The sequence below is a fragment of the Pan troglodytes genome, chromosome 21 (genome assembly GCF_028858775.2).
Source record: "Pan troglodytes isolate AG18354 chromosome 21, NHGRI_mPanTro3-v2.0_pri, whole genome shotgun sequence".
Classification (NCBI taxonomy): Eukaryota; Metazoa; Chordata; class Mammalia; order Primates; family Hominidae; genus Pan; species Pan troglodytes.
The window spans coordinates 64,266,028-64,410,206 of NC_072419.2; the positions used below are offsets into that span (position 1 = coordinate 64,266,028).

The following is a 144,179-nucleotide window of genomic DNA, read 5'->3' on the forward strand; positions in this document are numbered from 1 at the left end:
CCACCACCACTACCACCACTACCACCATCAATACCACCATCATCACCACCATCACTACCACCACTACCACCATCACAACTATTATTGCTATCATCACTACCATCACCACTACCACCACCATCACTAACACCATCACCACCACCCAACCACCATCACCACCATCATCACTATCACCACCACCATCACTAACACCATCACCACCACCCAACCACCATCACCACCATCATCACTATCACCACCACCACCACCATCATCATCACCACTGTCACCACCATCACCATCACCACCATTACCATCACCACCATTACCACCATCACCACTATCATTACTATCATCACTACCATCACCACTACCACCACCATCACTATCACCATTACCACCACCACTACCACCATCACCACCATAATCACTATCATCACCACCAACACCATCACCACCACCATCATCACCACTATCACCACCACCACCAACACCACCATCACCACCATTATCACCATCACTACAACCACTACCACCATCACCACTATCATTACTATCATCGCCACCATCACCACAACCATCATCATCACCATCATCATTACCACCACCACAAATACCACCATCACTATCACCATCACCATCACTACCACCAGGACCATCATCACCACCATAATCATCATCACATCATCACCATCACCACCATCACATCCCCACCACCACTACCACCATTACCATAACCATTACCATCACTACCACCACCACCACCATCGCCATCATCACCACTTTCATCATCATCATCATCATCTTCTTCACCACCATAACCACCACCACCATCACCACCATGCTGTCTCCCCACCTTCATTTTTCTTGATAACACTTCCACCACCTGACAGCGGAGAAAGTCCAGTCGCTGCATGAATGCTCACTTCTAGGAAAAAATTCACACTCGAAGTTCCTCTTGTTTTCCTGTTTATTAACTTCTCTGGGCCAGGAGGGTCTGTTCACAAAGGGTAAATGTCCATGTGACCTGAGAATCTTCATAGCAGCTGCTGATGGTGTGTTCCCTGAGTGCCAGCCTCTACACAAAGTGCCTGCCCCAACCGTCCCACTAAGTCCTCGCCATAGTCCTGAGTGGTCGCGAGGAGTGTCATCCTGGGTTTGTGGATAAGGACACCATCTGTGAAATACATTGAACCCTCAGGCACTCAAACCCACAGCAGTGGAATGGCTTCCCTGCACCTCAAGTCCAACATGCCATCTACCAGCCTCAGAGCCAGGGAGGGAGCCCTTTGTGACCACAGGAGAAAGTCTTGCCTCCACCAGGCTAAGCCCAGGCCCCCTGGCTGGGACAGGCTGGGATCTGAGCTTCCTGGGGCAGCAAGGCTCAGCTAGGGTGTTGGGGGCTGGGCACGATGGAGGCCTCCCTTTCGACACACTTGAGAGAGCTCAGGTGTGATGTTCCAGCTCCCAAGTCTCGATTCTCAGTGGCTTTGGCCAGCCTCTCCAGACTCACATACTCCAAACCTGTTCAGGCCTCCTGGGAATTTCTTCAAAGCTCAGAGGAGAGCTCCAGGCCATCCAGAGCACCAAGGGAGCTGTGCTCCAGGGCCATCTGAGGCCATGAAGGAAAGGAGGAAGCCAGCTGGGAAACCCAAGTTTTATCTGCCATCCTTGAGGTGTCTGAAAACGAGGCGCGGTGATCTGAGTTTTGCAACACTGACGGCCTGCATGTGTGTCTGTGTGCATGTGCATGTGTATATGTTAATGTAATATGTAAACCTCATTAAAGATATGCAGGCATTAATTATTTAACATTGTAGTGGAAAAGGTCTTCATGTTTCCTGACAATGCATTACGGGAAGACTTGGGATTACTAAGCAGGAAGTGGGTGCAGTACTGTGCCAAGCGTGGAGTGTGTGTTCATTCTCTCCTGCCATCCTCACCACCACACTAGGAGGGGCCACAACAACACCCCACTTTACAGGCGAAGAAAGAAACTGAGGCCAAGAAATGTAAATGACACTTGAGATTGCAGAGTTGGTGACGGGCAGCGCGGAGCCTGGAACTCAAACCGCTCCCCTCTAGAATCCACAGCACCATGGCCACCCCAGGCTGCCCCTGGGTCAGGGAGCCCAGCTCCCAGGTTGGCCTAGGAAAGGCAGCCTCCAGTGACCCTTAGTTTGAGAAGACTTAGGTGGAAGTTCATTCCCTCCCCCAGGCCCTTCCACGACTGCAAGGAGAAAGTCTCCATTGAGTGCGAGCATATTTTAACCCTTTTCTGACATTTGAATTGCAACAAACATGAAAAAGGGAACCTCATGTTCAGAACCTTTGCAGGCAACCATCTCCAGCCAGCCACACGCATAACTCGGCTTTGTCTTCATTTCACTTATTTTTAGGGGTACTGTCTATTTGTGGCATGTGATACTGGTTTCCCAAATACTGTAATTATATAAAATTTCCATGTTAAGTACACTTATTGGACTTAAGAAAGCAAAGTGACTTAATTTAAAGAAATTTATGAAACAAGTGATAATGGTATAAAAATGATTGGGGTTGATGCAACTCTATTCTAGCCCAAATTCAGCAATAATAAACTATCGGCTGCCAAGGAAGGGGGAAACCTTGCCAGTCTTCAAGGACTTTATGTTCTGGTTCAAGGGTTCTCACCTGGGCATTACTGACATTGGGGCCAACTCATTCTCTTTAAAGGGTGGGCAGGGGCTGTCCTGGGCATCATAGGATGTCAAGCAGCATCCCTGGCCTCTACCCACTAGATGCCAGGAGCACCCCTGGCCTCTACCCACTAGATGCCAGGAGCACCCCTCACCCTCTCCTGACAGCCAGACATATCTCCAGTCATTGCCCGATGTCCCTGGTTGAGAACTGCTGACCTAGTTGCAGGTGGCACCCTGAGGAGGCCTCAGACACCCGCTCTGGCTGTCGACCTGCAGAGGAACGCAGCGGAAAAGCTGCAAAGGGAGGAGGGCGAGGAACAGTCCCATCCACCCACCTCCGCGGCCTCAGAGCTGGCCCGGGTTCCTCCAGGACCTGCAAAGTCCTTGCAGTAAGCAGCAGAAATGCAGGCACTGTTATCTCTTTCGGATCCTGCTATCCTCGTGGGATTTCTGTAGCTGAGTTCCCAGAGAGACTGCAGCTGCACAGTCAAAAATATCCATGCCGCTGTGGATCTTGGAGCTGTTTGTATGAGCTGAGCTGCCCCACAGAAGTGGGGTGGGGGGTGGGGGGGAGTTGAAGTTGGGGAGAAATTAGGAAAGAAAAACAACAAAACAAAAACCTTCACAAAGCAGATCCAAATGGGAAGAGAAATAGAAATATAATATGAAATACGGGAAGGGCGAAGATGAGAGGATAGTTGTTTCATCATTGGGGAATCTTTTAATAAGATGCCAAAAAAAATTCAGCAGAACAAAGGAGTATGGGAAAGGATGAGAGAGTGTTGACTGAGGACACTTTCCTGCTCCGACATGAGCCTGAAAACGAGGACTTCTCAGCTTTGGCTGCCTGCCAGAGTCACCTGGTTTGGAGGCGGAAGTGCTTTCAAATGGTACACGCCCCGGCCTTCCCTAGTCCCACTGAGGGTGTCAGTGGCCTGCCTTGTTAAAGAGGCCTCGTGTGATTCTGACATGCAGCCAGAGATGAGCATTTTCTTTTTTTATTATTTTATTTTACTTTAAGTTCTGGGATACATGTGTAGAACGTGCAGGTTTGTTACATAGGTATACATGTGCCATGGTGGTTTGCTGCACCTATCAACCCGTCATCTAGGTTTTAAGCCCCGCATGCATTAGGTATTTGTCCTAATGCTCTCCCTCCCCATGCCCCCCACTCTCCAACAGGCCCCAGTGTGTGATGTTCCCCTCCCTGTGTTCTCATTGTTCACCTCCCACTTATGAGTGAGAACATGCGGTTGGTTTTCTGTTCCTGCGTTAGTTTGTTGAGAATGATGACTTCCAGCTTCATCCATGTCCCTGCAAAGAAATGAGCACTTTCTTTTCTTTTTTTTTCTTTTTCTTTTTTTTTTTTTTTCTGAGACGGAATTTCACTCTTGTCGCGCCAGGAGTACGGTGGCTCTATCTCAGCTCACAGCAACCTCCGCCTGCTGGGTTCAAGCAATTCTCCTACCTCAGCCTCCCAAGTAGCTGGAAATACAGGAGTAAGCCACCACGCCCAGTTAATTTTTGTACTTTTAGTAGAGACAGGGTTTCACCATGTTGGCAGGCTGGTCTCGAACTCCTGACCTGGTGATCTGCCCGCCTCAGCCTCCCAAAGTGCTGGGATTACAGGCGTGAGCCACGGCACCTGGCCCCAGAAATGAGCATTTTCTAAAGCTCGAAAACCTACCAGGTGAGTCTCTGGTGCTGTTTCCATTTTATTTCTAAATTGTCTTGCTTGGAAATGTGGCATCTTTTTTCTTTCCTGTGATTTCCCTCCTTCTGCTTTTTTTTTTTTTTTTTTCATTTTTAATGTTTCCGACTGATTATTGCCATTTCAGGGACTATGCCAAAGCTCTCTGAAGTAGCAAAATCCTCCTTATCTCTAAATCATCCCTAAGCTCCCAGCAATGGCAGGCAGCCCTGGGCAGGCCCTGCACCCAGCAGCCTCTGCCCACAAGCACACATCCCCCCAAACATGTTTAAACCATGTCCACGTGGCTCTGCACGCTTTCTAAAGGAGAAGAGAGGTAAGCCCTCCAACCCCTCAAATATAGACAATGATGAAGACGTTGAGCCCAACAAATTATAGACAAAAGTTTGAGATCAGCATGTCAGAAAGTGGGCTTGGCAGAACCTGTTTGGCCAGATGTTCACAGATGTTGCAGAAAAAAGGGCCAAACGTGGAAAGGCTGAACAGGGTTGACCCGCAGGACTCCCCTGAGTCTAAGCTGCAAATGTGCATCCCAAGCCTATTCTAGAGCCCCAAATCCCGCTCTTCCAAAGTCTGTTTAACTCTTGGAGCAAGCACCTCTCAAGGACCAGTTAGTTTTGCAAATGCAGAAAGGGGATGCCTGGGCATACCCCAGGAACAAGCCTAGCTTCACTGAGACACAGACTCCTTTTTTCCAGGCTGGTTATACTCATGCAAATACAGCAAAGCCACCGCAATGCAGGGCCCCGCCCAGCACCCTGGTTTGTCTGGTCCCCACTGTGGTCTTAGTGTCCAGCGTGCCATCCAGTCTGTCTGGTCCCCACTTTGGTCTCAGTGTCCAGTGTGCCATCCGGTCTGTCTGCTCCCCACTGTGGTCTTAGTGGCCGGCCAGTGTGGCATCCGGTCTGTCTGGTCCCCACTGTGGTCTCAGTGTCCAGCGTGGCATCCAGTCTGTCTGGTCCCCACTGTGGTCTCAGTGTCCAGCATGGCATCCTGTCTGTCTGGTCCCCAATGTGGTCTCAGTGTCCAGCATGGCATCTGCACTCCAGCCTGAGCGACAGAGCGAGATTCTGTCTCAAAACATAAATAAATAAATAAATAAATAAATAAATGGATGATAACACTGTGAATGACTTCATTGTCCACACAGCAGTCACAGGTCAGATCTTTAGGGAGGTGTTTTGTCTGAATCGCCTGTTTTGATGCACGTGAGACTGACATCTGGGGCAGCCGCCAGGGCAGTCGGGGAGACAGAACTCTCTGACACAGCTTTTGAGCTCGAGGGTCTGCTCCCATCTCTGACGATGGGATTCACAGCAGGGTGCAGGCAGGACTGAGAATAGGATGAGGCAAGCAAGGCAAAAGGATGCAAAATGCTCAGCAATGTCACCTCCAGACTCATGCAAGCACAGGGCTGGTCTGTAAGAGCGAGGCCTCCTTGCATTCTGAGCCCTGAGCACGGCACTTGTCTCACCCTCATCCTGGCCCTGCAGGTCTCAAGCAGCAGGCACAATACCAGGAAAACAGAGCTTCTCTTCCTGGAGTGTAAATTTTGCCCAAAGACTTGGCAGGGGAACTATTTTTTCTGTTAAAAAGATCAGAGAAGAATGCAAAACTGAAGAGTTTTTAAGATAAAACATGCCCCGGGTTCTGGGGATACAAGCCCTTGTTTTCACCTTTAGTGGGATCTGGGTAAAAATTTGAAAGAAGTTCCAATTAAACTGTTGGTGAAAAGATTAGAAGACAGAGTATGTGCTTATTGAATCTGCAGGAGACACGCGCTCTCATCATCTTAAGATTCCTAAACATCAGAGCAGAGAAGAACAATGCACTAAGGTGGCCTTTGTCCTGGTTAAAATTCCACGCTGCACTTAAAAGCAAAGCTAGCTGCACAGGCATTGATCTAAGGAATATGACTGAGCAGCCTCCGAGTGCTGGGCTCCGTGCTGGGGCAGACGTGCAGCTGTGAGATCAAGTGGCAAATCACAGGCGAGTGCCTGGAGGAAGAGAGCTGTGACAGTCCTGTTCGGATGGTTTCCATTTCACTCCTCCTTCAAGACCCAGTGGTGACTAAAAGCCTGTAAGAAGAAGATTTTTGAATTGCAGATAAACCATGATAAGCTCCATGTATTAGACCAGGCAAGATATGCCTCAAGGACAACTCAACACTGCTTAGATTCTCAAATTCTAAATTCCACTGAGTTTAATTATCTGAACATGACAACACCATGAGGGTTCACTGATAAAAACTTGAGTTCTGGCAATGCTGCCTCATCTGTTCATTCATTCTTCATTCATCCTTCCATTGTCTGGAACTGTTGGGGCACTGAGATTCTCTAGTCCCAGGTACTGCTCAATGCATCCAGTGGTGGAGACAGACACGAACCAGTGAGTCTCACACAGAGCCAGCGGTATTGAGGGACAAGAGCTTGGTTGCAGGGTCAGGGTGACAGTGAGATCTGTTCCATGAGTGGATGACAGCCTGCTGGGGCAGGTCACTGAACAAGTGCTCAGCAGAAGAGGACCCTGTGAGAGAGAATCTGGGAGAAGCTTGGAAAGCAAGGTCACAGGTCCAGGACAAGAGTGGAGAGAGGCACTCACCTTGTACCCCAAAATTTAAGGAAACACAAAAAAACTCAGTGATCAAGATAAAGAATATTTTAACGATTTTAATGCAATACTTAGAAAACAATCAAAATTAATGTGAAACATTCATGATAAATAAAATATCAAAATTTTAAAATCAGGACAGGGTCCCACAAGGCCAAGGTCAGGGTAAGGTGAGTGAGGCGGGTCATGCAGGTGCAGGTCGAAGCCCATCTTGATCTAAAATTTTTATATCACATATTTTTTGCATTAATTTTTATTTTTTAAATATTGCATTATTGATCTTGATTCTGAGTAATTTCCCGCCCCTTTCCATTTTTGCACTTGTGGTCAATGCCGGACTCTCCCTACCCTGGTCCCACCCTCCAAGGACGAGGGGTTGGGGAAGGAGGCAGGTGCCAGACCACAGCAGAGGCTCAAGGGTCATGCTCCAGACCCTGGGCTTTATCCAGCAGCACTGGGGAGTCACAGAATGATATATCCAACATGTTTGTGTGACAAGATCGCTTGGGATAAGAATTTGTAGTGAGGGGAGGGAGGACCAGAAAGAAGGGGGTGAAAGCAGTTAGGAGGGAGTCATGAGTATCCAGGCAAGAGGTGCAAATAATCTGGAGAAGACTGGTGGGAAAACAGTGAATGAATTGGAGAGCATCAGGCAGTGAAATCAGCAAGATAAAGGCCAGGACACGTGGATTCAAGAGCACCACTTCTAATTTTCTGATGGTGCAATTCACTGCGGCCATGATTAGCTTGGAGTGGGAGTAGAGAATGGGTCTGGTTTTTGGCCTATTGAAGCCCCGTTCATTTGCAGCATTCTAGTAAGATGATGAGCAGAAGGTGGGCAGGCAGGTCTGCAGTCAGGAGGATTTGGTTGGGTTTGGGTTGAAGGAATCGGTTTGGGAGGTATCAGTGCAGAGGTGGTAATTAGGGGAGTCACATCATACAGGGGACCTCCATGCAGTGGCTCATGCAATATTTGGGATATATGCAAAAATGACCTGCTGTCCATCTACAAGTCAAGCCTAACTGGGTGTCTTATGTTTTTCTTTGCTACGCCTGGCAGTAGCCCCAGTGGTGACTGGGGCCACAGGCTCTGGCGAGCTCACCTGGAAAGCAAGTAGAGAAGAGAAGGGGCCTGGGAAGAAGCTGCTGGGGAGTCTGGCAGCTGTAGTCCCCGGACCGCAGGGGAAACCAGGAGAGTTTGGTTTTGCAGAAGCCAGAAGGAAAGGTCATTTGGTTACTGTGTCAAGCTGCTGAAAACCAGTTAAAATGAGAACTGAAGGCAGAGTGCTTTGGACTTGGGCATATGGAGGTCATGGGGTCGCTCACCGGGTGCTTCTTTGCAGAGGGCAGGAAGCCAGATGGGAGGGGCAGCGAGGGGCACAAGGAGAGGCAGACAGGAGCAAGTTGGCCATGCGGAGGTGAGAGAGTCAGGGCAGTGGCTGAGGGAGGTGGGCGCACAGGTGGAGATGGGAGCACGTCCAGGTGTGAGTGTTGGTGTCTCTGGATCAGTCCCCTTCTCCATGCACAGCCCAGGATCCCCCAGCATCTCTCCCTGGACAGTGTCCTTGGTCTCTCAGGGCTTCTGGTACAACCCTTCCCAACTCATCACCAACTATTCTCTCCTGTCACCCTGCTGGTGTCATTTTGTACATCCCCAGTGTCCTGTTCTCCCTGGATAGACCCTCCAATCTCCAGCATGGCCTGTGGGACCCTCCTCCTCTGCCCTCACCGACCCCTCCCACACCACCACCCAGACACCCTGCTTTGTTTCACCTCCAAGGCACAATTCTTCTGATTTTAAAATAACTTGAAACCTTTTCCTGGACCCCTGAAAGTCTCTTACAGGCACTGTGCCCGGAGAAACAGGCCCTGCCCAGGGATCCTGCTGAGCTGCCCTGCGTTAGTGCTCACTCTGCCCTGCCTTTGAGGGGCTAGTCTCGCACCCAACCTGGCCAGCAACTGCCCCAGGTCACCTCCTCTGGCTCAGTCCAGCAGGCCAAGCTGATCAGGCTGGGAAGGAGGTGAGTCCACCCCGTGCTGGAAAGACTGTCGTGACTAAACGAACGTGAACATGGCCATCTGCCTGGAGAGGGCAATGTTATCATCACCAGGAAAACCCAAGTAAGCTGGTGAGGCCACAGCAAATGCAGAGAAAAGCCCACAGCCATTCGCCGGGCATGAAGCTATGGATTCGATGCTACGCCTGTCACCAGCAGCCGTTCCTCATCCTGTCGTGGGGGTGCTCATTTCAGGGTGGGTTTAATCTTAGCATCTATTTTGCTCTCATTGTCCACTGAAATTATTCCAGCCCAACCAGACTTGTGATAGGAACTTGTGAGAGATTTATCAGATTTTTTATTTCACGTTTAGGTTTTTCTTCAAATAGTATTTTGATGGGGGAAGCAACACAGAATTAAATAACAGGTTTATTTAGGTTTATTTATTTTGAAAAAACAAAAAAAGTGTTTTTTCATTATAGAAAGTGATCTGCCTGTGACTTATAATTAGAGCGAGAAACAAAACATGGGAAAGAAATGTATTTTTGACATATATATGTATTTCATTATCTATATATGCATATATATCAATATATCATATACATAGTGATATACGCATGTATGTTTACATATATCAATATATGATAAATATCAATATATGCATAGTGTGTTCACATATACAAAATATACCTATTTTGATATATATTATACAACTTTACAAACAAGGTTGGTTGTACCAAAACCAAAGAAAGGAAGGCTGGCCAGGCATGGTGGCTCATGCCTGTAATCCCAGCACTTTGGGAGGCTGAGGTGGGCGGATCACTTGAGGCCAGGAGTTTGAGACCAGCCTGGCCAACGTGGAGAAACACTGTTTCTACAAAAATACAAAAATTTGTCGGGTGTGGTGGCAGGTGCCTTTAATCCCAGCTATTCGGGAGGCTGAGGCAGGAGAATCCCTTGAACCCAGGAGGTGAAGTTTGCAGTGAACCAAGATTGTACCACTGCACTCCAGCCAGGGTGACAGAGTGAGACTCTCTCTCAGTTGAAAAAAAAAAAAAAAGAAGGAAGATGGACCACAGTACTCCACTGTCAGCCTGGTAATCACCATGGCAATGGTCCTGGGATTCCTCATGTCTGGATGCTGCTTCACTGAGCACAGGTGGCTTCTACCACATTGCTACATTTTAATCATCATCCACTGGTGAGGACACTGAAGGTCAGTGCCCTTGTGACTTACTTGAGATTACCTGGCTGGGCTTGAACCGAGGTCTCCTCACTCCAAATGTCACAGTCTTTTCGTTAGCTCTGTTGCCTCCCGGTGGCACACAATTACCAATTTACAAACCTCAAAATTGTCCCCAAGAGGCAACTGCTTTAACTGTTTGATGTCTTTTATCCCCCTTGCAATGGACTCTAATCCACTTTTTAAAGTGAATACCTCAAATTTGCAGCTTTAGGGAGATATATTCCAGGTGCTGGCTCGGCTGTCTGCTGATTGATAAATGCCAAGACTGCTCCTGATTTGAAGCAAGAGATGGGTGCAGTCCTGGGAAGAAAAAGCACGCCTGGAGAGTCAGCTGACTGCGAGTGACAGGCACGCTAGCGTCGAATGGGGTCATGAAAGCCACCTGAGCACTCAGCTTGTGCCTGCAGTCCCAGCTACTCAAGAGGCTGTGGCAGGGGATCGCTTGAGCCCAGGAGTTTGGGACTATAGCATGCTAGGACTGCACCTGTGAATGGCCACTGCACTCCAGCCTGGGCAACAAAGCGAGGCCCCATCACTAAAAAAGGAAAAAAGTTATCCAGGGCCACGAGACCCAGCCAGTCACCCCTCATTTTTCAGCCCTGACTCTGCCATTTAGTGTAACCCTTGAAAAGACTGCTGGGACTATGACCTGTTCTTATATTTTCAAACCTGTATGTGGCCCCAGATGTTTCTTGGCCCACACGACGGACCCGTCACACCTCGTGGAACCTGAACTACTCCTCTGAGCACAGTGCACTCCAGAACCAGCAGCTGGGACCATCCAGATCACAGCAGCCTCAAATCATCTGGCCTAAAAACCCAGACCGGTGCTCCTTGAACAGCTCCTCCAATGCCAGTGCAGTCTTAGAACTCAGATTGCTGCAAAGTGGGAAAGCAATCTCCCTTCCCCTGGGGCCAGCGACCAGCTGACCTAACTGTGAAGGCTGCTAGACTGCTCAATGGCTCAGCAGAGCTTATGTCTTCGTTCACAAGGAAGAAACCTTAAAATCCAGCTGTGATATTCACTTTGAGGCTTTAACACATTGTTAGTGAAAAATCTGTTTAGAAATACATTTTTTATTTATGTTTTTTTTATATACTTTAAGTTATAGGGTACATGTGCACAACATGCAGGCTTGTTACATATGTATACATGTGCCATGTTGGTTTGCTGCACCCGTTAACTCGTCATTTACATTAGGTATTTCTCCTAATGCTATCCCTCCCCCATCCCCCCACCCCACGACAGGCCCCAGTGTGTGATGTTCCCCGCCCTGTAGAAATACATTTTGAGTTAATCAAATGCAATCAAGAAAATGAGATGTCCTCCAAAAAGTTAATGTAACAAAGATTTTTTTACAGTAGTAATTCTCATTGCTGGGGATGGTGTGGTGCAATAGGCTTTCTCACACACTACTGGAAGTTCCTTCCAGGAAAAACTATTTGTTGATGGGTGTGTGTGTGTGTGTGTGTGTGTGTGTATAAGAAGAAATGTGTTAAAAACACTCATCTACTTTTATCAGTAATTCCACTTTTGGGAATCTGGCCGAAGAAAATAATCAGGAAATGAAAACTGGTTCATATAAACAGGCATTAATCCTGGCATTATTTGACTTTTTAAAAAATTAAATGTCCAACGCTACCAAAGTGATTAAATAAATTATGGAATGTCCTTATGATGGAATATTTATACAGTTATTAAAACTGATGTTTGCATAGTTTTAATGCAAACATACTTTGATGTATGCAAAGTATTTTTTTAATAAAAAGGAAATGGCATGCTTATGACCCCACGGTGAGTGCAAACGGAATACACATAGCACAGTGTCACTCAGCATAGGCTATAGGACCATAGACAAGGACCTGGACCATAGACAAGGACCTGGAATAAAATATTTTGAGATTAATAATGGTTAGAATATGTGAAGCTTCTGTTTTCTCCTTTATACTTTTTTTGTTTTCTTCCACAATTTTAGAATTATCTTGATTTCCTTTCACTACAAGAAAATAAATAGTTAAACACATTAGTAAATATTTTGGGGTAGAGAAGATTTTTAAGATGGTAGTTATGAGTAGTTGTGTATTCACAACAGCAATATTCCCCCTGGAGAGTGAGCTAATAAACACATGCTCTGTTATAAATAGCTGTAGGGCTTTGACTTTGCCTTTGCATTCAAAATGAGTTCGTGTCATGCTGAAAGAGGAGTCCCGAGGGAAGCAGGACCTCGCTGCAGAGCTTGGCTTAGGAGAAGCAGAGAGCTGGGTGCTTCCCCACCTGATTCCCAGCTTCTGCTCTGTGAGTTCCAAGCTGCAAAACTCTGGGCAAGTCACTTATCAGCTGTGATCCATCTGTCCCCATCGATAGAGCAGCATCAGTGACTCCTGGCTTCCTCACAGGGCCACCAGGAGGGCCAGCAGACGCCCTCAGTGGGAGACAGCAGGGCTGTTGAGACGAGGACTCCCCAGCTGTTGCAGGGTCCATACAGCAGTTTGGGGGACACCAGCCTCCAGGTCAAGTTCTGGTCTGCTGTGACCCGAGGCCCCAGAGATCCCTGTGGAAAGACTGAACTACTCACATAATGCTGACCACTGGAGTTTGCAAAGCCTGTTGACATTTGAGAGCTCACCTCTAAGCCACCTGGCTGTTCTGTGAGGTGGACAAGGTGGGGGAAATGGTGCTTCTGCGACAGACAGTGAAGCTGATGCTCAGAGATTGGATCTCAGGAACCCAAGTCCCCAACGTGGCCCAGGGGGTCTTGAAGTCTGACCTGTGGCCCAGCCCCCAGACTCCAAGGCCAGGGCTCTTTTTACTATCCTCTGTGAGATGGAGACGGGTTTACTATGTCCATTTTACAAATAGGGAAACTGAGACTCCCAGAAGGCCGGGTGACGAGCCCAACTCATATATGCTCAGATCTGTAAGGTGACATAGGGTTCCTAAAAATCACGGTAGCATGCAGGGCCTGTGGCAAGAATGGGGTTAGGAGCACAACACTCAAAACATTACCAGTAACCTTGAAAACAAAGACAGAAGCTGAATAAAATGATAGCACCATTTTACACACGTTAAATGCATAGGAAATGCATAAACACGAAGGTAAACATGGCACTTACCTTGGGAAAGATCCGAATTTACCTGTGCACCTGGGCCCAAGAAGAGTTACAGTTTCTAAGTGATTGTGCAGTGGAGGAAGGAGGGTTACCTGAAATGGAGCAGATGGTTGTAACACCAGGTGTGGACAGGTGTGGCTCCTAACCCACAGCTGAGGTGACATTGAAGGGCCACGTGTGTGTGCACATGCTTGTGTGTGTGTGTCCTGCAGGGCTTGCCAAGCAGGATGTAGTTTTCTGCATTGGCCTAGCATTTCCTGAGGACAAAATCACATATAGGTAAAAACCAAATTCGCATCATGCTCAAATTACCCACTAACATGTCAATCACACTAGAACAAATTTGTATTTTCAAGACAAGCCTCAGAGCAGAACTGGCTGTACCTAGTGCAGGGTGAGGCTGCAAGTGAAACACGGGCGCTTTTTTTTCTGATCCCAAAGTGTTCTTTACATAGAATGTTTCTGCAGGCATTTCCTTCTTTCTCTTCCTCTTAGCCTGGCTCCAGGCTGGCAGTAGATAGCATCAGCTACCTGCAACAGATAGGGTTGATGGGGTGGCGCGGGCAATGGGGCAGGAAAAATTCTGAGACTACGCCTGAACCAGCAGAAGGAAGCCATGATGGGTCATGGTGTCTTGGAGACACAGATGAGAGAGTTTTGTCCTCTACTCCAGATCTGCAACTTGCCAATTGCGTGGGCTTGGACAGGAGACTCAGCTTCCTTGAAGCTTGGTTTCCTCGTCTGTAAAATGGGAATAAATGTAGTACAACCCTCACCAGGTGAATCTAAGGGTTAAATGAGATCAGGCATGTAGTAAGTGTTCAACAAACTCTGATGACCTTTCTCCTCCTCCTCCCCTTCCTCTTCTCCCTCTTCCAAATCTCCTTCTACTGCTTCTTCATAGTCATCTTTGTCATCATCACCATCATCATCATCACCATCGTCATCCTACCACCAAAGAAAAAAGTCACAACCCCCCAGTTCCTGAGACACGCACGATGGAGCCAATTTTCTAGGAGCATCAAATTCTTAATGACTCCTCTGGGTCTGAGGTACATCATTTGGTGTCCTTGCACCCTAGACTTCACTTACTGCAGGAAGCAGGCTCTTCCTTGAGAAAAGCGTCAGGAGCAAAGCGCTCCTTGGCTTGGTCTCCCCAAATGGCAGTTTTCCTATTGGGTCCCGTGCTGTGACTTTTCTTCCCTGGAGCTCTGCATTTGTGCGCATTCCTTACGTGCCCTGAATGATCTCAGCGCCAATTGCCCACATGTCTGAAACCAGGAGGCCAGCTCCAGGAAGGTGGGACATGTCTGGGAGGTGGTTTCAGGCATTCAAAGTGCTGTCCACAGACTACAAGCATGGGCATCGCCTGGGAGCTTGTTAGGAATGCAAAATCTCAGGCCCGGCCAGGAACCATAACCTGCATTTTAATAGGATGCCCAGGTGATCCGATGCACATTACAGTTTGAGAAGCACTGGTCTTAAGGGACGCAAGAGCCACAGCCCACTGGGCTCTGGGAGAAATGGCTATCCCTTGATATGTTGAATGCCTGTTTCTTTTGGTATGTCCTGGGGATTACGTGCACATGTCTAAACTCACATGGGATGGTGTTAGAATCCTGACTCCAGCTGATATTCTGTGTGACTTCAGGCAATTGGCTTCACCTTTCTGAGCCTCTGTTTCTTTTTCTGTGGTCTGAAATCATAATAATAATAGTCATTAATGTTTGACACAAAACATTAATGCATCCAGCACATTTCTTAGCATGCAGTAAAACTCACAGAAAATGATATGACCACCATTGTTATTTGGGGTGAACACTGCAAGGTCCTCCATCAATATCCACTTTCTTTTTCTTCTTCACTAACAGAATCTCAATTTTATTCAAGCAATAAATTGCATTTCACAATAGGCACCTTAGTAGATGTACCTGTTCAACAACGTTCGCCTTCCCAGACTCCTGGAAACCAGAAATGACCATGTGACCATGGTCACAATCCTTTGGCAGGTTTCTCTCCTCAATAGAAAAAAAAAAAAGATTTTAGAATGTCCTTTCTTTCCTTTCCTCCCTTCTTTCTTCTTGGACTCTGGATGTGATGTCTGGAGACAAAGCAGCCATTTTGTTCTGGTGGGGATGAAAAGCACAGTGCAAGGATGGGTAAGAGGAGAGAAAGAAGGTGGCTGGGTTTCAGTAGCACTGTGGAGCCACTATTTGTATTGCCTGTCTCTGGGCTTCATGGTATGAAGCAGGTGGGAGGATTAAAGATCAATTTCTCTGACATAGAGCCCAACATAGTCCTAACTAGTGATGCCGTCATCATAACGCTGTCATCATTATGATAGCTGTTGTTACTGACCAGCTCTGGCACGTACTAAGGACTCATCCTGGGTCCTTGGTAAGCATTTGCTAATTTCCGTTGAACAGTTTGAAGGGAACTTAACCTGGGAAACAGAATTGACTATCAAGCTCCTTTAAAAAATGAGAATAAAAAGAAAACATAATCCAACTATCCACCAATAAAACCTACTAAATGCATTTTGACATGCAGCTTTTCATGTTTCTTTTTACAAACGCATTTAAATATACACCTACTTGTAATGATAACGTGCACTGTGTATGGTTTTATAACCTGCTAATTTTCATGTATCTGTATATTACCATCTTTTTCATGCCATTAAATTTTGCTTCTACAATAAAAATAACAAATCAGGTAATGAAATGAGCCTGATCCTTCACTTGCTTCAATTTTGCCTTCCAAGAACTGTGTCTTTGCAACACTTATTTGAGGAGACATCACCCCCACAAATGCCTGAATGAACATTTCCTGTTGAAAAACTGCATCGGGAAAGACGTCAGAGCTGCTGGCTCACGTTTTCTGGAGAGCTTCTTACGATGCCCAGAGGAAACACGGGATAGTCACTCCTTTAACGGCTACTCATTATGTTCCTCCAAATACTGCTATGAAAAATTCACACCCATTTTCACAATGAATGCACATTTTTTTACAATGATGAAAATGATGTAAGACTTTAATTCTGAAGTTCTACTCCAGGACTTCAAATACTTCTCGTCCTGCTTTGGTCCAAGGTCCTGCATGTGTGGGAAGCCCTGTCTTCGGAAGGCAAGTGAATCAGAAATTACTTCTGAAACTGACTCCAACACTGATAATGTGCTGATAACAGAACGAATAGCATCCTTAGTATTTCTCACTTAATAAAATAAGACAAGAAATGATTTGGAAAAGCACCTGCGCCAAGTCACAGGGGCCAGGCTGCCTGAGGGACTCCCACCCCACCCTACCCCCACTGTACCCGCCAGGGCAGCCTGTCCTCATTCCCCAGCTAATTGTTCCTATGTCAGAAGGTGGATTCAGTGCTGCTGGATTTTTTAAGAGTGATTAGAAATATACATTTTTATTTGAAATCTTCCCATTTTTAAAGGTCAGCCACTTCTTAAAACCACAAAACCACTATTAAGAGCCACAAAATAAAACCAGTCCACAGGCAGAGGCGGGCCAGTGCTTGGAGTTAGCATGCCCTCCTTGCCAGCCTGTCTTGTTAGGGAGAGGACGGAGTTTCAGAAGAGACGTTGCCAGAGGGCCATCGCATTATGGTAATAGCCTTTTCGCTTAACATCAGTTTGCCCACACCCAGTGCTTGAGGCACAAACGAGACAAATTAAGGGCATTCAGCTGGGAGCCAGCACATATTTTTTTCGTTAAGGAGCTGAGCGAGTCATTAACCGCCTAGGGCTGGTGGAAGGCGGGGGAGGCCCCAGCAAACCCAGGAGGTGCCCAGGACCCATGACCTCATTCTGTCCCAGCCCAAGTCTTCACTGCTTCATGAGGAATTGTGACAGCGTGGCCTTCTCCAGCCCCACACGGCAACAGCAAGGCCAGGGAGGCGGGGAGCTCGCTGTTTCTGTTCCCCACAATCCAAGCCTCCAGACCCAGGTCTGGGATGACAGAGAAAAATCCCAAAGAGTAGGCTTGCTGCACTTCACTGGCGTGGAGCACTGTGACTAATGCCCACACTTAGCCTGGTGCTCACTAAGCCCTGGCTGATACCACTGGGCGCTCACACTGTTGGGTGCCAAGGCCTTCCTGAGTCATCTTGCCTTCCCTCTAATTGAACAGCCTTCAACCTATATAGGATGATCAGCTCTTCTCGGTTCACAGGGGACTTTCCTGGTTTTGGTACTGAAAAGTCCCACATCCCCAGGAGCCCTTCATTCTGGGCAAACCAGGACACTTGGTCACTCTGAGTCTATGCAAAGCCCAGGGAGTTGAGTTTGAATCCAAAATTGAGAAGTCCCATCCGACTGCAGAAGGGCATAATTTTAAAAAATCAGAACGTGGGCATTCCAGCTAGGTGGGCTGGAGTACAGAATACTCGACTGGACTTTGCTTCCAAGGGTAGAAGGGCAGTACTGACCACAGCAGGATAGTCCTAGAAGCAGCTGGCCACCCTCCACAGCCTTGCTACTCAAAGTGTGGTCCCCAGGCCAGCAGTATCAGCACCATCTGTGAACCTTTTAGAAATGCAGATTCTCAGGCCCCAGCCTGGACCAACTAGATCAGAATCTGCATTTTGAGAAGATGCTTGGGTGCCACATAGCACACAGGTTGGAGAGGTACTGTCTGTGGGTGCTGCGTTCTTACAGCTTAACTTGGTGAAAGGAGAGAATGGGGCTCCAGAGAGGTGTCGGGAACCTGAGCAGGTGCAAGAAGTCTCATTTCACCTCCCTGGGTTCCTGGAGGCTAAAGCTGTTCAGCTCCCAGAAAGGCAAGGAGGTCTGTCTACCAGGATGGAAGGACACAAATGAGTGACAACAGTTCCAGGCTACATGTCCCCTGACTATAGACCTTAGAGGACAAGGGACTTTGTGCATTTTTTTTATTACCCCCTCTGCCTAGGTTTTCCAGGACCTTCCAGATAAAATGTACTAAATTCAGTATTAGATTGGAATGCTTTGGGCTGCAGGTATCAGAAACCCAACTAACAGTGGCTTAAACAAATAGAAGTTTATTGTTCTCACACAACGAGCAGGGAGGGATGGGTGCTGTGTGGCTGGGGCATGGCTTGGCCATGCCGGCAGGGACAGAGGCTCTCCCTGCCTTCCCCTCTAGAATTCTAAGCACTTCCACTTTCTGTCCTCAGGTTGGTGGCCTTATGGCCTCAGGATGACCTGCTGCAGCTTGAAGCATCATGTTGATGCTTTCAAGACAAGAAAGGAAAAGGGGAAAGCCAATGAATATGATCTTCTTTTTTCAGGAGAGCAAAATATTTCTTATAAATTGACCACCTACTTCAGCTCAAGCCTTGTATGTGGTGCCACAATGCCATCCAGACCGAAGAGAGTCTGGGAAATAAGTCACTGACAAGAGGGACAAGCAGCTGTGAGGAGCTCAGATCAATCCTGATCCATTGCCTAGAGCCAAAGAGAGCCAAGAGGGAGCCAGTAACGGCCCGGAGACGCCTCCTGTAGGTCTTCTGGTCTTTGCATAATGGCCCTGATCATGTTGGCTGTTCATTTACATTTCTGACCCCTTCTAGGTGATGGAACACTTAAAGGCAGTGAACATGTCTTAGTTGTCTCAATACGTCCCTGGTGCTAACATACCAGGCACAGAGTATGCTCAGTGGATATTTACAGAATGAATGAATAAGGATGCCCTCAGTGCCCATTAGCCAGAGCCACTCATCCCCAAATGTCTCGAGATGGTGGCATCGGCTTTATCTCATAATTGGCTTTATCTCCATAATAACTTATCTTTTCAAACTGGAACCAGGCTTCAGATAACTGGGGCAAAGTCATAGAGAATCATCTAGCTTGAGTCTGAAGTTTCAGTTCCATGGAGCCTGGCTTAGGAGTGCGATCAGAGGTGGTCAGCAGCTGCCAGACTCACCCACTCCCATGAGGCCGACTACATTAAAAAGAAGGAACAAAATAAAAGCCAGCCTCTGGAGTCAGGTGAAGCCATTTGTTCTTAAGGGGAGTAACAGGCAAGGCTGCGCTGTGTGCCTTGGAGTGTCGCAGCTAATCATGGTCCATGAAACATGATGGGATGGAGCAAGTCAGACGATTCCGCCTGATATGTGCCATATGACAGCCGTTAAGTCGCTCGGTCTACTGGAAATAACATTTCATGGTGATCCAGGTAGGGGAATGCAGCCAAGAGCAGAGAGACTACTCCCGTCTCGCTGGAGAACAGGAGGGGGTTGTTAGGGTGACGTCTGTCATTTCATGAGCCAAGTCAAGGCATATAAAAGCCAGGGAGGGCACAGGGTCTCCCCAGGAACTAATTTGGATGGGAAAAATAAAGATTTTATGTGCTGGCTCAGGCACTGGACTGAAAATCTCAAGAATCTAATCAGCGCCAGGTGGAGGGTGAAGCAGCTCAGTGGCTGGCGAGGACCCTGCGTGGGGCAGGCAGGACGTGGGGGCCACATGTCTCCATGTGGGAGATGCATCAGGCTGAGTCATAACAGGCTTGGGCTTCAGCGACCCATATCTTTGGGCAAGTCGCTTCCCCTCTCAGCTCCCTCTGTTTCCACATGTGAAAAATGGTTGTGAGGATGAAAGGCGAGAAGGTGGAGGCCAAGAGCTCAGCACGGTGCCCGGCACAGAGCGGTTGCCAATAAACAAATCATAATCATAGTCATTAACGGGGCCAAGTCCCAGCTAGGCTGCCCTGAGGCCTCCCCCTCCCCCTGTGGCCAGGTGGTACGGTTGCCAGATTGAGCAAACAAAAATACAGGACACTCAGTTAAAATCGAATTTGAGATAGACAATGAATCATCTTTTTTTAGTATCCATATGCCCCTAAATATTTCATGGGACATACTGATACTAAAAAGTTATTTATTTTTTATTTGAAATTCAAATTTAACCAGGCATCCTGTGTTTTTTCTGGCAACCCTACAGGGTGAGCTTAGGTGCAGCCATAGATGAAAGAAGGGATTTCAATGTCAGTGATGGCTGAGTGGAGTGGTCAAATTAACTAAAGGAACCTATGTTCTGTGCACTCAAATTAAAATTTCTGATCTATGAACTCCAACTCCCAAAGCTTAAACGGGGGGGGGAAAAAGCCTCCTTTCGTCGATAAGCAAACTAATGAAATGACAGAAGACTGGACAAGAGTGTCCCGTTCCCCAGCTTCAGCAGCAGTTTCCTGAAGGCCCCCACGCCCTCTCATCCCATTTTGCAAAAGAGGAGATCGAGGCTCCAGCAGGTGAAGAGAGTTGCTGGGCTAGCATGTGGCTGCAGTCCAGGTCTGTCTGACACATGGGCCAATAACCGTCACCAGGAGACCCCACTGCCTCTCACTGCTTAAAAAGGTCCCCCCTGGCAGGCCACAGACCACCCCCAACTTTTGTGGAGGGGAGAAAATACTACAGAACATCAGGTGAGAGCAAGTTTCCCGACCTCTTTGTACCTCACCTTTTCCCTCTGCAGAATAGGAATAATTATTCTACCATCTCGATAGCGTTTTTGGATGACTTGGTAATTTAATGTACATTAAGGACCCAGATGCTAATTGTGAGTAGACAAATGCCATTTATTAGACTTATTGTAATGAAGACAGTAAGGTTTCATTGTTAAAATATCAGCCGTGAAACACATCAGAACGAGTTCAGCCCTGGATTCACCTCTTTACCAATCTTGGGATGTTTCTAAACCTCTCTGAGCCTCCATTTGTTCATCCATAAAATGGGAACCTCATGGAGCCTCCCTCTCGCAATTGTCTGGCGTGGAATGGAGTAGCACAGGTGAGCACTCAAGTGCAGGCTATTTGTATTTCAACAGGCAGAGAGGATTGGGGTGAGAGCCAGTGGCCTCTCTTGGGGCCCCTGAAGCCTGGCCACACAGAGTAGGCCTCTCCTCCGCAACCCCCCTCCACCCGACCAACAATGGAGCTGTCATAAGCCCACATCTGCTGCTGGGTAGAGACTTTTCTCTCAGGATTCCTGGAGGGGCCCTTCCAAGGGCCACAGCCCTTCTTGTTTATGTGCCGAGAACAATGCAGACCTAGAAGCCAAGTTTGCAACTGGGTCTGGAGGAAAATGGTTGTCTCTCCAATAAATCCACGTGCATCATTGTTAACGACCCTGGACCACACTGCCCACCCACAGGGCCTGCCCATTAGAGGTCAGACAATGGCTAATGAGATTGCCATCCCTGATTAAGCCAGGAGGCAATGCTTCTTTAATTCTACACACAGCCAGGAGGCAGGGCCTCAGCCTCTCTCTTACTGGGACTTCCCTTTTCCTCTTAACAGTTCTGCCATCCATGGCTTTCTGGATTCACCAAAACTTCAGGTTCCTCAAGGGACACAGATGTGTCAAGTGCATTTTCTGGCTTGAGGGATTGTGTGTTTCATAGACATCTTTCCAGTTTCATAGCCTTTTTGCCCAGGAGTGTCATCAGCTGAGATTCAAGATTCATTGATGCTTGGCTGAGAAATCCCTGGGAGATAAGAAAGTCAGGTTCACACTGGATGCATGGAACTGGAAGCACACTGCAGAGGGGAATGTGAGTGCTATTTGCAGTCCCTCTTCTGGGCCAAAATTTGGCTTAGGGCTTCCCCTACCCTCCCTCGGCCTCTATAGCCTGTGAGATAGATATTAGCACCTCCTTTTGCTAAGGAAGAAATCATGGCTCTGAGAAATGACATGGTGCACGCAAGGTCACACAGCAAGAAAGTGGAGTGGAGGGCGTGAGTCCATCTGTCTATATGCCAAGCTTGTGTTTTTTCCCACTACACATGATTTGTTCACATTCGGCTCATACCAGTGCTTGAAGCCCACTGCAGAGCCAAGCCCCAGGACTCACATGTGGCTTCCTTAATGCCCATGTGGCAGTTCCAGTGCCATCAAATCCCTCTAACCCGAAGCAGTTAAAACTGATGATTTCATGACCCACTGGTACATCCACTTACTAATCTTTGTGAGCACACCAAGGTGTTTTTATTTTTGCTGTTTGGAGTTGCATAGTAATCTTTTACATAAACCACACCCATTTTTACAGTCACCAGCATTTATAGTTTCCAATCCTTTAAAGTGAAGTAAAAATTAAAGGGCACTTACAAAGATATCTGAATGCAGAATCCTTCATTGTTTGTGTATTTTTTCATCTTTACAGTAGTTTCTTCCTCACTGAATTGTTCAGCATATTTTTAGGAACTCATATTTTTCAAGTCATTCCACAGCATTTGACTTATTTTTCACAGAAGCAACTATTCTCTTGCTTTCACACTCATAGTTTTTTAGTTTATATAGTAATTCAGTTGAATTTTGAAATTAAAGTTACAAATATAACTGGCATTAGAAGGCATGGGAATAAATCCACAGACTCTTGTTAATCAAATGACTCATTGAATGCAGGCAGATGTGGGAGAGCTCACTGAGGTGTCGCTGACCAACCTCCAACTTTCAGAGCACTGTGGGTGGCCACAGAATGTTTACAGTGGCAGGGGAGAGCACTGGTTAGTGGCTCAGTAATGTGAAGACAGGTGAAGAAAGCTTCTATTCTACTATCTCAATGCTGGTAACAGTAGCAGTGGTGACTGCAGTGATTTCTCAGTATTTAGTGTGAGTGCCACGTATTACTGTCCATCCTCACTACAATGCCTAGAAATTACTGTATTTGCAGTCTAAAGATTAGCTAGTATATAAGTCACTCAATTTTACCAGGAAGCTTTTCTGAAAGATATTACCTACTATCCCAGACTAGGCCAAGTCTTCTTGGAGAACTGCCAAGTAGCCAGGAAGACTGGTTTGGAGATGCCTCTTCTTCCTGCTGTTCTTGAAGCTTACACAGTTTCTTACCTAAGGGGAGCAGGGGAGGAAAGGGACAAGTTGCTGAGAGTTATTCCATCCATTGGTTTATGGTGGACTTGATGGTGTCACACAAGAAGGCACCTGAGAAGCAGAAAATGAATCTTCTATACTGGCAAATACGAGATTTTCCCCTCGGTTTTAAGATGAGGAAGCAGACTCAGAAGTGAAGTGACTTGGCCAAGGTCACATAGCCTGTAACTGGAAAAGCTGAGATTTCAACTTAGGTCTATTTAACTCCAAATCCCATGTGCTTTCCATTGAACAACTGTTGCCATTGAGCTGGGTTGGGCTGAGTTGAGTTAGTTTGAGTTGAGGTGAGTTGGGTTGGGTTGGCTAGAATTGGGTTGGCTTGATTTGGGCGGGTTGGTTGGAGTGGGTTGGGTTGAGCTGAATTGACTTGGTTTAAGTTGAGGTGAGTTGGGTTGGGTTGGCTAGAGTTGAGTTGGTTTGAGTTGGGTAGGGCTGGGTTGGATTAGGTTGGGTTGGGTTAAGTTGGTTTGAGGTGGGGAGGGTTGGGCTGGGTGGGTTAGGTTAGGTTGAGTTTGCATGGGTTGCATTGGTAGCACTGAATCACACTAAGCCCTTTGCTGTGTACTCTTGGTCCCAAAACAGAGGGCTAAAAAATGTCTCTTTTATAGTCTTTCAGCAACCTGAGGGCAGAAAGGGGGATCAATACAAAAGAAACAGACAGGAATCATATATGATTCATTGTTGAATTCTGGTGGGATTGCCCAAGTAAATCATGCCCTGGGCAAACCAGCAGAGTAAAAGGCACCTTACAGAGCCGTGTGTGGGGAGGGGGCCCTTCTGTCACATTGCCCAGAAGATATGGATCCAACTATCCTCATGGTCAGGGATCACAGAGGCCCCAGCCCAGTTCTAATCCCTTCATGTGCAAATCACGTGACACAGCCCCAGGCCTGGCAGAGGTTCCTGGAGAACAGCGTCTCCTTGAGCACCGGCTGGGTACTCCATGCTGCTCGCCTCCTCTCTCTGTCTCTAAACCCACGTCAGCTCTCTTCAGGAGGTATGGTCACCATCTTTTTACACACAGAGAAGTTGAGATAAAAATAACTTGCTCAAGTTTACACAGCTAATCATGGCCGGAAGGTGGGTTTAGCTCTAGGTTTGTAGGACCCTGGGAGGTTGGGTTCTTTCCACTTCTTCACATGGCCTTTCAACAGGACAGAAATCAGCACAAGCCTGTCATCCTGGAGGAGCTTTAAGCAGAATGTGTATCTTGCATGGGGGCAGCTGGAAGGGCTTCCGGGTAGGGCTCAGGGAGAAGTATCATAGCCTGGGGGAGACCTGTAGAGTAAGGAAACTTCCTGCCCCACAACAGTCAGAGACAAGAAGTGATGACAACCAGGGGCTGTTGATGGTGTTCCCCTACCCTCTACCCATCTGACTTCTAAGCCTCAGTTTTTCCAACACATTCTGTAAAAGGGGGTTTTTAACTCAGTTCATTCAACAGGCATTTGTGGAGTGACTACAGTGTGCCAGGCATTAGGCTAGGTGGAGAGAAGTTGGAGGCTTGGTCCTGGTGGTGTGGCACGTGGCTGGGACTGGGGATCTACGCCCTCCTCCTGCCACTTCCAAGCCAGGGGGCCCCGGGAATGTCCATTTACCTCACTGAGGTTCAATTTCTCCCCATGGAATATGGGGAGAATAATAATAATACCTGAGGCTCGGGTCGGCTGTAAGGACTGAACACGGTGTGTGGGGAGCACTTAGCGCAGCCAGCAGGGCGTGGACCACCTCGGGCAGGATTGTGCTGGCTTTTATGCAAAGGCAGAAAGTGCCGCTGAGCCTGGAAGAAAATGAAAAGAACAGTGGCTCACATTTCTTGGCCCACTCCTTCTCAAATACCATATTCTGCATAAAAATATCCCTCAATAGTCATGGCCAAACCCCCACGGCGGTGGGAATGCCCTCCCTGTGGAGGGAAAGCCACCTCCGACAGCGAGTGTCGTTTCAGATGCAGCTGGCACAGAGAACGGGCGGATGGAGGAGTGACAACGTGCACAGCCGACTGTCAGGGCGGCCTCGGCAGGGAGTGTCTGGGTGCTCGCCGATTCCTTCAATGCTTCTGTATTTTTGAAAATTTTCATAATAAAACGCTAGGGGAAGTGGAAATGCAGCCAGTCCCAACCCTGCAGGAGAGGGTGGTTCCAAGCACCATTTCCTCATTTCTTTGAGTCTCTTAAAAACCTTTTCCTCATAACCCCACAGCTTATAAACGTTTGAACAATTATGACTGTCAGGCGCACAAACAAGGCCCTCACACACAGCCTATTGTTCTGCAGATGGAAACGTCTGTTAGATTAGATTATTTTTTAAACCTGGGGTGAGGAGAGTGGGGGACGGGGGCGTTGATAAAAGGCTTCCTGGCCTGGGCTTGTGAACAGCCACACTGAGAAAATCTGGCTTTTCAGAAACTTCCCCTGGAGCCACCTTCCTTCACCAGGACACAAGCTTAACTCTTTCTAACCAAAGGCTTCTTTGCAGTGGGCACAATAGCCCCTTTCTTGCGCTACAGTTTTTTTTTAAAAAATCCAAATGGTGTGTCTAAGCCCATGACTGACTCCAACCTAACTTAGGGTTTTTTTTGTTTTGTTTTGTTTTGAGACGGAGTCTTACTCTGTCACCTAGGCGGGAGTGCAGTGGCACGATCTCGGCTCACTGCAAGCTCTGCCTCCTGGGTTCACCCACCATTCTCCTGCCTCAGCCTCCCGAGTAGCTGGGACTACAGGCGCCCGCCACCACGCCTGGCTAATTTTTGTATTTTTAGTAGAGACAGGGTTGCACCGTGTTAGCCAGGATGGTCTTGATCTCCTGACCTCGTGATCTGCCCGCCTCGGCCTCCCAAAGTGCTGGGATTACAGGCGTGAGCCACCGCGCCCAGCCAACTTGGGGGTTTTAACACAGTGATGAAGGGCTCAGGGTTTGAGAGCTCAGCCTTGAGCCAGACTGCCCGGGTTTGAATCACACTAGCTTTGTAATTGGCCTCTCTGTGCCCATCTATAAAATGGGAGCAATCATTGTCGGCTTTTTAGTGAATTAACAAAAATATTACAAGAGCTGAGAGTAGATGAGACCAGCACATAGTAACAGATTGTTGTTACTTACAGCCATGTGCTGCGTAATGACATTTTGGTCAAGGACAGACCACCCATATGATGGCGGTCCCACAAAATTATAATACTGTATTTTTATGGTACCTTGTCTATGTTTGGACATGTTTAGAGATACAAATACTTACTACTGTGTTACGACGGCCTACAGTTTCAGTAAGTCACATACTGTCCAGGTTTTCAGCCTGGGAGCCATGGGCTGTATCCTACAGCCTGGGTGTGCAGCAGGCTGTGCCACCTGGGTTGTACAAGTGCACTCTCTGAGGTTTGCACAATAAGGAAGTGGCCTGATGTCCCGTTTCTCAAAATGTATCCCTCTCCTTCAGCAACTCATGACTGTATTATGATTAAGAACTTAGTAACTCTTCCGAGATCATGGAGGAAACCATGAAAATGGCTAAATGAAAAGGTTAAATGGTTACTATGAAAATGGTAAAGTGTAAATGGAGATAACGTGTGATGTTATTGTGGTAATAATAGGACCCTCCTCCTAGGGCTGCTGTGAGGATGAAACAGCACTCACCATGCCAGGGAAATTGCTTGCAGAATGCCCTGGCTCAATCAAAGATTGCTTGTGAAAGCTCATAAGGCATGCAATGGGACACTGGCTCTTACCTTTGTGACAGAAAAGCCGCCTGCCTTAGGCTGTGAGACATGCTATGAAACGTACTAACAGCCGCAGAAAGAACCTAGCCTGTCTGCTTCTCATATGCCCGGGCCCCGTTCCACTGGCTCCCAGATGGCCGTGACCTCGATACGGTGTGTGAGCCAGTGGCTGGCCTGACCCCCTAATGGTGACCGCCCGCCTCGCCAGGATGACCTACATTTCCACAGTGGCGGCTGGAGCAGACATTCCAGGGTAATTAACAAACACATGCACACAGACACACACACATATAGACATATATATACACAGAAACAAACACACACACACACAACGGCTCAGGCCTGGCTGTAGCTGGCACGCTCGCTGTCTAGACAGGGCTGGGAGCTGAATGGCCTCCCGCCAGGGGAGGTAGGCTGCTTGGGGCTGCAACCAGGACAGCTGAGGTGGGGAGAGAGGCTTTTCCTGTTCACTGGGGCAGAGACCCCTGAGAAGATGAGCAGCAGTGATCGTTCCTCCCCACCCTAAACGGGAGCTTCCAGCCATGTGCCTTCCAAGGAAAGTCTCCTCAGGAAATCATCAGGCAAGAGAGCCCGGGTCCAGCTACAGGGGAGCTTGATGCACTGCTGTTTGTAATAATGAAAAATGGGAAATAGCCTTTCAAAAAGAGTTAGTTAAGCATATTATGGGGCCATCACAAGAGGGACCAGCAAGTGGTTGCTGACAATTGTGTTGAAGGAGATGGTCTGATGGCATGTGGTGACTGTCATAAAATATTAAGTTTCTAAAAAGCATGATTCAAAATGGCATGTCATCAGGGACTGCAGTCATTTTTCTAATAGGTGCACAGAAGAGTCATTAGACAAGCACACCTAGGAAGCTCAGTGCTTATCTCTGGGCATGATATCTGGCCACCAGGGCACTTTGCACGCTCCCACTCATGGTTGGAGTGCAAATACCAAGGACACTAGACCAAGACCCTGCACCAGCTGGCCCAACACCAAGGTTCTCGTCCTTTCCCTGCTCCAAATTCCAGTACACCCAGCTGGTATTTTCCAAACGCCAGTCACGCAGGGACCACCTTCATGACTTTTGCCCACCACACTATAATTTACTTAGAATTATTCTCTAAATTGACTCACGATTTTCACAAAAGCAAATTGATTTTAAAAGAAAACCTTATATCACAGTTGTAGTTGGGAAAATCAAAAACAGAAGGTGGCTGTAAAGATAAACACATCATTATTAATTTTAAAAAATTCCAGCAAACTGACATAAGAACAGAAAGCCAAACACCGCATGTTCTCACTCATAAGTGGGAGTTGAACAATGAGAACACAGGGACACAGGGCGGGGGGGTATCACCAACCGGGGCCTGTCAGGGTGGTGGGGGGCTGGGGGAGGGATAGCATTAGGAGAAATACCTAATGTAGATGACAGCTTGATGGGTGCAGCAAAAACCACCATGGCGCGTGTATACCTATATAACAAACCTACATATTCTGCACATGCAACCCAGAACCTAAAGTATAAAAAAAAAAAAATTCCTCGTGTGCCACCTAAGATCATCTTGCCAATGATATGTATGCCACACGTTGGACGACACTGCCTTCACTCAACCTCTTTATTTACAACATGAGAAGGCTGAGGTTCAGAGGGGACAAGATTTCCCTAGGGTCATTCAGGTTGCCAGGAGCTCTGGGTGCTGGTTCAGGGTCTGCTTACCTGAACCTGTCCTTATCCTGACCTTCTCACTCATCCTAGCAGGTCTGTCTCCATGGGGATGGGGCCAATCAGCTCTCGACCCAACCCATCACTGAGCTCCCAGGTACCTGGCTGAGCCACAAGGGTCCAGCCTGTCCCCCTCCCGCCACATCCTCTGTTCAGTGGAAGTCCCACATATCAGATATTCCTCCAATGCTAAGTAGAAAGCTCAACCACAGTACATGAGCTTCAGATTAAATTATTTTTAATTTCATGGTGCTCAGTTCCACAGTCAATTAATTCCATTTCATTTTCAAGGGTCCCATCACCCTGCCTTCTTCTTTTTCTAGCAGTTCCAGTGATTTTCTGGAATCAATCAGGAATTGTTTGTGTTTGGTTTTAAATATGTGTAAACGTATGGCCGGTCTGTGTCCTTTTTCCCGTTCCTCCTCCTGACTGTACCCACGCTGGACACCCCAGGCTGAGGCTGGAGGGGGCATGAGGAGCAGGCCTGGCAGGCAGGTACCTGGCCCCTTCAGGAGGTGGGGGACAGAGGAGCATTTCCACATCCAGGTGGGTGCCTGTACTACAGAAGAAGGGAACCGCTGCCTCCTGGAGGCCCTGGGCTGTGGGCACTCCCTTCGTTTGGCATCCCTGCTGTCTTTTCCTCTTAGGAAAGCCCTTCACCACCTGGAGCTGTCTGCAAGAGCTTGGCCCTGAATCCTTTACAGGGTCGGGCATGTGACTCACACTGGCCAATCAGAGTAGTCCATGCCCTGGGACAGCAAGATAGGCCGAGGAGCAGTCACATGACCTAAGCAGGGCCAATCAGTGTCCTGTGGAGGAATAAAATGGCTTCTGTGTAAGAAATGATTGTAATCTTTTTCTCTAGGCTTCTTAGCTATGAAGGTCATGGAAGCTGAAGGCTGCTGGAGACCACCCCTGCTGTCACTTAGAACTCATCCTGCCTGATCATGAAGCCAACTAGCAAAAAGGAGAGTCAAGAGATGTCAGGAGGAAAATAAGTCCTACTGTTGTGCAGTAAGGCCCTAGGTATGACTGTGCCTGAAGGCCACCAGACTGCCCAAGTTTGAAGTTGTATGTGCCAGCAAATTTCGCTTTTTTCGTTGTTGTTAAATTAGTTTGTTATGTCTCCTTCCCTTGTTCAAGTCAACCAAGGAACATCACTGTGTGTCACGTGTCCACCTTCCTTTCCCTTGCCTCGCATGCCCTGCCTCATCCAGGCACAGCCTGGAAGGTGGAGGTGACAAGCACGCAGGAAGCTTTATGGAACATCCAACACCTCAAGACTCAGCTCAGACACCACCTCCTCCAGGAAGCCTCGCCTGGTGCCCTAGTGTGCCTTCTCAGGCTGGTTCATAGCCCATCTCTGCTGGCCCACAGCCTTTATTGAGGGCAGCACCATGCATAAGGGCTAGACTCTGGAACCCAGATGTCCCTGATTGGAATGTCAGCTCTTGCCAGCGGTGTGACCTGGAACGTACGAGTAACCTATCCGTTCCTTGGTTTCATCACTTATAAAATTAACGTCAGTCTCTCTACCTAGTCCTACTTTGTTGTGAGATTTGTCACTGAGTTAGAACAGAGGCCAGCACATGGCTGCTCCTCAGGTATGAATTGTATTGGCCATCATTTTTATGTTCTGTATCACTTTTGCCATAACTGCCTTTTACTTGCTTGTCTTAAACCACAAGCCCTTTCCCTTCTCTTTTCCTTCAATACCTTTGGTTCTCCAGACCCCACAGTGCCTGGCGTGTAATGAGCCTGAGAGAATGTCGGTTGAATAATGTGTGCCCCCAAAAATGAACAGGCAAATCTATATCTTCTGCTCTTCCTTCTACCTGTCAAGAACTCTGACTTTGCCATCTCGTTTCTGGCTCTCATCCTAAAAATAGGATAATGAGCAAGCGGGAGGTGGAGAGAAGTAGAAGTGAAAGGGAATGAAGACAAACATAAGGGTTTGGGGGTCAGGAGAACAGATGGGCTGGGCGGGTCATGGAGGTGCTCACACCTGACTGGGCACTGGAATCACCTGGGTGCAAGGGTTCCCAAACAAGCACCCTGAGCCCTACCCTGGAGACTCCCACCTTATCTGTCTGGGTGGGGCCTGGAACTTCCCAGGTGATCCTGTGCTATGAGGCCAGGGCTGAGAACCCTGGGACGGAGAATGGGAGGAGCTTTGATGCACATGAGAAGAGAAATGAAAGCTCCTTGAGTGTTTTTGAGAGATTTCAGCAAAGATTAGTTCCTGTTCAACTATTTTGACCCTCAGCTGGTTGTTTCTTTGACTGTGACCCAGTTCTGAGACTGGGTGCCAAGGGGACTTGGTTTTGTCTAATACAAGTGTGTGAATGAATGAATTAATGAGAGGAGGTTTGTCTCCCAACACTCACACCAGTAATCACAGACACAAGCAGCAAGGGAAGGTGGAAAAGATGTTCCAACACAGGGGACTCAAGGGAAACAGAAACACCTCGTCCACCTCATCAGCCTGTGTTCAAGGGAGAGAGAGGTGCTGGGGTTTATGACTGTGGCCACTTCCCTGCCCTGATCTTAATTACAGGAGACCCACTGGTTCAGCAGTCTGTAAGTTGCAGGAAGAGAAATTAGATGTGATATCCAAATCTTTTTTTTTTTTTTTTTTTGAGGCAGGGTCTTATTCTATTGCCCATGCTGGAGTGCAGTGGTACAGTCATGGGTCACTGCGGCCTCAACCTCCTGGGCTCAAGCAATTCTCCCATCTCGGCCTCCTATGTAGCTGAGACCACAGGCATGGACCACCATGCCTGGCAAATTAAAAAAAATAAAAATTATACAGATAGAGTCTTCCTATGTTGTCCAGGCTGGTCTTGAGCTCCTGGGCTTAAGGGATCCTTCCACCTCAGCCTCCCAAAGTGCAGGGGTTACAGACATGAGCCACTGTACCCAACCCCAAATCTTGACTAGTAGCATATAGTCAGCTAGATAGACAGACGGATGGACCATTGCTTGTGAACTTCTCTAGGGAGACCCTCTGAAGAAAGTGTCTGAGGGTCAAGCCATCATCAGAGCAGCTGAAGACAAGGCCCCACCCACAACGGGATCGTGGGTTCAGGAAGGACCCTTCCCAAGGACCAGTTGGCGGGGCTGTGAGCTCCTGGGGGCAACAGGAAGAGGATTTCATGCAGGACTCACAGTGCCTGGAGCCTGTTCCACTTAAGAGAAATTAAGCAGTCACGAGTATGAAAGGAATAATGTCACTCCTGGGAGTTCCTGCCACTGTCCTTTCTTTAATAAGTCCACAGGGTGCCCAGGCAGTTTTTGGTGCTTGGGGACACAGCTGCAAACAGGTCACCTTGCTCTGAAACTGCAGGTGCTCACCGTCTAGTGTCTAGCAGGGAAAGACACACCAAGCAGAGGGATGGCATGGGTGACTGCTCTGAGCAGGCCCGATGTGTTCCTGGGACCTACTGAGAGACGCCTGGGAAGCTGCCTAAACAGGAAAGGCTGATCTGGCTTGCGGTTTTGTGGACTTAAAGGGAGAAATATAAGAGAAGGGGCAAGAGGAGTTGAGGGGGACGAAGGCTGTTTCCTCTCCTCCTTCTCTGCTGGGCTCATTCCCACGGCCACTGCAGCACCCCAGTAGCTCCAACAGAAGGACCCCTGGAGTCGCAGCACCCCAATAGCTCCAACAGAAGGACCCCTGGAGTCTGTGTGTGCCTGTAGGAATGGGACCAAAGTGCCAATTCCTGGCTATCTGTCCAGCATGCCACCTAGCAAGCTGCCTACCACCAGATGCCACCAGAGAGGGACAGGGACACCGGGGAGGGGATACTTGGCCACATGTTGCCTAGAGAAGGGGCAGATTTGTGTTTGTAACAAGCACCTGCAGGTAGTTCTTATCACAGGAGGGACATTCGTTGTCTGGTGCCCCTCATTTCTGCCACCCTTCCCAAGCCGGCCTCATTCTCTCTCTCTGTAGACTCCCCTCCTTGGCCCTGCCACCCCTGTGCACTGGCTTCAGGAGACTTCCCGATTTCAAGCGGCCAACACAGCCCGTTGAGAATCTGTGTGCCTCCCAGGTCTAAATTCTTCTGAGAAAGAACTTGATTTGGATCGGGGCACAGCTCTGGTCCAATCAGCTGTGGCCAAGGAGGGGTGAGGTCATGGTACAACTGTGGCTCCTGGGGCCTCCCTTGTGGGTATAAGGAAGAGAGTTCTGAGAGGTACCCATCCAAACTGCTATCTCCCATCAATGCAAGCTTGTGTTCCCCAGGAGACCCCATTCCACAACTCAGGTTATGAATTTCTCTCTCCCTGGTACATTTCCAGACCTCACAGCACACCCAGCTTCAAAGGAATCTGTCCGAAAAACTTGTGATGACAATATGATATGCTTCTTCAAGAAGTTTCTAGAATGAGCGCTCTCAGCAGACAGGGGCTGTTGCCTTGTTTGTCCTGTGCACCCCAGCCACTCCTGCCATGTCCATTAAGCACAAGGACCTACACACCATTGGCACTCACTGTTATGGGCTGGATTCTGTCCCCTCGGAATTTGTATGTTGAAGTTCTAACCCACATCTTCAAATGTGACTGTATTTGGAGGTAGGGCCTTTAAACAGATGATTAAAGTTAAGTAATTTCATAAGGTGGGCCCTAATCCAGTGTGACTGGCATCCTTGTAAGAAGAGGAAGAGGGAATAGGGAAGGACACACAGAGAGGGCACGTGAGGACACAGTGGGGAATGGCTGTCCGCAAGCCCAGGAGAGAGGCCTCTGAAGACATCAAACCTAGTGACTTCTTAATCTTAGACTTCCAGCCTCCAAGACTGTGAGAAAACACATTACTGTTGTTGAAGCCACCTAGTCTGTAGTATTTTGTTATGGCAGCCCAGGCAGACTAATACACTCGCTAAAGGTTTGTTCCTCACTAAAGGGATGCAAAAATGGTGGAACTGAGTCCTCCCGCCAAGAGTTTGGACCTGTCTACTGACTGCAAATGGCAGTCTAGGTTAGCTCTTGGTTAAAAGAGAAACAAGAACCAGTTTATCAGGAGTCCTGGAGCTTTCACTGGGTGAGGACAGGGGTCTTCTGAAGGCCCCAGTGTCAGGGCAGGACCCCGATGTGTGTGGAGAAAGTGACCCACTACTCATAACCATGGCCGGCATGCAGGGGATACCTGATGGCTTTGCTCTGTAGTCCTGCCCTGCACTAAGCTTTTGAGTTACTGTCTACTCTAAACTCTATTTTCAAAATTTCTTAGACTCTTTTTATTGGCAAAAGCAAAGGACTGAATTTGGCATTGGAGGTCAGACCGCTCTAGTTTGAAAAGAAAAAGGAAAACACATTTCCATGGGTCTTTGACTACACAGAGATCAAACAAAACCCTACTTTGCTTGGTGATATTTAGGAATGGAGGAGCCAGGCTGCTTCCTGGGGACGAAGCAGCGATTGTGCATCAGGAGAGGAGCAGCGTGCCTCCCTCTCACCACCTCGGCAGCTCCGCTGGAAAGAGATCCTCTCTCTCCACTGACCACTGATGTCAGCACTCCCGTGGGACAGATGCTAGGCCGGGTGCAAACCACCCACCAGGCAGAGCAGTGGGAGGGCTGACAGCCAAGCCTGGCCACATGGGCACCCCTGAAGCCTGGGGTACAGCTGGTTCCCAAAACATATAGAGAGAGTGAAAGGAGAGACGGTTCCCTATGGAAACAGGAGAGGTTTTAACTAGAAGAAAGGGGAGTGGGTATGGTACAGGCCGCAGCGCCCACGTGCTGCTGAGTTCTGGGGGACACTCCCTGTTGTATCTGAACCCAGGTTCCGCTGCTTGCAGCTCAAAAGCCAAAACTCAAGAGATGGGAGTTAGTGGAAAGAAAAGCAGGTTTATTGGGAGAGCCAGCCAACCGAGATGATGAACTAGCCTCCTGAAGTATTAATACCATCTTGAGTTAAGTCCATACAAATTTTAGGCTCTTTTTATGTTCAGGACAGGGGAGGAGGAGGGGATTGAGGTGGAGATGTAACAGATGACCACAGACATTGGCACCAGTGTGGGTCCAAGGAGATCGGGAACTGCTTTGTCCTTGGTCAGGTCACAATGCTCCTATAAATCTATTTTTGAAAACATAGTCAGTTGTTTACATACTTTCCCTTTAATCCCAGAGTTAGTTTTTAAAACTCCATGATTGCTGTTTTTGCATATTATCTCAGTGCTCTAAAATTATCCCAGCCTCCGTGCAGAAATGGATAAAGCCCCTTAAGCAAAAATGGAGTTGGTCGTGTTCGTTCTTTGCTGCTTCCCTGATAACAGTCAGTTCCCCAAATCTCTCTCACATGGAGCAGCCCCTCCACAACCCCACTGCCTCTGTCTTGGGGCACCCCTTGGTTTCTACATAAGGGGTCCTCACCCATCTCACAGTTCCAGTCTCTTCGCACATCCTTCTCCACCCAGCTGAGGTCTTTGAACAGAGGTGGCAGTTTGGGGACTAGGATTTGGTGAGATTCAATCCAGGTAAACAGTATCTTAAGAAGGCTTACGAATGGGCGCTTGGGACCTGTGTTGATCCTGGTTCTCTCACAAATTAGCAAGTTACTTAACTTCTCTGTGCCTCTGTTTTGTCATCTGTGTGTTGGGTACAGTATCTGTACCAATCTTAGAGGGTTATGATAAAGAGTAAATGAGGTAATATACATCAAGCACTCAAAATGTGAGCTGTTATTAAAATATATCTCCCATCTGTCCACTTCTCTCTATCTATGCTGCCACCACCTCATCTGAGCCACTGTCACTGGTCCCCTGGGCCATATCCCAGACTCTCTGTAGTGCCCTGGCCCTCCTCTGACCTTGCACTGCTCTCCATTCTCCCATTCTCCACGCAACAGCCAGGATGAGACTGCCAGATGAAATACAGGACACCCGGTTAAATGTGAATTTTGGATCAACAGTGAATATTTTTCAGCATAGGTATGTCCCATGCAATATTCATTATATACTTATGCTAAAAAGTTATTTATTTGAAACTCAAATTTAACTGGGCACCTTGTATTTTTATTTGCTAAATCTTGCAGCCTTAAGCCAGGGAGAAAGCAGATCGTTTTGCTCCTAGCTTCAAACCTTCATTGAGTTCTCGGCACAGTTAGGACAGAATCTGTACCCTGTCCTGACCTGCAGGGCTTAACCTGGCCCAGCCTCTGTGGGCCATTTTTTTTCCTGTGACTATTATTAACAATTTTAGCAGCATCGGTGGCCAGGCATTGCCTTGTCAGGTCACACACTGTGCCTGCTCCCCACCAGAGGACTGATCAAAGAATAAGAAAATGAAGCCAGCAAGGACCACAGGGCAGGAGACAGTGGGGTTTTGTGAGGTGCGTCCCATCCTGGTGTGGAACCCAGACCAGCTTTCCGCTTGCATGGGAAACTGTAGCAGCTGGACCACCAGCCTGGAGCGAGTGGCAAGGGGGTTGGTCCAGACTCCATCCTGTGCGGCAGCCAACTGCCCAGATCTACTTCGACCAGCCCTGTGACCTTGGACATGACCTTTACCTCTCTGTGCCTCAGTTTCCTCATCTACAAACTGGGGATGCTGGTGGTGTCTAACTAGCCTCAGGGCTGTTGTAAGATAACCAAGTTCACACCTGGACATCAGCTGCGGCAGCACCTAGCAGGGAGCAACCGAACCCCAGCCTTTTCAATTCATTCTTCAAGGCCAGGCAGGACTGCAGGCGTGGGCCAGGGAGAGGGCGCAAACGGAGCTTGCTCAGCTGAAGGTGGTTCTACTGGAAATCCAGCTGCCCCAGTTGTGGCCCCCATGGCCTCAGGGTGGAGCAGCACATTGAGACGGAGAAGGTGGTCGAGGGCCCAGCCGACAGTTTCCTTCCTCCCCTCGCCTCCCTGGGAGCCTGTGGCCTTCAGCCATCCCTCCCCCATCTGTGTTCCTGGCTTGCCTGCTCCGGGTGGATATCCTTACATCAGGGGCAGGGGGCTGGCGGGGAATTCAATCGGTCTCTGCTTGGGTCCCTTGACCTTCTCCCGACAGGCTGAGCTTCTCCTCCTGGGGGAGCCTAGAATCCTCTGGCAACTCCCTCCCTTTTTCTTAAATTGTGGCCACAGCATGGCCCCCAGTCCATGGTCAGAATGCAGAATCCCAGGCTAGGGACTGAGCTTAACACCAAGCCAGATGCACCCCCCACCAGGAAGCACTGCCCCCGCCACTGGATTGACCTCGTGTGCCAGGTGAGCCAAGGACGAGGGTTTTGGGCCTGGCTCTGGGTGCCTCTAAACAGACCCGCTTCCCAGACCCCGGGCTCCCTTTCCTCTCTCCTGTCACTGTGCAGGTAACTGGGCTCCCTGATGCTGTGGTGTTTCTGAAATACTTTGATGTAGTCAAAAATCTTCATTGAGTCCCTAATGTGTGCCAGGCTCTGAACTCAGTGCTGAGGACATGAAATGGGCAGAAGGGGCCTGCTCCCACAGCGTCCTGGGCTGGGACAGACACATTAGGAGTTAAGGACACTTACTAGAGTGAGTATGTGCTGAAGGCCATAAGCAGGTGGAGATGAAAGGGAGGAGCAGGGGTGGGCGCCATTGTAGAGAGGGGCTGTTTGGGACCCACTTGGAAAGAAGGGCTGGGGCCCCTGAGGAGGTGGCATTTGGAGGAGGAACAAGAATGAGCTCAGCAGAGGCAGCGAAGCTGTTTCCAAGGGCCAGCCAGTGCAAGGCTCCCAAAGTGAGCAGAGGGTGATGCATTTGGAGAAGTAACAGGAGGTCACTGAGGCAGGACAGAGGGCAGGGGAGGTGACAAGGGGCCTTCCAGGCCAAGGACAAAAGAAGCCCCCTGAAGGGTGAGAAACGCAATGCACATCCTTGCAGTGGGTTAAGCCGTGTCCTTCCAAACAGACGTCCAAGTCCCAACCTCCAGCACCTGTGATTGTGACCTTACCTGAAAATAGGGTCTTTGCAGATGGAATTAAATCAAGGATCTCAAGAGGAGATCATCCTGAGCTTCAGGGTGGGCTCTGAGTCCAATGGCAAGTGTCCTTGTAAGAGACAAAAGAGGAGAGACACACAGAGAAGGGAGGCCTCGTGACGACGGGAGCAGCGGTTGGGGTGATGCAGCCGCCAGAACAGGTCAGCAGCCACAAGAGGCCAGAAAGGGTCTGTCCCAAGAGGCTCGGAAGGGGGCTTGGCCCTGCCCACACCTTCATCTCAGACTCTGGCCTCCAGAACTGTGAGAGGACAAATGTCTGCTGTTTTAAGCCACGCAGTTTGTGGACATTTTTTATGCAGTCTTGGAAGCTAAAACAATGTTTAAAAGCTCTGGCTGAAATAGGCAGAATTGGTTGTGGGGCAGGGGAGGAAGCGGGAGTCGCCTGCAAAGCCAGGACCCCTGGAGCAGGATGGCAGCTGGAATCCAGGCAGTGACGGGGAAGGGAGGAGAGTGGAGATGGAGATATGCCTCAATAATAGTGAAGGTGAAATTTTACATCCCCACCCCCTGCCCAGCACCTTGCTGTAATGGCCTTATTCAGATTTTCATATTTAATTCTGGATTAAACCCAGGTGTTAGTGACCATCACCATCACCATTTTATAGACAAAGAACCAAAGGAACAGAGAGGTTCGTTAACATCTCCCAAGACCACACAGCTAGAGGCAGCAAGGCACAGATTGCAACCTAGGCCAGAGGATCAAACGACCACGTATTTAGCCACCCCAAGCTCACTGTCATGCAGTCAAATTAACAGCACTTGCTGGGGGTAGAGGTGGGTGGATGATGACAGAGAAGAAAACAAGAGCCTCTAAGTGGGTGGCACTGCTTGGAAGACCGTGGGGTGGACAACCTGTCTGTCTCCAGGAGGAAAATGGCCATTTCCTTCCCAGGACGCCCATTGAGCAGGAACTTTCTGGAGCTGGGTCCTTCAAGATGGGCCTCCCACTCTCCACGTTCTGCCATTCGGAGCAGGCAACCTGCTGCGGTTGTATTAATTATGTGACGGCAAATGAAAGCCCCCAGCTGACCCACCGGGATCATAAATAACGCTGGCAGAAAATGGATTTGGGCCACGTGTCTCAGCAGCAGCTTTTTGTGGCATGAAGGTTGGATCTTTTCCATTCTGGGACTGGTGTTTGCTTAGCTGGGAAACCACTCGTCTTCCTGTTCCAGTTCTCCCCGTAAGCATTCTTTTCCCCTTTTTAAACAATAATAGGGGTTACTATGGAAATCAGAGTAATTTTCATCCCAATGTAGTCCAGATAAACTATCAGGCATTTGCGGCCACCTTGCCTGCCACCCGTGCTCTGGTCTCATGACTAGAAAATTTGGGAACGTCTGAGAAACTCACATTCTCTTGCATCGATTTCCTAAGTGGGTCAGAGCTTGGAGTTCTTGGCAATTAATGGCTGAGTTAGTGAAGGCAGAGCATAAAAATTTCATGAGCAAAATACGTCTTCCTTATTTTGAAACTTTAAAAAGCCCCACTCAGATAAATGACCCCTGTTGTACCTGAAGTACTGAGTAAATTAGGTGTAATTTTATTACAATATTGATTGCTGCCACCAGACATCTCGATTGTATTTTTTAGCCTTGATCAAAGGTGAAAATGGCATCTTTTAATCGAGTTGAAAAATGCAACTCTGTGGGAAGATGGAGCTGAGCTGAAGGAGGAAGGTGGAGGGAAGAGAGAAGTCTCAGACCCCCTGTTGGGGAAAATCCACAACTTTTCAGCAGAAACAGAGATTGTCAGCAATGGCTGCCAGTGAATAAGTATTCAGTGAATAATAGGAAAAGAATATAGTAGGCACTCAATAAAAACCGCACCCCTACTCTGTAAGCAAGAAGCTCTGAATATGATAAGAGAGGCTCTTAGAGGTGCTGGAAGTAATGAAAGTCTCCTTAGGGGCAAGAACTACAGGAAAACGAAATTATTTCTTTTCTTTTCTTTTCTTTTCTTTTTTTTTTTTTGAGACAGTCTCACTCTGTTGCCTAGGCTGGAGTGCAGTGGCACACTCTCGGCTCACTGCAACCTCCGCCTCCTAGGTTCAAGCGATTCTCATGCCTCAGCCTCCCAAGTAGCTGGGACTGTAGGCACGTGCCACCACACCTGGCTATTTTTTTTTTTTTTTAAAGTAAAGACTGGGTTTCCCCATGCTGGCCAGGCTGGTCTTGAACTCCTGGCTTCAAGTGATCCACCCACCTTGGCCTCCCAAAGTGCTGGGATTACAGGCATGAGCCACTGTGCCAGCCCACAAAAATCATTTCTTATGTCTCATGTGGCCCTGGCACAGAAGAAGTGCTCAATGAATATTTTTGGAATATTATTGCTGAACTTATGAGGTATAGAAATGACTGTGTTGGAGAGGGGTGTCTTTCAGGGACCCCTTCTCTGAAGGAAGAGTGAGAGCTGCCCAGGTGAGAGCTGAGGTCAGGGCATGGGGATGGAAGAAGAATGTTCCAGGCCAAGGGAAGACCCTGCCGTTCATCGTGACTGCAAAGCAGACAGGGCCCTCGCGGTGAGATAACTGGCCCTTGTGACAATAAATGTTAGTGTAGCACATGAGGCTGAGAAGAGGCTGCTCACCCCTGCAGGTCCAGCCCCACACAGAGCAGGGGACACATGCAGTTTGCTAAAGGGGAAAGAAAGAGAGAGGAGAAAGAAGAGAGGGGAGGTAGGAAGCAGAGGAGAGGGAGGAGAGGAGCTCCTCTCACTCTGAAAGTTCCTTCCTCATCTGTAGGCAATTGCACAGCCAACATAACCTCTTTTGATGCAACTTAAAAGGAGGTTACTGTTTGAAGAATGATTGATGACGTCTCCTGTGGTTTACCTTTCCCAAGTGACTAATTGGGTGCATTCACCCACAGCACGGAGAGGCGCCATTTGCCCTGAATGATTTCATGAACCAGAGAAGTTGAGGGGCTCGGGTCAATGCCTGTGGTGCATGGAAAGCCATGGTCTTCCCCTACCCCCAGCCCCACCCTAAAAAATCTCAGCTAGGACAGATTAATCACAGGAATTGACTGGCAGACGGGCTTCGTGTAGGAAGAAATGCCAGGAGGCTTTGGATAACAGGGGCTGGTGGAGGGGGGTCTCCCACCTGCAGAGGCCATGGTAAGCGGGAGGTATGATGTGCGAAATGGACACTTGGCCCAAGCCTCCATGCCCAAAAAGTCCCAGAGTACGCTGCAAAGCATCTCCACTTGAAGCTTTGCACACAGTCACAGAGCCACCCTGGCAGGACTGGAAGAAGAACATGTGTATAGTATGAACATCTCTAAACTCCATCCCACACCAGTATTTGCTAAGAATTCATTTTTTTTTTTTTTTTGAGTGCTGCAATTATCTTGTGGACAGTGCAAATTATATCCAGGGGTGTGCTGGTAAACCAGCTCTCCACAATCAAGAAAGGAGAGATCCCCCTTCGTCTGTGTTGTTTGCCAATTACCATGGTGTAAATACTGTCACTATGGCTGATTGCAGGCCATTGATGGTTTAAGAACTAACACAAAAGTTTCCTAAATATTTAACAATCGACTCTCATAAGCCTCTTCAAGCTGGCATTATCTCAGTTTGTATATAAGTTATTATTTATTAAATGTGACCACATGAAATATGCTGCAATTTTGCAACCGTGCATTGGTATTTCTTTATGGTTTTAATATACCAGGAGGCGCAAAAGATGGAAAGGGTGGTGCAGGGTCTCTTCGTCTCAGAAATCACATTTGTAAAATCCTCTCTGCTCTGCTCTGTTCAATCTGGTGCCTAAACCTGGAAAGTGATTTTTCACCATCTCTACCTTCCTGCCCATCCTTCCCTCCTTTTACAAACATTTATTAGGCCACTACTCTGCCACCCCACATCCTCCATGAAAATGTCCCTCATCCAGTCAGACGTGGTAAATATCTCAGTCACTCCTGTCTTCCTTCTCAGCATTCTAGGTTTTACCCTAGAGACCAACCGCTCATTCATTCAAGAAATGTCAACTAGAAATTTATTCTGTACTGGGCACATGCTAAATGCTAGAGCAAAAATAGAGTTATCTTGTTTTAAACAAACTTTTTGGAGAATACAATAATAATACATATTCACAGATGAGCATTTGGAAAATGTAAAAAAGAACACAAAATCATCTCATAACCTGTAATTCCATTATCAGAGGTAATGGCTGCTGATGTTTTGGTGTGTTTCTATTCAGTTATTTTTCCTTGCCCAATAAACAAGGACAGAAGAATTTTTTTATAAAAATGATCATAACCATTTAATAATACAATACAAACCTTTCTACATCATCACATATTTTTCTGTACGATATAATGTTAATAATTGTACAATATTCTATTGTCTGGTTGTGTTACGATATACACCCAATCTCCTTTGTTAAACACTTGGGTAATACTCAATTTCTTATTCTGAATATTCTGAATCATTCTGCAACAAAAATTCTCTGATGAATGTCTGCACATGCCCATGATTAATTACATAGGACAAATTCTTGGAAGAATAGTATTTTCCAGGTCTTTTATGGTTTTTCTTTTTGGCCCAATAGTTGTTTAGGACATAATTTTTTAGTTTGGTTTGTTGTGTTTTATTTATAAATCTTAGATTTTTAGCATACTTCTTACCAAGATTAACATAGTTGCAAAACTTTCCTCAAATCATAAATGTCAGCCCAATGAATTTGTATGTAATAAACATGCCCTTATAACCGGTGCATAGATATAGGAATAAAATGTCACCATCTCCTCAGAAACCCCACTGGTGTCCCTTCTAGAAATTCTCTATACCCCATCCAAGGATAACCATTATCATGAATTCTAACAGCATAGATTAGTTTTGCCTGTTTTTGAACTTTATGTAAACAGAACCCTAAAATACAAATGCTTTTGTGTCTGGTGCTCTCGATCTACCCTACGCAGGCAAGATTCCCCTACGTTGCTGGATGTGGCTACGTGTGTCAACTTTCCTGAGTAGTTGCATTGTGTTCTGGTGGATGAAAAAACCCATAATGTATTTGTCCTTTTACTGTTGATGAAAATCTAGGTAGTATCACCCATCTGGGTGGTCTCATCTTCACCCATCTATAGGATCAAATTTATTAATTAAATTATATAGAGCTTCTCTAGGTATACTTTCATAGTTTTGTCTCTAGATCTGTGAAAATTAAAATGGAAAGAGGTATCTAAAATCTCCCACTGTATCGTGTCACAGAGGTGAAGGAGTCGGCCCAAGACCACACTATCCAGAGAGGTCAGGAGGCGTTTGGACTCAGCCACCCGGCCCCGGGCAGCCGAGGTTAACGGAACCCAGCGCACGAGGCTGTTGTGAGGATGAAACATGATCATGGAATCTGAAAACTCAGCCTGACGTGGAAAACATGATTGCCTGTTAAGCACCGGCTGCTCATTTTCATCTTCTGGGTGAAATGCTCAAAGGGACTGGATGAATACTGAGTGAGTAAGGAATAAATGAATGAATGAACAAATGAATCCGAATGCCCTCCAATGTGCGTATGTGCCTGGGTCTGTTGCAGAAAGCCGCCTTTGTTGTCTAGACAAGAAGAGATGTTTGCTTTGTGAGCCCCTGGTGGGTCTGCGGAGGTGGCAGCCCCTGGGGGCAGCTGGACCTTCCCCTGGGCCCCCCACCGGGGTGACTGATGAGGCTGAAGGGGATTTTGCCAGCAGCTGCGGCTGCCAGCCCAGCCTGCCATGCAGACCTGGCGCTCTGGGCTCTGGAATGAAAGCACAATAGTGGCATTGTCACCACTTCCCCGTTTCTTCATTGTCCCAGTTACTCATCAAGGATGTTGGCGAGCCCAGCCCGGAACACAGCGTCCTTGTCCCTTGATTAAGCAGCAGACATGCTCAGACAGTGGCCCTGCAGGAGGTGGTCGATGAATTCATCTCTTGGCCATTCAGAGAACCCAACAGCCACGGACTTGGGCAGAGATGGGTCAATGGGAGGTCATGCCGGGTGGTCCCCTCCAGAGGCCACCCCCAAAGGGAAATGATGACAGCATCCTCCCCCCAGGAGGTGCCCCAGACAAGGCTGATGAAAGGGGTGGCTCGGTGGCTTCCTGTGGAAAGCCCGCTCTGAGACAGACCCCTGTGTGAGAATGGTCCTGCTTGCTGTTACCACTCCTTGATCAAAACCTTCAGTGGCTTCTCACAAGTAGAAGACAGTCAAACCGCCTCTCACAGAGCCCTCCGTGATTTGACCACAGATCTTCCCGCTCACCTTTTTGCTCACCGTGTTCTGCTCACACCTGCCTAATTTCTGGCCCTGGGACGCACCGTGGTCTGTCCTTCCTCAAGCCTCTCCTTCTGCCTGGGTGGATCTCTGGGTCCACCCCGGCACCAGCTCTGATGGCCGACTCCTAGCCGGGGCTGCCTGGTTCACTTTCGGACCCTAACACGTGGAGTAGCACCTGCTCAGAGGAGGCACTGGAGAGACATTCACTCAGGCTACTTCCCAGCTCCTAGAGCAAGGCCTGGTACATACTAGGTGCTCAGCAAATATGGAAGGGAGAGGGGAAAAGAGAAGGGAGGAAATGGTGGAGAGAAATTATCATGCAGCAACTTCAGAGACAGCAAGGGGAGTGGAACAGAGAAAGGGGTGCCTTCCAACAGGCACCTGGGACCCCCTTTGGGATACACGCCCATACCACTCTCCAAGGCTGGAAGCATCTCGTCCTCTACTGCCAAAGCATTCCAGGAAGGGGGCTACACCCATAGCAGCAGGAGGCACCATCCCCTCTCCTATCCTCACGTCCAGCTCTTCTCCCTGCTCAGTGATCCACAGTGAGGGCCTCCCTCCCTTCAAGATACTCCATGACTAAGGACCTGTGGGACCATCACATTTCTTCATCTCTTCAATACATCTTTTTGAAGGCCTGTGATGCCCCATGGATGGGGCAAGGCTCCGGATCAAGGAAGGCAGGAAAGTCACACGTGGCCCCACCTGTGGCAAGCCCCCAGCCAGTGGAGCTGGGAACATACTGGACACATGAGAGTCAGCCCGTGTGTTCAGGAAGTCAATCTGATTTTTGTCATCCACTGGCCCTTTAAACTTGTCCACTGGGAAGGAGCCTTGTCCCTGACCAGATGGGAGCTCAGGCGATGACCATGACTTTGCTGGTCGCTTTCTAGCAGTAGACAGTCCTGTGGTCAGTGTGAGTCACAGACGGCCTCAGTCTAGCAGTGGAAAAAGTTCTGTCCTGAGTAAGAATCAAAACTTGCTCCTTGATTCAGCACAATTTGCTGCCTGACGGGTGCCTGCGGCGAGCTGACTGCTTGCAGGAAAGTGGCCTGGACCTCCTCTCTTTGCCCACAGGCTTTCGTCCATCACTCCGACACAGCCTCCTCACTTGGGCTCAGGAGCCAGGCAGGGTCGGGAGGGAGACGAGGTGGACAGCTGCTCCCCCCCAGTCCCGTGTGTGACAGCACTGCACTGCCTGGGACGCAGCAGAGCCTCCCCGGATGGACTGACGGCTCTGTGGGGATGAGCAGGGCCTCTCCTACCTGGCCGCACCCCTGTGGGCCATTGTCCCGGAGAGGAGCCCCTCTCTTTAAGGGGCTCAGTTGCCCAGGATGCATGCAGCATTGACTGTCTCTTGGAGGAGTTTCAGCTTTTCAGAAGCAGCCTCAGTTCTTCAACCCAGGCCCCATTTCCCCTCAGGCATGAGTCCCTTGAGCCCTCCAAAGGCCGGGCGCGGACAGAGCTGTCTGCATGTTCCCACAAAACCCTCGCCATGTATGAAGTGAGGGGATCACCACCCTCCCTCCTTGGAGTGGAGACTGCTCTGTGCTCCTGCAACTCACAAAACCTTCTTCCCATCTCCGCAGAATCAGGACACCTGGGTTCCCATCCCTTCTGCCCACACCAAGGCATGGCCTTCCACCCCTCTGAGCCTCAGTTTCCACTTCTATACCAAGGGAATGGCACTGCCCTAACCAGGCTCTGAGGGGCCAGATGGGGTCACGTGCACGCACACATGTCCTGTTTATTATTCGCGGAGGTGTGGTGTTGGCATGGTGTGAGGATGGAAGGAATTCTCAGGACCCTTCCAGGGTAAAGGAATAGAAACATCCCTGACCTTAGCCTGGCCTAAACTAGGGACTGGCTCCTGGCCCTGAATTCTCTGCAGACTCTGAACTCAGTGTGTGCCCAGCCTGAGCCATGGCCAAGAACCAGGTCCAAGTGCACTGAATATCTCCCAAGCTGGGCTGGACACCCTCCTGCCACGTCCAGCCCATTGTTTCAATATGAAGCAGAATGTCCCCCTCAGAACCTGTGGCTGTGTACATTTTGCAGCTTCAGAGCCATTGGTATCACACTGCAGACCAGAAACTTTCCATGGGAACCGTGGGAGCAGGAGGAAGACCAGGTGCTCAGCGGCCAGGGCAGGGCCATCCTGGAGCTCTCAAGCCTGGGCACTGGAGCCAGCCAGCCATGTGTCCCCTTCAAGAAGTCTCAGAATCCCAAATCCCAGCTGCAGCCTCTGGAGCTGGAGGACAGGTCATGTCTTGGTGAAGTTCTTTCCCTGAGACCCAGGTCATCCAGGACAAAAGCAGGAACTGGAATGAGACAGGAAAGGCGGTGACCCCCCAGTCCCTGGCTGTCCAGCCTTCAGGTCATCCATGGATGCTACAACATGTATTGAGCAAAACTCCAGGATGTGCAACTGGGGTAAAGCAGAAGCAGAACAGACAAGCCCCAGGGGATGTAGATGCTGCAGGAGTGGGCAACAGCCAGTCATCAGGAAGCAGATGCATTGACAAAAAAATAGCAAGCAAGGCAAAGCAAACCCCATGCAGGACGCACACAGGTGCGGCCCGAGTGACCACGGGGAAGGGGCTGCTTTAGCCGCCCATCGTGGGGGCCTCCTCCAAGCAGGTGGAATGTGATTCTGCAGCTGGAGTGATGAGAGGGCTGGCTAGGGGAAGACCCAGCCCGCAGTGGCAGATGTCCAGGCCAAGCAGCCAGCACAGGCAGACGGTGGGGTGATGAGGTGAGAGCTTGCAGGGGAAAGGCCTGGGCTGTGATGAGATGAAAACTTCAGATGAAAAGATTTTTTAAATTGCCCCCTTATTACTGTATCAGTCAGGGTTTGACCAGAGAAAGAGTCAGTAGGAGGCAGATATTAAGGGATTTATGCAAGGAGTTGGCTTAGGTGACCATGGGGTCTGGCCAGGCAAGTCCCGAGTCCATGAGACAGGCTATCAGGAACGGCTGTGACTCACAGGCATGGGCCCAGGCCACTGTCACAGGAGGAATTTGTTCTTCTCCAGGGGGCCTTTGCCGGCTCCAAGGCCTCTCCACTGATCAGGCCCACCCAGGTCATCCAGGACAACCTCCTTTACTTGAAGTCAGTGATTATGGGCTTAAACCACAACTCTAACATCTCTCCCTGCAATGCTCAGCTGAGGGACTCATTGAATAACAGGACTGTGGCCTCGAAGGAGTCACATATCAAGCTGATCATCACAATTACCTGCCCAGAGCAATATTAAACACCACTCAGAAATTATTCACATGGTTTCAACCTTCTTTTTAAAGTCCAAGTTGTTCTGGACCTCCCTTTTGGAGAGGTCCCGGAGTGGCGCCCCGCCCCCGCCGGTCAGTGACTTCCTCCAGTGGGGAGGCATCTGCCCTATGTCCCACCCACAAGGCAGAATGATAGGCAGGGTCCGGGACCAATCCCCACCCTGTGACTTCCTTTGAGGCAGCTTCAGGGGTGGGGCTGTCCAGTTCCCCTGAGGTCACATTAGGAATGCCAGCAAGCCCTCCACGTGGCTTTGGCTGGAATATTCTGGAAAACATGTTCATCACTGTCAGTGGGACTTTCTTAAGAATCATAGAAAATTGATGCTTCCCATGGTGGAGGGAAAGCTCATGAATTTGATGGTGAGATTACAGGAGTTTCAGACGGTAATGGCTACTTTTTTTTACAATTTGAAATATTTATTTAGACCAAGAGAGGAAATCACTACATGTTTTGCAATATTTACAAGTTAGCAATATCACAAAATGTAGTGGGGAAAAAGAACAATTTTTCTTAATTACAGCTCTGTAATGCTTTTTTCCTACTTTTCTTTTGGTTGTATCACGTTGTCTCTTCATTTGGCAATTTTGTAATATCCTTTCCCATAGAAGAATTTAAAGATAATTCAGAGTATCCTCTAACGTAGTTGATGGAAATTTGCTTTTTAGTTTTGATAGTTTATAGGAGTTTCTTTCAAATTCTCAACTCTTTACTAGCAATATAATGTAATTTTTACAATTGCTGTTAAATTTGGGGAAACCTCTATTGAGTTTCTTTCCTTGCTGAGCTAGGATTTCAGGGCATTTCAGATTTGCCATGGTGTGAGTTTTCTTAAATATTATTTGAATTGACAACATTCAGATTATTCTCAGATTATTCTCAGAAGATGTACACTGGTTAATTTTATGTGTCAACTCGACTAGGCTAAGGGAGACCCAGACAGCTGGTAAGACATGATTTCTGGGTGTGTCTGGGAGGGAGACGAGCAGAGCATCAGAGAGGAGCATCTGAATCTGTAGACTGAGAAAAGAAGATTTGCTCTTTCCCAAGCAAGCAGGCAGCATCCAATCCATCCAGGGCTGGAGTAAAGCAAAAGGTAGAAGAGGGGAAAATTCACTGTCTCCCTTGAGCTGGGACGTCCACCATCTCCCGCACTCAGACCTTAGAATCCTGATGCTTTATTTAGCCTTTGGACTCAGACTGGGATTTACACCATTGGAGCCTCTGTTCTCAGGCCTTCGAGTTGGAGCTGGAACCACACCACTGGCGTTCCTGCTTCTCCAGCTTGCAGTCAATCCTGGTTCTGTTTTTTTCTGGAGAACTCTGACCAATGCACAGGTCAACAAAGAAAAGTTCTTCCTCAAAAGCCCACACTTTCATGTTTGTTATGCATGTTATCTGTTGATTTAAAACAGATGGGCAAGATATCCTCAAGGAATTTGGAGAAATATTCTTTTATCCAACCCACTAATGTAAAACCAACTAAAGAAGCTGATGGCCTTTAGTTTTAAGACCATTTGGTGTGGAGGTCCCATAAAATGCTCCAGAAAAATAACATTTAGTGTAGTGAGAACCAGGACCTGCTGCTTCCAGATGAGCCTACCTTTTCTTTGGCCATTTAAAGACTTCCATTTCCAAATCGTAAACCAATCTGGAACTTGCGTAATATATTTGTCTAGTTATTGGTTTGTTTATTTTTAATTTTAGGACTTCTCTACTGTCACAGGATCCTTCTCCTTGGGGTGTCACTTTTCCAGCCGGAAACCTCTGTGACCAGTGGTGCCTTTGCCTGAGTTTTGCTCGGGCCTGCTGGGCTCATTCCACCCACCCACCCTGGCAGGCTGTGCTCGGTTCGCACCACCAGTCTGGATCCCAAGCCTGCAAAGGGCGAGCCAGGGGCAGAGTGGCGACGGGTGTGTGAGTGAGTGAGCGTGGGGTCCAACCACTGCACACAGCTAGGCACGCCAGCTGCTGCAAGACAGGCAGCTAAGGTTCTGGCACAGGCACCAGCTTATTGTGAGGCTGCGGCTAGACCAGGCATATTGCAAGCAGCTGCCATGCTAGCTCTGGGGAACATGGTGGCACCCAGAAGCCTGAAGGTGCCAGGAACCACACAGCCCCAAAGAGGGTGTCACAGCCCTGGCTCGGGGAGCTTCTAGGTCTGGGCTCCCCGAAGGGCTGCAGCTGTCCTCTCCTTCTCTCTTCTCTCCTTCTCATCACCCACAACATGGTGAGCAAAGGGCATGTCTCAGCCCCACCATTCAGCAGGTCCCAAGTCCTTGTCCTGTATCCAGGAAGAATGAGGTATGAGGACAAGTAGAGGGTGAGCAGGACAAAGAGGTGATTTATTGAGCAGCAGAACAGCTCAGACAGAGGAGACCGACAGTGGATAGCTCCTCTCCACAGGCAGGGTCTCCTGAACGAGTGTCCAACTCTCAGCAGAGAGGAGACTCACAGTGGGTAGCTTCTCTCCACAGGCAGGGCGTCCTGACATCTCTTCTAGTCTGACTGAGTCTGGGCTTTTATGGGCTTCAGAAGGGAGGAAGTGCATACTAATTTGTCCATGGGTGGCCATGGGTGAGTCTGAGAAAAGCACCAAAAGTTCTCATTCCAGTCCACAGAACTGGCAGCCCAGCCCCAAGTCTTCACCGGGACCCACCCCTTTCCACCCAGAAGACTGTCTGCCTCCACCACCATCAACCTGCCATCCATGGTGCCTATGGTGCCCAAGCTGCTCATGCAGAGGGGTGCCCACAGGCCGGCATTGAGCTGCCCTAAGCTCCCCCTTGGCCTCCCCTTGGCACCCAAAGTCCAGAGGGGGCTGAGGGCAGCAGGGGGCTGGTGTGTCAGCACTGCCCCCAAGCACGTGCATACCCAGCTAGGTCGCAACAGCACCTGGGCTCAGCCTCAATTTTCCTCAGGGAGCAGGGAGAGGCCAGGCAATGGGAACAGGTATTTCTGAGCCTACGGGGGGAGAGGGACTTCCTGGTCCCCTGAAAATGCAGAGATGCCTGAGTCCACAGCTGCAGCTGCGCCCAGGAGGGCAGGGTCCCCACCCCTCTCCAGCTCCCACTGACCCCTTGGAATGTGCAGCCCTGGCCGCACCTCCCCTACTGCAGCCTGCGTCATGGCAGCAGCTGCTCCAGACAGGCCACCTCTGCCATCACCACCATGTACGGACTTTTTCTATAACACCAGTGGTATTTGGGGGCTATTTGTTTTTACTTCCCTTCAAACCCATCCACGTGAGGACTGCAGTTGAGGTGCACTGCACTTTCTGCACTGCGTTCTGCTCACAGATGATCTTCTTGGTCTTCGTGAGCTTTGCCTCAAGCCGCAGATGCTTTTTCTAAAGTGATTCACCTTTGCTTCATCAACAGAGAGCCCCATTAAGAGAGGCTCTGTGTCCTCTTTCTCTTGTTACTATGGCCCTGACAGTCACATTAGGTGGCTGGATTCTGGCTTTTGTGCCCAGAAGAGAGCTTACCAGTTCAGTAACTTTGCAGTCTGTAGGGCATGGTAACCAAACATTTGAGGAGGCTCTGTGAATTTAGGGGCCTTTCCTGGAGGAGAGGCAGTTTCGGGGTGGCGTGGTGGACAGGCTTGTTGAATGCACCCTAGTTGATACCCCTTGAGGGACATTATCAAACACCCAACTTACAGATGGAGAAGATGAGGTTCAGACCAGTGGAGAAGCATTTGCCTAAAGTCCAAAGACGAGTAGGTCACAAATCAGAGGACTGTGGTGAGGGAAGGGGGGGTTAGAGGGGGGCTGGTGGCCAAGGCTGCTCCTGGACCCTGTATGGTCGTGGGAAAGACACTCTCCCCTGGGAATATGGTCAGCTGGATACGTTTGGCTGGGAAGCACTTTGAAGCTGGGCAGCATCCAACATGCTGGCCAGTCCCTGGGGCTCCCAAGTCTGGGGACACAGGCCTCCACTCTGACAAGCTGTTCAGAGCACTCCCCAAGCCTTTGTGTGGGAAGGGACAGCCCAGCAGCAGAGCAACTGGAGTGTAGATGAGAGAGGAAGAACCACATTCCAGAGATTTTATATTTTATATTGGGGTGTTCCACAAAGAAAGGGCCTTGGGGTCAAAGCAACCTGTCCCAAGGTTTTTCAGCAAATGCACCATAAGCAGCAGTGGGGGCTGCTCCAAAGTGGATGTTCTGATCCCTGCTTTCTGCTCCGTGCAGGAAGCAGCACAGGGACTGTAGGTACATGAGGCTCAACCTGAATCCTGGCTCTGCCTGTTTTCCCGGCCTGTTTTCTAGCTAGGTGAGAAGGGAGTTTGGGAAGCCTGAGTTTCCTTTTAAAGTGGGAATATAACAGGCTGGGCATGTATGGCTCAGGCCTGTAATCCCAGTACTTCAGGAGGCTGAAGTGGGTGGATCACCTGAGGTCAGGAATTTGAGACCAGCCTGGCCAACATGATGAAACCCCGTCTCTGCTGAAAATACAAAAATTAGCTGGGCATGGTGGCATGCACCTGTAATCCCAGCTACTAGGAAGGCTGATGCAGGAGAATCGTTTGAACCCAGGAGGTAGAGGTTGCAGTGAGCCGAGATCACAGCATTGCACTCCAGCCTGGGTGACAGAGCAAGACTCCATCTCAAAAAAAAATAAAATAAAATAAAATAGGGATATAAGCCTGCCAATCTCAATGGATGACTGCAAGCTAATATATATAAAGAACTCAACATGCTTTAAAATCATAATGCATGCGATTGTCATTGCTGTCACATTACAGATGAAGAATTTGTGGCAAAGCAAGGACAAGTAACCAGCAAGAGAAATACACTTTGGCAAAATCTGATTCTAATGCTTCCTGTTCTCTTCCACTTGCCCCAAAAGAGGAGGGGAAATGACTCACCTAAGGACACACAGGAAATATGATGGGATTAGACTTCGACCCAGAGCCTTCTGACCCCAAACCCGCCACTCCATGGGGGGCTAATTCTGTTGTGGATAAAAAACGAGGGAGGGAAGGAGGTGGCCACAGAGGGGAAGTGGGCAGCCCACAGACCCCCAGAGAAGACATCCTTCATCCAGCTCTAGCCACTTGTTTCTGGGCAGAAATGTGGGCCCAGTGAGGTCACAGCTTGAAAGTTTTCCAGGAGAGATGAGCAATCTGGATTTGGGGGACATAACCTCACTTTTAAGGTTGACAACTAATTTGATGAAAATACATGCCACTTGCAGACTGACTGGCCCCAGCCCTCTGGTTTGAGTCCTCATCCCCTGTCCTACACTGCTTAGGATCTAGCAGACCACATTCTCTCTATCTGTAGCTCACACCATCACATTTGAAGAGCCTTAGAGAAAGCCAACAAATTCCAGAAAATGCCTCTTACAAAAAGGCTGTTCATGCAGCAATTCTATTCATCCATTTGCCCACCCATCCATTCATCCACTCATCTATCCATCCATGCATCCATCCATCCATGCATCTGTCCATCTTCCCATCCATATATTCACCCATCCATCCATCCATACATACATACATCCAAGCACCCATGCATGCACACATTCATCTGTCACTGCATCCATCCATCCGTGCATCTATCTGTCCACCCATCCATACATCTACCACCCATCCATGCAGCAACCCAAAAATCCATCTATTTATTTCTCCATCCATCCATACATCTATCCATTCATGGAGCACAAAAAACACACCTATCATGTGGTAAGACTGGGAAAACTAAGGCCCAAGTTATGTATGGCACCTTGCTTCAAAAATGAGTGTGCTGTCTGCCTTGGATGTGATGCTTCCACCTCGTTGTGAGGAGGAAATTGGGAAAGAACATCAGATTCTCCTTTGATTTCAGTCTGACTAGGTTGAGTCTCTTTGGACTTCTGGCTGCCAGTGGCCCACTTAGTACCCAATGCAAGTTTGTTTGTAGCAAGCATTCTGCAGGACTGGGAGAGAAGTCAGAATCCACCCGGTCATTCAGCAAATACCCATTGAGCTCCTACTAGGTTCCAGGCACCGTGGGAGGGACTGGCCCAGAATGCTGCAGCAGAAAACTCACTGTATGTCCCTGTCCTCTGTATATTGACAAAATACAAATAATAAGAAAAATCCAATAGTCATACAATGAGTACAATAGGTACTAATATTAATTATTGATTAAAACTCATTGTTTCTATATTTTGCCATGGAGTTTACTACATTTCTGAATGGTAAGACTTTGTGTTAGGGGATTTGTTTTATATCTTTGGGTACTCTTTATTAAAGGCATGTTAAATCACTTGTGAATTATTTAAGAGATAGACAAGCTGAGTAAAATCAGCTTGAGATTTTAGTTTTTTAGTCACAGAAAATTCAAGTTCTGTCTACCCACACTTTTGAAACTCATTCAGTGGTACAGTTTGGAAAAGGACTGTAGTAACTTCCAAGAGAAACCCAGATGTGAATGAAGTCCAGCTTTGAACAAACACTCAAGGCCAATACCCGACAGGTGATTGGTGACTCTCTTCAACTTCCCAGTTGAAACAGGGCTGGAGTCAGACAGCAATGGACTGAAGGAAATGTAGAGATGGCCTTGTCCATCCCCAGCCCTGCGTTTTGTAGACAGGAAAACTGGGTGCAAGAGGGAGTGAGAGAAGCCCAAGTCCTTCCACATGACCACTGGGAGTCCAAGAACAGAATTGAGGTTCCTGCCCCAACTCAGTGCTCCTTCCCCTGACATTGTAAATCCATCTCTCTACCTCCAAAACCCACCCTGGGTCCTTCACTTCCCACTGGCTCCTGGACAAGGCCAGTGTCCCCTCTTCTGAGCAATGGCACCCCCTGCCTAGCTGGCCTTACTGTTTTCCACACTCGCCCTTCCAACCCATCCTGTATGCCACAACTGATCTTTTCAGAAACTAATAGATTGGTTTACTCTCCTGATTACAGTCTTTCAATGATCTCCTCTCATTCTTAGGATGAAGACAAAATCCTCCAAGCTCATCTTTTGCCATTATCCTCTTTCCATGTCGTTCCCCACATGCTGGCTTCAGTTCACTCCCATTTTGTGCCTCAAGGTCTTTGGTTGAACCATCCTCCCTGCCTGAAATCCCTTTCAGCCCCCATTGCTGACATATTTGGCTCCTCCTGCTTTCCCAAGCTCAGCTTAAGTGTCTCCTCCCCTGAGAGCCTTCCTGCATTCTCCCCAAATTTACTTCCTTCATCGCATTGTCAATATTTCTGGTTATACATTTGCTTCCCTTTTAAATGTTCTGTTTTCTTGTAGCAGAATGTAAGCCCCATGAGAGCAGGGCTGCACCTCATCTTCCCTGTTCCTTCTGTATTCCAGTACCAGCCCAATGGCCAGCATGCAGCAGGTGCTCAATAAATAAACATCACATTACTAGAGAGGTACATAAATAAACAGCAACTCTTGTGTTTACAGCCAATGGGCATGAAAGAGAAAGACTGGGGTCTAGAGAGAAGGGAGGGGGAACACAGCAGGAGAGCTACTTTCGTTTAAGGTGACATCGTTTTGGATGTTTGCTAGTTCAGCGGCCATGAAGGAACGTTCCAGGGCTTGACAATTTCTAAATTTCTATGACTCAGTTTCTGGATTTGAAAAAACTTGCCAAATTTCGTACACCGCTTGATGACTCTGGGAGTTTAAGACCACCTTTCTTAAAGTGAGGAAGAGAATGGAAAAGGATTAAAGTTCAGAAGAGTTGAGGCTTAGGTAAGGCAGCTCTTTGTACATAGGTGTTTATGTTTCTCTATGGAAATGGGCATTTCTATTAAGCAAGACTATGGATTTCCTTAAAGGATATCTTAATGGTTTTTAAAAGGATGGTTTATTGGAAAAAGCAGAATTTAGTGGAAAAGCATGCTCTTCTCCCAGATGCAGTTGGTTAGACACTTGAAGCTCAATTCTATAAAATTGAGCCGAGCAGTGCCATTTGGATGCTGCAGCCTTAAGGTCAAGTGCATCAGAGAAAATGTGTCAGCCTCACAAACCCAAATAAAAATGGTATAAGGCATGGCTGCCATTCTCCAGTCTACCTTACCAGGCTCTCAGAGAGTCAGCATTTGAGAAGCTCCAGCAACAATATTCGAATTCTGTGCTTCTCCTCTTTGTCCATAGTGAGCACTTGCTGAGAGCCAAGCATTCTGCATACATTATCTCATCCTCAAAAAATTATATTAGCTAGTATTATCATTATCTTTGTTTTGTAGGTAAGGAAACCGAACAAAGGGATTCTCAGTAATTAACCCAAGGTCACACTGCTGATGAGTGGTGAAGCAGGGTTTAATCCAAATTTGACTGATTACTTAGCCTGGTGCCAGGCTGCCTCTGGCCAGAAGAACTCTGCACATCTATGTCCCTGTGATGCCCAGAGCCTTGTCAATGTATCCAACTCCTTCTTCCCATAGGGTGAGTTCTCTCTTGCCAGACTCGTCACTTCCTGCCAACAAACCATGAGATAGGCTTGGATAAATCTGATCTGCATGGAAAGGAAGGATGTAGTGCCATCAACACTAAGAGCCCAGGCAACTGAATCAAGAAGAGAGTTAAATCTATGAGTGGTTGATCACAATCTCATGTCCTAATTGAGAAATCAGCAATGTACAGAAAAAGACCCTGCATACCACAGGACAAAAATTATAACTTATCTGGAGATTAACATACAAAGTACAGGTGAACTTTATGGAGAAAATTTCAAAACTCAAAGAGCAGAGTACATAAATAAGAGAAGTGATGGGTCGTGTGGGAAAGGAAGAGTTAAATGTTGTAAAGATGTCAATCTCCCTGTATGTTTCAATAAATTTAATACAAATGAAAAAGCAGGATTTGGGGTGAGAATGAGATGAAGCAAATTGAGTCTAAAATGTACATGAAAAAACAATAGCTAAGGCAAAATTGCAAAACTAAAAGATATGATATATTAAAATACATTACAAAGTGATCATAATTTAAATTGTTTGGTCTGTCATAGAAATTAATACCTTCAGCAAACAAAATGGAACAAAATGGAAAGTCCAGGAACAGACTCAAGAGGTAGCATCAAAAATCAATGAAGAAGCAATGTATCATATACTAAACAATGTTAAGAAACTTGATTCAAAGCATAGATTTTAAAAATTAGATATATACTTAACATCACATCCCAAAATAATGAAGGATTAAAGAGATTTACAGGCAAAGCAAAGCTTTGAAACTATAAGAAAAAAATGCAGGAGAATTATCATTATGACATTGGAGTGGGAACAAAATTTTTTAATACAGTGCAAAAAAGCCCTCAACATAGTAGAAAATGAAATTTCTTAGATTTGATCACACCAAAGTTAAATATTTTTGCTCAACTAAGAACATCACAAAAATAGTGATAAGTGATAGATTGAGAGAATGTTTGTAATCTAAAACTAATGAAACTTAAATGAAAACATATAGGAAACTCCTGCAAAATCAGCAAGCAAAATAAAAGGAAACCCAAGTGAGAAAAAGACAATCACTTCTCCCAGAAGGGGAAGCACAGATATCCAATAAGCAATGTGTGGAGAGGTTCAACCTCTTTAATAATCAGAGAAATGAAAATTGAGACAATATCTTAGTACTTCGTACCCCTTGGAGGAACACATTTTAACACTGGGAAACATTAACATTGGTTTTTGTTTTTGTTTTTGTTTTGTTGTTGTTGTTTGTGGTTTTGTTGTTGTTGTTTTGAGATGGAGTCTCACTCTGTCACCCAGGCTGAAGGGCGGTGGCACAATCTCAGCTCACTGCAACCTCCACCTCCCAGGTTCAAGTGATTCTCCCACCTCAGCCTCCCGAGTAGCTGGGATTACAGGCACCCGCCATCATGCTCAGCTAATTTTTGTATTTTTAGTAGAGACGGGCTTTCACCATGTTGGCCAGGCTGGTCTTGAACTCCTGACCTCAGGTGATCTACCTGCCTCGGTCTCCCGAAGTGCTGGGATTACAGGTGTGAGCCACTGCCCCTGGCCAAACATTGGTCTTAATATCACCTGCTGCCATAGCAAGGGGGATGGGAGCCCTCATGTGCTGTTGGTGGCATAGGAACTGGGCCAGGTATTCTCAAGAACTAGCTAGTGACTCTAAGCATACGCACGCCTTGGGACATGAGTGGAAACCCCAGAGACAGGGTTTCACAAAATCAGAGGTAAGTTCAAGGATGTCCATTGCTGCATTGTTTGCAATTGCAGAATTGTAATCAGAAAGTACAAGATGTGCACTGATGAATCCACCTGGTACAAGAAAACTAAACATCTGTCACAGGAACAACTTAAGTCATCAGGTACAAACACGGAGATCAGAAAAGAGTGTTCAGTTATTTTGAAAAGGAGGACACAGTGTGAGATAATATGGCACAATCATTCAAGGGAATTAAATACAGCCGGAATGATCAATACACGTGTCCTAAGATCTAAGGAGAAGAGCTGTAAGTCATAATGTATGTCCTCAGTGTGGTGCTCCCTCTCCCATGTTCAATACTGAGTGTAAACTTTTTTTCCAATTCCACTCTTGTTTGCTGTACCACAAGGTAACTCAGACAGCCTTGGACCAGGTCCAGACAACCAGTAGGATAGGATGAGTGTGCGCTATTGATCAAAGCAAGGAGAAGGTGCCCCCAGCCATCAACAGGAAGCAAACGTCTGGGCCCCACCTCTCCATGTAGCAAGGGCAAGCATTTTGCAGCAAAAATAGAAACAGTGAAATGAAAGGCAATGCTTTTTAGAAACTTTCTAATTTTACCATGTTTCTTTTCTTTTTTAAGACTCATTTTTTTTCCAAAAAATAAGCTGTAAAATGGGCCACTGGACCAAAGGCTGTATCCCTTACAACCCTGACATACGAGGGTTCCATGATCTCCTACTCTTACACTACTGTCTCTTTGACCCAATAATTGAATGTCCAGCAATCTATCCTTAAAAAACAAAATTAAAGATTAAGATTTGTGTACATGGATGTCTAACACTACATTATTAATGATAGCAAAATTTTGGAAAGTATCTCAATATGCAATAAAAAAGATGAGCAAAAAAATATTGTGATATCAATATGATGAAATATTTCTCAGCCAGAAAAGCTCCCAGATATAGGGATGTTTTAATGACTTTGAAAACCACTCATGTCAATGGCAAACACACGATGGGTGGTGACAGCAGCCCAACCTGTGTGCAGGCAATAAAAGGTGCATTTTCTGTAAATAATTTTTTTAATAATAAAACCAACCAAACACAGGCTGCTTTTTGTTATTACCATGAGTCAGCAATTCTAAACAGTGTCATTGACAAAATACTCCTCAAAGCAGGGATATACTGCTTCCACCAACTGTCACCCTGTCTCGGTTCATCACCACGCATGGTATCAGACTGAATGAAAAAAGCAAGACTCATGTTGCACGTGGAAGCGGGGTGGGTGGAGGGTTGGGGGGTCTTGGGAAGATGGCAAGGGTAACGGCAACATAGATTTTTAATTTGCCCAAATCCCACAGAGCAACTAGATAGCTGGAACAAGAACCCATGGACAACATTTACAGCAAAACTGTCACAACTTCTGAAAGATATTCCCACAAACACCAAAATATAAGCAGGTGAGAAGAAACCATAGGCAACCACAGAGCCAGTTGCCATCAACGTCTGTGAGGGCGAAGCAGAGGGGAGCCACAGGGAGCCCAAAGGATCTGAGACAGGAGACTCGAAAACCACCAACAGGAGAACGGACAGGCCAATCGAGAGCAGCTGTTTGAGCAGAAAGTGGTTTTGCCCACTCAAGAGTAAGTGAATGCCAGGGCCTTATGGGCTGAGCTAAAGAGGGTGGAGCAGTCTGGCCCCATGAACTCTTGAAATTAACCTGCTGGGACTCCCTTCCAAGGTAGGAGCCAGATTGAGGAGAAACTGCAAGGAGCAGAATCAAATTTGACCAGGACAGGAGCAGAAGAGACAAAAGAAAGAGAAAGAAAGTCCATATAAAAGTGGGGATGGGGAACAGAACCAGGAACTCTCAAAGAAGAAGCTGCCATGATTTTTAACAGAGCATGGAAATAACAGAAAAGAAAGATCTGGGAGCCACACCTCTTTCTCAAAGATTGGGAAAAATAATCTCATGTAGAAATGAGTAACAAAAAAGCACCAAGATGAAATCCCATGTGGATTATAACACATTGACATAGACTAACAAGCAGAATAACATCCCCACAGAAATGAAAGCACGCCAACTCTAACCCTGTGTCAGAATGAGCCAAAAGATAATTTAAAAAGTGATACAGGACAGCATAACTAGAATTAGAAAAACTCAGAGATGGCAGGAGAATGGCGTGAACCCGGGAGGCGGAGCTTGCAGTGAGCTGAGATCGCACCACTGCACTCCAGCCTGGGTGACAGAGCGAGACTCCGTCTCAAAAAAGAAAAAGAAAGAAAAGAAAAGAAAGGAAAGGAAAAGAAAAGAAAAGAAAGAAAGGGAAAGAAAGGAAGAAAGAAAGAAAGAGAAAGAAAGAGTCAGAGATGAAGTGATAGAACTTGGGGAAAAAATTGTAATTAAGGAAAATAATTATTACAGAAATAAAAACTAAACTAGAAAGAAAACATGAGCAAATAAACACAGGAAATGAAAGAAAAGGTGAAAAAAATTACTCAGAAAGAAAGAATTTCCAGTCAAGATTTTGTAAAGAAATGAAAACAATGTCTGATGTGAAAAATATACTAGATGAAATTAACAGACTAGATGCTGCAAAAAAAAAAAAAAAGTTACTGAACTTGAAGCCATAGTAATGAGAAATAACCAAAGTGAAAAGGGAGGAGAAAACAGCAAAAAGAAGAGATAAAAAGGATTTCAGAAGCTGTGACAAATATTGAAGATGGACAAAGAAGATCTGATGGACAGATCATAGGAGTCCCTGACGAAGACCACCAAAACCAGGAAACAGGAGCAATACTAAAAAACAGTAATTCAAGAAAACTTTGCTGAATGCAAGAATATTTCCATCTACATATTAAAAGAGTGATGGGACTGTTTTGTGTGTGGGGGTGGCTATATGACAATGTCAAACTGATAGAACTTTACAATATAGAGAATGACTTTCCCTATATATAAACTATACCTTCATTTTTAAACATGATTTTGAAATTTACATACTGCAAGAGTACACAATGTAGTTACCTGAAAATATGGACCTAGATAGAAGGACCATCATCGAGTCCTATTCTAAAGTAAAATTACTCAATTAAAAAAATCCACTGGACATTTAGGCAAAAGCAATAAGTGACTCATAAGGGAAAAGAATATTAGATTATCATCACATTTTTTGACAACAAGATTTTATGGCAGAAGACAATGGAGTAATATTTTTAAGATATTCAAAAGAAGAAAGCATGAATGAGAGATTTTAAATTCCAGCAACGGAAATTTTTGTATAAAGGGCGCAAACTTTTTTACAGGTTAGCAACATGCAAGAACTCAAGGAATATTGTTCCTATGAGTTCTTCTCAATGAATCTACTCAAGAATGGGATCCAGACAACCAAAATGACTGAGGAAACGTTGACAGAAAGATTGATGATGAGCATTAAATATTTGCTTACTTTTAAACGTATAGTAAAAAAGGGCTAAAAGAAGAGAATATAGCATGCTGTGGTTATATCTGCTCAGCCAATGTGGATATAGTACATTTATACACAGGTGTGGGACAATATATGCAAAGAAATGTTAAAGTGTTTTCAGTAATTATATTGATGATGTTAGTATTCTGAGACTGTTGTGGGTGTTATATGAAAAACAAAAAGAATAACTGTGGGATATTCTGATTCTATCATTACCTGTGCCCGTGAATATGAAGATACTCATTTTAAAAATTTTTGTCCTAAATTTGATATTTCAATACAGAATCTCCTTCCTCTGAGCACTAAAATGCCCTGGAACCAATAACCAACCTAATAGCCATGAGCATCTGAGGCTCCCAGATTGTGGTGTTGAAATACCATTTCCCACTGAAAGAAACCAGGGATTCTTGGAGAAATGGCTGGTTTGAAGTCCAGGGCGGGAAATGTGTATAACGGGCCCAGAACTCTTGACTTGCCAGAGTGTAAGAAAACAATCTGAGTGTACTAAGCTCATATCAAAGGGAAAAAGAGCCAACTTGGAGAAGCTTCCAGAAGGTGAAGATACGGCAGGTTGAGCTTCAAAAAGGATACATTTGTAATTGATTAAAACCCATCAGGCCCGGCACGGTGGCTCACGCCTGTAATCCCAGCACTTTGGGAGGCTGAGGCAGGCGGATCACGATGTCAAGAGATTGAGACCATCCTGGCCAACATGGTGAAACCCTGTTTCTACTAAAAATACAAAAATTAGCTGGGCGTGGTGGTGCATGCCTGTAGTCCCAGCTACTCCTGAGGCTGAGGCAGGAGAATCTCGAACCGGGGAGGCAGAGGTTGCAGTGAGACAAGATGGCACCACTGCACTCCAGCCTGGTGACAGAGTGAGACTCCGAGAAAAAAAAAAACATTAATATGTTTAAATTTATAATATGTATAAAAGTAAATCTTTGGAGGATGATAGGGAATCAACTCATTATTTTGAAAATTGATGTGTGAAGAGAAAGAATCGAGCATTTATCTTGCTTGTCTCTTGTGAGCTGTGTCACTGGGCAATCAAATAGTAGATGAGAGGGCATGTCTCTTTTTAAAAATAATCTAGCTATTAAGTGAAAAAGGAATGATAAAATTAGAAGATGACCATTTTGCAACCCCCAATGAATTAATGGATCTAAACATCGGGTATCAATAGCCTCTAACATCAGAGAAAGAGAGACAGTCGTCGCGTGCCTCTTATGAAAGAACACATCATCTGTGGTCTTGCCAGAGGGATTGAACCTGAATTTGATCAAACCTCTAGACCAGCTGCCAATTTGAAGAATACACCAAGAACAAAGGAACATGTTAAACTGCACCCACAGTCTGCAATCAGCCAACCTCAGACCATGGGAAATTCTACAGGTCAATTTTCTTGGGCTCTTCTGTAGATTCTAACAAATTATAGATGGGCAAAGAGCTGGGGAAGTGGAGGAGGAAACTGCAGGTGAAGAGAGACTTGAAAAAAAAACACCTTTTTTAATGGGCAAGACCAAACTATAATGGCTGGGAATATACACTAGAGTCATAAAACCAAAAAGAAACACAAGAATGTGATTGCTGTAAAAGCCAGGATAATCGTTACTTTTGGAGGACTGGGGATGGGATTGGGATTAAGATACCTGGAGGGTCTTTGGGGATAGAAGGCAAAGTTGTCTTTCTTGACCCAGGTGAGACTGCAAGGGTGTTCCCCTTATGGTAACTCTTTAGCTATACAGTTGTTTCATGTGGGTTTCTTAATGCTTTGTTTTACAATAAAAGGTTTAAAAGCTACATACACAGAATTATCTTAATGGTACTGAAAATACATACATTGAATGAATAAAAGACAATATGCTACAATAGGCCAGGTGCTGTGGCTCACGTCTGTAATCCCAACACTTTGGAACGTTGAGGCGAGTGGATGTCTTGAGCTCAGGAGTTTGAAACCAGCCTGGGCAACATGGCGAAACCCTGTCTCTACAAAAAATACAAAAATTAGCCGGACTTGGGTGGTGTGTGCCTGAAGTCCCAACTACTTAGGGACTGAGGTGGGAGAATGGTTTGTGCCCAGGAGGTCGAGGCTGCAGTGAGCTGTGATGATGCCACTGCACTCAGCCTGGGCAACAAAGCAAGACCCTGTCTTAAAAAAAAAAAAATGCTGAAAACAGTGACTGTAGTCATCTCTGGGGAAAAGGATTCTGAATGACTTTCACTTTCTCCTTTGTGTCTTTCCATATTTTCCACTGTGGTATTTCTAATAGGAAAAAAAGAAGTATGTCTATTTTTTACTTGTTTAATCTTAAAGCTTTTAATTGGATGTCCCAGAAGAGGAAGATGTCTACATTTGGATTTTTCTGTCTTATTAACCACTATATTCCCAGAACCTAAAACAGTGACTGGAATACAAAGGGCATCCATATGTACCTATCGAATAAAGCAGCCGGCATGTGTATCCAGAACATTCCAACATTCCACAAGGGGACAAATAATTGGCATTTTTTGCCTCAGTTTCTTTCACAAAGCAGTAGACTCATTCATTAAACCTCATCATCCCCTTCCCACCTGTTGGCCTAAGGCCCCTGGGCTGCGTCCTCATGGCCCCTGTAAGTGGGCAGAGACATTGCTGGGTATACCCCACTGGTGTTTCATCACCATGGAGCCTGCCGGTCTGGGGAGAAATACAGAGGCTGCAAGCTGCTCTCCTGCCTGAGAGTCCTGGGACATGCCCCTCGAATTACGACAACCACCCACCAGCCCCTGAAGTGAGCTGGAACAGAATGCCACCCAGCTTGTCACAGGTAGTATAGGATTTGGAGATAGAGCAGTGTTGGATTCACAAAAACAGGATCCTCCTAAACACCCCTCCCTTTAACAAAAACAAAAAAGTGCTATTTACCAGTAGCAGGTGTGTTGAGGCAGAAAAAATCATGAGCAACAATACAGAATGTCAGTACAGGAAATGCAGGGAAGACTGTTCTCAGAGCACCAAAATAGACTCGAGGACATGGAGCACGAGGAGAAACTGGGGCCTGGGGGGCAACACCAAACACCGGGCACAAGGAGTCAGCCCACCCCTTTGGCCACGGTTTCTTCAGCTGCCAAATGGGTGTGAGCTGCTGCACAGGGGCTGGGAGGATCCAGTGAGGCAGTGCTCAAAGATGGCCTTGGAGGCCTTGGGAGGAAAGTCCCCCCTGGGCTCTGCCTGCCCACGCTTGGATCCCTAGAGGCTGGCTTGGGGCATGGCACACTGCAGGTGTTCAATGACAAGTGTCTTTAACCCCTGCTGGCTTCCCGTTCTCTCTGACAGCCAAAGTCCTCATCATGGCTCTCAGGCCCTGCACCCCCACGCTCCCCATCATGTCACCTCTCTGACCTCACCTCCTCCATGCTGTCCCACTCACCCCACTCCTGCCCCTCAGCCCCCTTGCTGATCCTCAAACACACCACACTTTCTCCTACCCCAGGGCCTTTGCACCTGCAGACTCTCCTGCCCCGAACAATCTCTCCCCAGGGTCCTCATGGCTTGTCCTGATCTACTGCCTTCAGGACCAAGTTCAAGGGTCCCTTCCTCAGTTAAACCACACCGACCACCATCCTTGACCACCCTCCTCCACCCCAACCCTTCTTCCTACCAATGCTTCTTCCTGGCACCTGGCACTTCCTGGCACCTGGCACAGGTCTTGATTCCACTGGCACGTGGGAGGTGCCCTTCCATATTTGTTTCATATGCCAAAGTGAACCCATGCATTCATGACACTTATTATCACATCGTTACTACTCAGCTCTTGGTTTTCGTTAGTGCATTTCATCTTCACTTCAACACCTCGGCCAGCAAAAGGGGCTGCGGACGCTCAAGACTGGGCCGGCTCCCTGGCATCATTCACCTGGTAGCTCACAGCCAGAACCCGAACTGTGGATTCAGGTTGGAATTGTGTGAGCAACACCTTGAGGCCACACAAGCAGTCAGTGAGCCAGGGAAAAGATGGAAGCCTCCTCTGTGCTGATAAATTATTATTTGCATTGTTCTCCGAAGTGGTGAATTTCCTCTTCCTTGGCCAGCTTCATCTGAAGTTCCCAGCTCCCAAGAAGTGTCTGAAGACTTGAGAGATTTTTCCCTGTGAAAGCCCACCCTTTGAGGGTCTCAGGCAGCCCAGTGTTATCCAGATTTTAAAAAAACAGAATCTCTTTCCAGCACCCCTGAAATCCCGCCTCACCCTCTGCCAGGGGGTTGTTGAGTGAACAGTTAATTGAGTTCAGTCCTGTTGCCTTCTGCGTGGCCCCTCTCTCATTTTTTTCCAGCTTGTTGAGCTATTAGGATGTTGACCAGCTGCCACTGCCAGAGCTTCAGTTAGAAAGTTGGCAGCCTCTGGTCTTGAACCCTGAACAAAGAGGACGGACCCAGGGAGGGCCTGGGAAGAGGACAGCAGGGCTGCGGGACGCCTGACCATCGGCTCTAAAATCCCCCTTTGTCTCATAAACCCTGCCCTTGGACTGCGGGAAGTTCACGGCCCTTCCAGAAGCGAGTGTCACGGCCCTTCCAGAAGCGAGTGTCACAGCCAGCTATTAAAGACATGTTTCTGTGAGAATGGCCAGGGCTTGGCTCCCGGGGGAGTGTGGGCCGCACAGGGGCTTCTGCAAAGAAAGGCCATTGTCAGGAGAGAGCAGAGAGCAGCCACCACCAACGCCGAGCCCTCGGGTGCGGAAGTGATTATCTGGGCACAGAAGAGCTGGCAGATCCCGACGCCAGCGTGGGCTGGCCGTGTCCAGCCCCCGAGGCACAAACAAGGACATCAAGGAGGTCCCCCAGACGGCCCGGCCCTGAACGGAGCCAAGAGCAGCCACAGAATAATCGCTGCCATTTATGACGCACATGGTGTGCCAGGCCAGGACATGCGTGACCATTTAGTCTTCCCAAAACTCCTGCACAGAAGAGGCGGTGATGCCCGAGTGAGGCGAGTGACCTTCCCTGGAACTGAGGCCAGGCGGCCAGTGAGAAGGGAGGCAGGACGTGCCCACACTCACCTAGAAGATCCTAACCCCGCCTCTGCCCTTGTTTCTTCCAATCCACACACCACCCTGCAGTCAGAGGCGCCTTCCTAAAACTCAAATCTGATCATGCCCCTGCCAGGTTTAGTATCCTTCCGTGGCTCCCCAGTGCTCTGGGGGAGAAAGTACAGTTTCCTTGATGTGGCTTCCAAAGGATCTTATCACCCACCCTCACCTGCCTTAGCAGCCTGATGTTCAGCCACGCCCCAGTGATTCTCATTCCTTCACGTTCTCTCCCTCTCCCTCCCTCTCTCCCTCGCCTCTGGTCCTTCCAGCATCCTAGTCTCTATTGCTTCCATCTTTCTCCTAGCACTTATCAGACCATGCCGTAAGTCCTCTGTGACGTGTTGGTATCCCTACACACCCCCACCGCCCACCCCACACACACACATGCACACACTAGATTCTAAATCCCACAGGGAGAGCAGGGACCACATCTTTCATGTCCACCACTCCTTCCTGAGAGGCCTGCACGGAGCCAATAGCAGGTACCTGAGGCATGTGTGCTGATGCGGCAGTGACGGGGGCTGCTTCTGAAGTTCCCATTCTTTCCTCAACACCTCACTGCCTTCACTTGATAACTCGCTGCACTGAGGGCTTAACTTTTTCCATCTAAACTTGCAGCTCTGTGACTATTTGGAAGTTAAATGGAGAGCGGGCTTGGATAGTTGAGGCTGACTTTGGGGAAGGTGATGGGGTAACGAGGTCACCACCTGCTCCCTGGCTGTGGGAAGAGTTAATCATTATTTCACGTCTTGTGCTTTGCAAGCGAAGCAAAGCCCTCAGCCCAGTGGGCATTGTTTGGCCTGCTCCATCCTCCTTCTGCCGGGCTAAGACCTGTGACATCAGCTGCTGCGGGGGTTGAAGGAGATTCTGCATTCCAAGGCCCTTCGACTCAGCATTCTTTTCTGCCAGGTTAACCCACTGACCCAGCACTGGCCTTGTCCCCACGGACCTGTGATGCTGCAGGGTTCTCAGCCTGGGCAGGCATAAGAATCACCAGCCTGGGGAGACCCTTGAGAATGCAGACTTTGGGGCCTTGCCCCTACTATTGAGACTCAGAGGCCTCGAGTGGGACCTAGGAATCTGTGTGTGTTCCAAGCCTTTCATGGGACTCTCAGCATACTGTGAAAAACACTAGCCAGGGTAGCTGGGATGCTCCTGTTCAATATCATGACCTATCTAACATTTCCTTGAAGTCAAAAGCATCTTTCAACATGTGAAGAGCCATATTAATAAAAATTACTGCCAGCAATGTACCAGACATGGTTATTATTCATCTCATTTTTGAGAAAAACCCAACAAGGTGATCATTGTCTCCATCTCCCAGGTTCCTTACCTGGGATCACATGGCATGCAAACACCAGACCTTGGATTTCAGCCCAGGTGTCACCCACCAAGGAAATTATTGGAGGAGCTCCTCAGTGGGCTCATGGCTTCCTATGAGTCTAGAAAAAGGACCAGGCCAGAACGGACAATCAGGAATGAGACTGGTAGATTCTTCTAGGCTCAGACAAACATTAAATGGGGGAGCAGAAGAGGGAGTGTGGACATAAGCCATGCTGGCAGTGGGCAGGTGCCAGCTCCCTGTCTCAGTTCCCTTGTCTGTGAAATAGAAATTGAATCCCAACTCCACAGGGTTGTTTGAGGTTTGCACCATGATATGGTTTGGCTGTGTCCCCACCCAAATCTCACCCAAATCGTGAATTCCCATGTGTTGTGGGAGGGACCTGGTGGGAGGTAATTGAATCATAGGGGTGCGTTTTTCTGGTGCTGTTCTTGTGATAGTGAATAAGTCTCATGAGATCTGAGTTTCCCTGCAGCCTCTCTTTGCCTGCTGCCATCCATGTAAGATGTGACTTGCTCCTCCTTGCCTTCTTCCATGATTGTGAGGCCTCCCCAGCCATGTGGAACTGTAAGTCCAATTAAACCTCTTTCTTTTGTAAATTGCCCAGACTTGGGTACGTCTTTATCAGCAGCATGAAAACGGAATACACACCATGTATAAGGAACCTGGATGCAGTAAGTGCTCAACAAACAGTAGTTATTGTAATAGGAGCTGATGTGGCTACTATTCCCAACTTCTGCGGGGGTTGAAATGTCTTAGCTAAACAAGGGGATTCTTTTAAGCTAGTTAATTGGCTATTTAAAACATTTTCAAAATTGGCCAGTAAAAAAATTAATCTCTAGTTAATTATCAGCTCCTACTTTTTTGTTTTCTACCTGGCAATTTTTGCAAAACACCCTCCTCTCTCCTGCTTCACTCTATGATATGCTACAATTGATCCAGGTTGCTTTATTTCCCATTTCACATTTTTGTAAATGTGATTATTTAACTGTGTAAAGTGTTATGGGATATGTTTGGAATGAAAGTCACTTTTCAAATAGAAATGAAGTTGGCATATATTGCATTTAAATCTCTAGTGGGGAGCCGTGGGGGGATGAGAGAGAAGTACACTCAGATATACTTGGGTTTGGGCTTAGAGAAATCTTCTCTCCTCTTTCCTGGCTGGCCAAGATAATATTACTAACAGAAATCTCCCTGGGAAGGAAAAAGTCCTTTGATGCTTATGATGCAAATTGAAAATGCAGAGGGAAATGAGAGCTGAGCTCCTGGGCTTTCCCACTCTGCTCCTCCCCAGAACTGTGAAAAAGACAAACACATACTTTTGCAAGTTCTATTGCCACATCTGAAAAGACAAGAAGAATTTTGTGTTGGTGGTGGAAAGAGTGACAGGGATGAGCCAGTCCCTAGTGTACAGGCAGATGTGGGGCTGGGGCAAGGAAACTGATAGATTTGAAAAATGAAGCAAGAGTGAAGATCCTTTTAATCAAAGAAACCAACAGAGGCATGGAATTGTAACTGACCACCAACCTGTTGGATATCAACTCTTGGCAAAAGGGGGCAGACTGGGCAGCTGGACATGGTTTGGGAACCCTAGTTACAGGGGTGAAGGGGTTTGCTCACTTCTCTCCACCAGGACACCAAGGCAGCTGCCAGAGCACATGGTGCCCATGAGGAAATGAGAAAATAGGCATCTGCCCCACACCCCAGGGCAGAAATAGGGGCACCCAGCTGGACTGACGTCCCCTTGTGAGCTGTGGATGCAGACCTGGATCCACCATGCTTGCCATGCAGGGCCATGTGCCCCAGGCCCCCTTCAAGGAAGGACTGCCCAACTGTGGGAGTGTCCTTCAAAAGGTCACCCCTTCCTGGGGCTGCCAGGCACAGACTGGGGCAGGCTGGGCCCGAAGGCTGGGCTGGGAGGGCAGGATCAGCTGCCAGCTGATCCTCTTGCCAGCTGGCCTCAGCCACCCACCCCCTGGCCCTCTTGCTATTCCTGCTTCTCCCGTCCACTTCCTTTGACAGCTGTTGGTCCCTAATAATATGTCAGACCCCAAATTCCACTTCAGCAGCTGCTTTTGAAGAGCCCGATGACGACTCCACGTTCTCCCTCTCAGTCCAGCTGAGAGGGACAGACATCAATGCAGGGATCAAAGAAGTAAATTAAATGTTGCAACTGAAATCCCTGCTAAAAGAGGGAGCTGCCCCAACCCATGAGAGGATGGCAGGGCAGGGTGGGGCCCCGGGCAAGTCAGGAAGGGGTGTTCCTCCAGGGTGAGCTCCTAGGATCCGGGGGGATGGTGGGGTTGCCTGGGTGAGGAGAAGGCACAGGTGCAGGCTCTCGGGGAGGCTTTGGGGAGGAGAGGGAAGGCTGGCATGGGGGTAGGGGGCAGGAAAGGTTATGTCATGGAGCTGGGGAGTTGCCAAGGTGGACCACTGTGCAGAGACGCTTGGGCAAGAGCAAAGGTTTTGGTCTTTATCCTAAGATTGACGTGTTTTAAACCTGGGGTGATCGGATCAGATTTGCATTGTGAAAAGGTCATTCAGCCCTCTGGGAGGTAGCACAGAGGCTGTGTGGTGCTGAAAGGGTTGTTTTGGACTATTTGGGCCACAAGGAGCCCCAGTCCTTCCTGGAGAAGAAAGAGCCATCTGAGGAGGGTGTGCAACAGAGGGAGGGGTTACAGCCAAGAGCTTTTCTGCGTCCCCACTGCCTGGGTTGGGGGCAGCCTTCCAGCCCCCGGGGTGAGTGTTTCACAGAAGAGCTCAGCTATCAGGCTTCTGCCCAAAGAGAGTCCATGAGGGAATATTCACCAGAGTTTGTGAGTGCCAAGGGCAAAGCAGTGTGCTGTCATTGATTTTTCCAAACCTGGGGGCCTTCCGAGGCCCAGAGGCACCAGCAGAGTACAGATGAGTGGAGGCAAATGCAGATGCAGTCACCATAGCCCCGGGTGCCGGTGTCCCCCAGTGGCTTATTAGAAGGATTCATTAGGTAGATGGAAACTGGGGGAGCAGAGAAGGGGAAGGACGGAGGGGAGTTGCATTTGGAGCTCTGGGTTCCAGAGTCTGAGGGTCAAAGCAGACAAGGCTCTTTCTGGAAAAATACAGAAGTGACCGGCAAGGGGAAAATGGAAAACAGCATTGTGCATTGCAGGGCCCGTCGACCAGGGTACACAGGAAACAACAGGTGGCTTCCACAGGCTGCACCTCCAGGCCAACCCATTTGCAAGCTCATGACAATGGACTATCATGGCTCCCATTTTCCAGGAGGGGAAATGATGGAGAGGAAGGTAAAAACATCGTGCCTCAGGCCTCACGGTGACAGCGGTGAGGCCAAGATTCAAACCCAGGTCTAGGGGCACCAAAGCCACTGCCCCAGCCCCCAGCCCAAAGGCAAATGATCCCCTGAGGGTGCCTCCCCCAGGGGCAGCAGACAGGGCCCCAATAGCAGTCGTGGGGAGGAGGACCACGCACTAGGTAAACAGCAGGCAGTAGCTAAATGCTGAGCAGTGTGACCGATGTTATCATTGGTAATAACTTAGTACATGCATGGGGCACTCCATTTACAAAGTGGCTTCATGCCTACTTTCTCACCTCTATGCTGCTCAACTCAGTAAGGGAGGGAGAAAGAATGAGAATCTTAAAATAATGACTTCTGTTTTCGGGAAGACAGAGTATGCATGCCTTTCCCTGTTCCTCCTGCTAATCACAGCTAAGCCTGCACATGAATGTTAGGCCTTTGGCAAAATGCCACTGAAGGCCAGAGTTCACAAGAACCCATTGACATGGTCCCCCCAGGCCAGCCTCCTCCCAAGGCAGCAGGAGGATGAGGAAGGACGGCGAGAGGGTCTGGACAGGCCGGCAGAAGCTGAACAGCCCAAATGTCCCCTGCTTTCTCCACACCCTACCCCTCCTCGCCAGGCCACACCCACAGCAGCTTACACTGCACTCCCAGGAGAGTCAGGCATCTGTTTAATCAGTTTCATAAGCACCTACTCTGTGCCAAGGATGCTTCTGGGCTCTAAAGATACAGAGGGGAATAAAACATAAAACATGGTTCCTGTTCTCATGAAACTTGGCCACGGGGAAGATAGAAGATAAACAACTAAACACATAGATGAGAAAGAACAGTCAGATAATACAACTGCATAAGGGAATAAAGCAAGTCCATATGGGAGGGATGAGGAGGGACACGTTAGCTCCAGGGGCCAGGTGTCTCCCTGACAAGCCAGAGGATGCAGCCCCTGCAGGTTCCTGGCAGACAGGAGCACGGGACAGAGGGCCAGGATCGGGCGTACTGAGCCCACTCCAATAGCTGTGCCACTGCTAATGTGCGGGCTCATATTAGCACCTATGGTCCTAGATAATGCAGGGTCCAGTGCCATTATTTTTAATACTTTGTGCTTATTTTTCCGGCCAGACCAGGAAAGCTGTTTGACACCTACACAATGAGGAGCAAGAACTTCAGACCCCAGCGGCACCTTCCTCCTCCTGAGGCCCCGTTTCCTTCCTTCTGGGGTTGTTGTGAAGATGGGATTCGATCATGAATATAACATTCACTGCCGTGAGTGGAACAGTTGTTGATATTGTCTACCAGTAGCTTTAACTAGCAGCATTAATACTACTATTAATCACGGAAGCCAGCCTTTATTAAGCACTTACTGTATGCCAGGCACTGTTCTGAGTGCTTTCCAGAGAGTAATGCATTTCACCCTCACCACTCTGGAAGGGAGGTGCAATAATTATCCTTGTCTCATAGATGAGGAAACTGAGACACACAGAGGAGAAGTCACTTTCCCAGAGTCACATAGCCGCCAGACCACAGAGCCAAGCCAGCCTGACCCAGCACGTGCTGCAGAAGCTGCTGCTGGATTTTGTCTGCACAAAAGCCCCATGGGCAGATAGGATTCATCTTACTTCGTGCCTCAGTGGCTGAATCTATAAAACGAAACTGAATGACTTGGCCAAAGTCACCCCAGCTCAGAGGTGGCAGAAATAGGATGGGAATCCAGGCCTTGACTCCTCCTGCAGTGCCCAACCCCCACCACACATGACTTCTCTCACACCTTGTACACTGCAGGTATTTGGCCAGTACCTGGGAGACATTTCTGATTTTTTTTCCACGGCATGTCCATTTTGATCACATTTTCTTCTACATGTGGGAACAAAACTAGACACAACTTTACTGAAAGTCTGAGCTAGCCTTACTTTTACCTGCAGCTGAGAAAGTTAGCTTCTTCCCTCACCAAGGCTAAAGGGCAAGAGATGACACACCCAGCAAGAAAACCGACAATAACAAAATCAGTCAATGTGGAACAAACATTACTCCCCGGCAACTGGGGCCAGGTATTTATGCTGCGATGAGACAAAGGCAGACTCTTTCTCCTTAGATTTTAGCACTTGCTTCCAAAACAGCAGAGGGCCCAGCAGGGGAAGCAGCGGAGGATGGATGGCGTCTGGCATTGATTGGTAGCCAGGCTGAATAATACATCAAGGGTCTGTGACTTCATCACAAAAGCCTGGCGGGCTGGCCTCCTGCAAACCAGACTCCCCAGGGACTGGGCCTCACCAGGTGTCTTCAATTAGAAATACAGTGGGAGCAATGCTTCTGAACAGATTCTGAAAGGCAGGCTCCCGGGCTGAGAGACGGAGTGAAGGGACATGCTCAAGGTTCCTTCCCCTCCATGCCTCATAGTGGGCTCTGCCCTGGGGATAAGCCTCCTACAGCCCCTCGTGAGCTCCATCCACTGCCAAAGATGAGTCAAATAGCAAGATAAGGCTGCCTCCTTTTTTTTTTTTTTTTTTTTTTGAGACAGAGTCTTGCTCTGTCGCCCAGGCTGGAGTGCAGTGGTGCAATCTCGGCTCACTGCAAGCTCCGCCTCCCGGGTTCATGCCATTCTCCTGCCTCAGCCTCCCAAATAGCTGGGACTACAGGCGCCAGCCACCACGCCCGGCTATTTTTTTTTTTTTTTTTTTGTATTTTTAGTAGAGACGGGGTTTCATCATGTTAGCCGGGATGGTCTCCATCTCCTGACCTCGTGATCCACTCGCCTCAGCCTCCCAAAGTGCTGGGATTACAGGCGTGAGCCACCGAGCCTGGCTAATTTTTTTTTTTTTTTTTGTATTTTCAGTAGAGATGGGGTTTCACCATGTTAGCCAGGATGGTCTCCATCTCCAAGATAAGGCTGCCTCCTAAGCCTCGCACCTGTTGTCTGTAAGAGAGCCACGGCTGTGCAGGAAGGAGGGATGAGGCGGTGGAGTCCTGGGTGTCAGGTCCTGTACTACAGGCCGAGCACAGGGAGAGGAGCAAGCTTTCCTCCTTCCCCTCATTTCTTTCTCCCTTGAACATTTGCTGAAGTGTCACCTATGTTCCAGATGTTGTGCTAGGAAGCAAAATACAGCACCAAACAAGATAAGCATGGTCACTGCCCTGCTCCCAAGGAAGGATGCTTTGGAAGGCCTTTCACTGAATATCTGTCCTCACCTACTCTGTGCCACTCACAGGCTTGGTTGAGGATCAAACTCTTTTTGCAGAAGAGGAAAGGGAGACTCCAAGAGGGGCAATGCTCTGTCCCTAGATCTGTGACCTTGGGCAAGTGGTAGAGTTTGGACTGAGCATTCCTAAGCTATGTCCAGGGCACCCCATGCTTCCCGGCCTCATGTTTAGCTCCTTGTGAAAGGGTCAGGTCGCCCACTAGCAGATGAACTCCTTGCTCATCCTTGTGTTCCAAGCAGAAACTAACACAAAACCAGACAACCTGGAATGAAGACAAGAAACCCTTGGCCTGCTGGGTCATGAAGCTATTTCTGGCTGCTGTCCATGGTACTGGCAAGAAGCATGAAGCCTGCCAATGTCAGGTGGTTAGAGCCCTCTTGGGAAGCTAAAAGATTCTTATCGTCCAATTCATGCTTTTGACAGCCTCCTTGGTTTTTCACTGGGTCTTTCCAACAAGTCTTACCTGTCTCCTCTCTCAACTCCCAGTGAGCTTTTCTGTTGGCCAGTGGATGCCTTGTATTAGATGTTTGTCTTTTTTTTTTTTTTCTGGTCTCCTGTTATTTTCCCAAGTCATTCTTAACCTTGGAAGCAGAGAACACTCACAACCAGCTGTACTTGGTGTTGCATATTAAATAATCTTTGTTTTGATTCATGTGTTAAAGTCCTTTATCCATTCTCTTGCATTACAGAGACCCCAGTCTTACCACATATTTCTTACATCATGTTTCCCAAATGTCAGTCACCCACATACCTCCCACATGATTTTTGCCATACTCTTACACCACCTATCATTCTATGCCAAATATATTTCCTAAAATCAACCCTTTTAAAAGTTTTAGTAGGTCTTATTTTTTAGAGCAGTTTTAGATTTACAGAAAAACTGAACAGAAAGTACAGAGAGTTCTCATATACCTCCTCCCTGCACACATTTTCCATATTATTAACATCTTGCATTTCTTTGGTACATGTGGTACACTTGATGAACCAAGACTAATACATTATCATTAACTAATGCCTACAGTTTTCTTGAAGGTTCACTCTGTGTTGTACCGTTCTATGGGTTAACAAATTCATGTCATATATCCATCATTACAGTATCTTACAGAATAGTTTCACCACCCTAAAAATGCTCTGTGTTCACTCATTCATTCCTACCCCCTACCCTTGAACCCCTGGCAACCACTGATATTTTTATTGTCTCCATAGTTTTGCCTTCCCAGAATGTCATAGAGTCAGAATCACGTAGTATGTAGCCTTTTCAGACTGGCTTCCTCCACTCACTTTTTTAAAACTTACATACATTTATTTAAAAGGGAAGCTTGATATAATCATCAAAAATGGATATTCAGATTCATTTACCATGAATAAAAGGAAATCATAGAAGTAGCAGCAGGAATGGAAACTTCTCTATTCCATGAAACTCATGACAAAAACTGGCAAAAATTCCAGAATCAACTTTTTCAGAATTCTGGAAATTAACCAAAGGCTTGAAGCAATCTAGATTGCATGCATTCAGGAAGAAAGGCTGAATTTCAGTAAGAACAGGGAGCTTCATGGCATTTTAACTTTCCGTATTTCCATCCCCTTCTCTTCTGCTCTGAGTTAGCCTTGAAATCAGGTTGAAATCAGCCCTGCAATCAGGGTAAAAACCGGTGGCCTGACAGCTACTGTAGGGGAAAAAACAAGATTGTAGCCCCTTCAAACCTCATTCCCAGAGAACTGTTATGACTTGACTTGTCTGGTGGGTCCCTGGAGAACTCTACTTGCAAGGTTGTCTTGCCCTCTGACCAAGATCAGTGGTTGCCAGAGGTTCAAAGGTAGGGGGTAGGAATGAATGAAGAGCATTCTTAGGGTCGTGAAACTATTGTGTAAGATACTGTAATGATGAATAACTGACATGTATTTGCCAACCCATAGCAAGTAAACTGTAGGTCTTACTTGAATTTTGCCCACTTTGAAAAGTCTAAGCATTTGCTGAAAACAATTAAAAGTAACTGCTTAGCTTTCTGACTGCCTAAGATGGTGAGCAACAGTTGGGGAAAAGTGCGGGCTAACCAAAAAATTTAAAAAGAAAAAACTGGCAAATAAGATGTCCGTAGGGGCTTTGCAAAGTTCCAACATATTCCTGAGAATCTAGAAAGCCCCATGCATGTGTAGGGCTGTAGGCATGCTCAGGAGAGACTTGAGAAGGCTCTGTGCTCTCAATTCTGTATGACCTGAGGGTCTACACAAGTAGAAAGTGAAAGTTAGGGCAGAGTTGCCAATTTCCTGACCAAGTATTGAAAGTATGCCCAGCATGCACACAGAGTACTGTGGCAAAAATTGGGAGACTTATTAGTCCAGGCATTTGAGGAAATGTCTGTCCACTCTTGAGCTCCCCAGTAAGCTAACTGAGCAGACATTTCAGTGGCCACCCATGAAAAACAATGTAACACACCATATTATAGAATTAAGGGGGAAAATCACCTGATCTTTTCAGTAGATACAGAAAACGTATCTGATAAAATTGAGACAAAATACTCCTGTCAAGACAAAAATACTTGTCAAGACAAAAATACTCAACACACTTTAAATAGTAGGAAACTTCTTCAACTGGATAAAAGGCACCTATGAAAAAGTCTAAGCTAATATGATACTTAATCGTGAAAGACTGGGTGCTTTCCCCATAAGATCAGGAACAAGACAAGGATGTCTACTTTTGCCATTGCAATTGTACTGGAGGTTCTAGCAAGCAATTAGACAAAAAAAATGAAATAAAAGGCATCTATAAGGAAAGAAGTAAAGCCACCTCTATTTGAAGATGACATGATCTTGCATATATAAAATCCTAAGAATTTTGCCAATAAACTATGAGAGTTCATGAACAAGTTCAGAAAGATTATAAGGTACAAGATCAATATACAAAAATCAATTGTACTCCCACACATTAGCAATGAACAATCCAAAAAATGAATCCAATAAAATAATTCCACTTACAATAGCATCAGAAAAATAAAATACTTATAAATAAATCTAACAAAAAAGTTCAAGACATATACATCAAAAACTATAAAACATTACTTAGAGAAAATTTTTAAAACCTAAATAGTTGCTATCTTCATGGATTGAAAGGCTTAATATTGCTAAATTGGTGATACCCCCCAAATTGATATGCAGATTCAACACAATCCCTAACTTTGGATTTGGCAGCAGTTTATTAGCTTTAACAGCTAAAGCATGAGCCTTTGAAAAAATAGATTGTATTTCATCAAAATTAAAACCTTTTTTGCTTCAATGGACATGATCAAGAAAGTGAAAAGACAACCCACAGAATGGGAGAAAATATTTGTAAATCATGTATTGGATTAGAGTCTTGTATCCAGAATCTACAAAGAACTCTTTACAAATTAACAACAAAGTCACCCAATCAAAACTTGGGTAAAGGAATCAAATAGACATATCTCTAAAGAAAATACACAAATAGCATATATATATATATATATATATATATATACTCAACACTATTAGTCATTAGGGAAAAGTAAATCAAAATCACAATGAGATAATACTTCACACCACACACATTCACACCTACTGTAATTAGAAAGATGAACAATAACAAGTGTTGGTGAGGATGTGGAGAAACTGAAACCCACATACCTTGCTAGTGAAATCTAAAAGGATGCAGGCCCTTTGGAAAACAGTTTGACAATGCCTCAAAATGTTAAATATAGAGTTACCATACAACACAGCAATTCCACTCCTAAGGTCTCTAAGAGACCTTAAAATATATGCTCACCCAAAAACTTGTACATGAGTGTTCACTCACAATAGCCAAGAGGTAGAAAGAACCCAATTGTACATCATCGATGAATGGATTTTTAAAAAGTGTGATCTAGCCATTCAATGGGACATTATTCAACCATGTAAAGAAATGGAGCACCAAAACATGCCACAACATGGATGAACCTTAAAAACATGCTCAGTGAAAGAAGCCAAACACAAAAGGTCACATATTATATGATTCATTTATATGAAATGTCCATAATAGGTAAACCCACTGAGACAGGAAGTAGAAAAGTATTGACCTGGAGCTGGGGGAAGGAGAAAATCGAGAATGCTAATGGTGCGGAGTTTCTTTTAGGGATGATAAAGTTTTGGAATTGAGGTGATGGTTGCACAACCATGCGAATAAACTAAAAACCACTGACTGGTATATACACTTTAAAAAGGTGAATTTTATATACGTAAATTAAATCTTAGTATTTTTTAAAAGGCAATCATAAAAGTAAATACCTTGACAAGGAAATATTTGCCGTACTTTAAAACATAAAATTTAAAATGATACAATTTTTAAAAAGAAATAAGTCTAATCATTTTGTAAAAGTATATTTCTGAAAATAAGTTTATGAATGAGAAAGGAACACTATTTACGATAAATCACTCGTAAAAGTTTCAAATGTGGTTTTGTTTAAGATGAAGTTTTATGCCAACTCTGTGATTTAGTGCAGCTCTTAACCAGCACTGTGAATTTCAGCTCATCCATGTATATGGTCATAAAGGACAAAATATACATAGCCATGACACAGGCTAAGGTAGAGATGTCCAACACAACAGTGGCTTAAAAGAGAAGTGACTTTCTCTCCCTGGTAACCATCCATGGATGATAAGGCAGTTCTATGGTGCTGGGCACCAAGGCTCCCTCTGTCTTATTTTTCCACCCCCAGTAGGGTGTAGCCCTTTCTACATGGCCCCAAACAACTAACCACCATGTCCCCTTTCCTGGGGAGGGGGGAAAAGTAGTTTAGAGCAGGTTCCACCCCTTTAAGGACCTAACCAGAAATTTTTCCACATTGGTTCTGCTCGTGCCCATTGGCTAATACATGACCACATGGTCACTCCCAGCTGCAAGGTTGCCTAGCAAATGTAGTCTTAGCCCAGATGGCTCTGTAACCAGCTAACATTCTGCTAATGAGAAAAGAGAAAAGATATTTGTGGAGGTGGTAGGGGTGAGGAACAAGTGACTGTCACTGACTCAAGCAGCTCTGAGTGGTTGGATAATAACGTTTAATTGCGATGCAGTTCGTTTACAGACTGACTCAGGGCAAACCCCACCTACGTCAAGGAATTGGAAAAAGTAATTGGTCTATAGCTAGACCATTCATAGGAGGACTATTATGAGTGAACTCAGTTTCCTGCTAAAAATGTGTTTTAAATTGCCAGTTTGGTCTTGAATTTAGAATGATAATAGAAGTAATAGAAGTAATAATACGTATTTTTATTTATGTGTCAGCTCTCCTCAGCATCCTAAAGGGCAAATACTATTATTATTCCCATGTATCATAGGAGGCAACTGAGGCTCAGAGAGGTTAAGAGGCTTGTTTAAGGTCACTCTACCTGGTAAGTGGCAAAGTCACACTCGAACCCAGCAGCACAGCCTCACACAGAGCCCCGGTCAGACCAGCCCAGTGATTCCAGGAATGGATATTAACACCAAGGTGGAGAACAGGCTCCTCCCAGAGCTGTCCTGGATCAACCACAATGGCCAGGGACCATCTCCGTGTGCATCCCACCCAAGGGCAACTGCGATAGAGCCTGGGGCTGCTTTCAAGACCTATTTATAAAGCTCAGGTCTTCCAGTGGAGACAAGTGGATGCTTCTGCAGCTTTCTAATTGTTAGGAACCAAGGAGAATGAAGTCCAAAGTGCGCTGTCTGAGGCTGCCCAGTCTCCTGACATTTGGTAGCTTGTGACATCACTGCCCAGGGTGCCCGTCCTGGGGCAGCCCCTTTGGATCCTGCAGGAGTCATGGTTCACCAGGGTCAACACATGACCAAATGACTTGTTTGTCGAGGACAGGACCCTTGGGCAAAATCAGTGGTCCTCATGAAAGAAACATTCCCAAGTCAGTGAGAGACGGGTTCATGAGGCTGGTTTGGGACCCAGAGCACTGCGTGTGTCCCGTGGAAGACAGGGCAGAAGGCACTCGCTGGTGGACAGGCCAGAATCCTCAGCCCTGTGATCCAGGAGGCTAAGGAGCCCCAGCACCACTCAGGGCTTCCTGGGCTTCCTAAGGGCAGTTAGCAGTTAGTTTATTTACTTTTTAAGGATCAGTTTCTCTGTTAGAAACTAAGTCCAAAGACGGAATCAGAGACACCCACAAAGATGTCAATGGGAAGAAAAGAGAAGACCAGAGTAGAGAGGGAGGGAGGGAGGGAGAGAGGCGGAAAACTTAATGCCCTTGGGAACCCTTGGGGATGCAGGGATAACTGAAAAGATGTAAGGGTCCCTGGCTCTAATAGCCACAAACCCCACCCAGAGGCTATTTTGGGGTGAACAGCTGAAGGTCCTTGCTAGGAAGGCACAAGCTTACTAATCGAGTTCATAGCACACACCTGCCTTGGGCCAAGCCTGTGCTGGACTCTGGAGGATACAGACATGATAATAACAGCAGCAGCAATAATAATAATTATAACAACCAGCATTTGTTGAGCACCTACTATGTGCCAGGTAATAGTCTAAGCACTTTATACCTATCAAAGTCCTCACACAACGCTACCAGGCAGGGATGTATGTTATCCTCATTTTACAGAGAGAAGAGCTGAGGAGCAGAGCGCAGCTTGCCAAAGCGTGAGAAGCAGCTGAGCTAGGGTTCAAACTGGGCTCCAGAGCCCCCACTCTCCCCACGAGGAGATCCTCCCTCAGCAGTTCCTATTTCAGAAGCACACAGCCCAGTCAGAGCAACCAGAAGCAGGTAAATCCCCTTCCACAGCACCACAGGCTCCAGGAAGGACACACGGCAGAGGAAGCAGTGGGTCACTGCACAGAGAGGCAGGCTAGGAGGAGGCTGAGGATAGCAGGGCCCCCAGGCGGTCTGGGAGGAGTGGTAGAGCCACAGAGAACAAACCAGTCTGGGAGTCTGAGCTGGCCCTTAAGGAGGCATCGAGGCCAGATGGGAGGGGCCGAGGAGCTGGGTCTCCAGGGGAGACTTCCAGAGAATCTGATCAAAGCTCTCTCTCAAGTCTCTTCTCTGGGTCAGGGCAACTCGCCCAGGCTCAGCCCAGCTCCTGGGCCTCCTTCCAGGGGCAATGAACCTCCCCAGGCTCCCCCGCCTTTTCCTTAAACAAGCCCGAAGCCCTCCAGGCTGAGGACTCCTAATCCCAGCCTAATCTCTGCTCCTGCCAGAGCATCCTGTTTGCTGTCCTCCTGGCTGGGTTGGGGCCCAGGAACAATGGTGAGAATGAGGGAACAGGGAGAGGCGGGTCTGCAGCCTGGGGGCTGAGGAAGGAGGGGACATGGGCATCTGAGACAGCAGCAAGGGAAGCAGGGCAGCGTACAGGGCTGAGAGCAGCTGGGCTGGGCTGACCCCCGGGGAAACAAGGCCCAGAGTGAACTCAAGCTGCCTGCTCCAATGCTAGGCTCTTCCTGGTGGAACTTTCCATTTACCATGTTGGCTTAACCTAGGAACACAGCACATCTAAACGGATCTAAGGCTCTTCCCCTTAGACCCACATGTTAGTGCCTGGCTGCAACTACACCCACTGCAGAGAGCAACAGTCGTAATGATGTTGGTGGTGACCGTTTATGAAGCACTTATTCAGTGCGGGTCACTGTGGTTTTGCACAGTACCTCATTAAATCATCAACAGGAACAACCACAAACAAAAGTAATGACAATCCCGAGAGCTCTTGCTGGGGTCGCTCCCAACAGGCCAGTGCGGCTCCCCATGAATTAGCTCATCTACCCGCATAGCAATCTGCTAAGGCAGGGACTTTTGTATTCTTCCTTTTACACTCTGGGAAACCGAGGAACTTGCCCTAGAGCACGCTGCGGGACAGAGAACTGCATTCAAAGCCACTGACTTTGATGACCCAGTTCGTGTACTTAACCTTGGCCTCGGACGCAGATTGCCCAAGACTCGTAACAGCGTCCACGGGGTCGAGGTTGCCTTTATAATCAGTTGCACTTTCCTTCTATTTTATGCTGTAGTTTCACAACAGTGGAACCCCAGACTGGAAAACTGGATTCATCAGGTGCGTGATCTAGAAAAGAACTTGTAGAATCACAGACTAGAATTCATCGATCAAAAACAGCTCACAGCCGCCCCTCTGGGATAGTAAGAGCTATCTCAGGACCTTCTTGCAATGAATCCTCAGTGTGATCCTAGGAGTTAGATGCTATTACTATGCCCTTTTTACCAATGAGGAAACTCAGCACAGGGGCTAAAGTGGCTTGCCAGGGTTGGCTTGTAAGTAGCAGGACAGACACTTGGACCCAGAGCCCAAGTCCTGCATCACCTCGTGGACCCTCACCTGCTGCTTCAGAGCCAAAAGTAAACTACGTAGCAAAGGGCTTCCTCTGAGATAGGGGTTTTCACACTGCCCCCTCTTGCCACTCTCCCTAGACTGTACAAGAGTCTACCATCACCAAAGAGAAAGATCCTGTTTCTGGGTCTGCTTTCCAAAAGGCCTGAGCTATCTGATGGTCAGGGCCTGGACCTATTGATCTGCAGCGTCTTCAGCACCAGCACGAGGCCTGGCTCACGGAGACTGGAAACCAACCCAAATGCGTGATAGGCTAACAGAGCCTCAAGCCGATTAAGCTATGTGCATCTTAATCTGCATACAAGCAGTCAGTTTCCTTTTTCTATTCTTTTTCCATCCACGGTTCTTAATCCAAAAAGATGAAGAGGTGGTGGTTCTTGTTTCTTTCTTTTTTTTTTTTTTTTTTTTGAGATGGAGTTTCACTCTTGTCGCCCAGGCTGGCTCGCAATGGTACAATCTTGACTCACTGCAGCCTTCGCCTCTCGGGTTCAAGTGATCCGAGTAGCTGGGATTACAGGCATGCGCCACCATGCCTGGCTAATTTTGTATTTTTAGTAGAGACAGGGTTTCGCCATGTTGGCCAGGCTGGTCTCGAACTTCTGACCTCAGGTGATCCACCTGCCCCAGCCTCCCAAACTGCTGGGATTATAGACATGAGCCACTGTGCTGGGTCGAGGTGGTGGTTCTTCCAAAAAAACAAGTGGTGTGTCCCATTGTGAGCTGACGCCTAAGTGAATATGACAGCATGAGATGCTGGATGTAAATAAGATGCTGGGGTGGGGGAACGTGGTGAGAGATCCTACTGGAGAGGGCTTGCCTGCCTCAGTCTCAGAGGTCACCACCTGGGCCAGCTGGTGACAGGCTGCATCCAGTTCCCTCCCTCCCACTCACTGCTGAGGGGCCTAAGGCAGGTGCCTTAAGCTCTCTGAAGCTGTTTTCTCATTCTGAGCATGGGTATAATAATAGCATTGCAATATCGGGGTGAGTGAAGCTCAGATAAGATCAGACATCATTTAGTGCCTACTAACTGCTGTTGCTGATGCAGCCATGATGATTTTTACACCTATATTTCAGCAAATCCAAGATGCCAGAGCTCGAGAGTCCAAATCTCACCTTTCCCCCATTTTTGCAAATACCGCTGTATTAGAACACAGCCATGCCTATTCAGTTACTCGGTGTCTGTACCGCTTTTACACTACAATGGCCGGCAGAGTTGAGTAGTTGTGACAGAGACAATTTAGTTCACAAAGCCTAAAACATTTACCATCTGGCCCTTTACAGAAAAGTTTTGCCAATCCTGCCATAGATTGTAAGAAATGCTGTAATTTTAAGCATCACTAGGAAAGAGAAAGATTTCACCAATTAAACCATGACATACCAGCTATGTAAAACAAATCCAAATTTCAGAAATGATAAAATGTGAAGAAAAAGAAAAGTGTACCAAAGGATCAATAAATACACTGTCGTTTGTTTTCTTACAGGTGTTAATTAGGTGCTGATTCCCTTGTCTCTCCTTTCCCCCAACTACATGTTCATACCTAAAAACCTTTTCAATCTTAATGAACACAAAGGCAGCCCAGTGTCATGGCTAATAGTTCAAATCCCTGCTCCACAGCCATATTCTAGCTAAGTAACCTTGGGCAGGTTAATTTACCTCTCAGATTCAATTTCCTCACCTGGAGAACAGAGATAATGAGTGCCTACCTCATGCAGGTAAAAGTAATTAGCATGGTGGTTCACAAACAGTAGCCACTCCACAAAATAGTAGAAATCAGTAATAGTAACGGTTTGAAATATCACTTACCTTGACCAAGCTGGTTTCTACTGATCCCCTAAAGATCCAAAAGTCCCCGTCGGGATCCCCATCACAGATCCCACCTGTGGCCTGTGGTCCTAGCTGCTGCTCTGCTTCTGGGCCAGAGAAAACACTCTGTATTAGTCTGCTCTCATGCTGCTAATGAAGACATACCCGAGACTGAGTAATTTACAAAGGAAAGAGGTCTAACGGACTCACAGTTCCATATCGCCAGGGAGACCTCACAATCACGGTGGAAGACGAAGGAAGAGCAAAGGGACGTCTTACATGGTGGCCAGCAAGGGAGCTTGTGCAGGAGAGCTCCTGTTTATGTAACCATCAAATCTTATGAGACGTATTCACTACCACAAGAAAAGTATGGGGGAAACTGCCCCCATGATTCAGTTATCTCCACCTGCCCCCACCCTTCACACCTGGGGATTATTCCACTTCAAGGCGATATCTGGGTGGGAACACAGCCAAACCCTATCACACTCCAAGATCGCCCTGTCCCGGGAGCCATCACTGCTGTTCTGGTTCCTCCGTCATCCTCCAACCCACCTTGGTCTGGACCAGCTGGTCTCAGCCATGCACAGCAGGCTACCAGGATGGTGATTCTGGGAGAAAGCTGGTTTCCTGAATCACAGGAGACTCTTTGTCTTTCTGATTAAATTCCTGTCTCTTTGCCTCCCTTTACCAGAGGAAGGGTGGGTGAAGTGTGAGCTTGGTGACACTGTGAAGGTGGCCTCATCCCTCCTGGGAAGACCCTAGTGGTGGAGGCCATGGAAAAGCAGGAAAGGGCACACCACAGAGCCCCAGGGCAGGCAAACGGAAGGCCCTTCTGTGCAGCCAAATGTCATTCAGCCAACACCTCTGAGAAGCTTCTGTGAAACTCCTGGAAACTGCCAAGGACTTCCAGGCAGGGCAGCACAGTGAGCTCATCCTTCAGCATGCTCCCTGTGCTGCAAACACACAGCCTCAATTAAATATCAAAATGGAAAAGCAAGCTTCCAGGTCCAGCCCTCATGGTGTAAGGGTAGTAGACTTACTCTCTCAGCATAAACAATGAAAGAACTAGGTATTTATATGAAGCAACTGCTGCCAACACACAGCTTAGAGCTGTGATCCCTGAGAGAAGTTTTCACATAGGCAAACCCCACACTCACTCAGGCTCTCCCATGGGGGGATCTTGGCAAACTCTGGTATAAGAAAGTGGAGCCCAAACAGAACAGTTCTCTCACTGGGCAGAGGAAACAGGAGTTGGCATTTGGGGCCCTGAGACAGCTGGAGTTTGCAGGGCAGAGAACTTCAGAGGATGTAGTTGCACAAAGGAGCTCCAGAAATCTACACAAGGGACTCCTTCAGTGTTTGGCTGAATACTGAGCTGCCTATGCACGGGGCACATTTCTGTGAGGCCAGCATGGAACAGGTAATGGGGAGCTGGGGCACAGGTGGGAAGTGGAGGTTCTAGAGGTTGTGCAGTGCTAAGGGACATTAGAGCTCAGACCAGCCAGAGTGGAGACATCATCGAACACCCTTAGTCAGTGGACAGCCCACACAATCCACTTCTGCAGTAGAGTACAGGGTACTCTATGCCTACCCCAAGAAAACTTAAAATCAAGCCAATAGTGACTCAAGCTGATCCCCCAGGAAATTAACTCCTTGTCATAATAAAGCCTGATGCTCTTTAACAAGGAAAAGACCAAAAAAATCTAGACTCTCAACAATATACAGCATATAGGAAAAATCTGTTAGATACACTGGCTGGGATTAATGGCAGATTAGGCAACACAGAACAAAGAAAATCAGTGAGCTTGAAATCATAACAATATAAACTAACCAAAAAGGACCACACAAAGAAAAATAAATGAAAAAGAAAATGAGCAGAGTGTCAGTTACTTCTGAGACAAATTCAGGTGGCCTAAAATATGTATAATTGGAATATCCAAAGAAAGAGGGGAAGAGAAAAAATATTTGAAAAAAAATTGGTTGAATTTTTTTCAAATCTGATGAAAAATATAAATCCTCAGAACCAAAAGCTCAATGAACACCAAGCCCAAGAAATGTGAAGAAAACTACAACAAGACACCTCATGATTAAATAACATAAAACAAGTGATAAATAAAAAATCTTAAGAGCAGCCACAAGAATACAGCACCTTCCATAAAGAAGAATAAACATAAAGATGACAGAAGCCAAAGGACAGTGGAGCAACATCTTTACAGCACCGGAAGAAGAATAAATAAAACACAGAATTCTATACCCAGAAAAAATATATTGCACAGGCAAAGGGATCTAATGCTTTCTTCAGACATACAAATGCTGAAAGAATGTATCACCAACACATCCACAGTGCAACGAATGTTAAAGAAAGTCCCTCAGGTTGAAGGAAAGCAATACCAGACAGAAATCCAAATCCACACAAAGGAGTGAAGAGCCCCAAAAATGGTAACTATGTGGATAAATAAGAACATTTTTAGTTTTCAAACTTCTTTTTAAAATAACTGAATGTTTAAAGTAATACAATACCAATGTATTATGGAGTTGATTATATATGTATATCATATATACATATATTGATGATATATATTACAATATATATATGTAAGGTGTATTACAGTAATACTTCAAATACCAGGAGGAAAGAAATGAAAGTAAATTTCAAGTTGTTATCCTATATGTAGAGTGATATGATTTTACCTGAAGTCAGACTGTGATGAGTAGAAGATATATGCTATAAGTGCTAAGGCAATTACTAAAATAACAAACAGTTATGGATTAAAAAGCCAACAAAGGAGATAAATGATATAATAAAAAACAATCTAAAAGAAGGCAGAAAAGGAAGAAAGGGGGAACAAAGAACAGATAGGAAATAGAAAACAAATAGCAAGATGATAAATTTAAACTCAAATATATTAATATCACATTAAATTTAAATTGTCTAAACACCCCAGTTAAAAGGCAGAGATTGCCAGTTTGGATTATTATTCAAGCCCCAAGTATAAGCTGCCACTAAGCAACCCCCTTTAAATATAAAGACACAATAGATTAAAAGTAAAAGGATGAGGAAAGATATATCATGCAAACAATAATCAAAAGAACACTGGAATGGCTATGTTAGCAATAGATGGGGTCAGACACAGTGCCTCGCACCTGTCATCCCAACAATTTAGCAGCCTGAGGCAGGAGGATTGCTTGAGCCCAGGAGTTTGAGAACAGCCTGGGCAACAAAGTAAGACCCCATCTTCACAAAATATGTAAATATTAGCTGGGCGTGGTGATGCGTGCCTGTAGTCCCAACTACTTGGGAGGCCAAGGTAGGAAGATCACTTGTACCTAGGAGTTCAAGGCTGCAGGGAGCTATTATCTTGCCACTGCACTCCAACCTGGGTGACAGAGGGAGACCCTCTCTCTAAAATATATGTGTGTGTGTATATATATATATGTATATGTGTATATATATGTATATGTGTATATATATGTATATGTGTAAATATATGTATATGTATATATATATGACAAAGTTCATTTTAGAGCAAAGAATATTACCTAAGATAGAGTTGATTTTTAACAATAGAAGAGATCGATTCATTAGGAAGACATAATGATCCTAAGTGTTTAGGCACTTAATAACACAGCTTCAAATACATGAAGCAAAATCTTATAAAACTGCAAAGAGAAATCGACAAATACACAGGTATAGTCATAAATGTCAATACCCCTCTCTCAACGAATAAATAGAATATCAGTAGGGAAATAGAAAACTTGATTAACTATATAACTATCAACCAACTTAACCTAATTGATATTTATATAACACTCTAGCCAACAACATCAAATTGCATGTTATTTCTAACTGGTCTCAAAATATTTACCAAGATAGACTATACTAAACCAAATATGTCTCAATAAATTTTTAAAAAGTCAAGTCATGAAAACTATATTCTGTGACCACAATGGAACTAAACTAGAAACTGGTAACAGAAAGATACCTAGAAAATCACAAATTATTTGGCAACTTAATTAAACACTTTTAAAAACCTAGAAATTAAAAGGAGAAATCAAAATGGAAATTAGAAAGTATGTTGAAATGCATTAAAATTTAAAAACAATGTATCAAAATTTGTAGGATACAGACAAAGAAGTGCATAGAGAGAAATTCACAGCATTAAATGTGTGTGTAAGAAAGGAAGAAAGTTCCTAAATCAATGACTTCAGCCTCCACCTTAAGAAAGTAAGGGGAAAAAGGAGAAAATTAACACTACAGTAAGCAGAGAAAAGGAAATAATAAAGCTAGGGACAAAAATCAATGAAACAGAAAACAGAAAAAATCAATCAACAAAAATGAAAACAAAAAATGGATCTTTGAAAGATCAAAAAAAAAAGCAAAAGACCTGTAGCCAGATTGAGCAGGAAAAAAAAGAGAATACATGAATTACAAATGTCTGAAATTAGAAGGACACATGAGACAAATGAGAAATTCTATAGATTATTTAAAAAATAATAAGAGAATAGAATAAACAACTTCATGCCAATGAATTTGAGAATTTAAATGAAATAGCAAAGTTGTTGAAAAATCAAAACTATCAAAGTTCAAGCTACAAGAAATAACCTGAATAGCCCTGTATCTATTAAAGAAATGGAGTTTGCAGTTATAAACCTTATCACAAAAAAAAAAACTTCAGGTCCATTCACTGGTGAATTGTTCCAAACATTTAAGGGAAAAAAATTTCCAATTCTATCACATTCTTCCAAGACAGGGAGGAGGATGAAATACTCTCCAACAGCCTTTATGAGGCCAGCATGACATCTGAAAACAAAACCAAAGACATTACCAAAAAAAGGAAGATCAACATTTTTTTCATTGATGAAAAAATCCTAAGCAAAATGTTGCCAAACCAAACCCAACAATACATAAAAGAGTCTATGTTAGGAAATGTAGAGTTTATCCAAGGAATGCAGGGTTGGTTTAACATTCAAAAATCTATCAATGTAATTCGACATATTCACATTCTGAAAAGAAAAAAACAAACAAACATGTAATCATTTCAACAGAGGCAAAAAATCCAACAATCATTTCTGATGTTTTAAAAAACTCTCATCAAACTAGGAATAAAAGAGAATTTCTTCTACCTGATAAAGGCATCTACAGAAAATGTATTACTAACAACATAGTTAATGGTAGAAGACTGACTACTCTCCCCTAAAGATCAGGAACAAAGCAAAGATGTGTGATCTCACTTTGTACTGTATTCAACTTTGTACTGAAAGTTCTAGCTAGTGCAATAAGGCAAGAAAAGTAATAAAAGGCACACAGATAGGAAAGAAAGAAGTAAATTTGTCTTTTTTTCTCAGATTATATGATTGCATAAGTAGAAAATACTAAGGAATCTACCAAAAAAAAGCTAGAAAGAGAGTATCTGGCAATTTCAAAAGATGCAAAATAAATACAGAAAAATCAATTGCATTTGGACATGCTAGGAGTGGACAATTACAATGGTGGCAAAAATATGAAATACTTATGGTCAGTTGAATAAAAGATGGGCAGGACCTATCAACTTAAATATACAAAATATTGTAGTAGAAATTAAAGACCTAAATAAATAGAAAAATATAGGTGTTCATGGATTGAAAGACGAGATAATGTTAAGCTTTCAGTTCTCCCCAAGTTGATCAGTAGATTCAGTGCAATACAATTCTTTTATTTTAAGTGTGTGTTTGTTTGTTTGTTTGTTTTTGAAACAGAGTCTCTCCTTCTGTCACGCAGGCTGGAGTACAGTGTCACAATCTCAGCTCACAGCAAACCCAGCTTTCTGAGTAGCTGGGATTACAGGCGTGTGCCCCCACACCCGACTAATTTTTGTACTTTTAGTAGAAATAGGGTTTTGTTATGTTGGCCAGGCTGGTCTCAAACTCCTGGCCTCAAGTGATCCACCTGCCTTGGCCTCCTAAAGTGCTGGGATTACAGGCATGAGCCACCGCACCATGCCAATTCAAAAAAATTTTAATCAAAATCCCAGCAGGCTTCTTGTAGAAATGAGCAAGCTAATTCCAAAGTTCATATGGTAATACAAAGGAACTAGAACAGTCAAAACAACTTTAAAGAAAATGAAGAATAAAGTTGGTGGACTGACACTACCAGATTTCAAAATTTACTAGAAGGCTGCAGTATTCAAGACAGTATGGTATTGGTATAAGATTAGATAAGCAGGTCAATAGAATAAAGTCAAAAAATAAACCTTTAATTATAGAGTCAATTGACTTTTCCCAGTGGTGCCAGGGTCATGTAATGGGACACTTGCACGCCCCTGAGAATGAGCACCTCCTTACATCTAAGCTCCTGGGGGTCTCACTTGTCTCAACCTAGCCCCAGTCCTGCTACTGTGGGATCTTGTAAGTTACGGTGGATGAAAACTCTTACTCTCTTCAGGGTGCATCAGATTGACATCTCACCAAATTGGTTAAACACTCTTGGAAGACTGAGGTGCCATCTCCCATGTCTTGTTCCACAGTTGGGGATCGGTTGACACCAACACTGAATTATTTTATGTCCCCCAAACACACACACATGCAGCCTTTAGGCCTTGCCTCCGTGGCCTCTTCTGAGAAATGGGGCCAGTAAAATGGTCCCCTCTTTTCTCAGGCTGCCCAAGAGCCCGTTGGCGGTTTTCAATCTCTAGAAAGAGACTCAGCCTCCCCCTGGAAAAGTGCCCAATCCCACAGGCTGGGAAAATGCCTTTGGTTCCTCAAGCAGCCTCAAGTAGCAGATGTTGTCATGGCCCCAGTGCTTGGCCCATCTCAGAGGTGCAGCTCCAGGCTGCCACAGGAGACAGTCACTGCCCCCTACAGCATCCTACCCCAAGCACCTGCACTCTCTGCCTGAGTGGAGTGAACTATGCCTCAATGCCATAGCCTCTGGACCCTTCTAGAGAGCAGCCCACATTCTCTTGGACGGACCCCAGGAGGACTGCACTCCAGCTGCCCCCAGCATCATTATCTCCGTGCATTGTTTTCCCTGTCTCTTCCTTCCCCGCTCCTCACCATGCTTCCTGGATCCCATCCCAGATAAACTACTTGTATCTGAAGTTTATCTCAGGTCTGCTAGGGGGGGGCACCCAAGCTAAGACACAAGTTTCACTAGCATATTTGGGTATTCCTAGAGAATTGCAACTCATCAAAGCTGAGGGCTGATTTGCTCATTAATATGGGCATCTACTCTAAATTGACACTTACAAGCTGCGAACGTCTCACAGGTTTGTTGAGCTGTAAAGTGGACAGTGTAGCAACAACCAGGAGAAACCTGAATCCAGATGAAGCGATGTGACCAGGAGAACCACAGTGCCATTGCAGTGGGTGGATTTGATCTTTATGAAGTCATAGTGATCCCTGTTGTGGAACCCAGGTGGGGACATTCAATAAAATCCATCCTTGTGCCACAGTATTCACCCATTTTCTGAAAATGTTCTTTTAAAAGTGAAACAAATGAGCAAAAAGCAACCACCAAAAATATTAGTGATGCTTTACACACTTGCAATTCAAACAGTGGCCCCCAGACCAGCCACATTCCCTTCACCTGGGAGCTTGTTAGAATTGTCCCACCCAGACCTGCTGAATCAGACTTTGCTTTTCCACAAGATCCAGCTGACTCAGGTGCACATCACAGTTTAGAAAGTGCTGCTCTAAGGGATGTTGGCTTTGCAGAACAGGGCAGTTAATGTACAGGTTCTGGGGTTGAATCCTGGCTCCATCGCTTACTAGCTCTGTGGCTTGCGGCCAGTCCCTTAACCTCTCTGGGCCTCAGTTTCCTCATTGGTTAGGTACCTACCCCATAGAGCTGCTATGAGACTTCAATGCAATCATCAGTATAAATTGTTTAACACAATACCTGGCATGTACTAAGTGTACACACATTTTAGCTCTTAGCCTAGTCATCCCTGCAGCATGATGAGTAAGCAGTCCTGGTTTTCTGAACAGTACTTGAAAGGTTGTATAACAATAAAATATTTTGGATGTGGAGTGAGTCAAGGGTGAGATTTCTCATCTCAGCTCTATTTAGTGCCAAAAAAGTAACTCCTGTGGCTAAGCCTCTGTTCCCTAGCCAGAAAATGAAAGAGAATCCTTTCCACCTGCAGTTCCCATTCCTGAATGCACACGGTCATCACCTGGGGAGCTGGCAGCATCCTGACACCTGGCTCCACCCCCTGAGATCCTGATGTCACGGCCTAGGGTAGAGCCTAGGCACCTCCCAGAGATTGTCATGATCAACCAATGTTGAGCACGACCTCCTTGGGCTTTTCATGCTGTGGCCACCTCCCATTATAAGAACTCAGGATACAGTAAAAACCCACAGGAGTTTTGAATCTGCAGGATAGTTTTTCAAAGTGTGCACTAACACCCTGATTTATCTTTTATGCAAACTAAATTCCATACACTAAATCCTGATCTATGTGCCCAATTGTAATGTTTATCTCTATCCCACTGGCAAATCACATTTTTGTCAGCACAGAGGTCACACATGGACTTGTCACACATGGACTTGCTGTCTACTGCTCTGCTCCTTTTAGATGGCCTTTGTTCCACTTAAAAAAAAAAAGAAGTCCTGTTAGTTTTTCCTTGGGATGAACTGCTAAAATATCCCCAAATCCTTTAAGAAAGTCAGGGGAGCAGCCGGGCCCAGTGGCTCGTGTCTATTATCCCAGCACTTTGGGAGTCCGAGGCAGGTGGATCATTTGAGGTCAAGAGTTTGAGACCAGCCTAACTAACATGGTGAAAACCCATCTCTACTAAAAATACAAAAATTAGCTGGGTGTGGTTGCAGGCACCTGTAATCCCATCTACTCAGGAGGCTAAGGCAGGAGCACCACTCGAACATGGGAGGCAGAGGTTGCAGTGAGCTGAGATCATGCCACTGCACTCCAGCCTGGGCAATAAGTGAGACACCGTCTCAAAAAAAAAAAAAAAAAAAAAGTTGGGGGGCATAAATCTTAGGAGAATGTAACTATACAATGCAATAATTCGTCAGCAGAGTATGTGAATCAATTGTGGAAAAGAATAAGACCATGTCCCAAGTAAATGGACTTGCATATGTAATTTATCACCACAGTTTGATCAATGTGGCTGCCTCCAAGTTTTCTGGCTGCTGAAGGAACTAAGACGATTCTTAATGGACTCTTGCTACAATACCACCAGCGAGGGGAAGACCAACATGTTGAAGGAAGGGCTGGAGGAGGTGATTCCCCAGCACCAGAGCAAGCCCCTTTCAAAACTGCAATGCCTGTCCCTGGCCTGACAGCTTTACCTTCACTCAGGCCCTTCCTTCACCTCCTAAGGACTTTCCAGCTTCCCTAATAACCAGAACTGCCAGATTTATTGAGCAAGTTTATTTTCTATTTTTTGAGCGAATATATTTACTTATTTATTGAGCAAATGAAAATACAGGATGCCCAGTGAAATCTGAATTTCAAATCAACAATGATTTTTCATATAAATATGGCCCCTGAAATATTTGGAACATACTTATACTAAAAAAAGTTTTTTGGCTGTTGATCTGAAATTCAAAGTTAGGTGGACATACTGTATTTTATCCTGAAACTTTCCTCATAACCATCACGCCCCCAGTATAGACAAAAATTCTTCAACAACAGTCTCAGCAAGGAGTAAACATGAAATAGGGATGTCTTTCCAATCACATGGCTCTTTCAAGTCTCCTTTCCTTATCTGAAGCAGAAGTTGCTGGTTGCTTCTGAATTTCTGGCCTTTATTTTTAATTTGGAAACAGAGCCCCATTGACCATTGCCATTCAGCTAAAAGTTGTGCTCTCCAGGGTTCCCGACAGCTAGGTCTTCTGGAAATGAGACTGAATTATAACCAGCGGGATAGGGGAGGGAGTGTTGGGGTATGCCTGGGAATACTTCTTTAATGGGCGTCTTCTCTTTCTTCATCCTACTGCTAAGAATATAGCTATGATGACTGGAGCAACAGCAGCCACATTGGACTGTGAGAACACAGTTCACATCAGTGTAGAAAGCTGGAAGTAACCGAGTCCCTAGTAGCTTCCTGAAGCAGAACTACCATATCAGCCCTGGATGCCTCCCTCCAGACATTTTTCACATGAAAGAAAAGTCAACTTTTTTTTTTTTTTGAGATGGGGTCTCACTCTGTCACCCAGGTTGGAGTGCAGTGGCGTGATCTCAGCTCACTGTAATCTCTGCTTCCCGGGCTCAAGCTATCCTCCCACCTCAGCCTCCTGAGAAGCTGGGACCACAGGCCCACACCACCACACCCAGCTAATTTGTTACAGTTTTGGTAGAGATGGAGTTTCACCATGTTACCCAGGCTGATCTCAAATTCCTGAGCTCAGGAGATTCACCCGCCTCAGTCTCCCAAAGTGTTGCCATGAGCCACCACATCTGGCCAAAGTCAACTTTTGTTTCAGCCAACGATGTTTGTGGGTTTTCTGGCTTTGCAGCCAAGCCAAGAGATACCATCCATTAATGATATCTCAGCAGATTCCATCACTTTCTGGTCACAATTTGGGGAGTCCAGTTGAAAATGCAATCTCATATCCCATTGGAATCTTATGTCCTCCCTTCCACCAGGCTTGGTCATGTTTGAGGCTCTTGAGGCTTGATGGGGAGGAAGATTAGACAGCCATAAGAAATATCAGGAAAAGGAGATGGAAGCATTGAAGGATGCTGGCCAGAGGAAGATGAATCCATCCAGACAGGGGATCCCAGGAGCTTTGGGAGGCAAAGGCCCTTGAGAAACTAGAGCACAATTCTCATGGGTGGAAACCGTGTAGTGTGGGGCAGTACCCCCCACCCCCGTTGAAGGGGCGAGTAGAGGCAACAAGGTGTGTGCTTGCACAGTACGTTGTGTCTCTTAGTTATTTGGATGTGGAACTCAGAGACTCCAGTCTAGAGCTTTGCCCAGAGAGAGATTCCCCCTCAACCTTCCAGTAAATTCCCCTTCGGAGGTCAGCCTCTGCTACTTGCAAACCTAAGAATCATGGTTAAGGTGCTCTGACATCGTGGTTTAGTCACTAAGCTTCTTAATGCCTGATCTCTTCATCAGTAGATAGGAAAGGCAGCCCAGGGTCTACTCTCCCTGCATTCACTGTTTCTACTGTGCACTCAGCATCATGCCAGACAGGTGCTGCTTCCTACGGGGCTCAAAGCACCTTGAAAACGTCATCAGCGTGGTTAGGAATTCGAGGCTGCATGTGAACACTGCTTTAATATTACCTCTCATCATTGCTTCTCCTAAGGGCCATTGAATCTCTAGCACACAGGGACCCTTGGAGTCAGTTTCATTAGAGAAAGAGCCAGGTTAATTCCAGCCCAGCAAGGAGGCTCTGAATCAAACAGCCGCCTCTTCCCTCCAGAGCATCTTCAGGCTGACCCCCGGGCGCCTTTCTATCAGGGGAAAGATTGGACAGCCTGGCAGCTATCGACAGAGACGGCCGACGGACATTGATTGGGACTGCACAGCGAGTCTCTTTCATTTCCAAGTACCAGCTATGAGAGAGTGATGGACGCGTCCTGGTGAGATTCCGAGTCTCCTGGAGCTGAGTGATACAGAGACTCATGAGCAAAGCCTGCCTGTCTGCCCAGGGCAGGGACACCATCAGCCCCAATGAGTCGCTGACCTTTAGAAAAAGAAAAATCATCATAAGCTCAGCAGCAGCCCCTGATTGAAGGATCTGCAATCATGAAAATGTAAAAGTTAAATGACTTCCAAGGAGAGCGACTGCATTCCCTGCAGCACAAATGTTCTACCCCAACTCGATGCTCTCCGTCCCCTGCCCCACCAGGGATGGTATCTGGTCTCCTGGAAGGTCACAGCCCTGGCCTCCCTGCCTCCTGAACCTCCCACCCCTGTCCATCGGACACACTAACCAGGGGAGAGCAGGTCCAGAGAAGGGAAATCAGGGGACTCACACCAAAAGAAATGAGAGCAGATGACGGAGCAGAACCTCCACGCCCACCGCACCATGGCCTGTGGACTTAGTATGGCCTTCAAGTCCCTCCCTGAAGGAGCAGCTGCCAGCATCTCAAGTATGCTGCCCATCGAAACTGTCACATTTCACAGTATGCCTCCTCCACCCCCTCGGACACAGACTGCATATCTCTGTGTCCTCAGTGCCACCCTGAGACCTCACTCATAGCAGGTATCCAGTGAGCCCTCCGGAAAGAGCTGGGCACCACATGGCCAGGTGGCTTCAGCAAAGCTCTCAAGCTGTGGCTGCCTTCTCCAGGCATGGCCCTCTGGAGGCACGCTCCACTCTTCCTGGCTCCTTCAGTCACTTTCCAATCCTCCCGTGGGCTCAGACATGCTTTTAAGCAAAGATCCCTGACTCTCCCATTAAGGAGTCCAAAGAAGGACAGATCGACGTTCTCTCTGACAGCCAGAGTCCCCTGGCAGGGAGAACGGATTTGGGAATGGGGTCACAGACAACCCACACCCCCTCCCATGGCCCAGTCTTTTTGTCTCTCGTGCCACCATCCTCTCCGCTGGGGAGGGGCCGATGGCGGTCAGATTCGTGGATCGATGTAATGCATCTGTCTCCTGATCTCCTGACCTGTCTGCTTGGTTTTAAGGGTTTTGTCCTTTCTTTTGCCTTTTATTGTAAAGCCTCAAACTCCTTTTGAAAAAAAAAGGCAGGAGCATAAATATTACATAAGTTTAAACAAGATATAAATATGTAACTGACTGTGAAGGGCTGAGTGGAATGTTTCCCAACACGCAGGTCCTGCTGTGCCCAGGATGGAGCGGGGGACCAGCCCTTTCACCGGGGCCTGTCCACTCCAAGAGGGGATGGAAACGGAAGCGTGTAGGCTGAGCTGGACCGTGAGCATCGCAAGCAGAGCTGTGTGCTTCTGTGCACCACTGTGAGCCCAGCACTGCACAGCGGAGCTCACCAAACACTGAATGAATGAATGAATGGATGAATGAATGAATGAATGCATGCATGCATGAATGAACTGCTTCATCCTTCTGCATGTTCTCCATTCAGATAGGGTTTCCAGAGAGCAGCTAGAGATTGGGAAACTGGAGATGTCTTGCGCCGAAGCCTATTTAATCAGGTCTTCTATGTCCTGGAGGTGCTCGGGGGTGGAAAAGGGACAACTTCCAAGGGGAACAGCGTTTGGAACGTGCCCACCATGGAACAAAAGCTTCCTGCACCCCCTGAGGAATCAGCACCCTGCCTGGTGCCCTGTGCATTTCCTGCACTGTTTTCTCCACACTTCCACTGCCACCAGCCTGGCTTGGGCCATCGTTACTCCAGCCTCTCCCCCTGCACTCCACTGTCCCTTCTCCAGTTCACAGCCAGAATGATGCTTTTAACATGGGAATCTGAGCCTGTCGCCACACAGCCCAAGAACCCTTCCCTTCTGAGCCTGCATGACCTGGCCCAGCCCCAAGAATCTCATTGCTCCCTTTTCCTCCCTCTTGCTCCCCCAACAAAAACCCTTCTCAGGACCCTTGCCCTTGAGGTGCCTTTGCCTGGATGGCTCTTCTCCAAAACAGTCTCCCAGCTCCTCTCTCCCTCACTTTCTTCCATCCCTGCTCAAATGCCACCTCCTCTAAGCAGTCCTCCCTGACTGCTCAGGCAAAACACCACCACCACCACCACCACCACCAGACTCACAACTCTCCACCCCCTTACCTGGTCTTACCTTTATTTATAGCACCTTTCTCTGCCTGACAGCCATCACACTGTGCGTAGATTCATTTATTCACTTCTTGTTCACCTCTCTTATTTAAAAGAGAGCATTGTGAGAACAGGGACCATGTCCATCTAGCTCACCACTAAACCCCAGTGTCCAACACATAGGAACATGGCAATCAATATTTGTTGACTAAATTAACTCCCATCTAAGAGATGAAGTGACCGGGACTTGGAGAGGTGAAAAACACCTTCGGAAGATGAGCGTAGACCCTGGCTCTTCCCCTTACCTGCGGGGGTCAGATTCTTTCCCAAGTCAAGACAATGGTGACTGCCATGCAGACCCTGAGACCCTGACCCAGGCAATGCTCAGAGAATGACTTCACACAGGTTATTATATTTGGCAAGAGATAATTAACCGTGTCCCTTGTATCAACAGCCTTGGATAAAGAGTGGCCCCAGCTCTGCAAGCACCCAGGCAGTTTTGCAAACCAGATTATTACTTCATATAAATATTTAATGAGGTTTGCCCTCCAGGTCTCCCTTCCTGGTCCATGATCATTAAATATAATCTTGCAGCCAAAATTCAAACTCAGCTGTCTTGGGTGGGAGGAGGGAGAGTTCAAACCTACTGAAGACCCTGGTTAACTTTAAACTCAATAGCAGATGAAAGGGAAAACAGCTCAGAAGGGGGGAAAAGGAAGGTAGGGAGGGAAGAAGAGAGGCATGACAGGCCAATATTTCTAAAAAGCCCCATTGGACACTATAGTGTAGTAAATGGTGTCCCCCAAAATTCATGTCTACTGGAACCTCAGAATGTGACGTCGTCTGGAAATCGGGTCTTTTCAGATGTCATTAGTTAAAATGAGGTCATACAGGATTAGGGTAGATCCTAAATCCAATGACTGGTGTCCTTATTGAAAAAAAAAAAGGAGAGAAGCCAGAAGGCCACGTAGAGACAGCAGTGTTGCAGCCACAAGCCAAGGGCCACCTGGAACCACCAGATGCTGGAAGAGACAAGGAAAGACCCTTCCCTAGCTCTTCTGGAGGGGGCATGGTTCTGTGTATACCTTGATTTTGAACCTCTGGCCTCCAGAACTCTGAGATAATATATTCCTGCTGTTCTAAACCAGCCAGTTTGCAGTGATTTGTCACAGCAGCCCCCAGGAGATTCATACAGGCTCTCTGGAATTTTCTCCAGGGTGCTCCCCACCCCCAGAGCCTCTCCACCAGAGCTAAGTGAGGGCCAGGAGTGGGAGCATGCGGTGGTTTTTGAGCAGGAGGCCCAGGCTCTGTGGCTGTGCCCTGAGCTGCCTCAGTCTCCCCAGCCACCCCTCGGCTAGCTTGGCCCCTCAGAGCCAGCTGACCCTCTGGGGGCTCTCAGGGCCCTGGCTGCATGTCACCTCTTTGCTTTCCCTTCCTCTCAAAGTCCTCTTCTTGAAATACCAACACGTGAGCTTCCAATGATGCTTCTTGGGCTGGAATCAGGCCGCACTGCAGAGACACTGAGGACCCACCATGTGGGGTCAAGAGTCAAATTCAGGGAGACCCTGTACACAGCAGGGCCATCCGTATCTCTGACTGCCACCTGCAACTCCCCGTGTTCCTTCTCACTTCTCACCCCCGCAATGAGAGGCTTCATCCAGGACAGCCTGAGCAGCCCAGCACCCAGCAGGGAGGTTGGCTGCAGGCAGGGGTGAGGGCCTGGGTCCGTACTGTGCTGCCCACGTCTACTGTGCCCAGGAGCACCCCAGGCCCCCGCCCAGGTGCAGGCTTTGACGCAGGAGGCTGTGGGGCCTGAGGTCCTGCGTTGCAGGCGAGCTCTCTAGTGACGTAAGACACGCTTGGCAGGACAGCTCGGGAGAGGCCTCTCTGTGCCTTCATCCCTGGCCAGCTGGTCTTCCTGAAGGGACCACGTGCTCCAAGGGCGGTAGTGAATAAATATACCCCGAAAGGTCGAGAGACAACTTCCACGTGCACAGGATTTAACTTGGATTTACTCAAATAGGGAAGCCTGTTTCTTCTCTAACAAAGGACGGAGCCACAGTGCAAACAGCCTAAAAGATAAATGAGCATGGACACTCTCAACAGCAAGAAGAGGACAGGCAGGTGGGGGAGAGGGAGAGCAGCAGTGCGTCTGGTGGACCTGCATGACTCCAACCAGTACCACCAAAGGCACTTCCAGACTAATCCATAGGTGAGCAAATCTGAAGAATCTATCATCTATCTCCCCAAAAGAGAGAAAAACTAACATTAGTTGGGCACATACTATAAGCTGTCATCCTCCATTGACTCATTTCATACCTACGAGCACCCTCTGAGATGCATGCTTGAATCTCCATTGTACAGACTGGGAGATGGAAGTTCAGAGAGGTTAAGTGACTTGCCCAAGGTCACAGAGCCCACAAGTGGCAGGATTGACAGCTCTGTTTCTTTCTTTCTATTACATCACAGGTTTTGAGAGCCGACCAGCTTCCAGGGATCATCTCCCACCTGGAATGAAGTTAAGAGAACAGGCAGGAAAGGGAAGACAGGGTGAACTGGCCAAGAAATCCCTAATTGTGTAAATTACCAGACAAAGCTCTTCAGCCCCTTCCTCATGACTCAGACATGGAGACAAAGGACAAATGAAAGGGAGGAAATGTCTTTGCCTCCCTGGAAAGGAAGGAGACCCACCAAGCAGAAAGAGAGGGAGGAGGGAAGGGACAGCTCGGTGGAGCTGCAGTGACCAAGCGGAGTACAGCGGGGAGAAATCCGGAGACATTTCCCAGTCTTGCCAGAAATTCCCAATCCCATGCATTTTCTCCTGCAGGGGAGGAAAGGGGGTCACTGCTTGCTTCCCCTTCCCGTACTCTGCAAGGTTTAGGTCCAATTGGGTCTCATAGAACTTGATGGCAGGGGGAGTGGTGGGGAGCAGTCACGGCACCCCCGCAGAGAAACAGCTTGGGAAACTATGCCAAACTTTGACCTTGGGGGTAAGCCCCGCCCGTGTGACTCAGTTCTCTCATCCTTTTTGGAGTAGCCTGGTGGAGAGCCAGACCAAGGCTGACCACGCTCCACGCTCTGGACTCAGAACTGGGGCTGACACAGCCAGCACTTCCTGCCTGTGTGGCCTTGAGAACTCAGCTCAGTCCCTCCATGCCTCGGTCTCCCCATCGTTGGGAGGAGGTGGCAACACCCCTGCCTGATCGTGGCACTGTGAACCTCGAGCCTGAGGCTTCTTTGAGCCCTGAGCATCCAGTACTCGGCAAGGACTTCCGTTGGTGGCATTCTTACTTCCTCCCCGTCGCTTTAGAGGGAACTCATTCATCCTCAGCTGAAGTGTAAATAACCGACTTTGCCCAAACCTAAAGAAGTGAAAGTGGACAAACAAGGAGTGGCCCCCAAAGGGACCTTCCCTTCCAGATAGGAGCTTCCATTCAAGACACTGTCCACTCCCCACTGCTGGAGAACCCCAGCCTGGGGGTGCCCAGGCCCTCCTTAAACAAGAATTATCCTCCAGAGGCCTAATGCTCGACAAATAAATGGCTCAAACACTTCCTATTTTACCCCAAAAGACAGTTACCACCAGAATAGACCCAAACTGTGAGCTCCAGAAGAACAGAAAATGTGCCCATCGTTCCCTCTGTGAATTGCCAGCAGCTATTAGCACAAGCGTCTGGCGCCTGGGATGCCCTTGGTAGGAGGGGCTTGAATTTAGGAAAAAGTGAATGTTAGGGCTCAGCTCAGGAAGTCCCAGGAGATCATAAAAAGCAGATGATCATGCTCTCTCCAGGAGGCGGAGCTTGCAGTGAGCCGAGATCGCGCCACTGCACTCCAGCCTGGGCAACAGAGCGAGACTCCATCTCACAAAAAAAAAAAAAAAAAAAAAAAAAGAGGGGGGTATTCCCACATGCTCCAGCCCTGATCGTTCCTGACAGCTATGGAAGGAGCACAGACCAGCCAGGGCCAGAACCGTGGTTTCCAAGGGCAAACCCTCCTCATTAATTCCATCCCTTCAATGGAACTGCACTTTATCTCCTCCTGCAGAAAGGAATCCATCTCGATGTCAATCAGCGTGGCGCTCGCTTCCGACGGACTCACAGCGCAGCTGAGAAAGCTGGTCCGATGCTCCGTTAATGCGGCACTTTAATAACAATATCACTCAGATCTCAAACTGCTTAATTAGATTTCACTCATTGTCATCACTCGCCTCATTTGAACTGCTCGTTTATAATTTATGGTCTTTATGCATTTGGTTGTTCGTTTGTAAAATAGGAGAAAACAATCGCCGGGCAAAAAGCAAAGCTTAAGAAATGGATTTGACTTTTCCCAAGGGCTGGGGTGCTGCAGGGCTGAGCAGCAAGGTCAAAGGAGGAGGATGCTGGATGTGTGGTTGTTTATTTTTCCTGCCTGCTCAGTGTCCTTCGTCCCTTCTCCTGGTAAGAGCTCCTGGGGTTTCCCCCAGATAAGGATCCTCCCCAGCTCCAGGCCTTTGTGGTTGAGCCATTCTTCCACCTTCAGAAGGCATCTGCCAGCAGCAGCCTCCACCATCAGCTTGTTCTGACTCCAGTGGACTCAGTGATTGTTTCAAAAATAGGCACCTGACCCAAAGCAGTCCAATGACAGTGAGCCCTAAACATTTGCTGTAATTACAAACCTGCATGACTCCAAACAGCAGGTGAAGGGGAAAACAGCAGAGAAAGGAAGAAGGTCCCTCCTTCCCTTGGACCTTCCAAGGGGTCTGAGGGAAAGTCATTCCCTTGGGAATGATCCAGTTGGACGTAAACCTTGCAGAGTGCGGTGAGGGGGAGCAGTGACTCCCTTTCCTCCCCTACAGCTGGGGAAGAGGCCTGCCTCTTGCTGGTGGAATTTCAGTCTGTACAGTGTGGGGGCCAGCCTCCCTCCCACAGCTGGGTGGGGTGAGCTGGCTGAGAACCAGCTTGAGGAAGCAGAACAAGGGAATTCCTGGCGACATTTCTGAGCACCTGGACTTAGTTATGCCTGAATCCAGGGGTGCTGGATACTTAAATTTTGTGAGTCAACATGTTCCCTTGTTTCTTTCAGCCTATTTGAGCTGAATTTCTTTCACCAGCAATGGAAAGACGTTCAACTGACAAGATGTGATGTCAGAGATCACCTTCATGAGAAACACCGTAGTCACTGATTCTTCTACAAACCCAATTTGCGATGCATTTCTAAACATTAAAACCGTGAATAGTGCTAGAGTGATGTCAAAGATGCCATTTTGAATTCATAGAGAAGAGTGGGGTTTCCTCTGGCCACCTTACCCCACATTTCAACATCACCCCAGCCCCACCATGACATAACACATTCCCTTGCCCTACTTTTTTTTTCTCCTTGGTTTTTATGCTCGAACATACTAAATATCTTACTCATTTGTTTTTTGTATGATCTGTCTCTCTCCACTACAAAATCAGCTCCCTGAGGACAGGAGTTTTTCTATGTTTTGTTCACTGATATGTCCCCATGTCAGTGGAACTGAGACATAGTAGTCCTTCAGTGGACATTTGTTGTCTGATTGAGTAAATCAAGCTGTTGTAGGAACTACATTCAGCCACTAGTAAGAGATGGAAGGCAAGCAATGTGGGAGTTTCTTTCTCTTATACGTCAGTCTGGAGGGTTCGGAGCTGGTGTGGAGACGCATGGTGTTCTCTGGAACCCAAGTGCCTTCTGTCCTGCTGTCGCCCTGTCCTCAGCACACAGATTCCCTCCTCAAGGTCTTCTCATGGTCCAAGATGGCTGCTGGTGCTCCAGCCACATCATCTGCATTCCATGCAAGAAAAGGGGATAAAGAGACCCTCTCAAATGCTTTCCCTGAAGAAAAAACAACTGCTACCTTCACTTCATTGGCCACCCCAGCTGCAAAAGAGGCTGGGAAATGACATCTTTTAGATAGGCACATTGCCATCCCAATAAGATCAATGTTCTACTACTAAAGAAGAAGGATGGAGATGGAACTTGGAAAGCAACTAGAAATCTTTGTGGGGGGCAAAAAGAAGCCATGTAAATGAGAAAATGATAGTACTATAGAGAAGAAAACTACACAGCCATTAACAATCAGGTTTTTAGAAAACTGACTAATGCTAGAGAATATCTATGATACAATGTCACATGAAAAAGGTAGACTCTAAAACTACGGAAGACCTCTATTTTTGTAAACACACTTCCCAACCACACACACACACACCAAAGACTTGAAAGAAATATACCACCACATTCATAGTATTTTCCTCTAATTAGGCAGTTACAGGTGGCTTTTATTTTCCTTTTATGCTTTTTTTTCCAGAGGTTTTCGACAAATATATGTTGCTTAAAAAAAATTTTTTTTTGAGGAGTCTCGCTCTGTAGCCCAGGCTGGAGTGCAGTGGCATGATCTCAGCTGTCTGCAATCTCTGCCTCCCGGGTTCAAGCGATTCTCCTGCCTCAGCCTCCCAAGTATCTGGGATTACAGGTGCCCGCCACCACACCTGGCTAGTTTTTGTATTTTTAGTAGAGACTGGGTTTTACCATGTTGGCCAGGCTGGTCTCGAACTCCTGACCTCTGGTGATCCACTTGCCTCAGCCCCCCAAATTGCTGGGATTATAGGCGTGAGCCACCACACCTGGTCGCTTACAATTTTAAGTAACAAGTAGAGTGAGTGGCATCCCCATTCCTGGTTTATCTCTGTGCCGTCTCACGGTGGGGCAGACCAGGGGGAAGAAGAGAAGAAAGGAGAGGGAGTAGAGTTGGGAAAGGGCAGAGAGGGGGAGGGAGGGAAGTGATGAGAACAAGCAGGAGGGTCTGGGAGGAGAGGAGAGGGGAGGAAAAAGAAGAGGAAAGAGTCCAGAGAGGCCGTGCTTTCTGCTAGGAATGGCTGTGAAGGACTTTAAAAGGAGCACAGGAGTTGGGTTTCCTCCAAAACACCCAGAGTCCTCGCCCACCCCCCACTCCTCCCTGCACTACCCCCCCCACCCAACCATCACCACCACCACCAAGAGCAAACTCTAAGAGGATCTCAGGTGTTTTCCTGGATCACAGAAGCCCAGGGAGCAGACCCCACAGCTAACACTGACTCATGCCTCTTCCATGCCACCCCCTGCCCCTGTGCCCCGGAGCCTCCCTTGGTTCATTTTTGGCAATCCTTGGTTCCTACAATTCCTGCAGCTGCCTTGATTCAAACTCCCTCCCCAACTCCACCCCAGGCTTAAGGGTGGACTGGATGGGAGCTGCAGGTCACGGCAGGGGTCAGGGGGGATCTCCAGCCAGTTACACCCCAAGGAGATGGAAATCAAAGCCAATAGAAACTCCTGTTGTTCACCAGCCCCTTCAAACATCCTGCTTGGAGCAGATTCAGGCTCTGGAAAAGTTCACAGGAAATCCTGGAGATCAGATGCTTACTCAGCAACCACAAGCTTTATCTTGGGTCTGAGTCCCAGAAAACAAAGATAAAAGTTTCTTCTAAGACTCCCTTCTCCCTTTGCCAACCGGTGGAGCACCATTTCCAAATAAAGGGGCTCCAAAAGCAATCCTAAAGCAGAACTTGAAAGTCAAATCACATTCTCAAAGCTCATGCAGTTAAAACACGGGTCAGATGCCCCCAGAGTTCCCCAACCATACCAGAGAGGGTCCCCCCACAACCCGCCCTCCCACTAGCTGCAGAAAAGCAGCTAGACTTGAGCCGTTCAATTCAGTAGCCATTAGGATTATGTGTTTCTTCAGCACCCAGTGTAGCCAAGGAATTGAATTTTTTAAGTTTAATAAACTTAAACTTTAAAACTGAACAGTAACATATTTGTCCATGAAGACAACTTTATTGTTTTGTAGAACTACTTACTGTATTCATTTCCAATTGCTACTGTGATGAATTACCAGAAATCTTGTCACTTAAAACAACAGGCTCAGTACAGTGGCTCAGGCCTGTAATCCCAGCACTTTGGGAGGCTGTGGTGGGCGGATCACTTGAGTCCAGGAGTTCAAGACCCAACTGAGCAACATGGTGAAACCCCATCTCTATTAAAATTAAGAAAATTAGTAAGGCATGGTGACACGTGCCTATAGTCTCAGCTACTTGGGAGGCTAAGGTGGGGAGGATGGCTTGAGCCTGAGAGGTCAAGGCTGCAGTGAGCTGTGCATTCCAAACTGGGGGACAGAGTGAGACCCTATCTCAAAAATAAAATAAAACAAAATAAAGCAACCCACACTTTTTATCTTACAGGTCTGGAGGTGAGAAGCTCAAAATGTGGCCTGCAGGCTAAAATGAAGGTGTCAGCAGGGCTGCACTCCTCTCTGGAAGCTCCAGAACAGAATCCCTTTGCCTTTTCCAGCTTCTAGAGACCATCCACTTTCCTTGGCTCATGGCCCCTTTCTCCTCCTGCAAAGCCAGAAATGTTGAATCTCTCGGAATATCTACCATAGCCACAGCGCCATCTGACCACAGCCACAAAAGATTCTCCACTTTTAAGGACCATTATGATTATACTGGGCCACCTGGATCAATGCAGGGTAATCTCCTCACTTCAAGATCGGTCACTTAGCAACCTTAATTGAATCTGCAACCCAAATTCTCCCTTCTGCGGTATAAAGTCACATATTCACAAGTTCCCAGGATTAGGGCATGGTTGGAGGCCATTCTTCTCGCTAACACATTGCAGTTCACTATAACCTTTGCATCAAATTGGGCATTACTGTGAGTTCTTGTGCAAGTGTCGGGCAAGTGTACCATTTCTAGCACCTCACATAAACACATCACCCACCTAGTTGGTGTCAATGGATTGGTTCCAGTGGGATGATTATTTTTCTGTGGACAAATGTAACATTGTAATATGTTTATTTAAATATATTATGCAGACTTACAAGTTACAGCGATATCTATGTAATTAAATTGAAATTCTTATTATTTTGACTTTGATATAAACTGGTTTTCTAGTTTCAAAAAATAAATATGGACAAAATTTGAGATTTAAAATACAGGAATGGTACTGATAAAGAATCAAATGGAGATGCAGATCTATAAAGAAAACCAGAGATACCACAAATTTCATGGTGAGTGGCAATTATAGTTTGTTTCTGCAGGAAGAAAACAAATAGCTTTTTATCTGTTGGATTAAAGATAATAAAATGAACACTAGTCACAGACATTCTTATCAAATACATAATGAATTTGAAAATACGTTTTCTTTCAATAGTCAGAAAGAATCAACAAAACAAGTCAACTAAAATCAGAAGGAAATGGCCAATAAAAAAATTGTAATGAATTTTCACTTCGTAACTTTGGCCAGCTAGGAAATAGTTAGAATGCTTGCTCAGAAGAGGAAAAACTTTTTTTTTTTTTTTTTTTTGAGACAGAGTCTTGCTCTGTTGCCCAGCCTGGAATGCAGTGGTGCAATCTCGGCTCCCTGCTAACTCCGTCTCCCAGGTTCCTGCCATTCTCCTGCCTCAGCTTCCCGAGTAGCTGGGACTACAGGTGCCCACCACCACGCCTGGCTAATTTTTTTGTATTTTTTAGTGTAGATGGGGTTTCACCGTGTTAGCCAGGATGGTCTTGATTTCCTGACCTCGTGATCCGCCCGCCTCGGCCTCCCAAAGTGCTGGGATTACAGGCATGAGCCACTGCGCCCGGCCCGAGGAAAAACATTTTTAAATGGAGACTTTTAAAAAAAATTATTTCAGTATAAGAATTTTGTTACAGTATAAAGAACAGACTAAAAAATTTTTTCTTGAAGAGTATAAGATCTTCACTTAAACCAACAAATGACCATAGACTCAAAATCTTTTTGAAAATATCAAAAATCAATTGATTATTTGAAAAACTTAAAATACTTTATTTTAGCCTCAGATAGTTGCACTGCCCAATTAACACTCTGAGTAAATTTCATCTCAAAGGATTTTCAAATTTAAGAGGGAATGTTGTCCATTCACGGCTTAAAACATTGAACTCATGGCATAGATAATTTTGTATCTTCTACATCTGTCAAAGAAGAATTTCAGCTAGAAATGAGAAAATTAGTTTCTATCATGACAGATCAGCTATCTTAGATCAAAAATCCAGATTCGCTGGAATATTGAAAGAAGAAACTGATATTTCCCTTAATGCTTCATTCCACAGTATGGTACATATTAAAAACATTTGTGTCCAGTCTTCTGAAACAGACTCTAGGAAGTGCCATGGATATAGTGGTTAAAATCATTCAGTATTTTTATGTGCAAGGGCTATGAATCATCATGACTTTATGGCTGAAAGTAGAGGACAACGAATTTAATGATGTTGTGTTCTTTCTTTGCTCGTTGGCTGAGTTATGAGAGAGTTTTACAAAGATTTACTGTGGTGTTGACTTGAATTCAAGATTTCTTTGAAACAAAAGACATACTTGCCAAATATACAATCAAAGACAGAAACCCCCGCCAGTTTGGTTTAACGTTTCCTCACTGTTATCACACACATATGAAAGAGCTAAATTTGAAGCCCCAAAGAATGAAAGAGTTTATCAGTGACCTAGTCAGACGGGTAGACGAATTTATGCCAAAATTTGAACCTTTCATAATGCAAATCAATAATAATGATTTTCACATTTTTCCAACACAAATCAATACGTAGATTTTCATTGTAATTGGCAGCATTATGTAAATTGGCTGCAAAAGCTATCAGAAAAATTTGAAGAACACTTGGTTAATATTGATAAATTTTGAGGTTTTTTTTTTCAAATTTATGTGATGTCCCCTTTGCATTCAAGGTTAATAATACTGAGTTATCACAAGAGTTAGTTAATTTACTTAACTTGGATAGTTTGGAAACCGATATGCTTTGGTTTCAAAGTCAAATCACTTCTTCTAAACAACAAGATGAACCAGTTTTGGCAATGTGCATGGGAATGTTAAAGGAAAATGGCTTTTTTATGCACAATTCCAAACTTTAAATATGTTTGGAACAACGTAAATATGGGAATCCACGTTTTCAATTGTAGATTTCAACTTTACAAAATCTAAATATTGATCAACTATTTCTGATGAAAATGTAGTGGCTAAATTGAAATGTGCTATAACTGTAACATACACCGGATTTCAAAGACAGTCAGACAGAAAATATAAACTATGTTATCAATAATCTTTCAATTATTATATATTGATATGACAATATTTTGGATATAGATAAAATAAATTTTAAAAGTTAATTTCACCTGTTTCTAATTTTTTGTCATGGATATTAGAAAACGCAAAATTATGTGATGGCTCACATTATATTCCTATTGAACCGTGCAGAATTAGACTTTCTTTTCAGAGAAACTGAAGCTTGCAAAAAGATGCTCTTCTTTCCTTTGATTCTTCATTTCCATGCGTCCAAGTCCATTTTAATAAAGCTTACAAAATGATGACCAAATCTATCAGCAAATTTGATTTCATCCATGTTAAGTGTAAAAAAAGGTGCTCATTGTTGGCATAGAAAAATTCAGAAATTACACGAAACGTTCAATTATTGGCCCCCCTTTAAAAAGTCAGGTCTGACCAGCTTGGGCCCATATTTCCAAGTAGTGATACCTGCCCAGGGCCCATCTGCCCCTCCCTTGCCCAATGTGGTTGTTTGCAAGCCAGTTTATCACAGTTGAGTGTTCAGAGTCAATTTTCCATATTTATAACATTAGAGAAAGTCATCTGTGATCTCCCTAGATTTTTAAATATTTTCTTGTCATTTTAAAAATATTATGCATACTTGTGATGGTAAATCTTTTCTCATTTTTTATGATGCAAATATTTGTTTTATTCTTTTTATTGTACAAACGTATGAGGTGGTTGTCTATTTTATTTGTCTTTTGAAATAAGCAACTATTTTGTGTTTGTTTGCTTAGAGACAGAGTCTCACTATGTTGTTTAGGCTGGCCTTGAACTTCTGGGCACAAACAATCCTTCTGCTTCAGTCTCTCAAGTAGCTGGGACTATGTGCACTCACCACCCTGCTCGGCTTCTGAAATAATCAACTCTTTATTTTACTTATCAACTTTACTATTTTTCCTAATAAATTTCTGCTTTACTCTCTAATAATACAACTTTCTGTTTTCTGCTTTATTTATAGTGTTTTCTATACTCTTTAGTTTAATTATTAGTCATTCATAGCCCCTCATTCTTGTTTTAACAATAAAAGCATTTTGGGATATAGATTTTCCTCTGAATATGGCTTTGGCTACATCCAAAATGTTGCTGTAATATATCAATATTTGATAAACAATATTGATATAAAATTTAAGTTTCTATTTTCTCGTTGATTTAAAAATTATTTAGAAGAGTATGCTTTAAAATTTCCCAGTGAAATTATCAATTTGTTAGAGAAAGGACAGTGGTGAATTCATACAAAGGAGCACTATGCAGCAATAAACAATGGGACTGATATACACAACAGCATATGTGAATGTCGCCAACACTATATTGAGTAAAGGAAGCTGACACAATAGACTACAGGCCATATAATTCCATCTGTGAAAGATTCAAGAACAGACAAAGCTAATCTATAGTGACTGCAGTCGGAATAGTACAGCGGTTGCCTCTTGGAAGGAGGCATTAGCTGCGAAGCAGTGCATGGGAAGCTTCAGGAGGTGTTCTGGGTGGCTGTACATGTGTAAAAATTCACTGAGGTGTATACTTAACACTGTGCACTTTACAGTACAGAAGATGTGCTTCCATTTTAAAAATCTAGTTTTCTTACAAATATCATAAAGCATTATTGGCAGAAAATTTGGCCCGTAAGTTACATCCTTTCCAGAATTTGTTAACATTCTCCTCTTGGCCAGAGTAATGGACTCTGTTGGTTCCTATTCAGCATCCTTCTCCCCTTCCTCCTTCCCCTCCCACCCCTGACACTGCTCCAGATCCCCTCTGTCCACACAGCCCGTGGGGAAGCGGGGCCTGCCCCAGCTCCCCGGGTGGGACTTGAGTGGTCTTGGTCAATCATGACGATTCGATCTGTCTTGCCCATGGCTTCCAGGTGAAACCAATCTGTGCATTGTCTTGGGCAACTCTTCTTGATTCAAGGGTGGGCGTTTGACATCAGTAACCCAATCTGACTAAAGAGAAGGACTTTTATTGCATGGTTGAAGAAATTCCTTTTTTTCTTCCAGTGGAAGAAAACAAGGGAGGCCCTGTCTCAGTTGCTCCACCTCACCACAGCCAGCCTTAAGAGAGAGGCCGAGGGCCCCTGCTGGTGCCCACCCTGGTGCCCACCCTCCCTTGACCTCCTGGACATGGGTTTCTACATTTCCCCATGACTTAAACTGCCTGAGTCAGAGTTTCTGTTTGTGGCAGTAAATAATCTACTTGTGAGCCAAGAACACGACTAATATCAAAAATGTTCCGTGCGCCCAGGAGAAGAATGGGGCTGTTTCTTTGGAACAGAGTTGTATTGACATTTCATAAATCAAGCTTGTTCATTGTGTTGCCCACATTCCTTATCTGCTTATTTGTCCATGTGACCTATCCAATTATGAGAGGGGAAAGTCAAAGTCTATTGCTATGATTGGGGCTTTGTCGAGATGGTGCATTATAGTCTTTGCGCCCAGTGAAACATTTGGCCGATTAAGATTTGGGCCTGCTATGTCTGCTTGGTGGATTATAGATTTTGTCAGTAGAAAGTATTCCTCGGCTTACCATTTCCTGCCTGTGGCCTTCAGTTTTGCTTAATCTCATTGTCATATTTCATCCCTGCTTTCGGCTCCCCTCATGTTGTCCCACTTACCAGAGCTCCTTTCTTTATTATGAACCTTTCTGGGTCAGGTTATTTGGGCTGTGTCTTGTGAACGGTTTAGAGTTGGCTTTTGCTTTTTCAGTCAAATCTGAGAGACTTTATATCTCCACCTGTTTGATAATATATGTTTACCATCTTTTTTTTATTATTTTTTTCCTTTTTTAAAATTGCATTGAAGTTAGTTTTCATTTTCTCCCTATTTTCCTCCTGGACCTTGGGAGTTTGATCGCCGCTGGCCTTTAAAACTTTACCAAACGTATCTAAATCTATGCTTCTCTGTTGCTATCAAAAAGTTTTGAAGATTTATTTCTTTCGTACTGTCCCCTAAGGCAAGCCCTCTGGAAGCTTCCCAAGAAAATCGTTTAAAAATGGCCCCCTCCTCTCCAGATTGTCAATTCCTACCCTCTTCCCTGATTTACTTTCTCAAAAAAACTTATGGCCAACTGGCCTGCTGTAGGTTACCTTATTTTTTCTTGTTGTTCTTTAAAAATTTTTTTATTTTTCTAGATTTAGGGGCTACAAGTGCGATTGTTACATGGCTATAATAATGCACAGTGGTGACATCTGGGCTTTTCATGTACCACACCCAAATAGGCACCCCACAGGTAATTTTTCATCCCTCATCCCTTCCCCACTCGTCCACACTCCCCAGTCTCCAGTGTCCATTATTCTGCTCTGTATGTCTGTGTGCACACATCGCTTAGCTCCCACTTATAACTGAGAACATGTGGTTTTCGACTTTCTGCTTCCGAGTCATCTCACATTGAATAATGGCCTCCAGTTCCATCCACGTTTCTACAAAAGACATGATTTCTCTATTTTTTATTCAATTGCCTTATTTTGTTTGCTTTCTCTCCACACTAGCTCCATGAGGGTGAGAATATCTATTTTTTTCAGAGCCCGTTATAGCCCCAGGGCCCGGCATAATGCCTAGCACATAGTAGGTGTTTTATAAGCATATGTTGAATAACTGAATGCCTTTTCTTCTCTCTTCCCAGGTTATAAGCCATGTGGAATTTCAATCTCAAGATATTAATAATTTTTTATTTGTTTATGTAACTTATAGAACAAGCTACAAGGTCAGTACAAGTACTATAACCATTTGGTAGATGAGAAAACTTAAACCTAAAAAGGTTACATCATTTCAAGATGGCTTAGCTTAGAAATGACCAGCGTGAGACTTGAACTCACATCTGCCCAATAGTAAAGTTTGCCTTCTTACCCTCCGTGTCTGGATCACGCATACACCTGGCATTGTAAATGCTTTCTTGGCATTACCTCCCAGCTCAGGTGGGGAAAACACGGGGTGAGGCCCGTGAAACCATCCTGACCGATGCTACCCCTTCCTCAGAGTCCAACTCGAATGCCTCCTCCTCAGCGATACTGCTTCAGGTCCCGTCAGTGAGAATAAATCTGACCTGGTTACCTTTTCTTTGTTGCCTTCATCAACTTCTGACTTACATTACAGCTGTGTGAGCATCATCCGCTCACCAACTAAACCGTGTCCTCCATGAGGGGCCCCATCTAATGCCTCTGTCTTGCCCACTGCACCAGGGGCAGTACCTGGCATACAGTAGGCACTCAAGCAATGCAGGTGAATTGAATTGCTGAGGTGTAATACCAATGGCCCTGGCCCATCCAGACCAAGATCTACCTCCTCCAGGGAGCCTTCCTGGACTACTTCTAGCCGAACCCCAGCTCTCTTTATCTGGCCTTTAACTGATGTGAAATTTAATTCCATGAATTGTAGTGTGTGGTTGTTCTTGGATGGAAGAAGAAACACCAACCAAATAAAAGAGTCTGACTGCAAAGCCCCTGGAGAAAAGAACAATGGATGCCCGGGAACATCGTCTCTCAAGTGCTGTCCCCTTGTGGCCAGAGCATGGAATTCCAACCAGCAGGCAACCAGCTCTAAAGTTAATTACTCTGATTTCCTTCCCAGCTAGCCAGCCCAATGTTGGGCCAATGAATCATTAGACATCATTACATTCTTTAAAAATCCCTACTACTGTTCATCTGGAGTTCCCCGCCATACTTAGAGTTGCCCATGTCTGATGCAGCTCAATTGCAAACCAACCAGTGTCTGTATTTGTAGCATCTGTGATTGTGACTTCAAATTTGCCACTCATATTTCAAAGTGCTCTTTGTTTTCTGGGAGATACAATAGTGTGGGGGCAGCTACAGTTCCTGTATCCGTGAGATTACATGTTAGTGGGGGATACAGGTACTAAACCAGTAACCCCAGAAGCAAGCAAGCTCATTATCGTGAGTTGTGAAACCTGCCGTTGACTACAGAATGCAAGGGATGTCTTGACTGCCCTAAATCATGGTGCTCTCCATTCTCCTCTCTGATGGGAGGCTGGATCTCAGTCAGATCTCCCTGGGAAGAGAGGTCAGTACTGAGCAGTTCAGAGCCCAGACTCGGGGGGCAAACTCTAATCCTTGTTCTGCCTGTTACAATTTATTTGACCTTGGGGAAGTTATTCTGAAAAACCAGAATATCCTGATTTGCATAATGAAAATAATAATAATGCCCACCTCATAAGGTCCTTCAGAGTAGAAAATGAAATCTTACTTTAACGCCCAGGGAGCACTGACTAAGTGTAGCTCCTATTTGACTCATGTGCACCCGCGGTGCTGCACGGAAGGAGCTGGTCTGGATCCTTTCTAACTGGCCCACTAGCGTTTATGTGCAAATGGGTTGTGTTCTACAAGGGCAGGGTAACACCTGCAAACCCCCGTCCTCTCTGGAGGGTTGGTAGGTCAGCACTAAGGACAGTGCCATGCATGAGGAGACATTCTCAGTGTCCTGCCCAATATCCAGATTCCTTCTTCTTGGAGAACAGGTTCCAAGCTGGATTTGGGTAGTAAAGGCCCACATGGGCCATGATCTGTCTAAGCTGATCCAAGATCCTGCTTCCCTCTTTCCCAGCCTCCCTGGCAGCTGGGAGTGGCCATGTAACTCAGTTCTAATAAAAGTCTGATGGTAGCTTTTCTGGGAAAGCTTTTGTTTTTCTGTTAAAGGAGTGATGGGCCTAGCACAGCTCTTCCCCTTTCTTCCACCTTGAACTCAGATGTGATGCCTGGAGGTATGGCCATCGTCATGTGACCCTGAGGCAACAAGCATGAGGAAGGAAAGCCAATATGCTCAGAAGCGTGAAACAAAAGATAGGAAAGGCCGGATCCCTGAGGATGTGCTGGGAAACCGAGCCCAGAACCAATAGCCCACCTATCCACGGCCTCGCTGTGTGAGGCGGTCAGGGCAGGCGGATTCTCCAGGGCCTGCAATGGAATGCATCTTCAGGGATTTGCTTTGCGTGGCCCTCAAGCATCAGGTCTCATCTCAGGTTCTCAGCCTGCAGCTGAACACATCTTCAGGGATTTGCTTCGTACGGCCTCAAGTATCAGGTCTCATCTCAGGGACCTTTCTCAGAATGGCCCTTCCCTCTCAGGACCAATTCCAAGCCAGAGGAGAAGGTCATTCTTCTCTATTTGCTCAGAGAGTGGATGGACCATTAAGAACAGGAAACTTCTTATCAAGAGGGAACCTATCAGCCTAGATGTTTTCTACCTTCCCAGGTCCTGCATTGGACCAACCTGAAAGAAGATATCAGGGAAATTAAATATGGTGCTCTCATCCCTCCCCCCACACCAAGATTCATGATTGGAAACACAGCATAGGCCGAGCGCGGTGGCTCACATCTGTAATCCCAGCACTTTGGGAGGCTGAGGCAGGTGGATCGCTTGAGGCCAGGAGTTGGAGGCCAGACTAGGCAATATGGCAGAACTCCCCTCTACTAAAAATAGAAAAAAATAAGCCAGGCACGGTGGCGAGTGCCTGTAATCCCAGCTACTTGGGAGGATGAGGCAGAAGAATCACTTGAACCCAGGAGGTGGAGGTTGCAGTGAGCCGAGATGGTGCCACTGCACTCTAGCCTGGGCAATAGAGTGAGACTCCGTCTCAAGAAAAAAAGGAAGAAAGGAAAGAAGGAAAGAAGGAAGGAAAGAAAGAAAGAAAGAAAGAAAGAAAGAAAGAAAGAAAGAAAGAAAGAAAGGAAGGAAGGAAGGAAGGAAGGAAGGAGAAAAGAAAAGAAAAGAGAAAGAGAAAGAGAAGAGAAGAGAAAGAACACTCAGCATAGCAGTGACCACAGAAAATAATTCTGGGAAACGGTGGGTTCCCGAATTCCTGTCTACCTTCACTGAAGGACTTACCACCCCTCTGTTCAGGGTTCTTGTTTATTTACTTATTTATTTATCTTTGAGACAGGGTGTCTCTCTGTTTCTCAGGCTGGAGTTCAGTGATATGATCATGGCTCAGTGTAGCCTCAGCCCCCTGGGCTCAAGCAATCCTCCCACCTGTCAGCCACCCAAGCAGCTCGGACTACAGGTGTGTGGCACCACACCCAGCTATTTTTTTGTATTTTTTGTAAAGACAGGATTTCACCATGTTGCATAGGCTGGTCTCAAACTCCTGGGCTCAAGTTATCCACCTGCCTTGGCCCCCCCAAAGTGCTGGGATTACAGGCGTAAGCTACTATGCCTGGGCAGTTTATTACTTTTAAAAATTCATGGTGGTTGGCCAGCCACAGGAGCTGCAAAATTCCTAGAGCTGGAGGGAGCCATGCTGCAGAATTGTATTGCTATCATGCTTCAGAGGGGTAGGGTTAGCATACCCAGAGGGGCAGCCGAATCCCATGTGTCCTTCTGGTGTCATCACATCCAAACTCCCAGACTGCACTCCAGTGTGCTCCGTATCATGCCCTCAACTCCCTTCGCAAATCAGCCCTGATCTCTGTCCTTGCTGCACTGGGCCATCCTTGGCTAGAGATACAGAATTCTTGGCCCCCAACCCAGTCCCAAACCTGACCCTCCCCAGCCCCATCACCATAATGGGCACCAGTACCTGCCACCCAAGAGTGGGCTGAACCACCTTTGAACCCCCTTAACCTCCCCACTATTATACATCCAGTTCAGTGTCAACTCCGCCCACATTACCCCAAAACATCCATTGAAATCTTCCCCTTCTCTGGAGCTCCATGGCTTATACCCCAGCCCAATTCACCAGCCTTGCTCACCCGGTTAAAGAGGCAGCTCTGGCTGTCTGCTCTCCTCCCACTGATGTCCCCACTGCAGCCAGCATGACTTTGTCTAACTCGGATCCAAACCTGTCACCTCCTGAAGCCCTCCAGTGGCTCTCACGGCACAGGAAATCCAGGGGCCTCTCTGTGCTCCCTCTTCCCAGGACCCAGGAGCCCAGGTGATCTTGTTCCCTTCCCGCCTGCCCCTCCTGTCTCAGTCCATTCAAACTGCTACAACAAAACCATGGGCTGAGTGGTTTAAAAACAGAAACATTTCTCACGGTTCTGGAGGCTGGAAGTCCAAGGTCAAGGTGTCGGCAGGTTCAGTGTCTATTGAGAGCCTGATTCTTCACGAAGGGCCATCTTCTCTCTGTGTGCACGCACGGTAGAAGGGGCAAGGCAGCTCTCTGGTACTCACTTCCCAAGGCTGTACCTCCAAGTGCAATCACATTGGGGATGAGGTGTCAGCAAATGGAGAGTGAGAACACAAATGTTCAGTCTGTAGCGGCCACCATGGCCTCTGCTCGCTCTGCTCCAGCCACCTGGCTTTCCCTCCCTTCCTGGAACACACCAGCTTCACTCCGACCACTATTCCCTCTGCCTGGACTTCTCCAGGAAGAGCTTTGCATGACGAGCTATTCTGCCTCCTCCAAAACTCAGCCCAGGAGCCCCCTCGTGAACGCCTTTGCCAGCTGAAGTTGTCTTGTTTTTTAATTTATCTGATTTTGTCAGCTTTCTCCTGGACTCCCTGCCCTCAACAAGAATGTAAGGTCTTTCAGGGCAGGGATTCCACGAACCTGCTTTCTCAGGGCCTAGAACGTGGCTTGAAACACAGTAAGTGCTCAATAAATGCTCAACATGTCAATGACTATTCACATGGGAAAACACGCAAGAAATCTGACTTAAGAAAATACCTACAATATGCCAGTTACATTTAAATTTCAGATAAACAAATATTTTTAGTATGAGTTTCTGCCATACGTATACTAAATATTTGGGACATCCTTATACTAAAAAAAAAATTGTTGATCTGAAATTGAAGCTTAACTTGGCATCCTGGGTTTTACCTCTGACAACTCTAATCTAATAGAACCATCCATTTTATGCTAAAGAGGAAGTCTCAAAGCTGGCTGGGAAGCTTCAGAGAAAGATCGAGCCCTGGGCTGCACCAGAGGGACTGATCCAATCTTTGGGTTCGAATTTCTCTGCCTGTGATTCTAATCATTCGCTGAGTTTGGGGATCGTGACGCTGAATCCTCAGAACATACCCAACCAGGGCTAGCACCAGCTCTGAGGAGTAGGGGACTCCCTGCCAATGGGGGAGATGTTCCCACACTGGGGGTGTCTGGGGAGCTCTGGCTATCAGGGAAAACCATGGTCCTCTCTTCTCTCAACAGGGCACAGCAGCTTCAGCCTCATCCAGCCTCGCCTGTCCCAACGTTGTTCCATAGAGTGTAAAAAGCAGCCCAGCAGTGTGAAAAGCAGCCCCCAGACTCCCAGGACTGTGAAAAGCAGCCCCAAAAGGCCGTATCCATATCCTAACCCCTGCAGCTGTGAATGACAGCTGATTTGGAAGTAGGCTTTTTGGAGACGTGAACAATTCTTTGGAGAAGTCCTTTGGATTTAGGGTGTTCTTATAAGAAAAGGGAGATTTGAAACACAGACACAGAGAGAAGAAGGCCATGTGAAGATGCAGAGATTGGCCACCAGCCACTGGGAGAGAGGGGCGGAGAAGACTCTGCCTCTGAGGCTTGAGAGAATTGACCCTGCCAATGCCTTGATTTCTAGCTTCCAGCTTTCAGGACTGTGCGAGAATAAATTCTGTTGTTTAAGTCGCCCAGCAACCCTGGGAAACAAACACCTCAACTGGATTAGAGGCAAACTGAGGACACTAACTCCTGCCTTTTTATAAACCACCCTCTCCCAAGCACCTAACATTCTCCAGGGGATGCAGGAAGAGCTGAATAAAGGCCTAAAGGTGAACTGAGTCAGGCTAAGTGCCAGTTCCCATAACACCCCGAGACCTCAGGATTGGGCAAAAGAAAGGCAATGTCACCACCTTGGTGACCTGGCTTACAGCAGGATTTGCTGGAAATTAATCACTCAGGATCAGGGAATGATGCCCATGAAGCTAAGGTACCAGGAGGGAGTGGCGTTGTGGCGAGTGCCACTGTCTGTCTCTCCCGTGAAAGGAAGACTCGGTGAAGTAAGAGGCACTGGGCAGCCTGCTCGGGTGAACAGGTGAGCATCGGCCTGGGGAAGGGCCTGCAGCTGGGGGTGGGGGTGGTGAGCTCAAGTTCTGGCAAGGCTGTGCCAACATGGTACTGGGCAAGTTAGAAGGACACGGTGGCCCTCTCACCACCATGGGTACATGGACAGCAGGCTCCTCTCTTTAGAATTGAGGATGGAGAGGAAGCCAGAGCTCAGCAGGCCCATGGAAAGCAGGGGAGGTAAGACGTGGAGTCAACGCCCCTTTCTGGCCGCCCCTTTCTGGCCGCCCCTTTCTGGCAAAATCGCCTCCAAGCAGGAGGTGACGGCTGAGCCCATTTGTCGGACAACTCAGAAATGGTTTATTTGTACACGGCCTTCAAATGTGCATCCCAATGCCAGATGCACCCAAATGATCATCATTCCTTGCTAGTGGGGGCTCTCAAACTTGACCTTGCATCCACATCACAGACTCACCCAGAGGGCTTGTTAAAACACGGATGGCCGAGGCCTAACCCCAGAGCTTCTGATCCAGCAGGTTTGGATGGTACCTAGATGGTCTCCATTTTTTTTCTTTTTTTTTTTTGTTAGTTTTTATTTTTATTTTAAGTTTCAGGGTACATGTGCAGGATGTGCAGGTTTGTTACATAGGTAAATGTGTGCCGTGGTGGTTTGCCGCACCTATCAACCCATCACCTAGGTATTAAGCCCCGCATGCCTTACCTATTTTTTTCTAATGCTCTCCCTCCCCAAACCCTACCTTCCAACAGGCCCCAGTGTGTGTTGTTCCCCTCCCTGTGTCCACGTGTTCTCATTGATCAGCTCCCACTTATGAGTAAGAACATGCAGTATTTGGTTTTCTGTTCCTGTGTTAGTTTGCTGAGGACAGTGGCATCCAGCTTCATCCATGTGCCTGCAAAGGACATGATCTCATTCCTTTTTATGGTTGTATAGTATTCTATGGCATGTATGTACCACATTTTCATTATCCAGTTTATCATTTGGATTGATTCCATGTCTTTGCTATTGCGAATAGTGCTGCAGTAAACATACGTGTGAATGTATCTTTATAATAGAATGATTTATATTCCTTTGGGTATATACCCAATAATGGGATTGCTGGGTCAAATGGTATTTCCTGTTCTAGATCTTTGAGGCATCGCCACACTGCCTTTTGCAATAGTTGAGCTAATTTACCTTCTCACCAACAGTGTAAAAGCTATTTCTCCGCAACCTCCAGCATCTGTTGTTTCTTGACTTTTTAATAATCACCATGCTGACTGGCATGAGGTGGGACCTCACTGGGTTTTGATTTGCATTTCTCTATTGGAGATCTCCATTTCTAGCAGGCTCCCAGGTGGGGCCGCTGCTGCCACTGTGGGGACCACACTTTGAGCAGCCGGTACAGGGATTTTGACTGAGCCTCAGGCCGCAGTGAGGCCACGTTTGCCCTGCGTGAGCTGCTGCTTGGGAAGACGGGGGCTTCATACCTCAGTGAGGTGTCCCTCACTCCACAAACCTTGGCTGGACACTTGCAACGTGCCAGAAACTGCTCTGCCCTGGGGATGTGGAGATGAGTGGGGCGTCCTTGTGCATCCCCGCTCCCCAGCCACAGCCTAGGAGGGGCTCCCTGTGACTACTCCTGTCCCTCTCAGATCACTCTTGGAGTTGTAGCCAGGGTGATCTTTGAAAACACCAAATCCTGCCACGTCACCTGTCCCACTACCCTCAGCCTAGGAGCTAGGAACTGACCAGTTCCCCCTGTGCTATAAATCAGAGCACGTCGCTCAAATTCCAGTTATTTCCTCCAATTACATCCTCTCCCAACACCTCTGATGTCTTGCCAGGACTCTGAGGGGCTGACAGGCAGCAGAGGAGGTGGGAGGCCCAAGGGCAGTGGGGAGCAGAGGCCCTGGATCTAAGGTGACCTCATTTCAGCACTGAGTCGTCACCCAGGATTCCCCTGGGAAAACTGAGACTCTTGGCCACCCTACCTGGTTGCTCCTACTTCGAGTGATTTGGCCTCAGCTTCATGGCCAATAAACAAGAACAGAGAGGGGCATTTGGGAGCATTTACACACGTGTTCTGGAGCCAGGTCCAAGCTGTGGGACCAGGATGAGCTGCCTGGCTTTTCTGTGTCTCGGTTTCTTCACCTGCAGAATGGGCGTGACAATAGTTCCTGCCTCAGAGGAGTGCTTTAAGAATCCAATGATAAAATGTATGAAAAATGCTTTAAACTGTATATGGCAGGTGGTGCATTGGCTACTATAAAATTAATTATTTCTTTAAACATGCATCTAAAATGGCTCAAGCCCTCATTTTTCTAGTAATGAGAATGAAGGGCATTTAAAGTCGTTTCAGTTGAATCCAAAAAGAACCTCTGCTAATATACCGCTTACAACAAACACTCTTAGAATCAAATACCATGCCCACCAAAGACTGAATATACCGAGATTTGCAAAAAAGATATGTAAAGATACACGCATGTGTAGTGTGTTGGGAGGGGTGGGGGAGAACTCAAAGAAATAGCCATGAAAAAAATGACTGGAAATACTAAGCAATCGAATTCAAGATATAAACATTACAAAGAGGCTTATTTCACATTTACATACACAAGAGCTAGCTAGTATTCACAATAATGGTATAATAGCCATGAAGCTTTATGCACTAAGTAATACAGTGCTAAAATATGTAAAGCAAATTGTCTGAAATGTCATTAAGCTTAAGTATTTCTTCCTGAAGAAACCCTTCCAGGATCCCTCAAGGGCTCTACAGGGGACTCCACTTGTCTTATCACAACATTTATGGTTAGTATTTGTCATCATTCGCTTAACTACCTCTCCACCTCCCTCACTAGAATTGAAGCCCTGAAAGCCTCAGTCTGTCTTGTTTATTTGTTTTGTGCTCTACAACCCATGTGCATGCAATAAATATTTGTTGACTGCATGACAATTAGATATATATTCAACTCTATATCCCTGAAACAGAAAACACACTTTTTTTTCAAATATTCATGGATGTTTACAAAAATCCATCATATACATTTGGTCAAAGGAAAATTTTAATAAATGTCTAAATGAAGAAATTGTATAGAGAATGTAACATTCTCTGACCTTATAGCAAAAAAATAAACAAAAAGCAACAAACAAAAATCTCCAACCTGCTGGAATTAAAAATTACTATATGCAATAGCTTCAGTCAAACAAGAAATCAAAATTGAAATTAGATTATTTATAAAGTAAAATATAAACAACAACAATCCACATAAAAATGTATGAGATGTGGCTAAGTCTATACTTGGAGGGAAAAAAATGAGAGATTGAAATGTTTTCATATTTAAAAAACAAATAACTAAACTAAATGAAGGAAGCAGTCAAAGCTAGAACTAAAAAGAACTAAAAAAAGAACAAAATAAACCAAAGACAGCAGAAGGAGGGAATTAATAGAGATAAAATAAAAGTTTAAGAAATTAGAAAACAGAACAAAACATAGAATTTATAATGATATTCAAGAGCTTGTTTTCTGAAAGACAAAGTAGACATGGAAGTGGAAATTTTAATTTAAATATATAAATAGTCTCATCACAAGTGATTTTTTTACACTTGATCTTATCCAAAAGGCCAAGAAGTGATACAATAGTGTTTAAAAAAAAAAAGCTATAAAATATTTTTTAAACTATAAAATAGGAGTGAACTACAGAATAACTCTGAAAATCTACAGGAAATAAAATTACAAGATTTTACTCTAAAAAAGAACATTCTAGAAGACCTAAATATGCAGACAGTCTATGCTCCTGGATGGGGAAAATTGAGACTTGTAAACATACCAGCGCTTCTCAGATTAATAAGTGAATTTAATATAATTCCAATCACCATACTAATGAGATCTGGGGGCCAGAGGAAGGCAGATTTTAACAACTGAGTATGAAGCTGCTCTGAGAAAAAAAAAAATGCATGGCAAGAACTAAGACAGTTCTGAAAAATAGAATAATGAAGAAAGCCAGTGAAATGGGTGGGGATGCTTCACCCAGGCACCCAGGAGCAGGGATCTAGAACTGAGAGGATAGGGACTCATGGTTGTGGGTGCCCTGCCCTCTGCCCCTCATTCATCCTGACAGCCTCCCTGGCCAGACCAACACCCAGCCGCTCACCCCAACACCCAAGACGCTTCAACCACCCACAGTCCTTCACCAGACAAGGCGAGACCAACACCCAGCCGCTCACCCCAACACCTAAGATGCTTCGACCACCCACAGTCCTTCACCAGACAAGGCCAGACCAACGCCCAGCCTCTCACCTCAACACCCAAGACACTTCGACCACCCACAGTCCTTCACCAGACAAGGCCAGCATCCATTCCCTGGCCCTCATCTGCTTTGGACTTACACCAAAGACTTAAAATTTGGTGCCTGCCTGAGCCTAATGCTTCAAGATGTGATTCTGTAGCTGTTGCTATGGGACTACACAGAAGAAAGATAATTATTAAACAAAGTGGGGGCAGGCAGACCCAAAGTAATAAAAGATGGTATGGCCCTTGCACAGACAACGGATTTAAAGGACAAATAGATGAACGTCAGTGCTGAGCTCGTTCAGGACACTGCCTTTGGCACAAATGAAGAGGCCAGGATGGCAGCACCAGGCTCTGTGGACAAGAAAAGCTGGCAATGTGTAGTCCAGTGGGCACCAGGGGAGGGGGTGATGGAGGCCACCCAGGCTGTGCCTGCTGAACTTAGGAAGCAGCCTGTGACAACTGAAGAAGGGAAGAGCTTGAAGAACTTGCTCAGACTGCAAATGGAGACCAAAAGAAAATTGCACAGCATCATCTCTGGTGCAAGGAGAAAAGGTCAGAAGAAAGAGAGTCTTTACAGTCAAGAGTGTAACATCAAATGACTGATTAGAAATTATTGAAAACACAAAATTCAAGGGACATTTTCCCCTCCATATGTTATTGACACATCCAAAAGTTCGAGGTATGAATTCCAGGATGCTTGCAGTGAGAAGCAACATTCTAGTGTCCAGTCCCAGAGGAAAGAGCTATTTCTTCCACAACATCCCTATCAAGAGTCCAGGTTCTGACCTCTCTTTGGTCTGAACTTGGTCATGTGCATAGCCCTGAGCCAATCGTGGTGGGTACGGGCTTAGAATCGGGATGCCTGCTGCAACTGCACAGACCAATCTGGTTCAACTTTGATGTAACAATGTTGTCAGTTGTTTTCCATTGCCGTGGAATCCCAGGTTCAAGGTCGTGTAATCTGAGCATGTGATGAACTTTTAACCTTCTCTTTCTTTCAGACTGAACCTTCTGGAGAACATCAGAGATTTCCCAGCCCCCTATTTTTAACTCTGGGAAGTGAGCTTGGCACCATCGGGTGTCCAGTTATTCAAAAGCAGTGCTTCCCTTCCCTCCCTTACCTCACCCTATGGTCACATGGCTTCCAGCTCATCGATCTCTGGAAGAAAGACACATTCCATAGATTTGGGGATCAACAGAGAGGAGCTCTGTTCTGCTGTGGGATCTCAGCTGTATCTACCCCACAAGTTGCCATCAACAAAGACCCCTTCTGGGGGCACATCAGAGGGGAAAAGGGTGGGCAGGGGTGCTTGTTCTTGGTGAAATCAGCATTTCCAGTTATCGTTTAAAAATGCCTTCAGAAAAGACAATCCGTCCAAGGGAAATAGTCTCAGAGATATTCATTTCTGGAAATTTATCCCCCATTCCATCCCTTGCAAAGTCCTGAGGGCTGCTATTTCCAAAACGGTGGATAGATTTTGGCTAAGGGCTGGCTTGAATGCTCTATGCTGAAGGGATCCAGCTGTCTTCCTCTGGGCCTCCATATCCTGCTTATCGCAGTAGAAACGAGATCATTGTCCCTAAGACAAAACAATAGTAAGTAGCATTCATATTGCATCTTATATTTTTAAAAACACTTTCGTGTCCTTTGCTTCGCTTCTGAATCAGGTACTATTTGATCCTCATTTTACAGAGGAGGAAACCCAGGCTCACAGAGTTGATTGATCTCAGAGCATCATCTGGAAAGTATTGAAGTATTGCTATTCAGCCCCTGAAGAACATACACATGATGTAATTGCACAAATTCATTGTAAAATAATAGTAATAATAAAGGTAAAATTAAGCACTCGCCACCAATGGGGCAAATCCCATAACTGCTATTTTCTCTGTTTCAGTGGTCATTTCTTTGTGAGGCTGTGTAGTTATTCATGTAACCAATCCTCTGTTGTCGGCTATCGAGCTTGTTTTCACCTTTCCAATTCAGGCTTTCTGGGGTAGATCTTCAGTCCTTTCCAATGTACTAGGTGGCTCTGCCCTACAGGAAGGGACGGTTTACAAGTCAGATTGACTTAGAAATCCTTTGCAACTAAGTGGAAAATCATAATTAAAATGACCACCTGCCTGACACGTTTACTGCACTGTCGCATCCCCAGAAGCACAAGAGAAAATGGATGGGACGATACAGTGATGACTCTGAAGACATGGCTGCCCACATTCCCACGGCCTTTTCATTTTCCTGCAGCCAGCGCTGCCCTGCCAGGGCACAGGTAGGCCGGGGGTTCCCAGTGGCGTGCTGGGAACACTTAACAACAGAGTATCTACAGGGAGGGGAGTCTTGATTTTAGTGCTTGCCAGTTTCCATGGTGTCAATACTCCCACCATGTCAAGCTCCCAGTGTGCGTCACTGGATGCAGGTTGCTGAGTGTAACGGGATTGCGTGAGCTAACAGGAGCTGGAAGTACCCATGGGTTGGAATGACACCTGATGCACCGAGAGCTCCCAGCCCAGCTAAGTTCCAGTTCCCACACCGATGAATTGCTTGGTAACATTTCACTTCCTTCCCACACCTGTCTTACGTCCTGTCTTGCTTGCACCCCTGCTGGGGTTGCCTGGGATCAGCTTCAACATAAACTCTACACTCAGAGCTTGCATCTGGGGGAGACTCAACCTAAGGTGCCCTATAATACAAACTTCACAGCAATGGCAATTTTGAATTTCAAATTACAATAAGAAGGCAGGAGTTCAAGGCACGTGTGGGAGTTATTTCCCACAAACATTCAGCATCAAGAAAACTCCACTGGAGTAGGCTGCTGCAAGGAGGCGCCTGTGACATTTGGGGTTGGCTGCAGGCTGAGCAAAGAAGCGAATACATCTCAGCCGAAGCAGAGAGGAGCACTTCCCATGGTTTAGAACCCAAGGAAGAAGAAAGGATTTCCCAGCCCTGCCCCTTGCTCTGCATCTGCCCAGTTCAAGCCTCCACTGCCTCTCACTTGGACCAGCAGCAACGCCCCAGTGGGTCGGCCCCCTCCACATTCCACCCTTGTCACCCCATCTCCCACCCTGAGCCCGGCTGTCTCCTGCTGAAACATATGGCCATGCTCACCTCTTTCTTTCTCTGCTTACAACCCTTTAAAAGCCCCTAAAGATCTCATCTTCCACACCACGGCCTGTGGAACCTCCCATCATCTGGCCCTGCCTCCCCTCCAGTCCAGCCCCAACCCACCCCTGCATTGCTTCCACCCGCTTGCCTCTCTTTGTGCTGTGTCCATTGCCTGGAATTCTCTTCCTTCTCTTCCTTGTGCAAATCCTGCTCATCTTCTTAAACTCAGCAAGGAGAGTCTCCTCCTCCAGGAAGCCCTCCCTAACTTCCCCTATCCTGGATTAGCTAACATTCACTCCCAGGAGTCCCCGGCATAGCACTATCACCTCACTCATCCACTGTATTGTGATTACCTGTTCGTGCCTCAGTTTCCCCTAGGAGACTGTGACTTTCCTAAAGAAGCCTTGTCTGAATCAACTCTGCATTCCTGTAGCTTGGCATCTTGTTTGGGGAATGGTGGGTGCTTGGTAAGAATTTTAAGGCAATTCATTCATGCATTCATTCATTCATTCATACATTGCTTCTGGCTGCCGAAATGCCTGCATTCTCTCCGCTAGTGATGGCTAAGTCATGAGGAGTGGTTGGGAGGCAGCAGTTAACCAAACTGATTAGGTACTTACTTTATGCTAAATAAAGTACTGGTAGGGCTCTGGGTCTTAAGAAGTGGGGCCCCTGACCTCAAGACATCTACCAGGAGACAGGAGCACACATCTAATGTGCTGGACCAGGGCACTTCAAATTTTAACTGGCACACAAACCACCTAGGGACCATGTCAAAGTGCAGGTTCCGATTCAGCTGGGCTGGGCTGGGGCCCGAGGGTGTTTATTTATTTATTTACTTATTTTGAGACAAAGTCTCACTCTGTCACCCAGGCTTGAGTGCAGTGGTGTGATCTCAGCTCACTGCAACCTCTGCCTCCCAGGTTCAAGCGATTTTCCTGCCTCAGCCTCCTGAGTAGCTGGGATTACAGGCATGTGCCACCACGCCTGGCTAATTTTTGTATTTTTAGTAGAGATGGGGTTTCATCATGTTGGTCAGGCTGATCTTGAACTCCTGACTTCGTGATCTGCCCGCCTCGGCCTCCCAAAGTGCTGGGATTACCAGTGTGAGTCACCGCACCTGGCCCCGAGGGTCTTCGTTTCTAACCAGCTCCCAGATGACGCTGCCCTGCTGGCCCCGAGCCACACTGGGTGCTTACCGGCGACGCGTTGCACTCTGCAACCAAAGGCAAGGCTGCACGGCACACATCCTTCCCTCCTGCCCCGCATGCTAGTATGTTCCTTCAATCAACTCTCACTTTGTTTCCTAAATGTATTTAAAGGTAAATTTTAAATTCTTAAATGAAAAAGACACATCACTTTTGATACACAGAAAATACCCAGGAGATAAATAAACTGTTCTACGCATCGTTGCACATCCTCACCTGACGGTTCTGAGCCACATCCAGCTCCCCCTCTGTTTAAATCAACTTCAAAATAACCTCCATATTCAGAGCTTTCGTGGCCAATGGAGATGGTCAATGTTAGGGGTTAAAGGCGTATTAGCACTAAGCCGAGACTTTCTCTTTGAGATCACTAGAGGGATTCTGAAGAATGGAAAAAGGGGCCAGGCACGGTGGCTCACGCCTGTAATCCCAGCACTTTGGGAGGTCAAGGCTGGCAGATCACCTGAGGTCAGGAGTTCAAGACCAGCCTGGCCAACATGGTGAAACCCCGTCTCTACTAAAAATACAAAAGTTAGCCAGGCTTGGTGGTGGGTGCCTGTAGTCCCAGCTACTCGGGAGGCTGAGGCAGGAGAATCGCTGGAACCAGGAGGCAGAGGTTGCAGTGAGCCAAGATCATACCATTGCACTCCAGCCTGGGCGACAGAGCAAGTCTCCATCTCAAAAAAAAAAGAAGAAGACAAATGGAGAAAGGGAAGAGCTTCTCAGTTTGTGGTTCTCTGTTACTTGGCAACACAGTGTGTGCTGCAGGCAGTGTTTTGGGAGAGCCTGGATTGACAACTGCAGAGGCCACTCTGTCCAGCCCAGGCATGCTCCAAGTGCCTGAGGTCATTGGCAAATGACCACAGCTGGGCTCTCTTTGGCTCAAGAATCTCCAGATTCCATGCATTTTCATGGCCTAGCAAAATGCCTCCAGTATTTGAACCCCTTGACAGTTGGCCTCGCTATGGCACCATTCCACGAGAGAAGAATCTCACCGCCCTCCACCCCATTATAATCACTTTAGATAAACCCTGCTCACAGGCGGCAAGAAATTTAAAAAAAAAAAAATGTGGGAATAGATGTTGTTTCACAGGCAGCAGAGATTTAGCTGTGCCGCTTTCTCTTCTTAATTGTGGGTCTCTCCGGGGAGCCCGCAGCAGTGGATAAATCACGGTGATGGTTGGCAAGCCACTGTTGCCACACAGCTACCCGAAGAGTTACAATATTATCTGATGCTGAAAGGTGGGGATCAGGGAAAAGGGTGAATGGATGACTCAGTCACAGATGGAGCCACAAAGATGAAGCCATTCATTCCCACCCACCACCACCACCACAAAAAAGAACATCTGAGCCCCCACCATGAGTCAGGGATGAGCTGGTGCACCTGCCCTCAGGGGCTCAGCCAATAGAAGGTGCACCCCCTAATGATCTGAAGTAACTTGAAATCACAGAGTCATCCTACCAAAATGCAAACTCAGTGGTTTCCTCACCTACTCAAAACGCTTTAAGGATGCAAAGCACATCTGGTTTTGCTTGCTGCATTCCCATTTTCCCGCTGGTAACAACTTCCTGGTCTTCTTACAGGAGACCCACTCCTCCCCACCTTTGGTCTACGTGGTCTGGGTGGGGCTGGCGTGTGCTCCTCTGTCCCTCCACCCCACTCAGTGGGTGGGCAAGCTTCCCAGAACCCTGGCTACCTAGGGGTGGCATGTGACCAAGACGGAGCCCAGGACAATCCCAGTCTTCAGTTGACACATCCTGAAAAGCACATCTGCTTCTGCCCTGGCCTTGCCAGGAGTATCAGTGGGGACTCTGGACCTGCCTCCAGAAAGAAAAAAGGATTCGTGATGGTTAACTGGATGGGTCAACCCAGTTGCGCAGGGCTGCCCAGATCAAATGTTATTCTGGGTGTGTCTGTGAGAGTGTTTCCAGATAAGCTGAGCATTTGAATTGGTAGACTAGGTAAAGTAGATGGCTCTTCCCCATGCAGCTGAGCATCGTTCAAACCACTGAATAGAACAAAAAGGTGGAGGAATGAGAAAGCCGCCCTGTTTTCTTCCTGCCTTCCTGCTTGAGCTGGGACAATGGGTTCCGTCTGCCCTGGGGCTGAGGTTTATACCACCGCCTCCCCTGCTGGTCAGGCCTTCGGAATCAGGCTGGAGTCATTCACGGCAGATGGTGGCACTTCTGAGCCTTCATCATTGCATGATCCAACCCCTCCTAATAGATCTTCCTTTACGTAAATATATATAGCGATGATGAAGGTGGTGATGGTGGTAAGAGGATGAAGCTTCCCACCTCCCAGAGTGGAGGAGGAGGCTCTTCGGTGACCATGCACTCAGAGAGACTCAGTACCTCTGTTCGTTTCTGGCACTTCTGGAATGAGCTCTTAGGATTCATGATGAATCCGACCTCAGTTGGTCATGGGACAAAGCCTTATAAAATGTCCTCAGTGGCTCCTTCCAACCTTCCAATTCAATCTCACAACATGTGAGATTGCCACCAATTGCAGATGTGTCACCTGTGGGGAGCCGTCCTGAGAGGCCACCTGGCACGGTGATTGGGAACACACACACCAGAGCCAGACTGCCAGGTTTGAATCCTGGTTCAAATCCCAGTTCTGGCACTTCTCTTTCCAGGTCTCTGTTCAGCTCTGATTCCCACCTATAAAAAGGGGATACTGATAACCCCTCTATCATAGGGCATCTCTAAGGGCTAATGAGTTAATACACGCAAAGTGTGTAAAACGTGAGAAGCTGCCGATATCATGACTTTCATGTGTGCCTTTTTTACGGCATTCAGCTCATCCATTCCTCACAACCAAAGAGTAGAAGTAAAGGAGTACATTTCTTTGGCGAGAGCAAAACCAGAAATTCAAAGCTTTAAACAGTGAGTCCTCTTAACTGGAGACACACAAAGGATGTTGATCCAGTGCTGATATTTATAACAGCAAAAATTGAAAACAGCTTAACTGTCCAACAATAAAGGTTTATCTTTATATACTTGAGTACATCCATGTAACAGAATTTCATGTAGCCTTGTAAAATCATGTTACCAACATTTATGTATAGAGAAAGGTATTTATAATAGGATGTTAAATGAAAGAAAATACAGGCCTGAGCTATAAGCAGAGTATGATGCCAACTTTACAAAATACATAGAAAAAAATGAAAAATACAGCAAAATGTTTACAGAGGTTGTCTTTAGGAGGTGAGATTAATTTGCTTTTCTCTATTTTTCTAGTGGACCTATATTACTTTTAGAATCATAAAAAACCCATGATAAATATTATAAAAATGATGAGTGCTGCCGGGCGCGGTGGCTCATGCCTGTAATCCCAGCACTTTGGGAGGCCGAGGCAGGCAGATCACGAGGTCAGGAGATCGAGACCATCCTGGCTAACACGGTGAAACCCCGTCTCTACTATAAATACAAAAAATTAGCCGGGCGTGGTGGTGGGCACCTGCAGTCCCAGCTACTCAGGAGGCTGAAGCAGGAGAATGGCGTGAACCCAGGAGGCAGAGCTTGCAATGAGCCAAGATCATGCCACTGCATTCCAGCCTGGGTGAAAGAGTGAGACTCTGTCTCAAAAAAAAAAAAAAGAAAGAAAGAAAATTTGAGTGCCAGTTAGAGGAGAACCATGTTTAAAAGAGAGAGGGAAAGATGATTTTCCTCAGCCAATGCCCTTAAACAAATTAAAAACAGCACCCTTCTTCATCCAATTACTTCCAGTAATTTATTTTAACAAATCAAATTGCCCCCAAATTCAACTTTATTACTCATTGTTTTTGTTGTAAAAGGAAACCCTCAAGAAGCAACAATCTTCTGCCCTCTGCTTGCCTAAGCCATTTGAATCCTGCGCGCCTTGCTCCTTTTACGCCTGCCATGTTAGTTTGAGGAGGTGGGAACCCCAGCATGGCTCCTCTGAAACATGTAGTTCAGGGATTTGTGCAAGCCACCATTACGCTCCAAGCTCAAGCAGAGAGAAGATTCTTCTCTGCGCATGCTGTACCTGAGACCTTCCCTCTTCTTGGTAATTTCAACTGAGAGAGTAGCCAAGACGATAATGTGAGATGGAGAGCAAAGGATAGCGTAAGTTGGCAAAGTGGCACTCTCACCACAAGTGAGGTTGTCATTCTTTGATATCACGCAAACACGTATTTACAGGACCATCAAGGAGGGTAACATTTTAATAAAGTTGACTTAAGCCTCAAAGACTTTGGGGATATTTGTTACTGCAGCATAACCCAACCTCCCTGACTGACACACTACTGTCTCCCCTTCTGCCTCACCTCACTTTGCCCCTGTCAACAAAACCCACTCCTTAAAAAGCAGCATGTTAATTAAATTCACATGGGACACTGAATCAGGAGACATTTCTTACAATAGTGAGGTGAAAGAAATAGAGAGATTAGGATTAGGAACATAGACAGAAAATCACAGCTTGAGATCTCACTTATCAAAACATTAAAGAAAATAAGAATGAAGCCAAATACATGTGGGTAAAGCTAATCAAGCTAGAGGCAGCACAGGAGACTGAGACAAGCCAAGAGAAATGGAGAGCCGGGGGGAAACCACAGAATCCCTGTAGATTTAGAGTGCAGTGTGATTAGGTATCATTTGCTGCCAGGCACAGAGCCTGGAGTCCACAGGGCAAAGGAAAGAAGTGCCCCTCTGGAGGGCTTCTCTGCCACTCAGATTATTCCCTCGCTTGGTGGATGTGTTAATTTGCTAGGGCTGCCACAACCAAGTCCCAAATTGGGTGGCTTAAACTATGGAAATGGATTGACTCATGGTTCTGGAGGCCAGAAGTCTGAAATCAAGGTGTCAGCAGGGCTGCTTCCTGCAGTTCCCAGTCTCTCTCCATGGTTCGTCGACTGCCATCTTCATATTCACATGGCTTTCTCCCTGTGTACCTGTCTGTGTTCAAGCTTCCCGTTTTTATCGGGACAGCAGTCATCCTGAATTGCGACCCACCCTAGCAACCTCATCTTAACTAGTTACATCTGTACAACTTTATTTCCAAATAAGGGCACATCCTGAGGTAGTGGGGGTTAGGACTTCAACATATGAATTTAGAAAGAGACACAATTCAACCCATAATGGAGGGTCTCGTTCTCTGGGTACTGAAGATATGCAAGGGTCCCAGGAGCTTCCAGGGGTGTAAGAGGCCAGGCAAGGAAAACAGAACAGCACAAAACGTGAGTGATGATGTACACAGGCAACAGATGCCAGGGCCAAACAGAAGCCATGCACGTCCTAAACGGGAAGCTTCTTAAAATTTGGGGCTCTGCAAAATGCCAAAGCAGAAGCTAAAAAACTAGCATCGAGCTCATTTGTGGTCCTCAGATTGCTAATTATGATGGTAGCAATCCCAGTTGTGGAAGCCACCAAGCCTGCTTGAGTATCCTGCCTCACTCTCCTTCCAGGCACAGGCTTCCAGCTAGGTGTGGCCACATGACTTGCCTTCCCAAGATGAACAGAAGTGACGGATGTCTCCTCTGAGTGGAAGCTATAAAAGCCAGTCCTATTTTCTCTTTTCTTCCGCCACAGTGAGCAGCTGCTCTGTTCATCTGGGCCACAGAGACAGGAGGATCACGGCATGAGTTAGAGTCCCTGCCAACGGATGGTCCCATATGAGGAAAAAATCAATCACCATTGTCTTAAGCTTCGGAGGCTTTAAGGCCATTTGTTACTGCAGCATAACCCAGCCTCCCTGACTGATACACCCCCATCTTTCCCACTGTTCCCACCCCACCTTATCCCTACCAATAGTACCTGAATTTATCTCAGAAGGGTGGACCTATCCCTAGCCCCAGAGATGAATTAAAACCATTTCTTCCTTTATGTGTAGATGGGTTTCCTCCCTTGGTTTTCTGACAATCATGTCACTTTCCCCAAACCAGAAACTTCCCCTCTTCTTGTCAGCTTGGTCATGGCTGTGAAGAGGCCCCTCATCCCTTCTGCAGCCCCTTCCAATTCAATCTCCCCAGAATCATCTCTGAAAATGGCCTTGGAGCCCTGATTCCTCCATTTGGAATCATCCAGTGGCTTCCCTAATGCAGCCCAAGAGCCTGGCCTGCCTGGCCCCTGCTGACCCCTCAGCCTCCTGGCCTGGCCTCCCTGCCCAGCTCCATGCACACAGCCTCCAGTGAGCTTCGACTGAGCACTCTCCCTCCACACAGTGGTGGCACATACTCTTCCCTGCATCTGGGTTGTTCTTTACCCTGCCTTCTCTTCTCAGCTCCTTAACTCAACTCTTACTCTATTTTCTGTCTCCTGTAAACTCCACACTCCTCAAAAAACAGCTCTCCTATCCCTCCATCCTCTACAGAGCATCTGCCTGCCCCTGCTACCTGGCAAGTCCCATGAGGCAAGGGCTGCAATGGATGGAATGTTTGTGTCCCTTCCAATTTATCCTAACCCCTAATGTGATGGTTTTAGGAGGCAGGAGGTGATTAGGTCATGAAGGTGGAACCCTCATGAATGGAATTAGTGTTCTTATAAAAGGAATCCCAGAGAGCTGCCTTGTGCTTTCTTCCACCACGTTAGAGTACAGTGAGAATACGGTCATCTGGAAACCAGGAAGAAGGCCCTCACCAGATACTGAATCTGCTGACACTTTGATCTCAGACTTCCCAGCCTCCTGAATTATAAGAAATAAATTTATGTTGTTTAAGCCACCCAGTTATAACAGCCCAAACTCATTAGAACAGAAAAATACCAAAAAACAATGTGTTGCTGTAACAAATATCTGAAAATGCAGACAGCTTTGCAACGGGGTAATAGGTAGAGGCTGGAAAAGTTTTGAGGTACATGCTAGAAAAAGCCTAGAATTCCATGAAGGGAATTTCGAAGGTGGTTCTGATGGGAACTCAGAAAGATAAGAGGAGTTTCCATCTTCTTAGAGAATACCTAAGTAATCATGGGTAAAATGTTGAGAGAAATATGGATGGCAAAGGCCATTCTGGTGAAGTCTCAGATGGAAATGAGAACCATGTTATTAGAAACTGGAGGACAGACCATTCTTGTTATAAAATAGGAAAGAATGTGGCTGAATTGTGTTCATGTTCTAGTGTTTTGTGGAAGGTAGAACTTGTGAACAATGAAATTGGATATTTAGCTAAGAAAATTTCTAAGCAAATTGTTAAAGAAGTGGCTTTATTCCTCCTGACTGCTTATAATAAAATGTGTGAAGGAAGAAATAATTTGAAGATGGAATTATTAGGCAAAAAGGAACCAGAATTTAAAGGGTTGGGAAATTGCCAACCTATCCCTATTGCAAAAAAATGAGAAAACTTGTTTGGAGCAGAATGCTAAGGATGTGGCTCAGTGACTATTTGATAAGAAGATTAGTACAAATGTGAACCATGGGCTTGATCAACCATCTCAATAAAAGCCAGAAGCAAAGATGGAATTGTACCAGCAGAAGCACTGCTATCTAGGACTAAAGGAAAAGAGGTAACAGGACAAAATGAAGATTATAGGACTTCTTAGATCCTACAGGACCAGGTCATAGAATTCTTCAGATGTGAACATTCAGCTTTCTTCAACACAAGGAAAGAAGGACCCCAAAGGTGATTCAGAGGTCACTAGAGCTGCCACTCCCACCACAGGCCCAGAGAGCATGGCCTCCACCTCGTTTGCAAAGGTGGAGAGGTCTGCCTCCATCTCGATTGCAAAGAGTGGAACCAACACCCAGTGAAGCCATAGTGGCCCAGCAGGATCCCCCAACCCCAACAGAGAGCTGAAGCAAGAGGGGGCCCCTCCTGGGAGCCACAGCATGGGAAGCACCCCACCAAGCTGGTAGGGATGGTGTTGTTACCACCCCAGTGGGTCTAGAAGGCAAAACATTGAGCCAAAAAGAATTATTCTTGATCTTAAGATCTCATGGAGCTTGCCTTGCTAGATTTTGAACTTGCTCAGGACCCATCATCCCTTCCTTCTTTCCTATTTCTTTCTCTCTTTTTTTGAATGTGAATGTCTGTACTATGCCTCACTCACCGTTGTATTTTGGAAGCACATAACTTGTTTGGCTTCACAGGCTCACATCTGGTGAGGAATTTTGCCTCACCATGAGTCATATCTTGAGTCTCACACATATCTGGTTTAGATGCTATTTAGGGGAGACTTTGGACTTTAGACTTTAGAGTTGATATTAGGATGAGTTAAGACGCTTGGGGCTACTGAGATGGGATAAATGTATTTTGCATGTGAGAAGGACATGAATTTGGGGGGTCCAGGGTGGAATGCTATATATAGACCGAATGTGTGTGTCCCCCTAAAATTCATATGTTGTGATCTTAACCCCCAATGTGATGCTATTAAGAGGTGGGGCTTTGGGGAGGTGAATAGGTCATGAGGGTGGGGCTCTCATCAGTGGGATTAGTGCCCTTATAAAGAGACCCTGGAGTGCTCTCTCTCTTTCTCACTCTTTTCTGTCATGGGAGAAGACAGCCAACTGGAAGGAGGAAGTGGGCCCTCACCAGCCATAAAATCTGCCACCTCCCTTATCTCAGACTTTCCAGCCTCCTGCACTGTGGGGAATATGTGTCTGTTCTTTCAGCCGCCCCATCTGTTATTGCAACAGAAATGACTAGGACAGGGGCCGTGGCTGTTTTCACTTGCACTTGCTGGGGATGCATGGGCGCCCCCATGCAGTCACCTCCAAATCTCTTTCTCACCTCTGTGTGCCCACCCCTCACATCCCGAGCCTTGCCAAGGAGACCCAAACTTCAGAGGAGTACCCTGTGGGCAGCCTGCATGCTGCCCCACCATGCCCACAGTCAGTGACTGACTGGTGAGGTGACCAAGGCCAGCAGCACCCACTCTGATCAGGCCAGTTCTGGGGTGGGGGTAATTTATATGCCCGGGCTCTCCCCGGGATCAGGCAGGGGAATGGGAATCACTGAAGCCACCCCCTGATTGGCTTCCTCTCCATCCCTGTTCTGGTTCCCCTCCCTGAGAGGCATCTCCTGGGACATGTCCTAATCCTCACCTCAGAGTCTGCTGGGACAACACTTGCCCCAGATGCCACTGTAACCCTGGGCCTTGCATGGTGCCAGCACCTGGAAGATGCTGAGAAAACATTTGTTCAGTCAGTAAACATTTCCCAATACCACTTTTTTTTTTTTTTTTTTTTTAGATGGAGTCTCGCTCTGTTGCCCAGGCTGGAGTACCATAGTATGATCTCGGCTCCCTCCAACCTCCACCTCCCTGGTTCAAGCAATTCTCCTGCCTCTGCCTCCCAAGTAGCTGGGATTACAGGCGTGCACCATCACGCCCAGCTAATTTTTGTATTTTTAGTAGAGATGGGGTTTCACCGTGTTGGCCAGGCTGGTCTTGAACTCCTGACCTCAGGTGATCCGCCTGCCTTGGACTCCCAAAGTGCTGGGATTACAGGCGTGAGCCACCGGGCCCGACCCCAAAACCACTTTTGTCCCAAAACCACTGTAGCCCCTGTTGCTACACAGTCTGCCCATCCCTAGATGAAACAGTACTATGTCAAAGCTGTGCTTGGGGCACTCCCTGGACTGTCAGTGTCCCCTGAGCGTTAATTGGAGTCAGGAAAAGTTACAGCCTCTTTGAGCACTACCCGAAGGGCACATCCTTTAGAGATAAACTAGCACAATATTTTCTCAGTGTTTCTCCAGTTTTGTTTTGTTTTGTTTTGTTTTGTTTTGTTTTAACCACAATCTTCCCTTTTTCCCTCTTGCTTTTGATTTGGAGTGAAAGGCATGCACACGGTGGGGCCTAGAACCCAATCCAAACCCCAGCCCCCGGCTTCAAAGCAGGCATCAAACCCTTCAGCTTCTTTGTTGGCTGATAAATAGAAACTTCTGCCTCTCAAGACAAGCCCGAAATGAAGCGGAATCCTTGTTGCTAAGAAAAATGACACGTGAACGGCTCCCGTTTGAGCTCCCAGAACTGCCGCGGTTTCCCAGGGCTGGCTGTACGTCACGATGCTGGCGGAAGGAGACCGTGGGCTTGATTGACACCACAGCGCTAGCGGGAAATGGTTTCTAAACTTTTGCCCAGCTAGCGGCCTCTTTCCTGACCTCTTTATCCCCTTGAAAGCAAAATAGATCCTAGGAACTGAAATGGAGCTGAAGTTTATGAGTTAGTGTTTCCAGAGAGACAATCAAGACTGGGATTCCTTCTCCCAAGGTTGATTGGGTTACAGTTAAGAAAACTCCATCCACTGCAAACTCAATGGCCTCAGCGGCCAGGTTGGTGACGTCACAGTCAGTGGGTTAGACATGAGAGAAAACAGTAAATGGTGGCAAGCGGTGCAACTAGGAAGCTCAGGCCCCATCTAAAGTAGAAACCTCTGCCCAGCTCCAGATAATTGTTGCCACATGGAAATACAGCCCAGAACTGTCAGCTCTCTTGATTTTTCAATAGAAGTTAGATGGTTGTCTTCTAAGTTGCAATTTCTCAATGATGAGACCTATTCGCATTTTTTAAAAAGCACTAGGCAGGTGCCTGGCCCAATGAGTCTCAGACTCTTTTAAACAAAAGAGTTTCACCAGTGAGATTTGGAAAGCAGGCATTTGTCATCAGAGTAGCAGGTGTGGTTGTGCCTAGAGCTCCTTCTGCTTCCCCTTAATTCCAGGGTGGTGAATCAGAGTTATCTCAGTTATTGAAAATATGTATTTCAACAAACAGTGGCTTGACCAACTCGTCCTGGCTTGCCTGGGACTGTCCCAATTTTAAAACTTAAAATTCTGCCTCCTGGAGTCCTCCTCAGTCTCAGGAAAACCAGAATAGCTGGTCACCCTCAAGAAGGGATGCTTGGTGAGCCATTTAGTTGTGCCCCCTTGGGAGCTCATTAGCTGGAAGAGGAAATGAACCCTTTGTGAAATAACTGAAAATAGCAGTGGGGACTGTGCCTCTCAGAGTCAAAATCAAACATCACTTCTCAAGACCTTATCTCCTGAAACCTAAGCTGAGCACAGCTGTGCTTTCAGACAAATCCTGTCCAACTTCCCAGTTTACTACAGAGAGTTGCTGTGAGGGCCTGGATCCCTGAATGGCTGCGTGAAGCCGCACCCCTGCCACCACATACTGGGCGGTGATTGTGTTTGGCCTCTGAGATTTGGGGGTTTTCTGTCACAGCATTTGGACTCCCCTGACTGGCACGCTATTGGACCCTTAACTTTTTGGCCAGCATTGTCTAGCATGAGGCTGGTCTCCTTATCCTCCCCTAGGAATGTGGATATGGTGTTCAGGGCCTAGATGGTCTCTACTGGCTGCTTGAAGGTATGTACAAAAGGCACCATGGACTGGTCAGGTTCTCAGAGGAGAGGACAGAACTAGCGTGAGGGGTCAAATTGTGTCCCCCAAATTCCTATGTTGGAGCCCTAACCCCCAGTACCCTAGAATGTGACTGTATTGAGGGATAGAGTTTTACAGAGGTAATTAAGTTGAAATGAGTGCATATGTGTGGGCCCAAATTCAATATGACTGGGGGTCCACACAATAAGAGGAAATCTGCACACAGACACACACACAGAGGGGCAACTATGAAAGACACAGTGAGAAGACAGCCATCTACAAGCCAACGAGAGAAGCCTCAGAAGAAGGCAATTCTGCCGACTGCAAAAAGCAAGGAAATGAATTCTCCCCTAGAGCCTCCAGAAGAAGCACAGCCCTGCTGCCACCAGAACCGTAAGACAATACATTTATGTTGTTTTCAGCCACTCAGTTTGTAGTAATTCATTGTAACAGAAATAGGAAACTAACACAACTTTGAACAGTGTATCTTTCATAAACCCCAGCCCTGAACTTGTTTAAATGTTTGCTTTCTTTTCCTCTCAACTATTAATACTGAAGCTGGGTCAATGAAGGAATGCACCTGAGTTTTGAACTCTGGTTGAGTTCCAAACAATAAGCAATTGATGGAAAGAACAATTGCACATACAGCCAAAGTTGCTGAAACCCTCGTGGACGTGTGAATTTTCAAAAGCAAATTGCCAACCCTCTCTCTGCTGCTTCGTGGTTTATTTGACGGAGTGTGTGTTTAGCCAGGCAGGGGTAGTGGGGAAAAACAAGGCTCTGTCCTAATGCTCCCACCAAAGTCATGGGCTGCTCAGGGACACCTACTTCAGCAGGGGCAGGGCACATGCAAGGGACTCCAACCCCAATGCCAGTGAAACAGCAAGAGAACTGTCAGCTTTGCCAATTGCGTATCCTCTGGGGTGTTTCTCATTTTAGTCTCACAACAGGTCTCATACCCTCCTCCCCTTAAGTGACATGGTGGGTTAGGAGAGTGGTGCTGCGGGAGAGACGCAGTGCTGCCGACACGGTGCTATGGTTGCAGTCACACGCCCCTCAGGCTGGAGAAAGCAGACAGCTGCACCCACGGGCTCACATGTGCCAGCTCCATCTGCGAGATCATTAAAATTGAGCCTTGGCAGAATCTGCAGAAAAACACATTTGTTTTCTTCGTAAAGAGGAAGAGTAAACTTTCCTGTCGTCCTCATAAGTTTCTGCAATTACTTTAATGTGCAAAGCGCCTTGTACAAAAGCAGGAAGCTGTTACCCGGACTAAGGCACCAGGATGCATGCTTCCGTTAAATTATACGTGAAATTACACGTTCTCTAGCGCTGGTGGCTTAGTCGTCGTTTAACAGTAATAAGACACACAATTCCAGTGCTCACAATGGTGTTCAGGGGCTTGGCAATTTGCTTCTCATGCTATCACGCATCTAGCCAAACCAGGTAGGCTCCAAGACAATCATTCAGACAAAACAGACTGTCTTGAAGATGAGGAGAGGTGTGGTCCTCACAAACCTGGAGTCACCAAGAAGAGAATGAGCCTGGGAAATCTGCAAAACAGGATGCCCCAGCTTCCGAGTTCAGAGAAGAGCTTCTATGTCCATCCTTTTAATATAGGATAGAGATCCTGTTCTGGATTCACACCCCATTACGTTCCCAACCCACCTGCACCCACTCCCCAAAATGAAACCGACTGGAGCCATTCAGACAGCCTGAATCTCTGCTCTGTCACTTCATATGTGACTCCCTGAGCTTCAGATTTCTCATCTGTTAAATGGGCATTTGATTACAACTTCTTCTAAGGACCCTGCTGATAATTGAGAGAGATAATATCTATAAAGTACTTAGCACAGTGTTTGTCTCATAATTGTCTATTACTGTCAATCATTATTTCTCTGCAACTATTTTATTAAATACTTTCAAAGCTTTAGTCGTCCCTCCAGTGCAGACCTTAGCCCTCATCCTAAACCTAGCACTGAGTTCCGTGAGGTTTTGAGCAAGGGATGGCCCAGCTGCTTCTTGCAGGCCAAATTCTGCAAGCCACCTATGCTTGTGCACCTTTTAAGCTAATAACAGTTTAGTGATCAGGGAAAAATCAAAAGAAACATCAGGCGCAGTGGCTCATGCCTGTAATCCCAGCACTTTGGGAGGCCAAGGAGGGCAGATCACTTGAGGCCAGGAGTTCGAGACCAGCCTGGCCAACATGGTGAAACTCCGTCTGTACTAAAAATACAAAAATTTACCAGGTGTGGTCGTGGGTGCCTGTAATCCCAGCTACTCAGGAGGCTGAGGGAGGAGGTTCACTTGAATGGGGGAGGCAGAGTTTGCAGTGAGCAGAGATCGCACCAGTGCACTCCAGCCTGGGCAACAGAGCGAGACTGTCTCAAAAAAATAAGGAAAGAAAGAAAGAAATCCAAAGAAGCATATCATTTTGTGATGTGTAGAAATTAAATGAAATATAAATGTCAGTGTCTATAAATGGTTTTATTGAGATACAGTTGTGCCTATTCATTTACATATTGTCTATGCTTTTGTACCCAACCATGGAGTTCAGTTGCCACAGAGACCATGTGACCCACAACACTGAGGATATTTACTATATATCCTTTACAGAAGTTTGCAGATCTCCATGCCAGGGAATAAAACCAATGTCTTCAGAAGCCTTGGCCCAGCCTCGTGGTTGATACTGAAAAACCCCAAGACATGACCTGCTAGGCTGGATGTGAGGAGCACCTAGAAAGGTGGCCATTTTTATTCGTTCAGTGGCATCTCAACCAAAGACAATGGTGAGAGCAGCTAGTGGCTTAGATTCATTGGGATGACCCTGACATTGGAGCCAAGAAAGCCATGTTTAAATCACAGATTTGTCACTCCCAGGCAGTGTGATTTTGAGCTGATGACCCAACCTTGCTGAGCCTCGCCGGTCTCTACTATTGGTTGGGGATGTCAATTTCTTTGGCACAGAATTGTTATGACAAGTGAAATAAATGTCAGCCCCACCACAGAGGATCAGACACTCCACCTCTGAATAACAGTTATTCCCTCCCTCCAAAATTTGTCTTTGTGGTCTGTAAAAAGACAGCGAGAGAGAGAGAACACATCAAAAGAGAAAAATCATTCTATGATATGAAAAATACATAAACTTCCAGTTTCAGCTCTGTCACATAAACAGCTTGGAAGTTGTCACTCCCATCCATATAACAACAACAACAAAAAGCTGGACAAACTGAAAACCAATGACTTTTCAGGGACCCATCAGAGAACTGAGTTTTCAAGGTAAACTACCACCCCAAAATCTGGAGACACAGATGAACCTAGAGAGTAACAGCCGAGCTCCACTTACCCAGAACAGAAGCTGCTGGAGCCATAACTAGTAGAACAGTTACATGGCAATTTTGACAAACTGCTAACGGGTGAGTATAGACCAGCTCTCAGTGAGAAACTCCCGGGGCTGCAATCTTAAGGGGACTCCACAATTTCAAGGCCTTTGCCTCCTGGAATCCCCAAGTTCTTATTGAGAAGATTCTAGAAAGAGCATCTCCTGGCTCTGACAAGGAGAGGAAGAGTAATTCTTATTTAAAAAAAAAAAAAAAAAAGCCACCAGAGCCTTCTCCATAACGAAGGCCCAATCCCCAGGGGAAAGACTGTCCAGGCTTATCCCAGCTTGGGAAAGGGCATTTTCTCACTGCAGCCCCCTCTAGCTTTCCTGTCTCACCTACAGGTGGGAGAAACAGTTGTGAAGGTCACAGGCCAGACACAGGACCCCCTGGAAGACTGAGATTTAATCTGAAGATTATATAGAACACTCCCCTTTTCCCACAATTTACCACCTCACCAACAGGGCTCCAGTATAACAGCAGTGAATTACAGCTGAAAGGGCTCCAAGAAGCAGTACTCTCTCTGAGGAGGGCTTGGAGAAGTTCAAAGTCAAGAGTGGGGAAAAAATAAAGACCTAAAGAAATTTGAAATCTCTGGCACCTACAGATATAGCAAACATTAAACACAGACCAACTCTAAGTAAAATTAACATAAATCCTCACACTAATGGCCTACTTAGCTCAATTCCTGCTACCTGATACACCATGTCTGGTTTCAACAAAAAATTTAAAAGGACACCCAAAAGGAAGAAAGAAAAAGCACATGGCCTGAAGAGACACGGCAAACATCAGAATCAGACTCAGATATGACACAGATGTTGAAATTATCAGACAGGGAGTTTCAAATAACTATGATTAATACATTAAGGACTCTGTTGGGAAAAAGTAGAAAACATGCAAAAACGGATTGATAATGTAACCAGAGAAATAAAAATTCTAAGAAATAATCAAAAGGAAATGCTAACATTTCTAACAGAAATGAAGACTGCCTTAGATGCACTCATCTGTAGACTGGACATGGCTGTGGAGAGAATTAGTGAGCCTGAAGATACATCAGTAGAAACTTCCCAAACCGAAATGCAAAGAGAAAACAAAAGAATAATAGAAACAAAACAGAATACCCATGAAGTGTGGGAACATTTCAGAAGATGTAAGGTACATGCAATTAAAATGCAAGGAGAAAAAAGAGAATGGGGGACAATATTTGAGGTAGTAATAGCCAAGAACTTTCCAAAATTAATGGCATTTATCAAACTACAGGCCCAGGAGGTTCAGAGAACACCAAAAAGTTACATCTAGGCATATCATATGCAAACTGCAGAAAACCAAAGATGAAGAGAAAATTTTGAAAGAAGGCAGAGGTGGGGAAAACCTTACCTCTAGAGGAAGAAGGATAGAATTGTAAGCAGACTTCTCATCAGAAACTATGCAAGCAAGAATAGTCAAGTGAAATATGTAAAGTGTTGAATGGGGAAAAGACAACTTAGAATTCTATATCCAGCTAAAATATCCTTCAAAAGTGAAGGAGAAATAAAGACTTTCGTAAATAAAAACTGAGGGAATGTGTTGCTCTCAGACCTGCTCTGCAAGAAATTTTCTTTAGTCAGAAGAAAAATGACAGATGTCAGAAAGCTGGATCTACATTTTTAAAAAAATCATCAGAGAAGACAAATGAAAATAAAATATTTTCTTATTCTTCATTAATCTAAACAATAACAGATTGTTTAAAGTAATAATATCTTAGTCTGCCTAGGCTACCATGACAAAATACCACAAACTGGGTGTCTTAAACAACAGAAATTTATTTTCTTGCAGTTCTGGAGACTTGAAAGCCCAGCATCAAGTTCCAGCTGACTCATTTTCTGGTAAGGACTCTTCTTATTCTTACTAGGAAATGCCAGAAGCAGGAAGCTTCTTGTCCTCACATGGCCTGACCTTGGTGCATTTATGTGGAGAGAGAGAAAGGAGAGGAGCTTTCTGGAATCTCTTCTTGTAAGGACACCAGTCCTATCAGATCAGAGACCCATCTTTATGACCTTATTTAAGCTGAATTGCCTCCTTCTAGGCCCTACCTACCTACAAACACAATCACAATGGCGGTTAGGGTTCCAACATATGAATTTGAGGGGACACAATTAAATAGCAAATAATAACATTGTGTTGGGGGATTATAGCATATGGATAAGTGAAATGAATGAAAACAATGCCACAAGAGATAGGAGGAAGGAATTAGGAATATTCTGATATGAAATAGCTGCATTACACATGAAGTGTAAATGTATTATTTTAAGATGGACTTAAATTAGTTAAAAATGTATATAGCAAACTCTACGGCAACCACTAAAAACTTTTTTTAAAGAAGTATAGTTAATACACTAAGTGAGGAGATAAAATGGAATCATATGAAAGGCTAAATTAAAACCAGAGAGGCAGAAAACATTGCTTCTGGCAACAAATAGAAAGCAGTTACAAACATGGTTGATATTAATCAATGTATATATCAATAAGCACTTTAAATGTGAACGGTCTAATTACACCAATTAAAA

General features: G+C 46.4%; 2 long non-coding RNA genes across 2 annotated transcripts; one reads left to right on the forward strand and one right to left on the reverse strand.

Moving 5' to 3' along the window:
- Window positions 1-23,052: 23,052 nt before the first annotated feature.
- Window positions 23,053-91,043, reverse strand: LOC107970067 (uncharacterized). Its single transcript, XR_008541234.2, has 4 exons — window positions 90,950-91,043; window positions 83,726-83,832; window positions 24,858-24,986; window positions 23,053-23,164 (listed from the first exon to the last, which is right to left on the reverse strand). It is a non-coding gene; the product is annotated as an uncharacterized LOC107970067 (long non-coding RNA).
- Window positions 29,406-30,184, forward strand: LOC112206516 (uncharacterized). The gene is made up of 2 exons (XR_002940900.2): window positions 29,406-29,671; window positions 29,789-30,184. It is a non-coding gene; the product is annotated as an uncharacterized LOC112206516 (long non-coding RNA).
- Window positions 91,044-144,179: the final 53,136 nt, after the last annotated feature.